We start from the raw sequence: 144179 nt of genomic DNA on the forward strand, positions 1-144179 counted from the left end.
GCTTGTTTGTGCCCTCACCAAGTGACAGCTGGGACAGGCTTCATACTCGGGTCATGTCTATTTTTAGATTCAATAAAAACAAAAAACATAAAAACAAAAAACAAAAAAACCAATTTAAAATTAATATTGGCTGACACAAAGATATATTTGAAGACACACAGAAGTAGAATGACAGTTTTCAGTGGGAACAGACCAGTACATCTCTTATATGTGTCATGTGAGACTGTTATGAAGAGGGGGGTGGGCTAATTCCATTTAAGCAAAAGTTTTAGCATCAAAATATAGTTAAAGCACCTTACTTTTATCATTAATTCCTTTTTTGTATTTTTAAATTATGAATATGTACTATAGGAAGATATATGTATTAAATGTAGATCACTTTGAGATGGTGTTAACTACTTATATTCTGTTGAGTAGCTTTATCTGCATTAGCACAGTAACATATATTACAGAGTACAAAGGATAGCACTAGTACTAGTATTTTCGTGTCAGATGAAAATACTAGTACTAAGTGCTACATGTTCTCATCCAGTGTGGTTAATCTAGCGCATGTTTTTGGCGAGAGGGCATCACTACTCGGCGCCCAGAGGGCCCAGTTTTTCCACTTCCTGGTAGAAGCTTCCTGAGTGAAAAGTTTGCGGTGTAGTTTCATCTCCTGTAACATGAGGCTGCAATATGATAAAAACAAACTCCGGATTATGTGTGCATGATGTTATATTTACTCCTGTGTGATTGTCAGAGCTCGTTAAATAAAAACAGTAAAGGTCGCTTAAAGCTCTGCTTCCTCCTGCAGACTTTCACACTCTGCAGCAGACTGTAGCACGACTGTGCCACTCAGGGCTGGGGTCCCTAGTCACGACCTAAATGATGACAAAATCTTGCACCACGGAAAGCTGACGTCACCGCGGTACAGTCACCGCTCCGGTGACGTCACGTGACGGAGGCCGGGCGGCAGCATAAACAAAAGCCGAGAGTTTAATGCCATCTGCTGGACGGACACAGCCTGTCACCCAGCATCATTACGTCATCCGGGAGAAACCGGTGCCAGCTCCGGATCGATGTAACCTGGGAGCCCGGACCTGAATGCAAAATGAGCCAGGAAGCGAAAGAGCAGGACAGACAGTGAGATTAATAATGGACAGAAGCTGCCAGCATCTCACTCTCTGATATCATACAAACAGATCTCTGAAGTTTACACTTAATACCTGGAATCCACAGGTTTTTCTTATTGTGAAAAACACAATGAGACAAGAAACCTAAAAATGTTTCTGAAAGACTTTCTAAAAATCTGTGTATTCATTCAAAAAATATTGTACAGATTACTGAGAAACCCAAATATTCATTATTTTCTGCCTTATTTTGGACCAAACTTCCCTCCAGACTACAATAAATGTCATGTGGTGTCCAGTCTCGCTCTCTGTAAAGAACCGTTTAAAATAATATTATTCTCAGAGCAAACCAAGCTGGCTAATTAAACACAGAAGTGGCTGGCACATAAATGAAGTATGATGAGCATACTTTATGGAAATAGTAAAGTTAGAGTTTTTAATGAGGCACAAAACTCTGATAATCTTGTATTTATTAATTATTAGTTAAATCTGGTAAAACACATATCACATTTTTAATTGCTTTTTTCACTTTTTAAAAGTTATTTAAAACTAGTCCAACTATGAAAATTAAAATGCAAAAGTTTTATTTATTGTAAATAATATTTCTAAACATGAATCTAAGTCAAATTAAACAAAACGTTTAAGGAAAACATGGAAAACATGTTCTGTTTTAATCTTTAGTTGTTTGGTCAAAATATTAAATATATTAAACTTGTATTACCTGTCCTGTATTTGTTCCATAACATCAAATACACATTTTTGTCAAAGACTCCACATGTAATCATAATAAAAACAAAATAACTAATAAAAACCGATATTATAATACTAATATAAAACTGAAATGAATTCAATTAGAATTTCTATCCTGAAAAGCAAAAAAATATGAAAAAATATTTAAAAACTAAATGAAAATTAATCTTTTGGTCTGGACAGAGTGTTTTATTTTGGAAACTGGCCACGTCCTCTGTGCTGTTCCTGTGTGTGACTTCCAACATGCTCTGTGTAGCCTGATGCAATTCACCCTTGTGGATGTGAGACAGCAAATCCCAGACAAGCCCCTAATTTGTAATTCGCAGAATTTAACTACAATTTTCCCCACTAGGGGGCAGTGTTTTGACAGTGGGATTATTGAATTGTTTTTGGATATGTCCTGCTGTATATTAATTGCTTTTATTGATTTTATTGATTTTATTGATTTGGCTGGTTAAATAAAGGTTATTCTGACTCACTGCACCATCTTGTGGTATGAAGCGGTGTTATATGAAGGTATAATCTAGCCGTAGTGTGGTGGTTAACACATTTGCATAACAAGCAGAAGATCTCTTTTTTAGTTCTGGGAGATAACACAGCTGACTTTGGGGTTGTGCTGGTATGGCATCTGCACCAAAACAAACAAACAAACAAACAAACAAACAAACATGTGGTTCTTGTTTGATTCCTCATCTGACCCTAGTTTGACTTTGGTTATTATCTCTTTAACACAACACTCAGATATTTTGAACATGAAGTTGTCCAAAATGTTTGTGGGATTTTGTTTGTTTTGTTTTTCTGTACATTCAGTAAATAACTAGATGAGTTTAATTTTTTTTTAAATTATTTTAAGCACACACCTTTAACAAGGAAGGATGCAACGAAAGAAACTACAATATTAAAACCGACTGAACACCAATCAGCCTGGCAGTTAGTCAACATTTACTTATATATAACGAACAAAGATGGGGGAAATAAACAAAAGGGAAATAAATGGATGCGTCTAAGGCTAAAATGACGCAGAGAAACCACTTTTCTTTCAAGAATAACACAAAACCATGAGCTACATAATGTTAGAGGAAAGGTGGGTTAAATGGAAATGTCAGAGACCCCTGCCCAGCTTCCATTGCCCTAAAGTAAAGCGCGTGAAGTACGGAGGTCAGTCTAAAGTCTGTATCAGGACACACGATTCAAATGACGTCAAAGAATGGTTAGATCAAGTTTTGTGCAGCAGCTGCTTGTGCTCGCTTGTGCTTGGTGCAATCTCAGGTCCGAATACGGAAGAATAAGCTCGTTACCTGCTCTCGTGGCTTGGAGCATTTCAAAAATACAGCATAAACACGACGTGGAGTCGCTCAGGTGTGGAAACTGCTCACAGAGAACTGAGCAGCTGTCCGTGGTGCTGAAAGTGATCGTGCATTAAACCGGCGGTGATTTATTCGAGTTGACGAAATACAAAAGCATTGAAAGGGGACCGGAAGCAGCCGGTAGTGTCAGACACCGACACGCTTTGTGCTCCCTGAACTTTGTGTGGGTTTGAGATGCGCGTGCCCGAGCGACGCCTGGGATGGTTAAGGACCCCATTCTCACATGAGTAAGCGCGACTGTGACCAAACGGGAGATGACGGTGGGCTGCATTCCCATTGACTGAGAGAGAGAGAGAGAGAGAGAGAGAGAGAGAGAGAGAGAGAGAGAGAGCACGGACTCCGCCTATACCAACCCCACATCCAGCTCCAGTCCGACGACGGCGGAGGCTCCACAGATCAGCCGAGCGAAGAAGAACCACGGCCCCCTCCTCAGCTCGACTCAATTCCCGGCGTGAAAAAACGGAGATGGGCTCCGTGTGAATCCGGGCGGTGGAGGGGAGAGGAGGGCAGGCGGGGGGTGGGGGGGAACGACGACGAGAGCGTGGTGGGGGCAGAAACACCCATAAAGAGGACAAACAAAAGCACAGCCGAGGGTGCCTCCAACCATGAGCGGCGCGCACTATTCGCCGGAGCTGCGGCTGCCGCTACCGCGTTCACTACGCCCGCCGACCATGTCGTGAGGTGTGGCTCGGGAACACTCCGGGGAACCTGTCAGCCGAAACGACACGCCGAGGAGAAGGAGGAGGTGGTGGGGTGGTGCTGGTCGAAAAGATGTCCGCCTCGGTGGGGCCCCAGGGCGGCCCTCGCCCACCCACCGTGCCGCCGTCCATGCCAGATCTGCCGGACCTTAGCCACCTCACCGAGGAGGAAAGGAAGATAATCATGGCAGTGATGGCTCGGCAAAAGGAGGAAGAGGAGAAAGAACAAGCCATGCTAAAGTAAGGGCAACATTTTCTTCCTCCTCTGTGGAAGTTCTGAGGCACAAAAAGCTGCTCTTGTAGCCGAGCTCTCCATTATAACCATCACATCCAGTAACCACCAGCCTCTGCGATTCCGTCATTTTGCACTTGTGGAGGTGTTGATGTGTTCCCAAACATGCAGCCACCGATATAACAGCACCCAGGGCTCGGGAGGTGTTTCCGAAAAGAATCGTGGTTGCATTAGAAGACCGGATGCTGCTGAAAACAATCGATACATTTAAAACAATTTACGGTCACAGTGAGTGGAGACGGCCCGGGTCAAACAGGTGTAGAAAGGGGCTGTGGTGAGGGTGGGGTGTGACAGTGCTGATGGGGAGAGAGGTAGGGGAGGAGGGGATGAATCATAGCATTATCCAGCCCTCACCCACTCGTTTTCATCAATGGGGACTGCACCCCATCCCTCGGTTTACACATCCAGCGCCGCTCAGATTTCCCTTTTTACGCACGCGTGCAGGCTGGAGTGTGAGCTTTATCGCTGTAGGTTTCTGCGGACAGTGTGTGTGTGTGTGTGTGATATCCTTTACAATAACAGCAGAAACAATGACATTATAGCTCACTAGCTCACAGGCCTGGAGCGAACCAAGCCGGTTTCATAAGCCCAGCAGAGGGCCGGTGGTGAGGCGGCGTGTAAGACTGTGCTCCCCTCGGCGGAGAGGAGAAGATGGGGTGTGGTTGGCATTCTTAGCAGGCCACAACCAGATAACATACAGATTAGGAAAGACAGACTTGTAACAACATAATAATGATATTGGACGTTTGTAAACCCTCTGCTTGTCGATCGAGCAGGCTGTCAGAGAAAACTGAGAGAAGAATAAGAACAGAGAGTGCTGGTCTGGGGGATGCTTGGCTGTACAGAAGCTTTATGGGAAAATGACAGAAGGGGACCACTTCAAACTGAACAAACCCACTATGAGATGATAGGGAGATGTTATAGAGGGTTGGGTGTACTCCAGCTGCCTTTTACAAAAGCATTGCAGTTTGATGCACCGGGGGGTGGGGGTTAAACACAAGCAATCTTTAAGACACTGTGAGTCAGGGCTGTATGTGATAACTTGCTCCTGAAACATGCGAGGACCCTTATTCTGCTCCTGGCTGCTGTTGCAGCATCTTTTAGCTTCTCTGTCCTTCTCTGATTCTAATGACTGTTTTCATTTCCTCACTGAAGGGAAACAGAGTGAGGGCCAGCATTGGGCCCCTTGAGAGGAAGTGATGTATTTAATGTTCCATGAGGCACAGGCAGCAGGTTCAGTCAATAATGGCTTCATCATCTGGCTAATCATTAACCGGACCAGAACACCATGGCCAAAGGAGTAATGTGATTTTAGAGAAATGTGCAGGCATTAGCTACTGAGGCACTCTTTGATATTTACCACTATATGGTGTAAGATTATTATGCACAGTATAGAAGCCAGACACAGGACTGAACTAATATTTTATTGAGCAGAAACGTACTCAAACCGGGTTTCATTTCATCATTAAACCCAGCGGTTCGTTGTCAAAGTCCTTCTAGAAGCACGTTTCGCCACTTGGGGATCTTTGGCCAGGTATTTTGAAGTCCCTGTTTAAATAAACTTTAATTGTTCAGCTCTTTAATTAAACTGTAAATCAATCTTTTGCATACCTGCTGGGGTACGCAAACTGATGGCAGTGTAGTTTGATCATGCTTGAATGGAAGAGCTGTACACATAGAAACAGAAGCTGAATTATATAGAACAGAAGAAATCAGGAAAAATGAAGAGACAAGCATATGTTTTACAAGCAGGACAACAATAAAAACAAGGGACACACAAGTATGTAAGTTTGAGCTTTCCAGCTGAACAGTAGGCGATGACCATCTTCATGCACGCTCACACAAATGGGGTCAAGAGATTTAGGATAGTCACAGCTGAATGAGAATCCAGGATTAAGTCCATACTTCAGTGCAGAGAGTTACTGGAATTGGACTTTTGTTTTAGAGGAAAAAAAAGTTTTCTTGTCACAATATGTTTTGAATTATGAGTTAACAAGCAAGATGTGCATGCAGCAAATGTTCCCCAACTGTGCTCATCTGCAATCTGAAGCAACCAATTCAATAGCAGTCAGTGCGTTAGGACGAAAATCTAACGTTAAAAATTATCATCTGGATTACTGGGCAACTTGAATCTTCTCATTTTGAACGTATAATGGCGCTACTGGAAGGTAAAGTTCGTTATAGGCAGTGTTGGTCAAGTTACTTGAAAAAAGTAATCAGTAACTAATTACTGATTACTTCCCAAAAAAAGTAATCCTGTTACTTTACTGATTACTTATTTTCAAAAGTAATTAATTACTTAGTTACTTAGTTACGTAGTTACTTTTTAAAAACACGATTTACAACCTGAAGAGGTGATAAAGCGATAGATCTTTCAGCCCAATTCTACTTTTTCTACATAATCATCATACAAAATGTAATCAAATGGAAAAGTCTATTTTTAAACTTGTTTTATTAGTTTTAATCTTTTAACTTTATGCATCAAGCAAAAATTTAATTATAAGCAACATTCTCTGACTGGAAGAAATTAGTTTAACATTTAAACCTATTTTCTGCACATTCCAGCACATAAAATAAAATATTTTTTGTGTTTACACTCACTCTTTCAAATAGATGCAAGTAAAACACAGCAGAAAATAAATAAAGTCACAGACTCAGCGGTCCTGTTGCTCTATTTTCACCTGTAAAGCAGGAGTGGGGTAGGCGGAGGTTTACCCTGGTGCAGGTGTGCAGCGGTCAGTGGAAGAATCCGCGAGTTTCTCTGTGAGTTTCCCATTACATCGTAGCTACTCGGTGCTTGTTCAGAGGTTTAGGGGGTTTTTTTCGCTGTAAAAAGAAGTTTTCTTCCCACGCACAGCGGACACTAATGTTTTTGTCACTTTTTATGGAATCAAACTCAAAGTAAGGTCAGTACTTCCACGCTTTAAACGCTGCACGCTCATGCTCTCTCCCGCAGTGGATATATGATCCATTGTTGATCTGCACACAGCTGTTGTCACAAACGTCGCACTTGCTTACGTCACTGTCATGAGACACTCTCGCAAAAAAATCACGGTTTTAGTAATGCAGTAACGCAGCGTTCCTACGGGAAAGTAACGGCAATCTAATTGCCGTTTTTGCAATAGTAATCCCTTACTTTACTCGTTACTTGAAAAAAGTAATCGGATGAAGTTCATGAAGGTATACTTGATTAGGGACGTTTTTTAAAATCAAATCACAATCTGTTTCTACATCTAACCAAGAGCCTTTCGTTCTACGCTCATAGCTGCAAACTAATCAGAATGAAAATGAAAGTAAAACGCTCCCAGCAGGAGGCAAACTGCAGCCTTCTGACTCCAGCCTCCTCATACAGTCACTGTCGCTCTATATAATGTGACTGTTGTCTCTCAGTGTTCACCGCAGTTATAGCCAGTGTGTCAAGACTGCCGTCCAAGGAGGTTTTGTGTGTAATGGTGAGGAACAGTGTAGCGACATCACCCATTGGTTTCAGGATATTTTGCAGCTTCAATATTACTGTTTTGGCTACAGAAAATGCTAATGTTGCTAGAAGTGACCATATTTGGATTAGAGGGTGGAGTTTCACGTTTTCAGCTAACACTAGCAAACTTGGTAACTTGGTAGCAAACGTAGCAAGCTGCACAGGTGCTATTGCACAGAAAGTAACAGAGAAATAAAATACTGCAATTTCACTCTAGTTAGCAGAGGTGACGCCTGGCAGATGCCTGTGTCTGGACGCCTGCCAATGAAAGTGGCAAAGCCTCACACTCCAGTATCCAAACAGATAAATTATTGAAAAAATAATTGTCTCTCAGATTCAAGTGGCCATGAGAGGAAGTGCAGCTTTGGCACTTCCGTGTTGGCTTCATTTTTCTACTTGGATGTGACTAGTACCTGATAGAGTGACAGCAAGTAATGTCTGGGGATGAAAACATGTTGCTGTCTGTGAATGAAGCAGAAATCTGTGAGTATAAAGGAGACATAGTTACCCAACAGGGCACTAAATTGAAAAGTTTTTTGCTTTTTTGTAATTTAAGGATTTAAGACCTTGATAAATCTTTATTTATGTGCTTCCACACTGTCTATTGAACGTGTAGGGTTTATTCCTCATGCATTCATGTCCAGAGATGTTTTCCAACACCAGTGAGAGCCTACAGCCAAAAGGACATTCAGTACCTTAGTACATCAAGACCATTCCACCTGGCCAGCACTGCCTGAGAGCCAAGCAGCTGGCAGTGATAAGGTTATACTGATATGGGACTTTATCTGTCACGAGTTTAACCTCCAGCATGAAAGAAACATCGCAGAGCCAGATCACCTGCTTCTGAGCTCACAGACGGTGAGAAGTCAGCACCTGGGTTTTCCTTCACTAATTCACAGCTACAACAAACGCTTTGTCCTCCTCTAATGCATTGTAGACTTCAGAAACTCCCTCCATTGACTTGGCTAAATCTCCATTGACTTCCTAATCCGGAGGAAGGTTGGTGCAGGGGAGCCGTCATGCAAACGGGGAAGGATCAAAATGCAGTATGCAGCAGTGACCATAATCTCAGGAACAAATAATTCTAAGCACAACAGGAAATCTTTTTTCTGCTCAATGTTCCATCCACCCCTGGGAGCTTTGAGGTTCCCAAAACGTAAATATAGAAATAATGTTTAAAATATTGATGTGCTCAGAGCAGAGTTTGTAGACAGAGTGGATGCACAGCACAGGGGTGGTAGGCGATGTTAATGGAGGCCTCCGCTTATGTTGATCTTAAGGGAAAGAAGTAAAAGCACCATCAGCAGTCGTATCCATTGAATCAATCAGCATGCACATCTGCGTTGGTTTTGTTTTCAGGACTTTAAACTTTTTTCTGATCTGTACAAGGTGCAGATTGTTCCTTGAAACCAGATGGGCAGCAGAAGGAATAAGGACTTGGGGGACAGAAGCAGGGAGAGGAGGGAGGATTTAGAGGTTTTAAGGATTAGAGTGGTGGAAGAGAAGGAAAGGGCGAGACTGAAAGAATGGGAAGTTTCCCACTCACTCAAACACACACACACACTCACACACACACACACACACACACACACACACACACACACACAGCTAATCTCCCTTTACCAGAGCTCCCCAATGCTGTAAGGCTGCAGGGTGCATGGAGAGGGCAGCGGAGCCCTCCGCCCTGTGTGCCGTCTGATGTGGCTGCTGCTGCTGTCCAAGAGGTCAGCTACAGCTGGGAGACAAGGTCAAAAACAGCCTGAGTCTTTGGTTCTAGCATCTGTTCTAATGTGTGGAGTCTGGTTTCTAGTTTATTGAACTGATTGTTTTCCTCTTATTTAATATTTACATAAACAGTGAGAGATAGATTGTGATGTTACAGGGTGAGAGGTCAAGACCAGAGAAGTCCTGCCTGACTCTGTCGTAGTTCTTTCAAAATAGACCACTCCCCTTTCTGCATAAGTTCCTGTATGTAAACAATCTGTTACAGGTAACCAGTATTTACACGTAAAAACCTCACAGAGTTACTACAACTATAGAACTTTTAAAATATGAAAAAACAAGCTCCTGGTAAATATTATGATCCAATGCCGTTTACTTTCTGTGACTTAGCTGTCCACCCACTTATCCGGTAGACTGGCGTAACTCAATGTGATGCTGTTTCTGTGTTTAAAAGCTGAAAAAATGAAAAGGACAATTAAAATAAAATGAAGAGAAGAAACTGCGTTTACGCTGAAGTTTGCATGGGGACTGACCAGCACGAGGGACATGAGACAGGCAATCAGGGCAAGGGAGCCAATTACAAAAGGAAGAAGTAACCCTGTTTCAACCTGTGAAAGAAACCCTGCTTTTATTGTAAAATAGGAAATAAACAAAAGACAACTAACAACAGATTCAAGAATCACATTTAGATAACCATGAATACAAGCGCATGGATGAGACAGAGGCAGAAAGAGGGAATCACTGGGGAGACTGTACCACTACATCTACTGCTAAAATGATCACGATGTGAACCAAACACAACATCACAAAAGTGAATTTCATCCTCAGAGAACACTTAACGTAATAACAACAAACAAAAACTTGACAAATATAACAAGAAATTTAAAAAAAAAACAGTCTACTAGAATATTAAAGAAATCAACAGAAGAAACTAAAAGTTCACCAAACAGAAAATTGAATCTTCAAACAGCAAAATGATGATATGAGCCAGACAGAAACTAAAACTCAAATATATGTTAACTAAGAATTCAAAAACCACACAAACCCCGGGGCCGTGACAGCAGCGGCTACAATTATGTCACCTTACCAAATAATGTCTCCAGAGTAAAGAAAAAAACTTGTTGTCTTTCAGCTGAAATTAAAAGCAACATTTTCAGATCAGACTGAAGAGTTTCAAGGTTTCTGGGAGAAAAATGCTAATGCTGAATTATGGATCAGGTCTGAAAATAGCACACACTTGGAAGTGGTTCCTGAAATATTTAAGTATTCAGTTCACTGGCTGCTGTTGATGCTCTGAACCTTTTTTGTTTCTTGTTAACCTGATTCATTTTTGTCCTGAAGTTAAATTGCACTAATTACAGCGTGTAGTGTTTGCACTTTGTCCCGGCGCACAGACAAACTGTGAGCACGGATACTTGAATGCACACAGGGAAGCATGTGTGCCCATTTTTTCCTATTTTACGCTGGTAAACACTCGCACTCATGCAAGATTGTACGCTCAAAATCGGTACCCACCCACCTCCACATGATGCACACGTTCTGACAGCATGTCTCGCTGTCCTTATAACGAGAAGCGAAACACAAACAGCCACAAACCCAGATGGCTTGCAGAAGGAAAGGACACTCTAGCAAAGACAGCACGCCTGCGTTACTGTACAGTTTGTCCTGTTGCTTTACAGCGAGCGTTCGCTCGCTTTCCAGACAGCTGGAGCAAGTGTGAGTCCATGTGCTTCTGTGTGTGTTTGAGTTTCCTGGATTGGATCGTCACACTTTGCTCTTAATTAAAAGAACTTCGAGGCAGTCGGGTGTGTCTGCAACACCTGGAGGGAATAGAAGCCCGGTGTGTTTGTGTGCATGGTTCTGAGCTTCCGTCCGTCATCTTTTTACTTAATTTTCATTTAATTTGCAAGAGAAAAAAAAGAGCGTAGTGCACCTGTGTGTATGCATGTGTGTGTCCAATGCAGTAAATATGGGCCAGAATCTAGGTTTGAAAGCCAGAGAATGTATGTGGACGGGCCTGTTCACACATTTTCTGCATACTATTTCTCGGGCTTTTCTGCAGCATTCATTCAATTGAAAGCTTTCTGTCACCAGAAACAATGCTCACCAAACACAGTGACGGATTCTTACAACTCCCGATGACATTCAGTGACAGTTTTTGTTTAACGCTCACTTCTGCCATGTGCACATTGTTTTCTTTTTCTTTTGCCATTATCAGATATTCTCTGATTATTACTTTCAGGAGAAATAATGTAGTTATGGTTAAAAACAACAACAACTAAAGTTTGGGGAAGGTTGTTTGGTTGTAAAAAGGGTTAAAAACATTGGAATCTGAACTTCAGCCAGATTTGTTACAGCCTCTTTTCCACCTTTTAACACTAGTATTGGTTATACTTTAAAATCCGTATTAGTCAAGAATAATCATAATTTTTGTGATACTGAGTTATTTGAACTGCTGGTTCCCCCATGAAACTATGTGAAGGAGTGTCAGTTTTAAACCCTCTGTGTATGCAGATATTTACATTTCTTTTTTTTCCAAAAACATCCATCCGTCTTAGGGCGACAGGCAGGGTACACCCTGGACAGGTCGCCAGTCTGTCACAGGGCTGACACATAGACAAGGGCAATTTAGAGTCACCAATTAACTTATCCCCACTAACTGCATGTCTTTGGACTGTGAGAGGAAGCTGGAGCACCCGGAGAGAACCCACGCTGTGAGGCAACAGTGCTAAGCACTGTGCCACCATGCCGTCCATGCATTTTGTCAAACAATTAAAACTAAAGACTGTATAATGCAAACGCTGATCTTAAAATTGATGGAGTCAACCACTGTCGTGCCGTGCGACAGGTGGCATAAAAGCACCTTTAGGCTCCACCCCCACTGTGTCCCTGAATCAGACATATGGAATCAAACAGATAATTAACAATAAAGTGAAAGTGATGCTTTTTCTACGAGTATAGTATAGTCAGTGACCTAGGTGGTCATGAATTTAAATAATGTAGACTACATAAGCACAAGATGGATGTTACCACTGTGATATCAGCCTTTACTTTGTGAAATCCTGTTATCAATTGTTGTTGTTTTCTTCTTTATGTACTAAAATCTGTAATCACATGATGAGGAAACTACACACTCCTACTGTAGTGAGTTTTCAATCTTAAGGCAAAACTTGAACCTAGTGATTAAGACCATAAAGTCTTCGTTCCTTTTCAGATCTCTTAGTTATGTCCATCTTTTATGTACAGCCTATGGTTTCAGCACAAAAAGCTGAAAACAAATGTTTCATCTAAACAGATGCAGAACAAAGTCAGCCTAAAGTTGGAGTCATGTTTCCATAATTGTGAGTACTCTCAGCATCAACAGTATTTGACTTTACTCTGTTCTGCTCTCAATAATAGAGTGTATGTAAATGATGTGACAACTAAGTTATGAACTAGGCCAAAAAACACAGCATCTGTGGAATGGTTTTCCCAGTTTGGCTTGTAAAAGATTAGATTAGATTTTCTTTCCCCACCTGATCAGTCCAAGCTTTTCTCATCAGTCACAAAGGCTCATGTGGCCTCATAAGAGCAGTGAGGGTTCAAAACCTGCTGGTAATCTTTTTGAGAAGAGCGGAGACATTTACACGGTATCGGTATATTAACAACATTATCGTGCTAATAAATAGTAATGATTAAATAAACACTGCTTGGCTTAGGAGTAAATCTAAAAAGGTTTCTGCCTCACTTGACTATTTTTGTGCACTTTGGGAAACAGCCGCGTGTCTGTGTGTTGATACAGCTGCACACACTTGATATCTGGTTAATCATTAGCTACAGCATCAGAGACACAGGGAACAAAATGTGGCAGAGAAGGAGGTGCAGCCTTATCAGACTCACAGAGGAAGGGAGGAGGTGGAGGCTCGCGGTGTCTGGCTGAGTGTGCTGAGAGTGAGCGACCTGAGTGAGTAGCCCCCGTTAGTGCTCCCAGACCTCAGCAGCATTAAAGTTTAATGAGAATGCATTCTGCTTGGGCTGGCCAGACTCTCTACATTGCTCTCCCTTCATCTCTGTCTGTGTTTGTGGTCAAATGAAGCCAAGGGAGTGTATCCTGAGCGGCCACACACACAGCAGGCTATGGGATCAGCACATAAACGACCTCCGCACGCTGACTTAAACAGCACGCCAAGCAACAGACCCAACGTCTGCAAACATGCTACATCGCGAACAGCTGACCACACCTGTGAACTTGATGTTCCCAATATTTCCCTAGTGAGGAGCAGCTTTGCGTGTTTAGGGCAACCGTGGTTCAGGGGTTGGGAAGCTCGTCTGTAACCGGAAGGTTGCCGGTTCGATCCCCCAGCTCTCTCTGTCCTGGTCGTTGTGTCCTTGGGCAAGACACTTTACCCTACCGCCTACTGGTGCTGGAGGTGCCGATGGTGCGATATGGCAGCCTCGCTTCTGTCAGTCTGCCCCAGGGCAGCTGTGGCTACAACTGTGGTTTGCATGCACCAGTGTGTGAATGTGAGAGGCCGGTCTGTTCAAATGTTGTCAGCCATAAACTGGTCCGTGGCGCAAAAAAATGCTGGGGACTGCTGATCTAGTGCTTGGAAGGTTTGAATCCTAGCTGCTCTAGTCTGCAGGCCAAAGCATACTTTGAGCATGCTAAAACCCAGGATGTCAACATGGTTATTTCTCCTTTAACACAGGAGTCTAAGGGGATTGCCTCACTTTTGTATCTAGCTTTAAGCAGCTACACGTGGAACTGTATGTTTTACCATTTTGCCTGGACACTTTGCTTCAACGTAGAATGGATAACATCATGGGAGTTTTACAGGCCATGGTTAATGCTGCTGCTTAAGTTGGTTAAGTCCAGGAGTTGTGCAGATGTGTATTTTTTTCCATTTGTGGCTCATTGTGTGTGGAGGTTGGGAGAGCAGGATGAATAGAAGAAAATAACAAAGGAGGTGGCGTGCAACGGAGAGGAGACTGCTGGGATACAGTGAGGGGATTAGAGGTCGCCTGTAATTACTCCACAACTACTCCCCCAACTAGAGCTATGGCTTACACATCAACCAGCAGGCTGAGTGAGGTCAGAGGCTTTGTGATTTACATATGTGTGCGTGGCTCAGTATTCAACAAACAGGAGGACAACACAAAGTGAACTGCATATAGACAGCGATGTGGAAGAGACCACTGTGATCGCTTTCAGAGCGGAATCCCATACAGCACAAACGAGATGAGACAGTGAGGTATAGGAGGAAAAGAAATAAAGGAAATGGAGGAAGATGGATGTTAGAGGGATATAAATGGAAAAGAGAAAATATAAATGCATGTAGAGGAGGAAAGAGAGACGCTCAGGAGTCCATGCCAAAAAAGCACTCTCCTCCATAAATATGGCTAAAACACTCACAACATCAATAAAAGAGCTATCAACATCTAAGCACTATCTCTGGGAGGGGCTGCTGTAGTTTGATCCTGAAGGCTGAAGCCAGGCTGAAGCTGTGTAGCAGGAGGCCTGTGTAATTATGGCGCAGTAAGAACAGCAACGTGCTAGTTACACAAGACTGAACCTCCAGCGAACAATACAACATCAGGTCTGTTCTTTTACCCTCTTCACACCCATCAGTGACAGGGCGGTGCTGCTTCTTCAGTGCAGAGCTGTTAGGGCACTTCAGAAGAAGAAGATAAACACGGTTGTGCTTATTGGTTGAAGCAGCGGTGCCCAACCTTTTTTGCGCCACGGACCGGTTTAATGTCCGACAATATTTTTGTCGGACCGGCCTTTAAGGTCGTGGATAAAACTAACAAAACAAAAAATATACAACAACATACAACAAATAATGATACAACCAAGGAAAAAAAACTGTGGTATTTTGAAAATAATAAACGCAACAGGATGATTCACTAACTGCCGAGCGTCCATTTTTCATAATTTATCCTAAAACTAATTCAATACTAGGTGTCAAATTTAACATCCATCCATCCATCTTCATCCGCTTTGTCCGGGGCCGGGTCGCGGGGGCAGCAGCCTAAGCAAAGTGTGTGTCAAATTTAACACTGAAGGAAAAATTCTTGTATATTTAACATTTCTGAATCTTACCTTGTAGTTGTTCTGAGGGAACATGTACATATATATATGTTAGGGGTGCAACGATACTCATATCGATATTGAACCGTTCGATACAGTGCTTTCGGTTCTGTATGCATATGTATCAAACAATACAAAATTTATTTTATCAACTTTTCTTCTGACGATGCTGTCTGTGTTGAGAGCTCAGTGGATCTACGTTCGACTACTCCGCCTAGGCTGCACTGTCGAGCGCAGATCCACTGAGCAGCGCAAGCTAGCAAGACAGAAGCTAAGCTCGTTGCAACATGGCAAATTGAACCTCCCCCACCCTCATTCAGATCTGGCCTTTGGAACTATTTTGGTTTTCATGTGAGGTATGACCCTGAAGGTAAGCGCGTCATGGACTAAAGTAAAACAGTATGTCGGATGTGCCACGCAATGCTCAATTACATTGGTGGGAACTAGTGCGTTAGCGCAGTTTGCTCGTTAACGTGTTGGCCGTCCAGCCCCACGCACGGGGCGATCCGCGGTAGCTCGTTAACGGAGATTTGCCGTGTTGTGGCGTTAACGTCATTTCAGATTAACGCTGACAGCACTAGTGGGAACACAACGAATATGACTGCACATTTACTCCGACATCATCCTAGTGCAAAGACAAGTGGAAGCAGACAAAAACAACAAGCAGCATGCTACAAACTTTACCCGAGTCATTTAGACAGCCGTTAGCACAGGATTCTCCTTATGGGGACCTGATATGTTTAATATGCTGCTGAGAATATAGCCCAGAAGAAGCGTATAGTATAGCTTTTATTTTGGAAAGAGCCATTTCTCTGTAATAAACTCTCTTTTCCAAAGATGAGTGATTTCTCGATCAGATAGATTTATTTTTTTTATTACTTTGTTGTTTCAGCAACATTAAATTTAAAAACTTTGTAACTTTTGAGGTTTAAATATTATTTTGATATATTATAATTTTAATAAATGGACATAATTAAAAAAGCGACATGAAACCATTTTCTTGTAATCGAACCAAACCGACCGTGAATTTTGTTTTATATGTATCTGCACCCCTAATATATATACAAAAAATATATATATATATATATATATATATATATATATATATATATATATATATATATATATTTGGTACTGAAAGGATTGGTGTTGTTAAAAATGAAAGGTTCTCTCCACCCTGAAACTGAGTTTCCTTTTACAGAAGCCAGATTTTGTTTTTTGAACTGCAGCTCTTAAATTGTGTACTAACCCAGCAGGTTAGTGTAAATATAACAGCCTGAGAGGATGTGACTGTATGCATGAAAGCTGGGAATCAAACTCCATCAAGCCAGGCAGGATCAACCAGACTGCTTAAGAAATGTCTGCCCTATAGAGGTACACAGCAGCCATCTGGGTGTTTTTTTCTGCTATGACGTTTGTACTATTTTATAGCCTTTTGAGAGTTGATGGAGGCAAGTATGTAAAAGTCGTCATAGAGAACATCATGGCAGGCAAACAAGAAGGCAAAGAAGATGTTTGCATTGGGTTAGCAGCCACCTCTTGCTCTTCTCTTTTTGGTTCTTTACTTTTTTTAGGTTATTTCTAACACATTTTCTATCGGTTATTTCAAGTCAGTAGTAGCAGTAGTAGTAGTATTTGTAAGCAGAGTCTTCTTGCTTTTATAGATTGCAGTTGCCTGAGAGGATCTGTCTATTCTTTTTCTGTCTCCCCCCTCTTCTTCCTCCCCTTCCTCTTTCCATCATCCTGTCTCCATCCTCTTTCCATCATCTACTCCTCAAGTGGTATTTATAGAGTGGCTCCGGATGCATCAGCTTCTCTCCTTCGCTGGTCTCTGGCCCACGCTTGTTTCTGTCTTGGCTCTTTTTGTTCATCCTTTGCTTTTTCACTTGTTCTCTCTCCCCCTCCTCCTCCTCCTCCTCCTCCTCCTCCCTGTAGACAGTTTGTCGATCCATGTCTTTCTGAGATGGGATTCTGTGTGTTACACACTCCTCACCTTTTCTTCCTGCCATCCTGTTTCTTTTCTTTTTATCTCACAGTCTCTTCTCCCTTTCTGGGTCTGCTTGCTTTCATTTACCTCCTCTGATTACTCTGTCGCCATCCCCGAGCTCCCTCCTCTCTTTGCTTCCTCACAGCATGTGTCAACATGTCTGTTGTCTTCCCTGGTCTCCAGCTCCAGCAGCAGAAGAAACATTTTTCGCTTCAACGCCCTCTGTTGTGCTTGGATTATTGATCCAGTGAACTAAAAAAACTGCCATATCTCTGAAAAGTCCCAGTCAGTGTTCAATCCTGTCTGCTTCTTCTGTTGTCCACCTTAGGAATAAGAAAATAAGAAGCCTTCGATAGCTATTGATATTTGAATCGCAGTCGATTGGGGAGTGGTGTCTTTTTCAAAGTCCTTCCAAATGCAAGAATGCAAGCGCCATCTTTCCTGTATCTATGCATCTATCTAAAACAGGGGTGGGCAATCTCAGTCCACGAGGGCCGGTGTCCCTGCAGGTTTTAGATGTGTCCTCGAACCAACACAGCTGATTTAAATGGCTAAATTAGCTCCTCAACATGTCCTGAAGTTCTCCAGAGGCCTGGTAACGAACTAATCATGTGATTCAGGTGTGTTGACCCAAGGTGAGATCTAAAACCTGCAGGACACCGGCCCTCGTGGACTGATCTAAAACAATGGCAAGACAATCATAACTTTAATCTATTGCATGCTTAGAATATAAGTAAATTAATAAAACAAAAATAAACAGAAACACTTCCAAGGATGGGCACCGTTGCACTTTGGGTAGAACCATAGATAGTAAAAAGCATGGATGTAGCTCCCATTATGAAGCCTTGAGACGAGTGTTTTTGCCATCACTGTGTTGCTGTTTTGAACTCATATATTACAGTTGAGCAGTGGATGACTCTTATTGTCTAACGACTTATCATTCACAAATCTTTAGCTGGCCCATCATGGATGATCCTCTTTTCTACAACTTAGGTTGACTAAAATGTATAAATAGACTTAATGTTTTATTCAATATGAACTGAAACACGTGATTGAGTCCATATACTCATGTTGTTTTACAGAGGCTGTTTCAGGGCTGTTTTGTCACGGCCCTGAATTGTATAAGAGAAAGAGGATGGTGGAAGTTTCATAACATCACAGCATCATTAATGGATCAGCTGACTGCTGATGACCTGTTGAAGTGTTTAATCAATATGGACACATTTGCTTTTCATCACTGTATCAGGTTTGTCTGATAATCTCAGACGAATATGAACTTAAAATTGATCTTTGCATGAATTAGATTCAGCATACAGCAAGCAATGTAATATTCTCCAAGTTTGAACTCTACTTGCATCCAAATAACTTTTGTATGTCTGAATTATTTAAGGTGCTATCAATGATCTGGAAGCTAACTAGCACTACCAGCTTACTGCTAGCTTTCATATGTAGTAGGTGAGGGTTTGTAGGATTTTGTCATGTATGTACGTGGTACCTTTAAAAGTTACTTCTAAAGATGTACTAGAAAACCAGAATTCTTAGAAAAGAACAATTCACAGGATTTAGCTTTAGCTTAGCAGCAGTCTTTATGCTGGCTGGTAAAATCCAGGGTATTGAGAACTACACCATGGGTCATGAAAGGGGCGGGGCAAATCAAACCAAACGCTTCCTGCTGACCTTTACTGAGAGTTGAAGCACACACGGCCTTCTTTCCAGTTTTTTGAACGTCCTCCTGCAGAGAGTCTTCTGCAAGGCGTCACTGGAAATCAGCTGATGGGACAGAAATAGAACTGCCCTACACACACAAACACTCGCCAACAGACACATACGCACAAAACAGAGCTTTCCCCTCCCCATCCTTGGGCCATGTATTCATAGCGGCGCTAATTAACAACTCAACACCAGTGACTGGTGAGGAGAGCAGAGACAGAGGAGGGAGAGATGCAGAGGGAACAAGAGGAGGAGGAAAAGGAGGGAGGGAGTTCTTGGACTTGCTGAATAGTTTATGCGAGGCCTGAGGCGAAGGCTAACCCGTGCATGTGTATACGTGGGGTTTCTGTCTGTGTCATTGTTTATATTTGTGCATGTGTGCTCATTTGCACACACGTGTTTTGACAAGGCCACAGCTAACCCGCATCTGGCTCTCTGTCCCTGCCGGCCCCCCGGTGATCACCGAGGGAGACGAGGCAGCCACAGATCAGCTGGTTCACACCACTGTGGCCCCTGTGGTCACTGTCTGCCACGGCCACATGCTACCAGCATGTAAAGGTGACTTTTTTCCATAATGTAATAATTTCATCACCGTATGAAGGCCATGTCATCTCGTAAAACTTTGGTCCTGATCAGACGCATTGTCTCTCTGCACTGAGTGGCTATAAATAGGGCAGCTATGAAAGTGATCCTATTTATAGTCTTAGTGTTGTGGAGTTAGAGAGACCCTGCTGGCAGACACTGAGACATGTGAGATGGGAGATTCTCCATGTAGTTAAAAAAGATTTCCCATGTTTTATATAAGAAATTGATCTTATTCTTTAAGTGATCTGTTCCAGAGGTATACAGCTTCTCACTTCCGAGAGCATCAGTCCAATTATCAGTGGGAGGCCTCACTTCCATTTCATTGCTTTTGGCGGTGTCGAGTAGGATTTCTGTGATTCTAATAGAATGACTGTGTGCATGATTAGATTGTGAGAGGTTGCCTAAAAGGCCTTGATGACTCTTAGGCTTCAAAAGTTCTCTTATTTTCACGGGGAGTCTGCAACCGTCTGGCTAGCTACTGCTTCTAGAAATCCCATAAAGTTTGTTGAGAGGAGAAGTTCCACATTTAGCTTTTGATAGATGTTGAATGGCGCTTCCAGATTAACCTACAGTGTCTCACATGACAGGTTTCTTTATGCATTCTGATTGGTGGAGGAGTTGTGAAGCATGTACCAGTTCTCTTCAGGAGATTGAGTCATGGTGAAGGATTTTTCTGAAGGTGATCATTTAGAGATGCTTGTCCTTTGTCTTTGACATGTGTTGAGACCCAGAGCTACTTCAGGTGGTAAACCTATCAATTTTGCAGGCAAAGGTATAGCTAAACTCTTATTTCGAATGTTTTTAGCAGATGGTTTTAGTTGTGTTTTACGGTGACCACTGATAAGAATGTTGCCTGGCCTTGTATGGTTATCAGACAAAAGTATCCTGTGAGAAAGACTAACTTTCTTTATCATTGTTAACAGTTTTTAGTTGCTTGTTTGTCACTTCCCTTTCACATCCCATTGGAGGTGATGCATGGCTGCAGTTCTTAGTACTACTGACACCTGGCCTGTTACAACTGTGGTTTTTCAGGCTTCAGTTACAGCTGGGACATTCATGGAGAGTTTCACCCTTTTTGGAGATGAATGGGTTGAAATGAATATAACTTATACACTGCTTAAAAATGTAGTGTATACAATACACAGTATCTGTTGGTCTTTAGGGATATCGGCCTGTCAAGCCATGATGTATCAATGTGTGAATCAATTGCACCCTGCTTTTGTTGCAAATGAAAGCGACAACAGGTGCACCAAACAGGCAACATTGAGACACCCCCCAAAACAAGGGGATGGTTTTGCAGAGGGTGACCATTGCTCTCTTTATTCCTTCTGACAGATTTTTCTCGAGCGATGATTTCGAGAGCTCCTGTAATTTTTCTGAGGTGGTGTTGCAACATTATTTGTTAAATGCTAAGAAATGTGACCAGCCGTTGGTACTGTTGAAGAGTTCTTATTGAGTCATGGAGCTTTTTTCTCAGTAGCCATGATTTGTCTTATTAGGTGAAAACGTATGTCCTTCATCGAGCCGCACTGTGCTTGTGTCCAAGCAGTCTTGTATTTTTAATATTCGCTCTCCCTTTTACCTCTGCTTTGGTCTCAGTAGCATTTCTCTTAACAGCTAAGATCAAAGTTAACCCTATAATCGTGTAGTTCTAGTGATAACCACATGACTTAATATCTAACCTTTCTGAAACAGCAGCAGAACACACGGAGTCAAAAACAAAGCTAAAAAGAAGCCAAAAAGAAGTGGTATTGAGACTGGTTCTCTTCTGGTTGATGGTCATTTGGGCCAAAGCTGGACTCACTTACTGCAATGGTAAGTGTTGTGCGGACCAAAGGTAAGCTAAGTTAAGATAGCCACACTTACCGTGAGTCAAGACCAACAATCAAAGCTCAAATTTATCATCGTTTTCTCACAAAAAAAGTCTGATATCCCAGAACAACAGTGTGTGATCTTTATTAATATATCGGTTATTGAAAGAGAGTTTGGGTAACTGAAGTTAAGCGTGCAATGATGTCCTACATTCAGCAGCTATTAAAGTTGGTGCAGCAGAGAAATTTAGGAAGAATCCAAATATTACAAATCATTTTTGTTACCAGTGGAAAAGTGACTCTGAAATACTTTGGTTCTCCTTCACAACCTGTGTTCCCAGCCATGGTGGCTGACCCCCGGGGAAGCAGCAGGCTCAGGCATGTAATCAATGAACACACAGCAGAGTGAACACAAAGAGCATGTCCTCACCTGAGAGGACGCCTCTTCCTGTGTCTTTCCGTAGTGATTATGTTTTTATCGGTGTGGTTAGGGTGACTCATGTATCTGAAGCTAAGTCAAGGTTAAGCTTATGCATTGGTGGAAAGTGTGTGAGTCAGGGGAGATGGATCTGGCAACACACACTCACGAACACAGACTGTATATAAAAGATGTCACTATGATGTCACCCATTGGTTAGCGTAGTTCCAAGCCGAGAGTTTTCAGCATCATCCAGTGTGGCTGTTTTTGTTTATTGAGACAAAGAGATGGATCCAACCTTGACCCCAGGCAACACGTTCTCACTCCCGAGGTGTAATATTTTAAGCTAGGTGTTACGCTTCCGGGCACCCAGCACGTTCCTAAATGACCAGATCGGAAAAATGAGGGAACATGAGAACCATTTGCAATCAATCCACACATGTTTGTTCATTTTCCTCAAATTGCTTTGGAAAACACTATTTCATGTCATGAAAGTGCTGGTTAAGGTTAGGGCTGGAATACATGGCATGGAGGTCACAGAGATGGGATGTCCCTAACATAGTCATCTCAGGCACAAAGAAGCCCCACCCACCTTCTGCTCAAACCTTCTGTTTGTAAGAGGCAGCCAATCAGAAAACATCTGGATTGAAATGAAGGGGAACTTCAACAGCTTGTTCAACCAGATAAACGAAGCCCGAATATAAAATACATAAAGATTATTTCCTATATAAATCATGCAAAGCTACTTTAATAGAGTCTAAAGGTAAATATATGGAGCTGAGCAGAGTAGGTCCCCATTCATTAATTCAGATTAAAATCCACAATAGTTGCAGTTTGTTAGCTAATAGTAGCACGTGCAATCAGAAAACGGTCACTGATGTGGATAAACTTGGAGACAAGGGGGACGAGAGCCTCCTCAGCTGAGCTCATGATTTAGGCTGAGAGCACAGATTTATTTATATATCATGAGCCGCGTCGTGCAGCTTTAACAGTGCACGTCTGCTGAATGTGTGGAAACGATAGAAAAAGGCTGATGAAACTGTATCTCTAAGAACAGAACAGCTGGTGCACCGACACCCGCTGACACCCAGCGCTTGATGCTGCTGCGTTACCATGACAACCTGCTGCGTACCCTCTGTTTCTGACAGCTGTTCCCATTGCGCCCATGCTTTGCTCAGCCCCTGGACTCACGTCGGCAGGATGGATAGCTTCTTGGGGTCAGGGGTCATGTTTATGACGTTGCTGCCGTGGAATCGTCATGTTGGTTTTTCATCTGAAATACAGCTTAGGGCTTAATTTTGGAAAATGTCCATTCAACCATAAATTAAAGCTTAAATTGAAGCATTTTTAAGTAAAATACATGAGCATATGAGTATTTTTGCAGACATGCGCAGACACTTTCTATTGGAAGCATGTGATGTTTGTATCCGTCCTCCTCTCATTATCTATTGAACCTTCAAGGCTTCATCCTGTTTTCCTCAGTCACACACAGCCAATAATGGTGATGGATTAAGAGCTCAGGATCATTGTCATCATGCACTCTGAGAAAATAAAGTAACTTATTAAGAGCTGAGCCCTTAACTTAGAGGCTAATTTTATATTCTTTTATAGGATTTATAATTTCAGATTAAACATAACATACCTAAATGATTATCTAACGAATAATTTAACCATTGATTTGTCATCTAACCTCAACATTAATGAATAAAAGCAGATTTCATTCAGCCCTCCTGTGCCTGTTTCAGCCATTTCTCGTGTGAGCTGATTGGCCGAGATGTGTCCCAGACCGCCGGACTCCTCCCCGCTCCAACTGTGCATGGTAGCAGTCTGCTGCAGCAGCACTGTGAGCCACAGACAAGCAGAAAGTCTTCAGTGAAGAAAATCACGGCCGCGGCTTTGACAGTTTCTATTCGACATTCTGTTTTTCTTTATTTGAGGACGACTAGAAATTTTTCTGAAATTGTTTACCATTTCATCCGGATATAGTGCCTTTTTCTTAAGACTGACACAGACCTTTTTAGAGAAAGAAGAATCGTGTTGAGGCACAGCAACATTCTTGGACTTTGATTGGGTCATGCTGGAGGATAGTTATCTCTTTGATTATTTGTACCATGAAAAGCTGTTGACAACAGATCAGGTGTTATGTTTTCAACCCATTTCCTGCCCAGCAGCTGACATACAGAAAGCGATGTCTGCTTACAATAGACCCAGGTAACCAGTCTACACTAAGTGTATTTGAAGGTCTTTTAAATGTATTTATTATTAAGTTATCTCGAGATCTGGGTGCTTGTGATCGGTGCTGTTTCTAAGCTCACAGCTCTGTTACCTCAGCAGTGTTTCCCACACATACTTTGGTTACAGTTGAAGTTTTGTACCACAGGATAAGAAGCTGTCTGGAGACCCAGCTGAATGATATCGAAACCACCACAACAGCAGTTTGCCCTGTGACCCAGCCAATGGGAAAACAGAAGATGAGCAGGGGCGGGGCTAGCTGGTTAGCATGGACTAAACTGTCAGAATTGAAATTATTGATGTTTTTCTCTTAAAGTTGTGGCTGAGTGGGCTGTCCAAGTAATGCCTGTGTGGAAAACACAAATCAGTGTGGAGCGTTCAGCGCCCTGATGACCAGCAGGTTTTCCACTTATCCCGCTTTATTTGTGGGTTTCATTCATTTGTCATTTTCAACTTTGTCAAGTGTGCAGAAGTGTGAATTTCACAGTTTTTTACAAATAGCTCAGCTAAAACGTCGGTGTGTTGCGAGAGCCCTGAATAAAGTTTGTTTGGTTACACAAATTGGCTGCAAATGTGTGAATGAAGCCATCTCCTTCCTGTCTTAAATCTCTTACTAAGCGAGGTAATTAAAGTCCCTGTCTGGGTCCCATATATGCGAGCCATGCTATGCTAATTCAGTATTCCTTTGACACTTCTGTGGAGACAACATTGTGGGTGTTTTCACATGGCCTGATTTGCAATTCACACTCGGGTTATTTCCATCACTGGCATCCTGGGAAGCAGGGAGGGAGGAAGTCTGAGAGCCACAGAGCGCAAAACTGAGCTGAAGTTTCACTTAATTGGGTGTATGATTTTTTTTTCTTAAAGGGACCTTTCAAGTGGAGCTCTAATTGCCACTTATTTTCCTTTAACTGAAACATCACTTTCTTTTTCTGAACGATTTATTTATTCTAAGAATTATTCAGTTATTCAGACATCCTTCAACATCTTCTGGTTTGGTGTATGGATAATTAGACATCAAGATCTCTGTGAAGAGAGCTGGTGAGTTAAGAAGTTTAACAAACTAAAGTTCATGATGTACCACTAATGGGCAATCTTCCACTTCTGTCTTCTCTCCTTTCAGAACACTGCACAAGCAGTTTGAGAGCTACAAACAGGAAGTGCGTCGCATCGGGGCCGAGACGCGGCGCCAGCAGACCCAGCAGAAGGACGACGCGCCCACCTGCGGCATCTGCCGCAAGACTAAGTTTGCAGATGGCTGCGGCCACCTCTGCTCCTACTGCCAGATCAAATTCTGCGCTCGCTGTGGAGGGCGGGTCTCTCTGCGCTCCAACAATGTGAGAAGCCTCTGAATGTTTTCCTTCGTCCTCTCGTACTCACCTCATTCCTGCTGTATACGATACACGATCGCTCCTTCTGCTTCTGTGTGTTTGTCACGTCTGCTTTTTTTGTTTCCTTGTCACACTTTGGTGAGAACAAAGTGTATTGGAAGAATGGCTTGGCACGAGACGTAGGTGCCAAGCCAATCTTCCAAAACAGGAGCCGATGGGAATATTAGGTTTGCAAGTATTGAGTGAAACCAACAGTAAAGCAAAATGTTGGGCACAATCACACTAAATTCTAGGCTAAAGTATAAATTTTTAAGATAAAATTTAGTCTGTGTAGTCGTGCATGTCAGTACCAAAGATATAAAGATATATATATATCTTTGTGCCCTGGTTCTGATGGTGCCACGTGAAGAGTCAGCTGATAAACAGCTTGTCTGGGTAATATCGTTTGTCTAAAAAAGAAATAAAATGCCAAACTAAAGCCAGCAATGCACTAAATGCACTGACCTGCACCAAGCCTGGGCTACAAGCTAAAAAGCAGCTTATTATAATTAAAGACACAGACTGTATCACCACGTTATCTCCATTCATGGGATTCATGTTGAATCAGTGTGCCTTCCAGCCATAAACTAAGCATGTTTGTGCTATTTTAAGACCCGGCCCCTCTTCCATCCAAGCTTTCTCTGGGCTCTCCTCCAACCCAAGAGAGAGGCCCACCTTCTGGTTATCTTACCTGACCATGAGCCCTCCACCCTTGGCCTGCTGGTTCCCAATCTGTTCAGTATCCGCCCATCCCAGCTGGGCCTGGACTCCCACTGGCACCACACGTATGTAGAACTCAAAAGGCCAGTCAAAAAAGGGGCTAAAGATAGTATCCCTGCTGGTACAGCCATTAATATTACTCTAACAGCAGGCACACTGCTTCACGGAAGTAAAGAGAGGAGGCTAGTATCATTTATAAATACAACAAATACGAACTTATTTGGACTTCAAATAAAACCAGACAATGTGGTCTTCTAGAAGAACTTCATGGTTATAAATTGAATTTAATAGAAATTTTACAAGTGAAATTTCAAGGTGCAAAATCTTTTAAATATTATTTTAGGTGTAACTTCATGTCTTTACTGCTTTGATCTTCTTGCTGGAGATTTTTGTTCATTTGTTTGTTTCTGTATTTGTGCTACTTTTACATAATGAATCAATTAATCTATAAACCTGCCTAATTAACTGGTGTTAGAAGACATCAAACACAAAATCTGCTCATTTACAGTTCATTAATAGATATTTTTAGAACATAATTTTTCCCCTTTATTTTTCTGGTCCGTCTCTCCTAAAGCCGATACGCCATTTTTCAAAATTCTTTCTAAGATTTGTTTTCTATTTATTTTAAACTAAAAGTTTCTGCATTCACAAGACAATTTCATTAATAAGTCCTTACAAGGAATACGCAACATGCAAGTCGTGCTCCACTTCTTCTCTCTATTTGTGTATGTGCATTAGCGAGCGTGTGTGTGTGTGTGTTATGTGGGAGTGATGTGTCAGAAGTGACGCTCTCATGGTCTCGGCAGTGCTTGCCTCTGTCCCGGCCCGTTTGTCCAGTCATGCAAAATAACAGCATTAGGAAAGTGTGAGATTTGTTGCATCACATAAAATTTTCTCCTGCCTACAGACTGCTCATTTACTCCACATGAGCAGAACACTTTATTTTCCTCCAGGCAGAAGTTTGTACCTCAAAATTACATTTAGTGCTCTATAAATATACTGTATGCACTTCATCACGTGCATTTTAATGAATGCACTACATACACTTTAAAAGTGAGCTGGCTAGAAACCGGCTTTTTGTCATTAAAAAAATACCACAGTACAAAGACGAGTACTAAATGTAATTTTAGAACATTGCCGTAAAAATATTCCATAAACCATTTTAAAGTCAGCATGAAGTAAATATTAAAAACCTGTTTTCTGGGGGATCATTTTAAAACTGTACTACAAAAACTGTCTGGGTAAAATATCACGCTGTACACGACATCAGTATGTTGCACTTTCCTGGACATAATTTCACAGCCTCAAAGCTAGAGACCCTTTTGACAAAAGGACAAAGATCCATTCTCAGCCATACAGGGGCTCTGCAAAACTATAAAAATAAAATAATTAGGGAGAAATTATCAGTAAAAACAAACGTTTACTTGTTCATAAGCAGCTTAGTGTAATAATTAATTAATTCTGATTGAAAGAGCTGTGTAGTGCTGCCCTGTGCCCTGCAGAAGGCATCACAGCGACACACAAACCACAAAGCTTAGCCTCTACGTGACGCTGGGCGCTAACTCTATTAGTTTAATGAGCAAAATATTTTGGATTTAAAGGACCTGAGATTGTTTGCAGTGCATAAATCCAGAAAATGGGTTAAAAGGGAAGACGTGTCCAAAAAACCAAAACAGTTCTCTGTGTTGCTTTTAGTGTAGGAGGCATGGCACATCCTGATCCTGTCGCAGGTCACGAGCAAGCACGTTGCATGCCGCCGCAGCCTAACGTGTCAGCAATCACATACATGTGCGTGCTGTTGTCTCCGCTGCCCTCAGACTCTGATTATGAAGTATGTGAAATAACTCTGCAGAATGTAACTAACAGATGTTTGCACCACATCCTCTTTCTCCTTTTTCTCCTCATGCATTTGCCCTTCTCTTCTCACAATCTGTCCGCTCTTCCACGTCACAACTTCACCTCCTCTACTTCTCCGTTCATTTTATCATTTATTTCTCTCCTTTCCTACTCCGACCCACCCCTCCCTCACTTTTCTTGATTCTCCCTGCTACCTGGACTGCATGCCACAAAGGAGGACAAAGTGGTTAGCATCCTTTTTTCTTTTGTTTTTTTCTGCTTTCTCTATGTGCTGTGAACGTGACGTCTGTACTACTCGAAGGTAAAGGAAGGAAATGCTGGCTGCGTTTAGATCTGGAGCTGATTTCTATCCTGGAAATATGATGCAAAACCAAATAAGTTCAGTTTCTTACACATTGGTGTCATCTGTCATTTAAAAAACAAGAAAACAGCAGTATCAGATGCAAGAGAGCAAGCTATTGGGTTGGAACGTAGCCAGTATTTGCACAAATCCGCTTGTGGATTACTGACTTAACTGAACAAAGGGAGTCTCTGAAAGTTCATATAGTTTGGTTATTTCTCTGAGCCTTTACTGTACCATCCAGGGTGGAGACACCTGGAACTGTTGTCTCCTCAGCGGTTACTCTCTCCGAATAAATCCTGACTAACTCTGTTTCCATTGTCTGTCTCCTCCCCCTGCAAAGTGTCTCATAGTGAAGGACAGGGTAAGACTTGCTGGACAATCCATGGATTTTGCTGCATGGGTCACAACTATTGTCCCCTCCTCCCACACATGGGTCTGTGCTCATTCGCAGTTTCAGAAGAGGATTTCAGACCCGCCATCGGTTTTAAGAGTTCCTAGAGGAGCTGGCTGGTGACCCCGTATTAGCACTCTAATTCTGAGAATGAACGCAGACCCTGAAAAGTAACTGACAGGCAGAGCGAGCATGAGCCATGACATAGGCTGTCTGCAGGGGCGTCTGAGCCATCCTGAGCCATCCTGACCCCTCTTCCTATGGCTGTAGGCATGGCTGTGCTGTGAAGGGGAGGAATAAATATTTAGATAAAACAAAAAGGGGGTCTGGGAGATTGGCATTTCAACTGGCATGCATATAAGAATGCGAGAAAGACCTTTTATCTGCATAATGAATGCACACTCATGCCTGTGCATGCTTTCCCTGCCTGTGTGTTTGAGACCAGACCAGCCTTGCCATGGGGAGACGGGAAGGGCCCAGGTATATTTATATATATATATATGTGTATGTTCCAGTTTGTCCTCTTACCACTTCCTATTAATGCTTGGTCACTGCAAACTGCTGCCAAAGTGTTGTTACTGCCGAGAAATTCAGAAAGTCAAAGCCAGTGAGTTTCAGTTTTTTGATGTTGCACCTTCCTCATATAGAACTGAAGAGGATTCATTGTTTTACAGTTTAAAGCCTGAATAGAAATCAAGAGAGGTGACCCCAACAGCTGCGGAAATAGGACTATAAATCATAAATCTTATGGCGCTTAAAAATGGCCAGTCTTCTCGAGCACCTCTGGGCTGTAGAAGTGCAGCAGAAACAGCCATCTGTCTGCAGGACATGATACACAATACCTATGATTATTATAGTCTGAAACTTGAAATAAAAAGGCAGGATGACTTAGTTTTAAACAGTCCCCAGGTTGATACGGAAACCACAGCGAGCTCTGCAGTGTGATAAGAAGCTGGTGTGTGTTTCATGGCCCTCTCTTTGAAGCTGCCCTGCTTTTGCTGGTGCTATAGCTTGTTAATGGCTGAGTGTTTGTTTGTGTGTGTTTAATGTCAGCTCCAGATGGCTTCCAGAAACTGAACTAACTGCTGACAATCTGTCTGCTTTGTAGAGGCGCACTGCCTCCCAGTGGAGAACAGACAGGCTCCTAACACAGACACCTGACATCTTCCAGTGCCAATGAAAAATGCATTTCGAGCCACGTTAAGGCTTTTCCAAACTATTATATACACTCTTCATTGTTCGTTTTTCTCTGATCTGGTTGCAGCTGTTGTGTGCGTACATATTTGTAAGCATTCAGTGAGTTCGTGACCTGCGAGCTACTATTAACACATTCAAACTCCTACACACCGATACTACCAGTGCTAAATCTTTGTCTCTCAGTGCGTCGTGCTCACACTGCTTTTTACCAGAAGGGCGGAAGCACTGCATAATCTCCATCATGTTTCTCAGTATAGGCGACTAACCTGCTGCTCTCTCTGCACACTTCACTCTTCTCTTCTCATACACGACTCAATCTGCAGCCTGTGTAACACGCGCGCTTTCTCCCTGCTTTAATTGTCTCAGCTTATGCCTTTTCTCTTTTCCTGCTGATACACCGACACAAATCTGTACACCCTTTTTTTAGATATAAAACAGTTTATCAGGCTGGAAGGTTTGACACACATCCTGGATTTGAAAGCTGATGGCTATGTCCATCATGCACACTGTGCAGCTCTAATGACTTCCTTGACTGGATACGTCAGTATCAACAATCTGAAAACGCGCCTTTGAATGCTTAAAGTGATTTGTTTCAGCTCCTATTATTATCATCCTCGCTGGAAAGTGAAGGCCCACGTAAACAATTCAAAGAGTTTTTTGGACACACTTTGTGTGGCTGCTTCTACTGCTGAGTTCAAAGAGTCCAACTGGGCAAGAAACAAGAGCAATCAGCAAGCAGTCAGATTTTAAACAAACCTCAGGGTTAAAAGAGGACCTCTTGTTCTTTTCCTATTTTCTGCTCCTATTAAACATGGTTGGGTTTCACGCAGTGAGGTCGCTCCTCATAAATCAAGCACAGAGATATAAGATCTTCAACCAACAGAGAAATCGAGTTAACTTTGCTGGACTTTACTGTGAGAAAAATAGCAGATCAAACAGAGTTTAATCAGAAGAATGATGTGAAAATCAGATAAACGACTGACAGGAGCCAGAAAAAAGTAAACATTTTGCTACATTTCATATCCAAAATCTGAATTTGCTTAATTAAGATCTCAGAATGGCTCCAACATGAAAAAGTTTTTTTCTACTCTTCCGGAACAGGTCTCCTTATATGGTCATCTGAAGGGACCGGTGGGGTTGTGTATTAATGCTGTGCAGAACTTTGTAGATCCATTGTCTACATGTTGTAGTTGTGTTGTTTGTGTTGTTGGTGGACCCCTAACTTAGCCTGTGCTGTGGAGAAGACAAAATAAATGCACACAAAGAACTTCTTTAGTGAAGTGAAACCAACTGCCAACTGCAGCCATTACCTGTGCTTCCGGTGGGCTTTTTGGAGGATTTTTGGTTCTTATGTTGTTTTGTTGATTTCCCCCCTCTCTTACATACGTAGAGCATCATCGCCATTAATGTCAGGCTCTGTGTTGATGGGGGTTTTTTCAAGGAAGGCACACAAGGACTTCTGTGTTGGCTACGTACCCATAATCTTTCCCTTTACTTAAACAAAGTTGTATATAAGCTGATTACAAATGCAGAACATTAGTTCAGCTGTGGCTGTGAGCACAGGAACCCGCTGGTCTTTAGTTTGCAAGATCCAACCAATCAGTAGAAAGTTGCCTTAAACTGGAATTGAAGGGCTGCACCGAGGCCAAGTATGAGACAAACAAGGATTGTTCTTAACTGTAAATCAAGCAAAGCTAGTGCGGTAGAAGAATAAACATATGCACTGGAAATGAGGACAACAGGAATGCTTGGTGAGCACATGCAAGGTTTTTTGGTCACTCCAATAACAATGTCAGCCATAGAAAATATTCCCGTTGTTACACTACTGGTTTGCATCACTGTCTTCTCTAATGCAATTAAAAAATGCACTTTGTCCACAGACACTGCTGCGTTTAGTGCACAAAACACTTTCATCTTTTTCATTTAAAATGTTGTTAAACTGGTGAGAAATGTATGTTGGGTTTTTTTCCCAAACGTGCGTGAGAGGAAACGTGACCACGTTGTGTAATTTTGCTTAATCTTATGTGGTTTTAAAAGCTCTTTTTAGCGTGGTGATGTAGAGCGTGGTGAGAAAGGCATTTCAAGATCGGAAGTGGAAAACTGGTGTGGATTTACAGCCACGCCACCTTTGCTTTTTCCTTCAGTCTTCCTCACCACAGAGTGGGTCTGGCCTGCTTACAGACTTGATCTACAGCCTTATTAGTGGAAATGGAGCATTATGTCTTCGCCGGTCATCGTTCTTCTCACCATTCACGATTTACCATTCCCCGTGAATGATGGCAGTTTACACTCAGCACCGCCTCGTATGTCATCCTGTCGAGGCATGTGTTTGTGTTGAAGGCGGTGTCGCTGCGCACACTGAAAGCCCACTGCGTCTCCCCACTGATCTGCCATCCCCAAGGCTCCCATCTATTCTGCCCATTTAAGGAAAGCTGATGTTCGCGCGGTTCAGGCCTAAATGAATGCTGTTCTCGTCAAATGCTGCTGCCGCCGCCGCCGGCCAAGCTGCTGCAGCGATGCACGCCTTTCCCGTTTTGTCAGCAGATGGGCGTCCCAGACACCGGGGGTGGGAAAAGAAGAGGGTGGGGGTGGAGAATTAGAGACATAAGAGTGACAGGTGTGCCGTGTCTTCATTTGTCAAGTCAGCCAGGTGTGTCAGCCAGGCGAGAAAGTGAGGAGAGATTAGAAAGAAAAGAAAGAACATGGAAAGAGAAAAGCCAAGAGAAAGGGAAAGAGGGGAAATTAAACCAACAGAGAGGAAAGACGAGAAAGGTGGAGGAGGGAAGAAAGATTTATTGATAAGAAATAAGGAATGGAAATTGGAAAGGAAAAGAAAAGAAAAATGCAAAAGAAGAGGGGAGAAAGAGGAATGAGGGGAGAAACCAATGAGAGGAGAGAAGGGCTGAGGAATAATAGGAAAGAGGAAACAGAAGTCAAAGCTTTGAGAAGAGAGGGAAGGAAAACAGAGGGCTGGGTGGAGGTATGAAGGGTAAAATACAAAAGACATTTGTAGAAAGAAAATAAGGAAAAAATTGGGATACACATCAAGAAAAGGAAATATGAAAGGGGAGGATAAAAACTAAGAACAGGAACAAGGAAATCAGGAAAAGGGAATAAAAATGGAAATAAAAAGAGCAGAACCAATGAAGCCAAGAAAGGTTAGAATGGGAAAGAGATCAAATTCAATGAATAGCAAGGAAAGAAATAGAAAAAGAGAAACATGAGTGTCGTAAATAAGGAGGCAAAAGAAAGAAAGGATAAAACAAATGCGATGGAAAGCCGAACTAAAGGTTAAAGAGGAAAGAAACAGAAGAAATGAACAGAAGAGATGAGACCATGTTCACGTTCTTTTGAATCCTGCCAAAGCTTCAGTCAGGTTATTTGTCAGGTGACAATTTTATCTTTTTAATTTTTGTTGTTATTGCCTTTTAGCACTAAACACACACACACACACACACACACACACACACACACACACACACACACACACACACTGCTTTGTAGCCCTTTCCCTCACTGGCTTGTCTGTGTGATTTGGTTACCATGGAGAAGCACATTTTTAGGCAGAAGGAGGTTGACATTATTACACGACAGAAACAACAACACTGCCTACACACGCACACACACATACACAGGCACACACACACACCTCGCCTACAGGCAGTCGCCCACGCCACACTCTTCCAGGCATGAAGGTTTGAGAAGCGTCCTACATACAAGTCCTGTAATGCACATCTGCACAGACACGTCCTCACTCCGCGGCATCCAGTCAAGCTGCGACATGAACCCGTGGTGACACCAGAGTGGGCTGCGTATGGACGGAGAGAGCTGATTGGAGGGTCTCACATCATGCTGTGTCTCTCTCACGCACACTCATTATCGGGTGTATGTATATATCTATGCAATGACACACCAGCATATACACACTGACACACTAATTCCCCTTACGACATGCTTCAGGCTATCTAGGAACACAGAGTGCAATCACTCCAGTAAAGGATTAAATGTATTACATCCCCTTTGTGTGTGTTTGTGTGTGTGTTTGTTTGTGCGTGTGTTCCTATAAATTCTTTATTGTTTACTACCCTCCCCCATCCATGGTGCAAGGTTTGAAGCATACACAGAGGTGTGCTTTGATAAATGCCTCTCTCTGGATCCAGAGCACACTGACACACGTCTTCTGTATGATGATCTAATTTCAGGATAAAGCTTGGGGATGAAAGTGGCAACAACTTGCAAAGCAACGCACACTGCAGATGGTGCTGAATGAAGCTCAATATAAGTGCTGAAAATGCTCTGTCCTGATTGGGGTTGGGTGGTATCTATTTTTTTTATTCCTTCATGTTTCACTGAAATTTTACTTTGGTATGCATTAGGTTATAAAATAATGTGTTTCAAAAAAGAAATGAAATCAAAAATAAAAGCAAGACTGTATACCTCCACTGAGGATAAAAAACCAACTCTCTCCACAACAGGACGAACTGAGTCTCTGGATCCAGGGACATTTTTATCTGTGTTTGTTGTTTGTGATGTTAACAGTAACAGTTTTTGCTGTGTCAGACTTTACATTGATGTTTGTGGCTTTTTGCGCTTAGCAGTCATGATGTAGAGTGAATGGAGGAAGAGGAAGGGGCTGAGAACACAGCCGTGTAGTGCATCCATCTGAATGCTAGTCGACTCTTATGAGCTGGAGAAGGCCTAACCCATTATTGTAAGGGCAGTCCTGGTCTGCATTACTGATGTAGAAGCTCCAACTGTCAAGGGAGACAGAGTGATGGAGGCAGGATGTGAGAGCCATGATAGGGGGTCCAATAAAAGTCTATATTCTGTCTTCACCTGTTTGACTGTCTAGCGTGCACGTTGAAGTCTCCAGGTGATCGGATGTCAAGGCTGGGGTCCATGCACAGAGACCTTGTCATGGATCATCCTGTCAAGGGGGGCCTGAGGCCAGAACATGGGAGTGGACCCAAATGCAGACACCAAACGGAAAAGCCATAAGATATTAGTAAACTTTATTGCGAACACGGAGATTAGAAATGACACGACGAGGGTACGTAGTGCAGAGTCTCTGACATGGAGGCACTGGGAAAGAGGGCGTCTGTAGTTCTGAGAATGAGGAGTTAATGCAAGGAGGAGAGAGGAATATTGATTCTGCGGGCTTACTTACAGGTGGATGTCGTGAGGCTCTGGGTAAGGCAACCAAGTGAGCGTCCGAGAACTAACTGCCGCAGGAATAAGGACACATTCAATCTCTTATATTTAGTGATGCAACATGGAGCAAGTTCACGGGAAAGCGATTTCAGAGGAATGTCATAGCGGTGAGCCATACCTTTTGTTTTGGCTCATACCTGGGAGCAGGCATTAGATCTTAATCGTTCTGTGTAGCAGCACTGATGATCCTCCCTGATCCAAGTCCAGATGCGTTGGACTTGGACCAGATTAAACCGCGAGGTCAGTCTCGACTTATGGGAACAGGAGAGGTCAGTAACCTAGGGAGGCTTCAAAGGGCAAAAGACCAGTTGCAGATGAGGTAAGTGAGTTCTGTGCGTACTCTACTCAAGGAAGATGTGAAGACCAGGTTGCTTGGTTTTGTGTAGTGATGCAGCAGAGAGTTGATTCCAGCGGATGGTACTCAGAAAATGGAGGCTGACCATGGCAGTGCAGAGCAGAAAGCTTTCCAAACCTGTGAATCTTCATAGGAATGCTGTGGAGTCTAAAAAACCTGATCAACAGGAAGCTTGTCAGTCTCTTAGGCAAAAGGCAGTTTATCTAGAGCAATCAAATGAGCTGATTTGGAAAATCTGTCTATTATGGAACGAATAACTGTTTTCCAGGAAGATGCAGGTAAACTGGTGACAAAATCTAGTGGAATGGATGACCATGATCTGTGAGAGGGTATCAGTGGTTGGAGCAAGCATAACAATCATTGTCTTCATGCATGCTCAATCATCCAGGTAAGGAAATCTCAAAAGGTTGATTCTGTTCATCTGGACGCAGCGTTTTAAGTGGGAGAAACGTTTCGTCACTCATCCAAGTGACTTCTTCAGTCTCAGCTGACTGCAGGTTTCCCCAACAGGGGGAACTGGCAGGACAAGGCATCAGGCTTGATATTCCTGGAACCTGGACAATATGAGACTGAGAAGTTAAAGTGACCAAAGAGCAGAGACTAACGGGCTTGGCAGATGTTAAGTCTTTTAGCAGTTCTTAGATAGGTTACATTTTTGTGGTCTGTCCAAACAGTGAAAGGTTGCTCAGTTCCTTCAAGCAGGTCCCGCCATTCTTCTAGGGCCAATTGACTGCTAACAGCTCCTGGTCACCCACATTATAATTTCACATCGTAGGAGTAAGGCAATGCAAGAAGGCACAGGGTTAGAGCTTACCTTGGGGCCCCGAATGTTGACAGTATGACCCCCAACTTTAGAATCTGATCTACCGCTTTACTGAATGGCTGTGAGGTGTCAGGGTAGACTGAAATGGGCGCAAAGGTGAACAACTGTTTTAGCGTAACAAAAGGTGGAGGTGAGGTGAGTTAGCGGTGCGGCTACCTGGCTGTAATTCAGAATGAAATATTGGTAGAAATTGGGAATACCAAGGAACGAAGGCGGGGTGTGGAGACTCTTCAAGGAGACCAGGGTCCAGGTAATTGAACTGCAGGAGAGTGAAGCAGGGACTTGACAAGGAAATTGGAGACACAAGGAAATTACAGAGCATGAACACAAAAATAAGAAACAATGAGGCCTGGTTACCACCATGAGGTAGCTGACGAACTGGCCGGAGAATAGATGGCTGCGCTGGTCTTAAATATAGCCTCGCTGGTGAGTAGGGCAGGTAAGGAACCAGGGCTGCGCCCAGACAAACAGGACAGCAATGTGAAAATACCAGATCCACTCATTCGGATCCTGACACATCCATGGCTTTTGGTTTTTATTTTTTTAAGATGGACCAACATCGTTTTTGCATTTTTTGATGAAGTCACTGATGTTTCTATTCAGAGAAGTAAACATCTACCAGAACAGTCCTGCAGGTTGGCATCAGATTTTTTAGAAACCATCAGTTGTTTTGTTTAACTTTTGTTCAAAACTTCTAACACAGTGAAATGATCCAGCTCCCCAGACGGGGACGATCTTACCCGGCATGTGCAGAGTAAGTTTAAGCACTTCAGCTCATTTCTGGTTGAAGAAAGTAAAGATTACAGTTGGCGCCTTACCAAAAAAAGCTGGGATGTAGGTGATCTGAAGAAAGGTTGCCACAGTGCCATCACAATTAAAAGTTGGTTTAACATTTGGTATCAAAATAATAAGATTTGGCCATTTGGCAGATGTTTGTTGGGTTAAATGTTACACATCATGCACATTAAGGAGGGGAGGCATGGTGCACTATAGGTTAAAAGCTATGAATTGTGAGCTGGCATTGTCAGCTGATGATGAGTTGTATAAGGGTGATGGGATTACTGGGCACTGCTAATCTGATGCCCCTCCGCTGAGGTGGAGAAAGACACAGAGAGAAAGAGACTGTAGTGTGTTGCTGGGCGGCTGCCCGACAGCTGTGGGCCGTGCGGGCAGCTGATTTACTTTAGATTAGTCTGGACATGCGCCAACTAGGATTCAATCAGGCCATGATGAATGTGCTTTGGCTCACTGAGAGCTAACTGCTAAACTGACTGCTAACAGCACACCTCACTGCCTGTCAAGGAGGGGTAACATTTTGGGGCTTTCCAAAGGTCCCAGAGGTGTTTTGTTTTCACTTTGTGCCAAGGCTCTGCGACGTAATACAAAGGACCACTGTGTTTCCTCTCTGCGGTGGATTTATTCTCCGCAAAATAAACCGGCGGGATTATAAATACGGAGGGAGATAAATCCTGTTTTTTTCGTGCTGTTAAAGTGAGGTGATATTCTGTAGCCATGGCTACATGTGAGTATTTGATGTTGTCTGTGGGTTTGATTTAGATGATAAAGACTGGGATTTAATCATTTTTATCTTAAATCGGTGTAATCGTCACTCTTAATTTGTAGCTGGTTTTAACAGTTGTAAGAATGATGGCCTCATGGAGCAAAAATGTTTGAACTTTCATGTGACACAGTTAGAAATCACAGTTCTATGTGCTCTGTATCTCTATTATTGTCTGGCCTTATAACTCCTATATTAGATCTTTTGTTATATTATCTTCTTCAATCCAGAAAAATATGCATCTTAATAAAGAAGAACGCTGCAGTACCCATGAAGGTGTAACAGTTCGGTAGATGAGATCATGATGTCCACGTGGAGCCGCTGAAGCCCGCTAGTCTGGGGTTTTTTTTCCCTTTCAGTTCTTGCTTTTAAATTAATCAGCAAACTGAGGTATGCTTCTAAATTCAAATCATAAAAATATTATCGATAAAATTAGAGCTGTTTTAGAGGAAAGCATGATCTCTTACGGGACCGTCTGACCACAGCCTCCAACAAGCTGTGTTTACAGAAAATAGATCAAACAGCAGAGTTTATCACATCATGGTGCTCTTTAATATTTTATTTGTTTTTGCAAAGGATGGAAAGAAGCAAGTATGGGACTGGCATTTTTTTATATTAGAGTTGGGTGTTGATACACAAGCAAGACTCTTAATGTCTATGAAAAACTGATTCTGCTCCAGCAAAGTTAAAAGCACATTAAAGTTCACCTGCGTTGTACAGATGTTTTAATGCTGCAGATTTGGCCTCCTGACATCAAGCAGGTCACTCACAACCCATCTGGAGTTAGGGGTAGGGTTTGGATAAAGTTAGAATCCACCTATTTTTATGGAATTATGGAAAGTTAGATGCTAAGAAAGTTTCTGAAAATGTACCTTTTAAGCATGTTGCCCATCCGTCAAACTAAAAAAAAACCCATTTCAGTGCTAAGCCCAGATGTGTTGCTGGTGACCTGGTGGATGTTCAGAGGTGACTTGAAATGAGTTTGCCAAAATCTTCTTCCCTTTCGACCTTTCCAGGTAATGTGGGTATGCAACCAGTGCCGTAAGCAACAGGAGATTCTCACCAAATCAGGAGAATGGTTTTCGGGGTCAGGGGTGCGGCCCGGGAGCCTGGACACCTCTTTAAACAATCCAGCCACGGGAGGTGAGGCCCAACGGGACAGGAAGCTACTCCGCTCCAGGTCCCAAGCCCCACCGTCCAGCACCAACGCCAACACAGGGCCACCAGACGGGACACATCCGCCCGGCGGTGTCACTGCTCTCAAGGGTGCTGACACCATGCCTGGCTCTCGCTCTCAAAGTGAACCCCCAAGAGAAAAGTGAGATTCCTCTTTATTTACAACCTTGCCTCTTTTCGTTTTTAACATAGGAATTGGTGAAAGCTAGCAGTACTGCAGGATTCAGTTTTCATGGTATATTAATTTGCTGAAGCCCTTGTTGTGTTTTTTAATCCGCTATGTAGCTCTGAGTCTGCAGTAGCTTAACCAGAGAAGAAGGTAGGTCACAGGCAGGTCTTGAGAGGTCTTTGACTCAATCCCTTTGTTTTAATTCTTTGGGTGTGTTAGGTAAGAATTCATAGCTGTCTCATCCTGGTTAGTAGTTTTTTAATCTGTTGATAGCCCTTCGTGACTGAACTAAGAAGATTTTGAAAATAAAAAAAAGGAAGAATATATAAAAAGCACAAAATATTTCTGTCAAAAAGCATGCAAAGAATGCTCCTGTGTTTGTATTTGCTTTTATAAAATAACCTAATTTCTTTTCTCATTTAGGAAAAGACCAGTTTCTTTCCATGAGCAAAACGGTAAGGGAGGCATGGGACGTGGTTCTGCCCGGAGACCAGCAGACAAGTTGCATTCACAGTCATCTCTGGACGAGCGGGTGGGTCCCGGAGACAGAGGAGAGAGACGGTTAGGAGATGGAAGGCGGCTAGAAAAGATCCACTCTCAGGACTACGAGGACGGGGATGAAAACCTGGGTCGTTCAGAAACACACCGCAGGCGTCCAGAGGATGAGGAGAAGAGGGAACGGCAGCGGCGCGAGGAGGAGTTTCAGAACCGCTATCGCAGTGACCCCAACTTGGCAAGATACCCAGTCAAACCACAGAAGGAGGAGCAGGAGATGCGCATGCACGCCAAGGTGTCGAAGGTGCGGCATGAGCGACGACACAGTGATCTTGCAATAAATGAGGTCGGACTGGGGCCTGGTGAAGGGGGTGGGGGTGGAGGCAGCACAGGAGAGGTGCCGGAAAACCGTCTTGCCAGGAGGGGTGGAGGTGGGGAAGGAGACCGCAAGGCCCTCATGGAGAATCACAGGGCCTACTCCGCAGATAGGACCGTGGGGGTTGTAGGTGGGGCTTCCCCTGCCAGTGGAGGGGGAAGATCAGGGTCCCAACTTGGGGGACCTGTGCCTTCAGACTGGGGTCCAAACAACAGTCGCCTGGAGCATGGACCCCAAGACGGAACGCGGACATCAAGAGAGAAGGGTGGGGTGGATAACCTGCTGAGGAAGGACTCTCAGGGCTCGGACCAGTCGGAGTCTTTGCGGCCACCCCCTCCACAGTCATACAAGGGCAAGCGCGGAGTCAACAAGAGGCAGATGTCCATCAGCAGCTCAGAGGAGGAGGGCGGCTCCACGCCCGAGTACACCAGCTGTGAGGACGTGGACATGGAAAGTGTCAGCGAGAAAGGTCAGTCCGACAGATGTGCTTACTAAGCTGAACCTCTCCTTACACCGTTAGCCACCATCCATTTCTGTACATTAGAAACTTTTCCTTACTTGTTGAGGCTTCTTTTTCACTCACGAGTCTTCTCATTATATTTTGCTAATGATCTCTGGCTGGTCTTATCTAGACCACACGTTCATACTTTGTTTCCTCATGTAATCCTCATTCTGTGTAAATGAAACACACGGGACTTTAATGTGGTCTCTCCTGTATTCTCATCATTGTCAAGAACCATGCCGACACTGTGCGCCCGGCATGCTCTGAGCAAGATTAGCGTCACAGCAGATCTGATGACTAATTGAAATCTGATCTGCTGCTAATACTCTGGGGGACAGACAGATCAATAGACCGGACAAGAGATCTGCCACAGTTTTTAACCACTGTTGATCAGATATAAGGTAAAATAAAAACATAATCTCACACTTCATAGATATATTTTCCACTGCATTCTGCATTGGTAGTGGAATTACAAACAATGTGAGAAAAGCCAGATATATTTTGACCCCCAAGATTACTCTAAAACCAACACTTTCTAGTTTTGGACTGTGAAACTATATGATAAGCGATAGGATAAAGTGCCCACCCAGCATGCAGTGCATTACTATCCCTGTGTGTCATCTACACCTCTGTGCTGTGGCTAAACCCTGCTGCTCTCAGGACAGCTCTCATTTATTTGGAGAGTCCCTGTGATTTAGGCCAGCAGATTTGTGGAATTAGGTCAGTGGCTCGCTGGCTATGTAATGCTTTGCTAACAGCCAGCTGCAACAGCCAACCATGTCCCACCGACTAAATTCAAGCCTGGTTGCAGTTGCACGCTACACGATTTCTGCTATCTTCTTGGCACTTATGGATTTCCCCGCACTAACAGAAATCAAGGGCTGTGCTAAAATAACCCACGCAAGAGTGTTTGGGTTCAGGAGGCAGAGTTACTGCATCAGCTTATCTCTCACTGGTCAGTCCCAGAAGGATGGTGTTCCAGATGTTTTAATCCAGCTTACTATAACTCAGGGACTGGTAATGTGTAGATGGTGTGGATTGGGATTATTAGCTGTTTTAAACACTCTTTAGCTAGCTGGGCCTCAAAACAGGATGTATCCTTTTACTCTCACCATCTCTGGCAATAAGAAAAAGTCACAGGATAATATGTAGCATGCGTTGTGCGATGGAAGGCATTGCATTGTCAGATTAATGCTGGTGTCATCTTAAATTAGACATGGCCAGAGATCTTTTTGGTTTAAGAAATTAGGTGTCATTACATGGATCTGAGATGTAACTAAAAAGTTCTACAGACTGCATCAAATCCCACCAATCAGCACTCATCTTGAAGCTCCTCTTGAAAGCACTTATTTGTCAGCTATTTAGAAGCATTATCACGGAAGCACGAAGGCTCTGCTTCCAAGACATAGATTAACCCATGTGCATAAACTTTTTTCAGTAGAGGTCTCTTTTGAATGTTCCTCTAAATCTCACATGACTGGAGTCACCAGTCATTTCAATAAAACCGACATGTTCCCAGTCCAGGGCTCTTGTCCTATGTATATATATATATATATAATAATATATATATAATATATTATACATATATATATATATACATATATATATATATACATATATTCATATATATATAGATTATATAATCTATATTATATACGTTTAGTGTAGTCATTTAGGTTGAGCTGAATTGTTTTATTATTATTATTGTATGTCCTTTACCTTACAATATATAGTGGTAACTCTTGTGATCTGGAGATATCTTAAAAAACAGGGTCCATCCATTCATTTTATTCATTGTTCATGCAATACATGGCCACTAATGCAATCTAACATGCATGTCAAGAGAACTTGAAAGCAAATGATGCAAAAAGGCTGAGCAGCAGGTTTGATTCAAGAGCATTCTTCCAGTTAAGTGACCGTGCTGTAGCACCACTGTGGCTCTAATATGTTTCTCCTTATTTTCTGTCATATATACACAGTTACTAAGTCATATGGTGTAGTTTAAAGCCGTATTTGAACTTTGCCCTCAAAAGCTCAGGTGACATTCTGTTATTTTACTTATGCAAAAATATAATGAATGAAACATTTGTTAAATTTTTGCAAAAAGTGATAAAAAAGATAAGATGGGGTTGTGTATCACCATTAGGATCCACGTATAAATATGATGATAATAAAATTCAATTCAACTCTGATGTTGAAGCACTCTATTAACAAATTACCACAGCATTGCTGGTATTAAACCTTTTATGTGTGGTCAAGCCCTATGAGCCAAACGCTCAGGTTTCAGAGAGTTATATCAGTTATTGGCTGTATGATGATCCTTAATATGCTCGTCTCAGCCACACAGCTCCGTCTGTGAGTATAGACGTGACACCCGGGCATAAAGCTGCCTCAAAGACAGAAGAGCTAAAAGCTTTTTTCAGACAGTGGCTGCATGAAGGCCCAGTAAAGTATAGGATGCTGTGGCTTTGAGGCTGATATGTTTTCTCTAACTGGCTCAGAGAAAATGACAATGTGAAAGTCCACACAACAGGAAACTAAAACAGACAAATACCAAAGAACGCTGATGTGGATTGGAAGGACTAGGGAGAGAGCTGCTGAAGAAGGGTCAGGTGATAGCGTGGATGCTCACATGCTCCTCTTAAACAGATGATTTTTCCATATCAGTCAGTTACCAATGAGAGTAAGCCAGGACTGCCTTCAGGACAGTAAGAGGGACTTGGTCAATCTTCAGTTAAGCGGAGCCTCTTTCACTTACATGCTGTGTTTGTCTTAAACAATGATACCTACAAAGAGCTGTTAATAAAGAGCTATCTGCCCAGCTTGCTCATCCACTAAACGGTGGCATCAGCATTTATCCTCTCGAGTGTTCCAGTTAGCATCACTAAAGTTGCTCAAGTCATTCAGACTTTTTTTTCCTGATTTCTCCATCAACCATGATTGTATAGGCTTCATTTGGTTTCTACTCTTTCCACCAAAAAGTTCTTTTCTCTCCCCCCTGCAGGCATTTTGCAAAGAAAATGTTTATTCTGCCTGCCCACGTACCTCAAACTGAAGTTACTCAAAGGATTTTAAAATCGCCATCAGATGTTTTCTTGCTGTTGTTTTACTCCTGCTTTGAAACAATGACTGCAAATCTCCCAGGCTCCTCTGTCTTGATGTAGAGCCAGTTAGCTTTCCATCTGTCAGTGTTAATGAGCGCTGGGATACACGGACACTCTCTCGTTTCTCTGTTCAACTTAGCCAGTCTCGGACAGGCCAAGTTGGAGAGTAATGATAATAGTTTGATTATGAATGTTTTTAGCCGTTACTGCTGAATGACATTACTTTAATCCTACATGTAAGTTAAAGGACTCACACTAAACTGTGCTGCCCATTTCCAGCTCCATATTTGTATTCTTAAAATCTAGAGTAGCTTTGCATTATTCATGGTTCAGAATAATCCTCATCTATCTCATACTGGGGTGTGATGCAGCTACTTAGGTCATCCTCTGTTGGAACACAGGGTTTTAGCTCCTCCCTTTTTAAATCGACAACCACAGTAGACAACATCTGAGCACAGTTTAGTCACAGCTAGCAGGTCCCAAGGACCCAAACACAGATCCAGAAGACAGGCTGTTGTAGCTGTTTGCAAAGTCCAAAAAACACATGGGAGCGTAAAGCAAAACTAAATCCACATGGACTCAAAGGGAGGACGCACACAGGGAATGATCACAGGCTAAATGATTTTGATGTTTCGTCTGATGCTTAAGCCCCGAGGCCTGTGTCAAGGACAGGGGGCGTGCCCAAATAAAGCCCATCCCAACACCTGTATTGTTTTCTTCAGAAACCACATGACCAAAGATATACGAGGAACCCTTTCTCTGAAATGACGTGACTGCTTCATGTCATTTGAACCGGATTTGAGCGGTTGAAAAGATGCGGGAATTTTTTTGTGGTCTGAGGTGATTCTGATGATCATCAGCAGTCTGCAACGAGATTATGGAGCCAACAAAGAGGCGGAAAATATCAGCAGTTAGAGCTTTTTGATCTGACATCTCCCACTGATAGCACACGTCTTCTCAAAACAGTCTCAGAGAAGATGGTTAGGTGGAGGTGTATACGTGTATTTTACACAGGACATCAAACGGTCATTCTACAGTTGATACATCATTACGTTTACAGATCCACTGGTGTGTAGCCCACATGTATTATCACAGCAGGGCTGCTGCACATCGAATGACCAGCAGATGTCACTAGTTCAAAATGAGCTGTTAAACAGGGTTTTGTGTGATCTGCCTTCTGGTGAAGCAATTGGCTGGAAAGATCCGACACGTTCACAGGCCTTCATCACACCATCACTACGGCGTTAAGAGACGCTAAGAAAAGGGAAAACAGCACTATTTCAAGTCATGAGGGTAATTATTAAGGAAATTGACACAGCAGGGCGATGAGACACAGCTGAAGACAATCAAGACAATGCCTGAGGAAGTAAACTAATCACAAGACGCCAGAGACAGATGACTGTTAAAATAAAACAGGAAGCAACTCAGCAGATAATCACCAACAGAAACACTTGACAAGATACAGGATGACATAGAGATGGCAAGCCTAATAAATCAAAATGTAATAAAAATTCAATAAAAAATATAACTAACAGAAACTAAATACTAAAATATAAGAGCTTTGGAGCTTCAACAGGGAGTCTAAAGTATTTTTAAGTAAGAGATTTCAGATCATTTTAGTAAATTAAGTTACATTTTTATAGATGGCGAAATGGAATTTTTAGCTTTTTAAAATTAAACCTACCTCAAAGAAAGCCTTTGGCAGGCCCTGGCATATAAAACAGAAATGGGATGATAAACCCATCAGTTATGTTGTTTGAATTAAAGCAGATCCCAGTCTTTAATGGCATCACTGAGTCATCTTTCTAAGAGTTTTTTGTAGCTTGGAATCAACCTGCACAATTACATTTACCATCATTTAGACAAATGACTAATTCCTCCCTCTCGAACTCTTTCTCCCTGCAGGTGACTGGGACTGTCATCCTCTAGATCCTGCAGTTTGGCATGTAAGTTTCACCAGTCAGGTTGTTCCTGAAGCTCTGCCCTGATCCCTTTCCTCACATATAGCTGCACTTATATTAAGTCTAATGTTGCATGGGACCCATGACCAAATTACCAGTATTTACAGTTGATAATGTGCTTTGTAAACATCCTCATGTCTTTGTCCCTTTAGCATCCAGTTTCGTGGCAGCCATCCAAAGAGGGTGACCACCTGATTGGGCGGATCACTCTGAGCAAGAGGTCAGCCATGCCCCGTGAGGCAGGCTCTCTCCTGGGACTAAAAGTAAGCAGGGATTCATTCACATTAAGATCTGTCCTCACTGAGACAACAGGCAGTGTTGGAGAGGACGGAGTGACATCTGATCTTATCGTACGTCTGTCTCATCTTTGTGTGCAGGTGGTAGGAGGGAAGATGACGGAGACAGGGAGACTTGGGGCCTTCATCACCAAAGTTAAAAAAGGGAGTCTGGCAGATGTCGTGGGACACCTACGTGCAGGTACAAAAAATAGAACATGTTGTTCCTTTGCAGGAGATGCAGAACTGCAGACAGTATTGCTTTCATCGAGGAATGCATGTGAGATCAACCTTTGCAGAGACATCAGTATGTACCTGTCATCTTTGCAGGCATGAGTAGTGTGCTTGTCATTTAAATTGTTAAATGCTAAAATGCTAAACATTTGTAGCAGCTTGTGGTGGCCTACAGAATAGTAATAATACTGGTGTTTTTATTGGTGTAATGTCTGTGGGAGCTGCCACTTGAACTCAAGCAATCAACCAGCCTGCTTGTGCTGCATTCACATTATACCAGACCTTTACTGGAGTGCTATTTTGAGGAGTTTGGTTTTGCCAGTTTTACACTGATAAATAATTTTCAAAGCATTTTAAAAAAGAAAAAAAAAGGAATGTGGGCAAAAGTAAGCAACCGCAGTCAGCTGTTGGGATTAAAGTGATATTAGAGCATATATAAGGAAGCACAGAATGTATAAACAGGCAATGTGTACAGTTCTGCAGTAAAGCAGTCATCATTCATGCTACATTTTGCTTATCTGACCACGCTGTGTCATGATTTGAATAATAATGGAGTAGTGTATGGAGTGCTGAGGTCACGGGACTACTTCTGGCTGTAAATTTTGACTGTACAGCGACTCAGCTGCTGCTGAAAGTATTAACCCAGGGCCTTATTTATGCTTGAACATAGTATTAAAATCACTCCTGAGAGTGAAAAAACATTTGAGGAGGTTCTGAGAGCTCCGTTTTCAATTTACAGGTCGGAAATCATCGTAACTCACCTAAAATGCTTTGTCACTGTGGGTTTAGTCAGGAAAAAAAGGAGGAGCCAACAAGAAAACCCAGGCAGCAGTGACCTTTATGGTGGGCTAAATAGTGGGTTGGCATACCAAACCAAACATGTAAAAATGGGCAGATAAAAAGACAGAAATGTGTCTCATCAAGTGCAAAAAAGTCCTTCCAGTCTCTGAAAACTCTCAGAAGTGTTTTTTTTTGTCTAATTTGACAACTTGGATCTTTTCATGATAATTCATGAAAGATGCAAGCGGCAATAAGTCACATTAATGTGCTGGACAACCACTTATTTTAAGTCTGGAGATTGAAGAGATAAAATTGTTTCCACACTAAAGTCACATTAAATTGAATTATTTTCTCCATTAAAGTCAGAAACGAGGATGAAACAGGGTGTGGTTAATCGTGTGATTGACAAGTTTTAAGTGTAAGACCATGCAGCGCCCCTCGTTTTCTCCATCAGATCCACCCCTCGGTCATCCAGCGTCAAACAAGCGTGAAGTTTCACAAAAGGACTTTTCTTACCAAAGGGTGATGTTATGGTGACAATGTCCATTTTCTGAATACAGCCTTTGACCGATCATCGTCGGGTTTTTGTGTGGAGCACCCAGCAGAAAAGTTGCGCTGCACTTAACTGCACACTGAGGACATTTGATTTTTCAGTTTGACTTTAAGAGGCATTAATCTTGTTTTCAGGTGATGAGGTGTTGCAGTGGAACGGGAAGTCGTTGCCAGGAGCAACCAAGAAAGAAGTGTACAACATCATTCTCGAATCCAAGGCTGAGCCTCAAGTGGAGATTGTTGTTTCGAGACCTATAGGGTGAGTTTGCTGTTACTAATGTGTACTGGTCATTGTTAAAGTACCACGGCTTTGATTTTCCTTCTGACGGACTTTTGATGTGTCTCCTTTATCTAAAAGCTCTGTGAACCGAATTATGTCCAAACACCTCTTGAGAAAAGTGTATAGAGCACATCAGTAAGTAGAGTTGCTGAAATGGGTGGAGCCCCTTCCCAATGTATCTTCCCTGAAATCCTTCAGATCCAAGAAAGACATCCCCTTTTTCCACCTGTTCTTCAGTCCTTGGCCACCTGCTGTTTTCCCCACACTGTTAATATGACTGACTGGTTTTTTTCTTCTTCTACTGTGTTAGAAACTGTTGTTGTTTAGAGATATATGCCAGCTGAATGACACATAGTAAGGGAAGATTTGTATACACTCTGTGACTCTTCTGCTTTTTACAGAGACATCCCAAGAATCCCAGAGTCCTCCCACCCTCCTCTAGAATCTAGTAAGTTTTTATATCACCAGCTTAACAGGCTTTATATTTTAAAATGTGCTTTCAGTTAATGTTTTTTCCTATTATTCATTCTGTTGATCCCTCAGCAGGCTCCAGCTCCTTTGAGTCCCAGAAGATGGACCGTCCATCTATATCCGTGATGTCCCCTACTAGTCCCAGCACTCTCAGAGACCTTCCTCTGGTTCTGCCTGGACAGCTCTCTGTGAGTATCAGGAACAAACACAATGAGGTTCATCTGACTGGATATAGATTCAAAAGGATGCTAACTGCCTTTATGCATTGTTACAGGTGAAGCTGTGGTACGACAAAGTGGGCCATCAGCTGATTGTCAACGTCCTTCAAGCCATAGACCTGCCACCCCGACCAGACGGACGACCTCGAAACCCCTACGTCAAGATGTACTTCCTGCCTGATAGGAGGTCAGCTCATTGTGTTCATTTTTACTTATTGAGCATCTCACGGGTATTTCTTCATCTATAGTTTTTATTTTGAACAATAAAAAAACCATACTGTTCTCCTTCTTGCACACTGAATGAATCCATGATTTCTTCTCTCTTCCAGTGATAAGAGTAAACGACGGACTAAAACGGTGAAAAAGAGCGCTGAGCCCAAGTGGAACCAGACCTTTATCTATTCCCACGTTCATCGGCGAGACTTCAGAGAGCGCATGCTGGAGATCACAGTGTGGGACCAGCCTCGAGTCCAGGAGGAGGAGAGTGAATTCCTGGGCGAGGTGCGTGACAGCCACTGTCCAATCAAAGCCATTTTATTGGTTGAACTGTAAAACTTGTAATCGACACATCAAATTCCCTAAATCCACATTTTAACCTTAGTAGAAGAAACATACGTAGATGGTAAATGGCCTGTGTTTGTATAGCGTATTGTTTACATTTTCAAAATTAAAAAAATAAGGTGGAGATCAACTGAGAAGACCAGTTGCTAGATTTGCTGCACTTTCGGAACAGGGATGTTGTCCCATTATTGTCCGATAGAAGACTCCAGCTGCTTAACAGTCCTGGTTCTTCTTTGTGGAACCTTTGGTTTCATGATGCTCCAGATGTTTTTAGTTAGTCTGAACCTCAGCTAGGCCTAATCACTACACAAACTCTTCTACTACATGTATCTGCGGTATCTATGCTGTTGGAATCGATACAGTTTGGCATCATCTAGATGCAAAATGGAAGGTCTTCCCTGAATGTCAATCTTGATGTCATATAGAGGAAAGCATACATTGCTCTAAAACGTGTAGATACTGTTGAGCATTGACAGTGTTTGAACTCTTCTTTAGTCCAGAGGATGTGGTGCACGTGTTTTAAATCCTGTCCTGTCAGGCAGCTTTTGGAATCAGAATGCAGAAGGACATGATGAACCTCTGTGCTTCTATAAGATGCACGTTTATACCCAGTCATGTTACTGAGCTGTTACCATTTAACCTAATTAGTTGCAAACTGTTCCTGCCCTCACATTTCTAGCCTTTTGTTCCCTCATCCCAACTTTTGTCTTGCTGCCATCAAATTCAAAATGAACTAATATGCTATCAAATTGTTATTTATCTTGTAATGCCTCCCAGTCCAGCTCTTCAGTTCGAAGCAATGTTTTAGCCCCTCCCCTCTTAAGCTCCTCCTCTCTTGGCTCTTAAGTAGACTTTCCTCTCATTGGCTGCCTCTCATAAATAGATGGTCGAAACAGCAGGCCAGAGCTGTTTTGGAGAAGAAATGAGAGATATCTGGTCTTACTGACTTCATTCAGACAAGTATTGATCATTTACATCAATAGTTTCAGATAATATAATTACATAAATAATTCTGCCAGCTCCCAAATGTTTCCCAATATCCCATAACTGGAAATCTTGGGATTTTTACTATGTTTTAAATTAAAGACACTTCTGATTACAGATGAAGATGATAGCAAGCAACCATAATTTATCCATAAAGGATTTTTTACTTACAGGAGTCACAAAACAGCAATACAAACTTAAAGAAAACAGTAGATAAAAGAATATAAACTTCAAAAGAACTGTTACTCTAAAAGCAATAAGAAAGTGAAAACAGTTTTTATAGTTTTTAAATGGTTTTTAAAAATTAAATGGTGCAAACATGTTTCTCAATACCGGTCTGCGGAGAGAATAACAGGGGGAACTGTGAGAAACACCCATCACCCAAAATTTGCTAAGTCTGCCTAACATATGATTTAATTTGTTGTATATTTACTGAATATGATTGCCTAAAGTTTCATTCTCTGAGTGGATGAAACTGTCCATCCATCTTCATCTGCTTTATCCGAGGCCGGGTCACGGGGGCAGCAGTCCAAGCAAAGAAGCCCAGACCTCCCTCTCCCCAGCCACCTCCTCCAGCTTATCCGGGGGAACACCAAGGCGTTCCCAGGCCAGCCGAGAGATATAATCTCTCCTGCGTGTCCTGGGTCTGCCCTGGGGCCTCCTCCCGGTGGGACATGCCTGGAACACCTCCCCCAGGAGGCGCCCAGGGGGCATCCTTGTCAGATGCCTGAACCACCTCAGCTGGCTCCTTTCGATGTGGAGCAGCAGCGGCTCTACTCTGAGCCCCTCCCGGATGGCCGAACTTCTCACCCTATCTCTAAGGGAGAGGCCAGCCACCCTTCGGAGGAAGCTCATTTCTGCCGCTTGTATCAGCGATCTCGTTCTTTCGGTCACTACCCACAGCTCGTGGCCATAGGTGAGGGTAGGGACGTAGATCGACCGGTAAACTGAGAGCTTCGCTTTTACACTCAGCTCCCTCTTCACCATGACGGACCGGTGCAGCGTCTGCATTACTGCAGCTGCAGCACCAATCCGTCTGTCGATCTCCGGCTCCCTTCACACATGTGAAGATTTCTACTTTCCATTTTTCTCATGTGCCACCTCCCTTTCTGTCCCCCTCAGATCCTCATAGAGTTGGAGACGGCCTTGCTAGACGACATTCCTCACTGGTATAAGCTCCAGACACATGACGTGTCCTCTATACCTCTGCCACAGCCCTCTCCATACCTCCCACGGAGACACGTCCATGGAGACAGCCCCAGCAAGAAACTACAGAGTATGTGTGTTCATTTATTTGCAGGCTGTGTGTCCTTTAACCAACAGTGTTTGAGCGTGGTGGCTAACATTTCCTGTTCTGAGCCTTCTCCAGTGTCCCTCTCAGCGTGGGAGAATCTCTCAACCTTACCCTGTCTTGTGTGTGGGTGTTTTGCGTGTGCGTTTGTATGTGTGCAGGGTCTCATCGCATCATTGATACAGAGTTTGATGATGGTTTGATAGTAGTGACTAAAGGTGGGTGGGGGTCATGGTTATTGAGCGTTTCCTCGTAGTAGCCTGTAGGTGCCCAGCACTGTGTGAGAGAGCATCCTTGTGCATCCTCCCTTCATGTCCTGTGGAAACCTTTTGGGTCTGCTTCTATAAATTTCTAAAAATTTAACCTAAATTAAAATAATTAATTCAAGCTGAATCAGCAAAAACACCCGAAAGTATTTTGCAAATCATCACATTTCTTACTGGGGTGCAGATTCTGAATTTTTGCGTGAGGCTGCATGAGCATTTTCTCCTCTTTTGCTGGGTCTTAGAAACACCGACGCACTGAGTGCATGCTGCACTGCAGAGCTGCAGTAGTTCACTGCCATTCCACTACGTCTCCTGCAATCCTGCATGCTTCTATTCCTGCTCCTTACTTCACTGAAAGCACACTGAACACAGACAATAGCAGACATTTTAGCTACAGCTGCTTTGCTGGCTGCCTGTTTCTGCCCTCGCTTCAGTTCCAGTGTGCATTGATTTAGACATTAATGCAATTTTATTTAATTTTTTTGCTAGCCTTTAAAATGCCACAAGTATGATCAGGATACTATTTGAACATTACTATGATTTTATTTTATTTTATTTTCCTTGTTATTTTGTTTTGCCTCAAATAACAGAGCTCTTTACTACAATACCCACAATTCTTAGCCATAGCTTAAATCGTGCACCACAGGTGATGAATTCATTTACTCAACTATTCATTCATTGGCCAAAAAAAGTGTTAATTTTAGTTGCAGTGCAAGTGTATACCTAACTGCATCTTGAGAGTCAGTTTTTATACATAGGTTGTTGTTTTTTTGTACTTATCCAACCAGCGATGCTTCCTGTGTATTCTTAGAAGCTCCCCAACTGGCTGCTACCTTTAATGATCCATACAAGACATGATTGAGACCTTCGCCTCACTTCACTTTGCACAGTTCTGTTTCACATCCTGTCGTTCATATTTAAAGCTAGAGTTGGCAGACGTCTAGAAAGACCAAACCCCGCCCCCAAAAAACACCAAGCCAATGTCTCAGTGTCTCTGCAGAACACAAGTGGGTGTTCATCAGCCATCAGAGGAGGACGAGCAAAGTGACCACTGGCCTCTGCGCTCTACACTCCTGTCCCAGAATCTTGTCAGATTGCTGTATACCATTTCCAGTAATTCCCACGTGCGGTTAAATCAAAGTAAAGTTTGCAGTTTTACATCTTTGCATTGGTGGCCAAGAGTATTTTCTGTATCGTTAACCATTAATGAAACTTTTAAATCGTAGCATGTCACATGTTCCCAAATGTGAAGAGGTCATAAGCCATACACCCCCCTCCTTTCACCCTATGTTAGCTTGAACTGGCCCCAACCCTTCTGTGGTATAAGAAAATGAACGAATGGGTGAAGAGATCACACTAAATTGGGAGCAATGTCTTGGCACGCCACTCAACCATTCCATATAAAGTTAGGTTAGGGTTAGAAGCAACGTCAAGGATTTCTGCCAGCCTAGTTAATGGTTCAGGGATGGCGTCACTGTTTTTTGACTCCTTAATGAAATGTCCTGCAGCCCCCTCTCTCCTATAACTGTCCTAACTCCACCCCATCAGACATATATAGGCTATACATCAGCTCCAGCAGCCAGAAGGCCATCAACCAACTACATCAAGACCATCACAGAAAATTTAACTTAGCATCTTACCAATCCAGGGAGCAATGAGAGGTGCTGAATATAGTTTGTCATTGCTCCCTGGTGATGGTTAATATTCACTCCTGACATGAGATGTGTTTTAGTGCATTAAATGTCCCTTTTTTGGGCTGCTTTGCAATGTACGTAGTTGCTGTCGGTGGAATAGCCACTTTTAATTCAGGAATATCTGCCACTTAGTAAAGGGAAGTTCCCATGAATTTGTAGAAGGGCCAATTAGAGTAGCTTCTCTTTGACCTGTGATTGGCCAGAGTCTCCCATCACAAAGCCAGAAGGAGGTGGAGAAGTGTAGGTTTCTCTCACACAACAGGAGATGTTTTTTTCCTGTAAGACTCAAACATTACTGCCGATCTCAGCTTTAAATGAGGCTAATGCTCTGTTATTGCATTTCTTTCTGTATCATGTGACTTACTATAGCTTTGTAGGCTTGTAACTGTAAATGCCTGATCTGTCATCTCATCAGCCACTTCATGGGATTAAAACAAGCTGAGCTCAAGTCTGACAGACACATTTGCAGAAACAGTCACATGACCAGCTACACTGCGTTTGCAAGCTGCTTATTTGCCTGTAAAACATCCAGATGTGATGTTTTACAGTCTGTAGGTGAATGGCACCTGTAACAGTAGCGAGTAGTATTGACTCATTACAACTGGTGCACCCTTACCTAAGGACACAACTAATGCCTGGATGTGTGTGGGTGTTTGTATCCCTCCTGTGTGTATGTTATATCTGTGAATCTTGAAACATGTATTTTGCTTGTTTTGCACGTGTTTGTGTGTCCACACTGGATTTGTGTGCGGGTGCAGGCGCAGAGCGTAACTCCAGGGAGAGAGAGCGGGGCAGCACGTTGGCTGTGCCCGAGCAGCAGCGACCCGTCCAGCACCGCTCGCGCTCGGTGTCGCCTCACAGAGAGGACACGTGCAGAGCTCGGTCTCGGCCTGCACACGTGCCCATGCAAAGGTGAGTTACACCGGGGAGTTTTACCTGCTGAACTCTGAGTGATGATTTGGCAAGTGGGGGAACCCTAAAGAAAAGCTTGACGTTGCTTGTTAATTTGTGGACTGCAGCTGCGAGGATTACTGCTCGACAAGTCCGCTGCTGCATTGTTCTGGTCACGGCAGATGGCTGCCCTCTTTTGAGCCTCTTTCTGTTGGTTTCTTCCTGTTAAAAGGGAGTTTTTCCTTCCTACTGTCGCTGCTCACAGGGTGTCGTCTGATTGTTGGTGCTTTCTCTCTGTTATTGTAGGGTCTCTATCTTATTCTCTAAAACACTTTTAGCCAACTGTTTGTGTTATTTGGTGTGGATAAATACAAAGTAAAACCAGTACCGGTACCAAATAAAAGAAGATTTATTCATAATACACAGGAAAAACCCCTGGGAAAGTGTTAATGATAAAAGTTAATGAGTTAATGATAAAAACGATTAAAAAAAATAACGATAAAAACCCTGAAAACCATAAATTTCACACACGAGCCTTAACTCTCACGGCCTGGTACCGGTCCGTGGCCCCAGGATGGGGGACCGCTGCACTAAACCATCTGAGATGTGACGTTACCAGATTCCCTGCTGGTTCTTTTAGTTACTAAATCAACATATAATAAAATATAAAATGCTTATTTAGTATTTTATTGTCACTATTTGAATTTAAGCAGAAATTAAGAAAAAAAATTGATTTAAAAAAACCAAAATGAAGCTCAGGGCTCAGCCTGAGCATGGCTGCTGTGTGTAACAAATGATTTAACAGTAAAACTGTAAACAGTACAGCTGTGTAACGCAGGCAGGACAGGGCCCAAAATGCAGACTCACGGAGACGGGACCTCCAAAATACAGCTTTATTTACTGGGAGAAAAAGCGACACAAAACTAAAAAGTGAAACCTAAACACACGGGGAACACAGCTGACACGAATTAACGTGACGCCACAGGGGAAGCAGAACTAGACACACCGAACATGGAAGCCGGAGACCTTCACAATAAAACAGGAAACGGAGGAACATGACACAGAAATGGAGGAAAGGCAAAGAGGGAGACAAGAGAGACATGGCAGACTGGGGAAACATGGATAAACATGGGCAGGGGGGACATAGAATGAAACAAGACGCAAGAACTCACACAACATATATACACACAGACACACAGAGAGAGACACAGAGGGCAAAACAGAGATGCTAAACAGAACAACCTAGGCACCGCAGATTAAACTCGAGACTACCAACGTGGACTTAACCATGAACCATAATAGAAAATGACATGAAAATACAAGAACACAACACACTGGGTCAAATGACCCAGGCACATGACAGACTCTGTGTGTCACAGCTGGCCAGATTTAAAAAGTAGATCGTATTCACCATTCTGACAGATCCCATCCCAGTTTGGGGAATATTTAATGAATTTACTTCTTTGGAGACCCACATATGGATGCTTTTGATGATGCTGTCTATATATTTCAATAATTGGAACAGCTGGAAGAGACAAACCACCTCAGCTCTTGTTAACATTTCATTAACCCAGGGAGAAGCTGGCAGTGCAGCAGAAGTTCAAATCTAAAATGTTTGATTGAGTGCCGGGTCTCCACAACATGGGTCACATTTCATGGGTGGTTGATCTGGAGATTTTTTCTGCTTTTTTCCCACATTAATAAAAGTTGTACATCAGTGTCTAATCACACTGTCTTTGAACTTGGGTAATGTATCCTCTCTCCAGGAAAACGTCGGCCAAAAACACATAAAACTAAAACTATAAAGCAGCAGAGAGCTAAATATAACCAATGCAGAATACGGAAGCATAAAACAATAATCAACAAAAATAATAAAAAATGTAAAACTACAAAACCCCAAAACATGCCAAACTCAAAAACTCTGGGTCCAAGACTCAGGGACCTTAACTGATACGCTAAACAAATCTGTAAACCAGAAAACACCACAACAGAGCACAGCTGACAGAAAATCATTAGCTGTGTAAATTCCTGAGTTAATGTATTTATTTCCCTTTGCACGCTCAGGCTGCAGCTCATCTCAAATGTCAAATCGACATCTTAGAGCTCTGAAACTTCAAACTTTTAGCTATTCGGTGCGCTCAGCTCTGATACTGTCCCGAAGCCAAACGAAGAGTGACAAATCACTTGTGTGTGAAAGGATCTTTACTCATTGAATTTTTGGTGATAAATAACCAACAAATGGACTGATTGACTTTGTAATGTGCCCTAGTCGCTCTTCTAGCTCGTGTTCAGCACAGCAGTTGCCATGGTGATCTAGCCAGGTTAAAAGGCATCCACCTTCCTGGTACTGAAAACTCTGACTTTAGGCTCAACATGCCCGAACAACACATTAATCTTGCTTTGCGGTGCAGGCAGCATTTACCTAGAACGTTTCAATCTCAGTTCTTACCCCTGCTCATCGTGTCTCTACATCAAATCTTCAGTCAGATCTCAGTAAAGCGAGAATAAACATGATAAAGTCACAACTTTATAGTTTTTTCATTTTATCGTATTTTCTTTCTTTTAATGACTGCACTCATTTTCACATTACATATAGAAATGACATGTTTTCTCATCATCAGGAGTTTGGATGAGATCCACCAGAACCGCCACCACTCCCACTCCCCCTCCCATTACCACGAGCCCCACTTGGAGCACCAACGCTCAGGTGACTCGGACTACGAGTACTCTGAGGACAGGTAACCTGCTGTTGGAATCTCCTGGGATCTTCAGGATGAGGGGCGGGGCAGTGAAAATCTCTTCTAGTTGACTTTTTTACTTGTAATAAAAGAAAGATTGACATGTGTCAGATCAATGGTTGATTCTCTAACAGTGAAACTGGCCATCATCAAACATGAACTTCTGGGGCTTTGACACAATTATATATATTTCTCAAAGGCTGAATATTGTTTTTGTTTATGTGTGTGTAATGTGATCTTGCCAAACTATTTTCTACTAATACTACTAACAGAGTGAAACTACCCATATGGAAAAGAAATAGAAAAAGAAGTTGTGGTAAATGTTGAAGTTTTATGTGTATTTTAAAGTTTCGGGTTCCTTCACACAGAACATGGCATGTGCTGCACTTGCATCTGTAAGAATACTGGACCTCTGTTCTTCTTTGCATTAATTAAAAAGATTTGTTAGATATGTAGAGCAACAGAAAGGAACACATATGTGTTTACACATATTGTACGTCCACTCGACTGTTAAAACACACCCGTGTACTGCTGGTGCCGTGGTTCTGGGTTAGAGTTATGTACAAATAATTTCTTTATTTTCTCAGTTTTTACACTGATTCAAGTTTTACTTCCTGCTGTATCGCACGCACAGCACTGGTATTTTACTTCTGAGTCGCCAGATTGTGTCTTTCATGGTCAGATGGTCTTTTTGCTGTGAAGCAGTTTCTGGGAATCCTCGCGTGCATCTTGGGTTTCCTTGCATGTGGAGGTGTTTATGAACGACTTGGGTTTTTGGAGAGTTTCTTTTTTTTCCTTCCTCTTCTTAGAATTTTTTGCCACACATGATGCAAATTTAGGATTAAGGATTTGGATTTGGGCAGATTTCACCACTTTGCTCTGTGAGGAAAAATGGGCTTCTGTGGTGGTCCCAACTCAAAGTGTGTTGGTGTATAATTGAGTGAATTAGATGCTGGATGCTTTAGTTTCAGATTGCAGCAGTGCAGTTATTGTTTCCTTTATATCTTTAAATCTGTTTACTCATAAAAGTGGCCTTTTTTGCAGATTCTTCATGAAATATAATTGTGGGAAATTAAATCAAGTGCACGTTAAATGTGTGCGAGTGTGGCTGCTTACGTAGACACTTATGTGCACCGAATAGTCTCACGCTGATCGCGGCAAATTGTGAAAATACAACAACAACAAACGTTGTTGAGCCTTTTACGACACGTAATACTAAACTCTTCTAAGCTAAAGAGAATTTAACAGAACACGTGACAGCCCTGCTTGATAAGAACATGCCGCTGTTTCTGCCGCTGTGCTGACGATGTATTCAAACCATGCAGAGCATGAGCAGAGCAATGCTGTGCAAAAAGTTGCTGCAGTTCAGGAAAGAACCTCAGTGAACAGGAATCAAGCTTATTCAAGCAAAGACACAGATTATTTTAGTTTCCACAAATACATCAACAGCGTCAACAGTGCATCTGAAAGGAAATGGCACACTGTCACGTGTGGAGAGGAAGCAGCTGGTCGCTGTGCTTCGTGCCTCGTCACAATGGCGGCTGCCATACTATGTGCTGCTGCTGTTGATGATAATGACTCACAGAAACGTATTTTACTACAGTCCAAACACATAAAATGTAAAACTGCATTTATGTTTGCACAACCTTGCACCAAAAACATGATGGAAATTTCCATTTTGGAGCTGCAGACTCCAGATTCATTCTGAACGATCTCACCAGCGCCCCCTGTGAAACCTACCCACAGAGTGGGAGTTGGTCAGTGTTTTATTCTTCCTACTGCAGCCACTGAATGTGGACGGTGTAGAGCTTTTCTACTGTTAAGCCATCATAGACAGTGCACAGCCCCCTTTGGACTCAAAATAGAAAGTGCACACTGTAGTGGCGTTGCATGCCACTTTCTTAGGAGGTGTATGTAAAACATGAACATTTACTACAGGAGTGTATGCACAGGTTTATTCTAAGTCTTTTCCATATGGGATTCTCTGCTGTTGAACGGAGACTTGATTGAAATCTCAGAATTATGATTTCCTGGTTTCTGTCATTCATAACTTCACTTTACCTGTCTGAGTTGCCATCCTCTTCTTTTGTGTTGTTTTTCATTTGTTCACCCATCGTCATGCCAATGACAGTGAGGTCCTGGAGATGCACAGGTCTATCCGGGGCGGGAGTGCCGAGTGCCTGCACACAAACAGGTAAAAAGAAAAAGAGTAGCTGTCATCATTTCCATTTTCACTATACTTTAACAACTCCATCTTAACTCTTAAAGTTGGCCTTTTTAATGCAAAAGGAACATGCTGGTTATGGTTGTGTCTGTTATTTCTGCTTTTCTGCACATGCATGAAGACAAAAGTGTCACGAGTAGTTGTAGCACACATAAATTCAACTGTCTCATAACAGTGTATGCGGGGATTTGAGCCCCGCTCGGCACCTGACCTCAAAGAAGGCAAAGCTTTGTGAATAATTTCTTTTATTTCGTTTTTTTTTTGCCTTGGATGTCTTCTCTACATAACAGCAGTTATGGATTGTCTTTCCACTTTTTTCTTGTCTTCCTTTACGTGCATGACCTCCGCTCATACAACCAGGAGCATAGGTAGATACAGCAACACCCTCCCCCCCAAAATGCCCCTGTTAGTAAACGGTATCCATAAAGACATTTACAGGTAAGCTTTTAGCATTAAAGGCAGTCCTGCAAACCCTTCTCTGTGCCTGTCCAGCTTTCCCAGACTCATTCGTGGAGTTGGTGGGCCATTTATTCGTGGCAGTGATCTCTCAATGCAATAAATGCCCATATGTCTCCCAGGCCGCTGTGCTGATTGTGCGTGCTGTGGTCGGAGTGTGTGCCAAGTTGCTTTGTCATGGTGCCGCTTCAGTGAGATGTGTTGCTTTCCCATCTGCATTACACAATCTTTTACATGAGCACACTGCTAATCTTACACGTGTAGCCCATCAACTACAAATCATAAAAGAAACACAATTGGAGTAATTGCAGTTTCTAGTAATGCTGCGTGTGAGGGTCTAGCAGAGCTCACCTACTCTGCACACTTTGCACGGGCAGTTCACCTGAACCAAACAGTGAGTCTGGAGATATTCATGTGTGAAAACAGCTTGGGCTGACCAACGGGTGACCAAAACTTTTAGGGCCAAGGATCCATTTAGGGACACAAAAGCATGATTGTAACACCAGGTTAGCTATTTGCGACTTCCCCTTACTCGACGGTTTGGACGGACTGCAGAAACAAACTGAACTTGCTAAACTTTTAATTACTCTTGTTACTTTTATTTAACCAAGAAAGGAAACTCTCGAGATTAACACTCTTTTGCTAGAGTGTCCTAGACCAAGACAGGCAGCATTAATCCGTCTACTTTTTGGATGGATGGAGAAACTGAAGCTCCCAAAGAAAACCCACTTAAATTCTACACAGAAAGTCCCGTCCTGGGTTCGACCCCTTTTACTGCGAGGTAACAGTGCAGACCACTGAACATTTAAATAGCATTTTAACTCGATTTCTGTCTTCCTCCATGCTAATTAGAGCGCTGGCATGCTGTTGACATTGTAAGCACTGGCATTAGCATTTAGTTTAAAAGTGCTGTGGCTAAATGAAGCCGAGATGGGCTGTTAGCCTGTCTGTAGACCCTTAGGAGGCTTACAAACAAAAGAAAGTAGAAATGTGGAGAATGGAGATTGCTTGATGTTAAGAACTTTCACAACTTGTAGTAATCTTATGCAAAACCATTGTTTGCCTCACAAAGTGTCCGCTTACCAGGTTAAACTTGGGGGCAGTGCCATTTAAGTGCGTACTAGCAAGGGCTTGTTGCCTGTTGTGTATTAGTATGAAGGGTTGCTCATAATGTCCACCAACTTTAACTAACGAGCAGAACAAGTGGTTTTAGTCTTATTTAAAGGAACCTGATGTTTGTCTCCATCGAGTCTCATGAAAAAACCTGAATGATGTGAACAGCTGTAGCTTGGCTTGGGTTGAAGTTGCCAGAGTACCCTGATGATGACTGCTGGTTAAATGAAACCCGAGGATGCTTTGCAGCTGATGGGCTAAAATACACGAAGTAACATCATTTTTCAGATGCTGATGATGGAATCAGAGAGTGTATGTATGTAGTATCTGCTTACTTTCCCTTTTTCCTGCTTCTGACTGCTTTCACAGAACAGTAAACGCTCATATATTTTTTGAAATATGCTATTTCAGTTTCTTTCCAACATTTAAAAGCTAAAATGTATTCCACTCTGTATAACTTGGTGTAGCTTAGCCCCAAAAGTTTGAAAAACAGGGGGGAAGCATTCAAAAATCCTCACTTACAATCTGACTGCAGCAAAGATGGTAGTAAAGGTATAGCTCTTTAAGCAGATTCATTGCAGTTGATTGGGGACATGCCCAGGTAACCAGTGCGGGGGAAATAGTGAGACTTGCTTCATGAAGGTCTTTGGGGGACACGATGGGTTTTATGTGGACATTTCATGTAAGAGCAGTTCCCTCCATTTTTGTCTGTTCTGCTCTGATAACAGCGCGTACATCCTATAGATCTGCTGCAGCTCGGTTTCCTCGCCACGTGTCGCCTCTGCAGCTTTAGATTGTGTTACGTAATTGGTGTTACATGTAATCTTCCTGTACGTATGTGTGCGGGGCCAATCCACCAGAGAACAATCTCTACACTCGGCTCTCTGAAGTCACAGACTGCATGTAGCTCATCTCGTGGGCACGATGCTGCAGGAAGCCTTTTAATCGAGCTGTTACATAAGCTGTGGACAGGATGCATTAAAGCTACCCTGCTTTATGTTGCCATGTAAATGTTCTACTTCATTTGTTAATTTCATGTTGTTTCCCCTTCCTGCACTTATTTGGCTTGTTTCTCTCAGTTGTGTGTATCATTTTTGTTTTCCTTTGCCTCTCTTTGCATGCGGGTCTTTCCCCACCCACTGTGGGCGGGGTTTCTGGCACACAGCTCCACCCTCCCCGCATGCCTAAAGAGCAAGCCGCCCCACAGGCAGGAGGGGGGCAGCGCCTTGCCTCGTAGCATCCTCACACACCGTGTGCTCAGGTTCACTGATGAGGTCACGGTTAGGTAAGAACACACCCACTTCACATGTCCTCCCACCATTGGTCCTCTTGCCACCTCTTGCTTCTTTTTCCCTTTGGAGCGTGTGCTGGTAAAAGCAGGGTGTTACTCTTAAGCTCTTGTTGCCGCCCGTGTCAGGCGTTTGGCCTCAAAGCGTCGTGTGCGACGTCATGCGATGGCAACGAGCCGGCCATCTGTTGATAGTAGCTGTTGTCAGCAGCATGATGTGACACAGCACAGACATGCAGCGGAGCTCTGCTCTCCTCGCTCACTCCCAGACACACGAACCGTCCCTTCTCCCATGTAGACCTGGTTCCCATGACAACCTCCCATCTGAGTGGTCTCACTCTGCGAGGCCGCGAGGAGTGACTGGCGGTGATAAATGGAAACACAGCATCAGAGCCATTACCGTTTTAATGCGCTGTCTCATGGCCTCCCTTCTTCTCTCTTTGTCTCTCACTTCTTGTTACCTTTCTTCTGATTTTCTCTGGATTTTCTTTGTCCCTCTTTCTCTTATCAACCCTCCCTTTTTTTACTTGCTCGCCTCATCCTTTCTCCTTCTCCCTCTGTGGTGGTCTCCCATCTTCACTCTTTGCCTTATTTTGTTATCTTTCTTTTGACTATTTCTGCTGTATCTCTTGTTCCCCTTCCCACTCATCATCCTTCTGTTTTCAACATCTTCATCACCTCGCCTCCTCCTCGCATCCTCTGTCCCTGTGCATCTCTGTTTCTCTCTCTGCTGCCCTGTTGTGGCGGTGCAGTGACCTGCAGCCGTCGTTGGACAGAGTGAGGAGCGCCAGCACCACGTGTCTGAGACCAGACTTTCACTCTACTGACAGAGACAGGTATCAGAAGAACATGCACACCATCACCTCTACCTGCACTCTTTTTCTGATGGAGTCATTCAACTTTTTGGGTGTTAGGATGCTGCATGTCTCCACTTCCCTTCACATCATGTGCCCCTTTCATACATGAGTAAATTTGCCATTATACACCCTCATTTAAAAAAAATAACCCAACTCAAACTATCTAGTTGTTTGCATATCTCAGTTCGTTTAACCTCCAAGACAGATGAAGGAGTTAAACAGGAACAGATAAGATTATAAACCACAAAGGTCCCAGCAAGCATAACTGAGTGCAGCTTCTCTCAGATATTATTTGCAGATATGCTTATTCAGTTTCTTCCCAAGAGTCATATACAAGATTGATTCCACCCTGCAGTCAGTAAACAGAAAAAATGGCAACATGGATACTGTGCATTTATTATTTATTTATTTGCAAATAATAAGGTGAGGATAAGGAGAGAGATCGGCCAGTAAATCAACAGCTTCACCTTCACACTCATCCCTTTCTGTACGTCTCTACCTGAGCCAGTAATCCACCGTTTCCCATTGGAGAATCCTGGCCTCAGACTTGGCGATGCTATTTCTTATCCCAGCTTCTTCAAACACAGCTGCAAACTGCCCCATTGTAAGCTGGAAATCCATTGAGCAGGTCCACATAGCCGCAAAAAGCAGAATCACAAAAAGCTGACAATCGCTGTCATCTTCACTGCACATAGAAATTCTGTCCGCACCGATTATCATGAGCCCTGGTGGAGTCTGATTGCTGGTATAACTGCTGACCGAGCTCTTGTTAGGAACATATAGGGACGTAACAGCTGGTGACACCATGTTTGATCCTCTGTAGTCTGTGAGGAAGGTTTAATTTTACAGATGCAACAAAAACTGTGTTATTATAATTCTAGTTCTTCTGGTATTTTTACCACCGTGTCAGTTTGTTTGCTCACAGAAACGTGTCTCTGTGGAGCTTTTACCTGATGTTGTGCCATGAAGTTGAAAGCAGCCTTCACTGTCCCTTTCCTCACTAACAACCTCTCTCCCACTGGGATGCTCCTCCTCCCTCCCACCTTCCCACCCCTCCAGGTGTTCCAACTCTTTGCCCCGAACGACTCCCCCAAGCCCCAGGATCTTAGTAGAACATGTGGCCCCTGAGGAAGACAGGTACACCGGGTCCACCCCCTGTGCCGACCCCTGACACGCTGCGGTTCTGCTTGCCTGCTCATACGTCCCTGAACTCTCACTTGAAAGCCTATCCTGTAGCCTGAAGCTTGTCCTGTAGTGATATGTACATCGTAGATCTTGTGATCAGCACCGCTTCCAACCCTTTTCCTGTAAATATTTGTTGTCTAAGGCTGTATAATCTCTCCTTTGTTGTGCTGCACCTGCTTCTCTCTTCTGAATTTCTTCACTTCTCTGGCTTGAAAGCACTTTTGCAGCTATGCAGCTTCCATAAACCAATAGAAAGACTGAGTTTGAACCTTTTATAGTATTTCTTGCCCAGAGCTCAGTTGGGCCATTCTCTGCATCGCCATTTTCCACATCGTATTTGTTTTTCTTCCTCTCTCTCTGTGGCCGCTGTGTGCCAACACAGGCAGTCTAACAGTTCTCCAGGTCCAAACTGTCCAAAGGGCAGCAGAAAAAGCCTGGAGGGGGACAGGTAAGATCATTCATTCATTCATTTACCTGTGTTTCCACCTCATTACCCTAATCCCTTCCTTTTTCTCCAGAGGGATCATATTTAACCATCTTTCCTTTTGGTCATGTGTGGAATTTTTTTTTCTTGTTCAAATCTAAGAAATCCTCAGAAAGACCTTAGATATAAACACATTGATCCATATTTGTGATTTGTTTTGTACAGTAAATGGAGCTTTGCTGACAAAAACTGGGTTTCTGTGTTTTATATGTTTGGAATTAAGCAAGAAAAAAAGCCTTTTTTTAATAATCGAGAAGCCAAACTGACTTTTTATTCTCTGTGCAAAGTTATGTTTGTCCAATCTTCCCTTCAGTGTTGTGTGCTTGCGCACCTCTGGATTGCTTCAGGCACACATCACAAAAAAAGAGCCAAACTTTTCTCTCAAAGACGTTGCACAATGCACAAGTCAGGAAAATTCAAAAAACAGTGAACATGGTTCTGGCTCGGACCCTGCTGACTTCTCTGCTGAAGATAGAAGGCTATTTGGCAGGGCGTAGTTTGTTTGTTTTTTAATCATCTTAAACATTAAAGTACAGTCAGTTTGACCCAGAAGATGATGCTCTCCATCTAAACTCTACAGTGAAATTAGAGATCAGTGATCTGAAGATACAGCTGAAGATAGAGGCAGTGCTGAAAGCGGTTCAGAGGTGCATGATGACACGGCCTTGAAGAACAAAACAGATAAATTTAACTCGGGTCAAGTTTTTGATTGTTTTCTTGTATTATATTAGGATTTTCTTTACATTTCATAATTGTAATATGTTAAGCCCCGCCTTCTGTAAGCTGACTTTTTCTGATTGGCTGCCCCTTTAGATTAAAAACAAAAAAAAACTGCAGGTGGGCCGATTAGACCATGATTAATATGACCATCCACCACTGAAACAGACTGTTTGTGTTGTTTTGAGTTGCTATCTTTCTGTTTTTATTCCTTTTTATTTGCTGATGGCAGTCGCATCCAGCCCACCTCTATCCTGAGGGGCAGTAGAGGGAGAGGAGGCCCTCTGAGGCCCTTTGGCCAGACAGTCCTGTCAGGGTCTTGTCCTAACTCACCACGGCTGGACAGGTGCATGCTGTTGCCAGAGCCCCGCCCCCCTCACCTGGTTTCCTCTCTGTTACACTGAGTGCACAGATACTACCTATATCAGCCATAGCCCAGTATGATCTTTATGATGTGTTGCTCACAAGTGATGTGATATTTTTATAAATTGTCTGTACATAAAGTATTTGAAGTATTTTGGGGATCTGTAGAAATACTCAGACACACTCGGTGAATCTTCCTTTGCTTCTCCTGCAGCTTCACTGATGATTCTGATCAGTTTCTCTCCTATCTTGACCTTTGACCTTTACCATTGACCCCAGTTTGTTGCTTCTGTGACTGAGTGTTGGGTCTCACTTGAATGAGAGATTAATCTCTTTATCATTATATGTATGTATAACTAATTTTCGCACCTCCTTGTGTGTTCATGTCCTGCAGAGCACACCCTTATGGCAGCCCGACTTCCCCAGCGGGGACTCCCTCATCAGGTCGCAGGGGCAGGCAGCTCCCTCAGCTCCCCGCTAAAAGCAGCAGTATAGAGCAAGGTGCGTTGTGTGTGGAGAAAAATTCATAAGAAAGAAGATGTATCGCAACAGTTTGATAGTTGTAATCATTCGCATCAAACTGTTGTCAAAGTGAATAACTAAAAGGATTTTTAAATGCATCAGGTTTGTCCCATAACTGGACCAGTGACATCAGAACAACAGCCCTGCGCCGTCACCTCAGTGTGTATTATAGTGGCGTTTGTCAGATGTCTGCTTCACACCCTGAAATTTAGGAAAACACGCCCCTTCACAACAGTAACCGAGCTTATTGACAAATGAAAAGTGCATGAAGGCCAAAGCACACCTTGTATTGTTCTTTGACTGACAGCAGTTTTGATGAGTAGCACTTATTGACACCCGATGATTAGAACGGGCTAAAATTAGAGAGCCTTATAATAATGAGTAACTGTAGTGACTGAACCTGTTTTAAAATTCTGGATTGCAGCTCTGCCAGCTTCAATGCTGCACCCTTAAAAGTTAAACCCTCTAATTATGGTCACATATTGTGTTTTATAGCCAGGTACTGGGACCTCCAGGTTGAAATGGGTTAACAGCCTTTAAATTGTCAGTGCAGAGGAGTGCTGAGTAGATAAAACTCATATGCACTTATGTAGGCTGCGCTCATGTTTGACTCTATGCCCACAGCTTCAGTGCCTTTAAGGTTTTTTTGCCCTGAATTTTGTCTTTCACCTGTCGGATTAGGACGTTTAGCGTACAATAAATCTCTGTGTCCTTCTCACCAGGAGTGAGATTTGAAAATTATATGATGCCATTTGAAGGACTGTAAAAATGATCAACTGCAGTGTTGGGTCACTTCAAACAGCAGAACTGAAGCATGACAAATGGTCACTCTTTAACCCCTCAAGCCCGGCGCTATTAAATTTCACCTGAAAGACAATATCTCCAATTTCTGTCACCAACAGCAGCACAACAGTGAAGGATTAGGATGTGGAAATACATATAATGAGTCTCCACATCACAATCACCAGGCTGGAGTGAAACGTTCAGCCACATTCATTTAAAAAAATCCTGTTTTAACAATTCGCAGCTGTAATTCTTCCAGATTTGACTCAGCAGGAAGAAAATCTAACATTCAGTCATAATTTAGTCAGTTGCACTGGCTCTTGTTGTTTGTGTTTTAATGACCTCTGGGGTCAAAAGGGTTAATTTATTTTTTAAACTCTCAAAAAAAGAGCCTGAAACACACAGTTCAGGGCAAAACAACAAACCTATCAAAAATCCCTGAAAGCAGTTCAGGAAGCTGTCAGCATAAAGTAAGTGCATCAAGATTTCTGTCTGCTCAGCACTCCTTTGATTGAAAAAACAATATAAACAGTATGAAAACTGTGGAGTTTTCATACTGTTTAGAGGGTTTTAACTGTAGGTGTAGAGCAGAGTGTGCAGGGACAACACTGCACCGTTAATGAAACCGATTTAGCCTATTACATGTAAGAGAGTTCATAAAGTCAGACTGAATGTGAAACTTTTATTTTCATTAACTGCTGAAGAAAAAATGTCTTTTTATGCCTGTTTGATATAATAATCAGATAGTGATTGTATAATTCAGTCAGTCTTATTTTAGTATTTTTGATCCACTTTCACTTGTTTTATTAACGTTACTGCATTTCACTATTTATACAAACTCAACATTTCCTGGTGGTTTAAAATTAAAACCTTCACAGGGTTTCACTGGACTAAACATTACATGTGTCAAAAAGACTTTTATTTTGAAACATTTGTGGGAAACTCATACATTCAACTCATACCTTATTTCCTAAAAGGTAAAGATGTATTTAAAAATGATAAATTCTGTTATTTAACTAGAGAAAAGGTGGTTGCGAAAAAGTGAGTTGCGGACTTAAATACAGTATCAAACAATCAGCCTTTAATGGCGTCGATGCAGGAAACAGCAAAGTCTAAAATAATCCAGAGCATATGCCAAACAGAGATACTGCAGGAAATAAGTTACCAGAAAACTCTAGAACGTCCTCAAGCACACAGAACGAGGATACAAACAGCAAAAAGGGACAACTGAACAAAGGACAAGGGGAGAGTGAGACAATAAATGCATAGAAGGGTGAGTAAGAGTGGACACACCTGGGAGACACAGCTAAACCAAACAAGCTAAAACCTACGAGTAATGTCAGGGACTAGAAAGAGAGAGCATATTTCCCCACATGTTGTCTTCACTTCTTTGGCTTCCTGTTAAATCCAGAATCAAATTTAAAAGGTCCCGTCTTATCTTATGACCTTGTAGTACCATATCACCCTATTAGAGCACTTCGCTCTCGCTCTGCAGGCCTACTTGTTGTTCCTAGAGTATTTAAAAGTAGAATGGGAGGCAGAGCCTTCAGTTTTCAGGCCCTCTTCTGTGGAACCAGCTTCCAGTTTGGATTCAGGAGACAGACACTATCTCTACTTTTCCTTTTTTGATAAAGTATACAGATAAGGCTGAATCAGGTGACCCTGACTCCTCCTTTATGTGCACTGCAATAAGTGTAGGCGTTGGGGGATTCCCATGATGCACTGAGTGTTTCTTTTTCACTCACTGTGTTTTTATAAACCTCTCTGCATTTAATTATGAGTTATTCTTAATCTCTGGCTCTCTTCCACAGCTTGTCTTTATCCTGACCCACGACCATGACAGTATTATTCTTAAGTTTAATTTCTGCTGCATGAAATTAGCTAGATTTTAAGACTTTAACAGACTTTAAAACATCAGTCACTGTCTGGTAGATTTCTCAGCACTCACTTGCCTGCTGATGGCGCCAAGAGTCTTAGTATATTTCCAAATTCTCTCAAGTGGCGTTTTTTCCAAAGAGCTCCGGGTTGTTGGTGTTCTCACAGCTGTGGAGTTTAGGAATATGCGCTCAGGTGGGAATTTATTTTTTGTGCAACTCTAAAATGTAAAATAAGTTTAACAGCTGTTTGATTGAAAGCATTAACTTCAGGGAATTTGGTTTTAGTCCCTCTAAAACTTTAGCCTATGTCAGTTTTCCTCACTTTCCAGTGCTATTACAGTATATGTGTGTCCTTCTGGTTCACATTCACTGGTTTTCTCTGCAAAGATAAATCTTTAAACACTAAAGTAGGATTTCACCTAACCATAAATCCAAATCCGGCATTCCCAGAAGACCTGGATTGGAATTTGAAATTTAAACTTTTTCAGTGCAGATCTAAAGTGTCTTTGAGTCTCCCCGATGGAGTTTCCAGTGCACATAATGCTCCACCTAGTGTCAGAACCCATGTCCTGCATCCACAGGAAACACCATCCAATTAAAACACGTGTATTTTATTTTTCTTCATGGGTTTTGCTTTTTTCTCAGTGACATGCTTTTATCCATATCCTTTGTCTTTTTAAAAATGTTGTGCCTCAGCCCTCGCAGTGGAGGAGCGAGCCCGACAGCTGCAGATGAAAGTACATTCCTACCGGCCTTCAGCCTCCCATGACCCTGAGACAAACCTCAAGACCAAACGGGAGGTGAGTGTTTGTATTCGCTGCTCACCTCTTCCTTCTGGACTTTATAAACAATGTATTTGTTATTTATTCGTCCTCAGTTTGAACAAACGTACTGAGCTTCCCACCCTCCTTCTCTTTACCTCCATCCTTAGATGTATGCAGAACAGAGGCGCAGCAGCGACAACATGTCGGCCAGATCTTCAGACAGCGATATGAGCGACGTGTCGGCGATCTCCCGTGCCAGCAGTGCCTCCCGCCTCAGTAGCACCAGCTACATGTCTATCCAATCAGAACGGCCCGGGGGACGACTCAGGTCAGTTGTGACTGTAAAGGCTGCTTTTTAACACCACAGCCATCATTTTTAATATTCTAATTAAACCCAGATGTCGGAGAAGTGCATGCTGATCACAGTCTGTCTTTCCTTTTCTTGCACGCCACTTGCCGTTGCATGTTTGTGTCCTTCTGCATGCTCTGATTCTTCCACCCACACGCACGCAAACACATGAACGCACAAACACACATAACTCAGATCCAAGTCATTAGAGGAGGACAAGAAGGACAGGAGGATCTCGTGGGGGGTGGATGGAGAGGAGGAGGAGAACGAAGGTGGAAAGAGGCAGTTCTCCGAGGAGCTGAAGCACAGGAGACACACTGTGGCAGGAGACACGAGAGAGTCCAGGTAAAGAGTTCTCACACGGTGAAGCCACCGATGATGGCAAACGGTCCATCTGCTCACTGCACAACTAGGTCCACATAGACCTCTCAAGTCCAAAGAAAGGCCGTCAGAAGCTATTAAAGGTGGAAACATAAGCAGTTTATATAGAGGTGGTTTATTATAGTTTATTGTAGATGTAGATGTGGAACCTTTCTTTCTGGAGAAAAAAATCTCCAGTGAAATATCCATATTTATGGGTAACTCCTGTTACCCATCTGCAGTGGCTCGCAGTGGCTTTAACAACAAATTAGGAGAACTAGATCACAGATGTCAAACATAAGGCCCGGGCTCCAGGATCAGTCCGGCAAAGACTCCACCCACTGGGTGGCTTTGAAAAAAGTGAAGGAACGTTTTTGGATCACCAAAACATTTTCTGTAATTTTACACATTTATAAGAGTTCATTTATTACAACAGCATTTCTCTATCATGTTTGTTTATCACTGAGACACAATGAGCACTTTGGCACTTATTTTTCTAGGATATCTGTAGATCTAAACATCTATCTATAGATGTCTCAAAATATCTCAAGATTAAAAGTGTAGATAAACCTCTTAATGCTGTCAGAAAGGTCAGAGTTCAAAGTTTTAGACATCCCTGAACTAGATTTCACGTTGCTGTAAGTGATTTTTTACATTCTCCAGTTGTAAAAATGTGCAGCCTGAACACTGAATTTTATACCCCGTGTCTGTCAACTTATCCACTTCATGTTGCTGAACGTCAGAAGCGGCGGTGGGCGTGGATGTAAACACCTGAAAGTCCAAGTCGAGAACAGAACATTTAACAGTGTGTGAGCAGATTTGTTTGCTTTAACCATCAACCCGGCGGGCTTATGTTTGATCTGAGCCTGGACTTAAAATTAAACTCAGACTTTCTTTTTTTAAAACTGTTACTGTTCAAGCTATTAGCCTGCTAAATCAAATAGTATACTTTTGATTCATTTCCATAAAAACAGGTAAACACTCCAAGTCAGCCTCAACATGTTAAGATATTTTTCTCTACCTAAAAGTTTTTTCTCTGTTATTAAGATTAAGATAACCTTAGGGTGCTGCAAACACACATTTAAAAAATTTCCTTTTGTGTTACACAGCTTGATGACTTTTAATCACGTTAACAGCATTAGTCCCATCTGTGGTGCTAATCATTCTTCCTCCCTGAGTCACTTTAATATTTATTTTGAAAGTAGATATTTAAAACGTTTCTTACTTTCTGTCAGTTACATTCTGTTAAAAACGGTGGCCAATGTTTCAAGTCATGAGGTCACTGTGTAAGTAATTCCTGTCAGCCAAGAGTTCAGACTTAAGGCTGCTTTAAAGCTCAATTACAGGCTGTTTTTTCTACCCTTGGATTTGATGATATGATGTCACAGAGAGCAGATAACCTAATACGGTCATCTTAATCACAAAGCTCGGTGTGTGAACAGAGACGTCCCACCAAGCTGCTGTTGAATTCTGCAGCCGATTGGAAGAAAGTTTTCTAAAACAGAGGAAAAGGGAGCTTAAATGGGATGTTTCAGACAGAGGATGAACTGAAGGAGGGGTCCAGCAGAGGACGAAGGAGGTACTGTGAGTCATACAGAGCTACTCTAGTTGAATCCAAGAGCAAAAATACGCTGGAAGTAAGTGAAATAGAAGCTCTTTCAAAAGAGACTTTTTTAGTCTCCTTATATACAGCTACACACACACACACACACACACACACACTTACTTCAGCAGCTGACCAGTAACAGACTGCTGACAAGGACAAATGACCCCATCTCACTGCTCCACAGTGAGCCAGGTGATGATATAGTGCAGCTTATTAGCTGGCTAATGTATTGAGGTGTGAGAGAAAAGAGAAAAAAGGACGGGCGTTCTTTACACAGATCAATCCAAACCAGGTTTTTTAAAAGCAGCTCGGACTCGGATGTCAGAGGCTTGTATGTTAGGAATAGATTATTTTCTTTATTTAGTTTATCACCAGTAAAACAAAAGCAACCACAGTCACATGCACAGAGCCAAAAGTATGTGGACAGTCACATTAGCTCCGTCAGCAGGCATTAATCAGATTCTCTGAGCCTTCACTCTTCTGGGAAGACTTGTTTGTAGGGATTTTTCCCATTCAGACACATTAGTGAGGAAGGTCGAGCCTCGCTCTCCATCAGTGCTTCTGTTCATCCCAAAGGCTCTTTACTCCTCTACCTACAATCATTTTGTTACGGACCCATTTGTCCAACACCAAACTCGCTTTATCGTTGCAGTTTTTAACCTTAAGATTTATCTTAGGAGGTGCTAGCTTGAAACGAGCCCTGTAAGTATAAGAATCTCAACTTGAAAATAAACTAATTTAACCTTTAATAGTTTCAGAGCCAAAATGAACAAACTGGGATCTATGAGTCAGAGAGAGAAAATTCTGATGCGCAGCATCCCCACCACACTGATGTGTGAAAAACTCAACACACATTGACACATCTGCCTAATCAAACTGGAATATTAAAGTAAATAACAGCCTTTAACAGTGAGTCAGTGACACTGATGTCACTGACTCACTGTTAAGAGCATTACCTGAAAAAAAGAAGTTACTGTGTAGCACAGAAGCACACTAATTTTAATCCTTCAAAAAATGAGGTTTGCATATTAATTTAAGACACAGGTGTCCGCTTATTTTTCCCATGGGCTGCACATTCAAACTCAAAATTACAGAGAGGAAAAATTAGATGTGCAAAAGAAGAAAAGAATGTATTACTGAAAGATAAAAACCACCTGGTGTGGTGGTGGTGGTGGTGGTGGTGGTGCATTTTGCAGTTAAATTCCTGTCCTGCAGCAACTCCGTCAGTATTTGTGGAGGTATTTCCATATTTCAGTTTCACACCTTCGAGGTTCTGGCTTACATGCAACCACTTGATGTGAATTTCTGCTCTGTTGCCATCTAGATAACAACAGATTTGCAGCTTTTGCTGATTTATCACAGTTAATTTCCGTATCACAAACAGATTCCATGTAATTGCAAACTTGACCCCATTCAACTGTAAACTGGTAGCAGACTGACTCCATCTAATTGCAGAGACCACAAGTTCTTTGCACACAGTCGCACATTTCAACAGTCCGTGGGGAGCGACTCACTTTCAAATCAGGCCTTGTGTGGCTGGTAGAGGAACTCCAGTTTTTGGCTTAATTGTGGTAATGCTGCACAGTCAGTGTACTGGTTATGCATTACCGGGTAATGCAGGAGCCATTTTGACATTGTTTAGCCTTCCGTTGGGAGTCCCTCAGTGTTCGAAAACAAGAGAGGTCTAGTATTACAGTGAGGCTTTCAGATTTTCATATCCCGTTGTTTGCATGCTGGAAACAAAGAACATGTGTAATGGACTGAGCAGCATTTTATTCAGTTCAAACACAGAGTTGGATTTTAAAAGCAGACAGTGGAGTCAGACTACATTTATAAAAGCTGGTCAGTGTCAGAAAGCCTGTAATGTGTTTTTAGACAGAGGGTGGGCAGGAATTAGTAACGAGTTGATGCACATCGACTGCAGGCCGCGGGTCAGTTTTCACTCAGAGCTGGATATTAATGCAAGCATTCAGTGGATATTTTCACGTCTCCTCCAGGCCGCTTTGATGATGGCTTGTGGAAGTGACTGAGTGCATACAGAGGAGATTAGACAGTCTTTACATCTTTTTCTGTTACAGCTGTCCTTTAACCTATCCTTCCTCTTTAATTCCCCCACATGTTTGATGTAGTTCTCCTTCCTAATTCCTAATAATTGATGAGCTGCTGCTCATTTAAGCTTTTGTGAGTCCTGCCTTCTACTGCATTTGTTTGCATAGACGTTTGTGGTCAGACACGCTGACATTTCAGAATAAAACCACACAAACAGACAAATGCATAAATTTTCCTGCTGACATTTTAAAAATGAGCTGGAAAAAACACACACACACACAAATCACAAGCCTTTTAGCCAAAAACAGCAAATGTGATTAGACTGATTTTTTTCCCATGTGCCTGTTTATATGTGTTTGTGTAATCCTCCTCGCATGTCTCAGATCCCTCCTTGCATGCATCCTGTGCTGTGACTGCCTGGACCCCCTCCACCCTCAAGACCTGGATCCTCCCCTTCCACCCTACCCCTGTTCTACACGCCCTTCTCTAACTCCCCTGCAGGGAGAGGTGGAGAGGCCTCAAACCACCCTCCCGCTTTCTCCTCTTGGTCACTGGGCTGTAGCTGTCAGGGACCCACAGGGAGCGGAGAGTTTGGGTGATAGGGGCAGCGTAGCTGGACTCTCTTGCAGTACTTTGGCCCCCTCTGAGCTGATGGACATGCGACAGCTCCTCCGAATCCCTAGGAGACAGCATCGATTGCTGGACACGTTCTGTCCGTGTGTAGTGGCTTGTTTAAGAAGACTGAACTTTAATAGATAATATGCTCAGCTATAAACTGCTGGAACATTCTACTTCATTCTTATTCTCTTTTCTTGAGGGTTTCACAGCACAGCTCTGTTACCAACCACTTATGATTTGGCTTCGATTATTTCAGAAGTGTCTAAACAGGGAAGAAAACATAAAGGGCCAAACATATAGTTCCTTTATATGAGTCAAATGATTAGGAATGTAGATGTCACTTAAAAGCCTATAATAGTTAACTTAAAAGGAAAAATGTGACAAATAAAAACTAGACAGGAGAAAAAAACAATTAACTGAAACTATAATTGAAAATTAAGTTTTAGTCTTAAAACATAATTTTAATGTGTTCAGATTGGTCAACAGAGCAGACATGAGGCTAAACGACATGTTTAATGACATTAAAACTGTAAGATGTCAAGTTTGGCTTGTAAAGCTTGAGTTTTGACTCATGTGACACGTTTGGATGATTATACTGCATTTCTTTTCTTTGGGACTCCAGACTTTTATTTGATGCTCTTTTATTAAACACGCTCCCTCAGCAATGTCCGTCATCCCCACCTCCCATCAGTCATGCTGTTTTTGTTGTTGTGCCACAGTAAAGGTACAGTACACTCGAAGTAAAAGAGAGCTTAATAACAACATCTATCAAACACACCAGGTCACAAAGTCACACTTCGGCTTCTCTCTCCAGTCGGCAGATGCGAGCGTCCATGGGCCGCAGCATGCTGAAGAGTTCCAGCGTGAGCGGAGAGATCTACACCCAGGAGCGCACAGACGGCAGCCAATCAGACACGGCGCTGGGCACGGTGGGCAGCGGCAGCAAGAAGAGACGCTCCAGCCTCAGCGCGCGGGTGGTGGCCATCGTTGGCAACCGCCGCAGCCGCAGCACGTCGCAGATCAGCGGCCCCGGTGAGTCGGCGGTTTCGGGGATTTGCTGGAATTTCATAGGACTGTATTTAAAGCCCGTTTGCCACTCTGTGATTTTGGACCATGTTAGTTTTTTGGAAGCAGACATGACAATATTTAGAAAAGAGGGTGGAGATACCTAACATCCATAACATCCATCTGCTGTATGTCACTTTCCAAAAGCTTTCTCTAATCTGATTCCATCCTCTGCGAACCTGCATTCTTTTTTCCATTAAAGGTACAATATGTAAAGTTTAATTAAATGCATGATGTAATCTGCAAGATCTGACTTCTTGAGGAATGTTAATGAGCGAGGAAGTCTCTCACGCCTCAGAATGATATTTTAATAATGCAAGAAGTCCCAACCTGATTGAAGAGGGTTAATATGAGAAAGCCCGCTGGCTCTGTGGACACACACTGCATTACTGTGCTAATCAGCTCACTGAGATCCTTTCTGCACTTTCTCAGAGGTGTGCAGAGGGTGGCAACATATCCAGTATATGGAAAACATCAACTGTAATACCTGTTCCAAAATCCGAAGTAACCAGTTCAGACCAGCTGCACTTACATCCTTTGTCATGAAAATCTTTGAAAACATGACGTGTGCTTAATTGATGATAAACTAGATTCACTGCGGTTTGCTTGTCTAGTGGGCAAAGCTCTTCATTCTAGACAGCGCATATAAGAATCTTGAAAACCAAAATCTTACATGGGAGGTTTATTTGCAGATTTTTCTTCCACGTTCAATGAGATGCAGTCCCGACATTACCCGATCACATTTATTGTTGCTTTTCATTTTTTTAACTGACAGAGTTCAGTGGGCTTTTGGAAATGCCTGCATGCCCAATCCTATTATCTCAAACTCTGGCTCCCCACAAGGCTAAGTCGTTCTCCTCTGCTTTTTATCATGTGCACAGACAGCTGCACGAATTCTCAGTGGGGCAGATTTCTGGTCAAGTTTTCTGATGACACTGGGCTGAAAGTCAGAGCACATTGGTGCTTTGCCTGCATTTGTCAAGTGACAAACTTCTTGCCTTTAATTTGACTTAAACTAAGGAATTAGGGAATTTGATGCAAGCAATCAAAACGCGTGGAGACAAAACCCAAACGCAGACAGACTCAAAGAAACTGAAAAGACGCCTTTAATTTTATAGGTGTAGAGTACCAAAAGAGTAAATACTCACTCCAGAGGTAACCAAGCAAACTGGACAGAGCTGAAAGTAATTAAAACAACAAGGCAAGTAAAATTAAATACAAAACACAAGTAGCAACCAGCTACCAAAATAAAACAGGAAACGGAGACTTAAGATGCCAAAGGACACCGGGGTGGTTAGACCAACTTTAGCACAAACGTTAAGAACAGAAACAATTCAAACACTAACAGAAACCACATTACAGAGGTAATAAGAGCTCAAAAACCTGAAAGCAATACACCAACAATTCTAAACAATAAAAGTCACAACTAAAACCAAAACAGAGGATTTTTAGTGATTCTAAAACACAAAACTCCAGGACAGTGACACAAACACACAGTCAGTGGTTCAACGAGGACAACAAAGAATCGACTTGTTGCAGAAGCTGAAGTCTTTCAGTGTTTCCTTTAATATTTTCCTTCTTGTGCTGGTTCAGTGGGTTGTATATGAAGGACAGACACAAACTTTGCAACATTAAAATCTTTGTCAAGATTATTTGAGTCCAGTTAAAAAACTCGTGCTCACCTTGGAAGAATCACACGGTTCATTTTTCTCAAGTGAATTTATTTTATTGTCCTCAGGTCGGCACTGTCATGCTTCTCATGCATAATAGATGCATGAGAAGCAAACTACTCAGATTCCTTCATACCTTCTTTCTTTGAGCTGCTAAATGTAAAGAAAAGTAGTTTGTTCTTCTAAATACAAGTCCCTGTGGGGGCAGTTATGCTGTGAGATTTTAACGTTGAGCTGCTCACTGACAAACTGAATGCTGTGCACGCTGGATTGTGACTTCTATGTCATTATTTATTGGGCTCTTCCCAAAAGAGCTACACAGGCCCGCTCTCTTGTGGGCCTGCTGCCTGCAGGAGGGGCAGAGGTCTGGGCATCCCCAAATGTTTTAGTCATATGACTCTATACTTTTCCAGATTCTTCATTTTTGCCTACAAAAGGACATGCAAAGTGCAAACCTTGATTACATTATCTAATTTAACCAAACCCAGGAGTCTAGGTGATTTCTCTTGTTGGTTTTCTCTAAAGAAAATATGGTTAAAACAGCAGCTGCACCGTTAAACTACTGTGTGCGATCACTTCGACTTAGAGAATGCAGGTTTGAACCCTTAAGCTACAGCTAAGCTAATAACAACCACATCCATACAGAAATATTCATTGCATTTTGTCCCGAGGTACAGACTGTACCCAAGCACCGCAAATTGAAAGTGTCCTTTTGTTCTGTAAAAGACAAACTTCTGCTGCTGTCGCTGGCCCAGCGCTCGTCATAAAGACAAACAACCACAGCTCGGCTCGCGGTCACACAAAAGAGTGGGGCTCGTCCGAGCCCAGCATCCACTTCCACCACCGGGGCATGTACAATGAAAGCCAAATGCTGTACCTCTCTTCTCTGCAGAGGGCATAAAAAGCTATTAGAGAATATTAGGCCTTCAGGGGGTCGCTCGCCCACTGCCACTGATGTAGAGAGGGGAGAGAGGAAGTAGAGAAAGGACGAACATCAGCCTAATGTAAAAAAGTCTCTCTTGGTCATGATGGATGACGCCGAGTGCAGGTAAGAGAGGCTCACTTGTATTTTCTAAACTATTTACTGTGAGATTTTAGACACAGGATAATGGGAGGCTCAGAAATGTTGTTTTCCAACATCATGAGTCAGAAGGCAGACGCGCCCCTGTCCGAGATGCCACACAGTGGGGGTTTTTGGCTGTTTTTCTGCCCAACAATTTCCTGTTTACTGCTGGTGAACAGATTCTACAGAACATGGGCGCAACTTTGACCGTGGTTCAGACAGCGAGATCAAACAGTCCTGAACTGGATCTGTGGGCTATCTTGTGATATTCAGCTTTGTCTAACTTATGAATGGTTTACTGTTTGGGCCACTGAGTGAACTCTGTCCTCTGAAAATGCAGAAACATTATTCTAAGTTAGACCAAACTCCAAAACCACAACAGCAAAATCTTTGTGTGAATCCTGATACTCTGGGATTTTCCACCTTCTAGATGAATCACTTTGTGGGGTCATTTGAGTAATCACTCATGATAAGGGACTACCAAGAATAATAATATCTTTATTTAAAAACAGTAGCACCTTTCAAGAACAAGTTACAGTTTTCTTTACAAAGGCAAGAGCAGTGCACGACTGCACATCTCCTTCAAGGCTTAAAATGTTCGTGTAAAGCGTGAACTGAGTCTGAGTCTCCGGATATTTGAATGCGATCTATACTTAAAAACATTAAGATAATGTCTCCAAACTTTTCTCACGTCATTTTGATGTGCATTTGCTGTGTTGTGTTTTTAAGGAGCACTATAATTAAACCATTACCTAAAAAGCTCTTATTTGATCCATCTGTCTCCATCTGGCTAATTATAGGCCAATTTCTAACCTTCTTTTTATTTCAAAGATTCTCCAAAGAGTAGTTGTCAAGCAGCTGGATGATGATCTAGAGGAGCATTAAAACAGCTATAGTGAAGGTTACAAATCATCGTTTTATGGCCGTTGACAGTGGACTCCTCTCTGTGCTTGTCCTGCTCGTCCTCAGTACAGCACACACAACTGATCCGAAATTACAAACTCAGACGCACCACTGGTGTTTTGTTTGAATCCTACATATCTCATAAATTTAGTTTTGTTGATTTAAACGAGGAGCGTTCCACAGATCTCAATGTTTGGACCACTATTTTTACATTATACATGTTTCCCCTCAATAATAGTATTACAGAGCACTGGATACATTTTCATTGCTATGCAGATGATACCTAAAGCCAAATGACACAAATCCATCCATCCTAGCCATCTGCTTCTTAATTCAGTTTTATTTGTATATATTGTAGGTCAAAGACACTGCAATATTAGTTATAGAAACAAATATGATCAAATGTCCCCATATGAGCAACACGTGGCAACAGCGGGAAGGAAGAACTCCCTTTTAACAGGAAGAGACCTCCAACAGAACCAAGCTCAGAGAGGGGCGGGGCCATCTGCAAACGCAAACCATGAACAATATAAAACGTGCAGTGGTGCCATATAAATAAAAATATCCTCTGCTTTGTTCATGTTTTAATTGTGGGAGGGGAATGTATCACTCCTAATTGTTGTAAGTATCTATAGCTTCAGCCTAACAACTTTCCTGTGGTATTGGTTTTAAAGAAAAGAGCCATTCCTTCACTGGAGTCTGTTATCAAAATATTGTCTGCTTGATGATTCTTCCTCTCGCTCTCGTTTACCTCCAGAGGGGAAGAGTAAGAAGGAGAAAGGAGCGTCCATCCAGAGGAGCACAGAGACCGGCATGGCCGTGGAGCTGACGAGGAACATGAGCCGGCAGCCCAGCAGAGAGTCCAACAACGGCAGCATGAACAGCTGCAACTCTGAGGGGAAGTCAGTAAACCCGTCCCTCTGCTACTCGTCATCTGCACTCTCTGTGTCACAAAGACGTCCTGAATGAAATGAGTTAGAGTGACAGTAATGACTGCATGTCAGCATGTTCTGAGGGAGACATCCATTCCCGCCTGCGGGTATTTCTGTATGTGTTGGCCGACTGAGAGTAAACACAGTCTAATATAACGAGCACGCAGTTTAAAAATGAGTCAGCGTGGAGAGTGTGAGGCGACGATAAAACCAAAACTCAGACAGAGTCAAATTAAGACCGGGTGTTTTCTGTCGCTTGGACAATCACGTAGATATTTTTTCTTGTTATAAATAATGAGTGCAAGTGAAATTCTCCTGGAGGCAGCAAAGTGAATCCACCACATGTGCTGACTGAGTGGGGCCATCAGCAAGACTGATGACACATTTGTATATAGGTTGGTGATTTTTAGAGTTAATAATGGGCTGTTTTGTGTTTTCTGTGGTAGCTTGATCTTTTCTGGAGTGAATCTAGGTGCCAGCAGTCAATTCAGTGACTTCCTGGATGGACTCGGACCAGCTCAGTTAGTGGGAAGACAAACACTGGCTACTCCTGCCATCGGTACAAAACCTCTTCTCTCTTCTTTTGAATTATTTGGGGTATTTTTTAAAGCTTTATTTGTGCATGCATGGATAGATGTTGTGAAGGGTTTTTTTGCCTTTAACAATGAATCAGAAAATGCCAGAAAAAGTCAGAAATCATTAGTATTGTAATGTTTTTGCTACTTTACTTTGTATTTTTGTGTGTCTTGAGTATTTCTAGCATGAATTTCTTTGAGATATTTTGGATATTTCTGGTATTTTATTTTAAATGTTGATTGTGCCATTCATCCTCTTCTCTTGGTCGTGAGGCATCAATCTAAGCAGACAATCCCAGTCTTCCATCTTCCCAGCCTCTCCTCCACTTCTTCAGGTGGGAAGACGTTCCCGAGTCAGCCGAGAAATGTGATCTTTCCAGCATGACGTGGTTCATTTCACACTGGGCCACAGACTGCCCCAGTGCAAGTTGGAGGTCACTGCTTGATAAAGCCAGCGGAGCTACATCATCTACGAAAATCAAGCACAAGATCCTCAGGCCACATAGCCTTGAGAAATTCAGGGAAAATCTCATTCGCCCCATTCACTGTGTCCACTGCAGAAGGTCTGTCAGTGGGGCTGAGAAGATCCTTGATGTATTCCTCACACCACCAAACTATGTCCTGAGTGAAGTCAGCAGAGTTGCATCCCTGCTATAAAAAGTGTTTGCAGGGAGCTGTCCACGCCACTCGAGTCACCTGACGATTTGCCGGACTTCCTTCAAGGTCGACTAAAAGTCCTGCTCAATGGCCTCGCTGAGCTCCTCCCATACCTGAGTTTTTTGGTACTGCAAGAGCTGCAATCCACTTGGCCTGTTGGTACCTGTCAGCTGCCTCTGCTCACCATGCTTGATAGATTCCCTCCCACTGCTTGATGGCTCCTTTAACCTCTGCTGTTCATCTGATTCAGGGATTACCGCCACACTAGGGTCCGCTTTCCACAGAATGCTGTTAAAGTTTTGCTCAAAGTGAGAGCTGAAGAGCTTGACACTCTGGCCTTTGCCAAGTTCACCCTCACTGTCCAACATCTTCCATTGCCACCTGATGCAACTCACCAACAGGTGGTGAAGTGCAAAAATGAATCACTGACCTGTGACGCAGGGTGTCCTGGTGCCACGTGGACTTTTGGACACGCTCATGTTTGAACATCGTGTTCAATTTGGAGAAACTGCGGTGCAGCCAGTCCCTCCCATTCACACCCCTCTAGATCATTCTGTCATTGCCCATGTGAGCATTTAAGTCCTCCAGTAGGACAATGCAGCAATGTTCAGCACATGAGTGCACACGACAATCAGGACATAGGGAGGGAGAAAGAGAGACTGTTTTCATGTTCTTATAACTATTAATTTTATATTTTTATTGTTTCTTATGATTATTTGTACTTAATCTTGTTCTTTTTTATTGTTATTGTTGATGATGATCAATTTAATTGTGCCAGGCTGAGAGTGTTACCTATGCATTAAGTCTGCGCTCCTGTCGGTAGTAGATGTTGGTGTTGAGCTCTTTGTTTTCTTATTTTTTGTGCTGTGTTTTTTAGGTGATATCCAGATCGGTATGATGGAGAAAAAGGGTCAGCTGGAGGTGGAGGTGATCAGAGCACGAGGACTTGTACAGAAGCCAGGATCCAAATCTCTCCCTGGTAAGAGCCCAACCTGACTGAAGCCGCCACAGACCAACTAATCCCTCCATCACTCACACACATGTTATTATAATCCAGTATATACACTCGACTCAAGCTCACCTGTTCTTTGCGTTCGTACAACCAGCCCTGAGAGCCGATAGTGTTCCCACTAATGGCTTTTTTTATTGCTCTGTTTCTGCCGTCAGCTCCATATGTCAAAGTCTATCTGCTGAATAATGGAGCGTACGTAGCCAAAAAGAAAACCAAGATTGCACGGAAAACACTTGACCCACTGTACCAGCAAGCACTGCTATTTGAGGAGAGCCCGCAGGGGAAAGTGTTACAGGTAAGCAGGAGATTTATTTCCCTTCATCACAAAGTTAAATGCTTCCCCACCTCCTACTTCATGCTGACGGAAATCGAGCAGAGCAACATGACAACGTGAAATTATTTTTTCCTTCAGGTGATTGTATGGGGAGACTATGGCCGCATGGACCATAAAAGTTTCATGGGAGTTGCACAAATCTTATTGGAGGAGCTGGACTTATCAAGCACAGTCATCGGTTGGTACAAGCTGTTCCCACCATCCTCTCTGGTGGATCCGACACTTGCCTCCCTGACGCGACGAGCTTCTCAGTCGTCTCTCGACAGCTCGTCCGGACCGCCCGGGGTCCGATCTTAGTGGACAAACAGCTCTACACCACCGAGAAAAAACTAAAACTAAAACTCGGAGAGAAATGAAATACTAACGGCAGAAATGTAGAACAACAACAATCAGAAACACGAGAAAGCTTTGTTGAAATCTGACAATCACTCCTGCCGCGGTTAATTTTGTCTGTCGTAGGGAGCGTCGCATTTCAGTGTTTCATGTCCATTCGAGGAAAAGTCTCTGTGTTTTCTCTGTGTGTGCTGAAGAAGCCGTGCAGCAGCTGTCCAGACAGTACCAGAGAATCCAAACGAAGCAGGGTGGCTTTTAACCGAATCAACAATAGCAAAGAAATGTATGTAAAGCATCGGAATGTATGGACTCGAGACAAGAGGTAATCACCCTCCGCTCCTGCAGGCGGCGCTGCGCTCCCTGCAGTGGCCTCCTCCAGAACCCCAACAGACTGCTGGTATTCCCGTCCCCGCCGTGCGTGGGGGACGGGGTGCTCAGTCTGGAAGCACAGGGCCTTCTTCTGGTGCCTAGACCTCGGAGCCGCATTACTGGTCCCCCCCTCTCTGTGGAAAGATCCTCTTTTCAATATGTTTACCATGGCTGCTCTGAAGCCGCACCGTTTCAGCGTGTTTGCTTTGTTGTTCATTTCTTTCCCTTCGTTACTACTGGCACAAGATGTTTTTAAAAATGCTCATGATAATGTTGTCAGTCTGGTGTGTGCATGGAGAGTAAAAATAAAATACAAGAGATTAAAAAAAAAGAAGCTATTAAATGTCTGCAAGTGTTATGCAGGAAGAGGGCGGGGAACAGGTTAGATTTTTACATGTGAGATTAGCGTTGTTTTGCTGGCAAGCGTGCAGGCCAGTCGTCTTTGTATAGTTGTATATTAGGCCTCCCAGGAGGTTGACCAATAAGTAAAATTTATGTCACTTTGAAATATCACAAGGGTACAATGTCAATGTAAAAAAAAGAAAACGGAAATCTTTGTTCACCTATGTGAGAGCGAGACAGGGGCGTCTAATTTTTCACATTTTTTGGGAGGCACATTCCCTCCCTCCCGGCATGTTAAAGGTTTTTATCCAATCTTTAGTTCAACATTTTTTTCTTTTTAAATTTAAACACAAGCACAAGAGCTTGATTTTTTTACAACAAAAAGTTTAACGTTTTGAAGAAAAAAAATAATACATACCTAAAAAAAACAAAAACAAAAAAAAGGACAAAAAGCAGCAATCCTCCCGTCACCGGTTCTCTTCATCGTTTCGTCTCGACGTTCGGAGGCAAACAGAACAACAAATATTGTCACAGTTTTTTCCTCGTGCATCTCGGTGAATGTGGGCCAATCAGATCGATCCGTCGGGACGCCAACGCTCATCCTCCGTCCGGCCTGCAGGCTCCTCCCACCCAGAGGGGGAGGGGCAGCATGACTTTGGAACCCGTTCCAAGCTGCATGCACATTTTTGTAAACAAACAAACAAAAAAAATCTAGATACGCGTGTTAGCTCCACATACTGTAGGGCCGCTTGTATGTTGCATGCAGTTGTACAGTTTGCTCGTACTTGAATATTAAAGAGATAAAACCAAGAAACTGAAGCCATTCCCATTACGCAAAGACATCCAAATCCACTGCAGTCCAGTCCACGTCCTTCAGTCCGGTGCTGAATATCTCTCAAACCGAATCCCAAGATTACATTGATGTCTCTGGAAGATGTACTGTACTGTACTGAGCAGACCTCGCAGCCCCTCTTACTGTTATTCCACATCATAGTATACCTCCGAGGGGCTGGGACGATGTATGAATAAATATGTACAAATCAGATCTATGAAAATATGAATTATGTTTCAACATAATGATTTCAAACGACACGGAGAATAAACTCAGATGCACAGAAAGTCGCACCCTGTAAATACTCAGCACTATTCCCGGGGTTTTCATTTGGTTCACTGAGAAAAGGGGCCAAGTCTTATAATAAGGAGCGATTAGTACTTTAGGTGACGAGGGGACCGTGCTGTGGGACGGCGATGGGTCTGAAAGTCCTCGTCTGAACACTTCTCTGTTTCTTCGAACTCTGCGTCTGTGCCCGGCCCGCCATGCTCAGTCCCGCCTCACTCCAGATTTCTTTTCATTGTCCAGTGAAGCTGTTTTTTTCCTTATTTATTTAGGTTTTTTTTCCTTGTCAGTATTAACAGGAGAAAAAATTGCTGATTGTTTACAACTTCTGTGTTCCACTGAAACAAGAAAATCAGAAAAAAGTAAAGCATTCACTGCAACATTTCTTGTTTGTATAACAGATGTGGCTCAAATGATGTGTATGTTTTATATATATAAAAAAATTTCATTTTTATGATTTACAAATAAAAAAGAATGTGTGGAAAAAAATACCAATGTTTTCCTTGAGTCTTTCTCATGCTTATTTTTTAATTTTCTGATTTGACATGATGTCAAAAGGCCAGGGTGCCTTGTTTGTGGGAAAGCTAATATTTATTCTCAGTCTGTGCATCTCTGAGCAGAGTAGCATTATTTTAGAGAGAGAGGGCCATCACTGTTCCCACCGTAGTAAATTTATTACAGTTCATAAAAACATATTTCAAGTGTTTTCATCAGTTCTAGATACAATATAAAAGAACAACATGTGCTTTCCCCCCCTTTTACTCAGTTGAGAAGGTGATGAGCTATCTGCTAACGCTAGCTAGTTTGGTTAGCAAATGCTAACCAACTCTATGGGTCTATTGCTGGACATACCCGCTAATTAGTGCTATGTACAGTAGCATGCACAACAAAATTCTAGACTTTTATGCGCCATGGTCATCGTACTAACTTGTCTGTGCAGAGAACAGCTTAGGAATCTAAACAGTAGTCAGACCATACTAGTAGCTCTTACAGCAATCAACATGGCCTACATGTCCAGTTCGGTGAGCTCAGTTAGCTGAGGTTAATCCTAGCAGACCGTTAGTGTCCTATCTGTTACTCAGACAAACACGTGGCTAATAAAGTTTAAACAGGTGAGTAATAGTAATATTACTTAATAATTATTAATATAGTAATATTTATACCTAAACAGTTCTCATTAAGGAATAAATTGATCAAGGAGTGGAAAATAATTTGCGTAGCAAGCAGTAAGCATGATAATTTTTGCTCTAAAGTTGGCTATTTCAACAAGGTAGTCTATGGAGAGTGACTCACTTTAGAAGTCAGTCTTGAGTGGCCACAAGAGAAACTGCAGTTTTTATCAATATGTGTTGCACTGATTATGTCGTCCTTATTTCCTTTTTTTTGTTATTTCATGCTTTTGTTTGGGTCAAGAAGGGCATCCAATATAAAGTCTGCCAAATCAAACATGCGGTGGTAACCAGTGTGATGACGCCTTCTGGAAAGGGAGCAGCAACTATTTATAAAGCGCTATAACCTCAAACAACCAAGATATTTTAGCAAATAAAATACAGTTTGTGACCACATGATATACCAGAAAGATTTTCTAAAAGGTTCTTATGTAATGAGTTTTCAGTCTTTTTTTAATGCAAAAATCCCTAAAGTTGTGATGTTATTTAACCAGGTGGCTTTGGCCTCGAGTGATCCTGTGAGGAACACTGGCGTAATTTCAGACCAAGATATGTTCTTCAGCACACACAGTATAGACATACATGTAAGGCTGCTTTCCTTCACCTAAGTGGTATTTTTCTAATTCAATACACCATTTCAATTCAATTCAGTTTTATTTATACAGCACCAAATCACAACAACAGTCGCCTCAAGGTGCTTTATATTGTAAGATAGACCCTAAAATAATACATACAGAGACAAACAGTGGGAAGGAAAAACTTCCTTTGAACAGGAAGAAACCTCCGGTAGAACCAGGCTCAGGGAGGGGCGGGGCCATCTGCCGTGACCGGTTGGGGTGAGAGAAGGAAGGCGGGACAAAAGACATGCTGTGAATAAAATTTTAACAATGAAATGTTGTTGTTTTTTTAAAGTGGAACCTGTAAACAGACGGCTTCTGCAAAGTAAAGTCTCATAGACCAGAGATGAGAGAACGGAGGACAATTTTAGGTTCTTAAGTGCTCTGTTTGTGAATAAAGTCACATGACAACCATGTGGTACTACATACAACACCATCACAGTCTTGCCACTGCGATCCATCTAACCAAAAAGGATCTGCTGTTTCTTATACAACACAGAGCTTGGGAGATTTATGCTCCACTTGTTGTTAAGTAACCACAGGATCCCCCAAAAACAACATCTGCAGGCAATCTACACTGACCCGCCCACCACCCTCGCCCTGGCAGCCGGGCCCCCAGGCTCCCTCTGTGCTGCAGCATCAGGGGTCATAACCTGCCTGTATAAAACATTGACACAGACCATCGTGGAAAAGACACATGTAGATCACACATGTCAGAGGCCACTATAAAATTTCCATGCTGCTCCCAGGAATAAGATTAATCTATCTAATAAAGTCAAAGGTCATACATTGGTGGAAAAGAAACCATGAGTTCATGTGGAATACAAACATTTCAAAGTTAACTTTTAATATCATCCATGAAGACGGGCTTCCCAAGTAAAATATTAAACAAACAAAACCTTTGGGAAAAGAAAGGCTCATGTGAGCCGAGCGATGCCGGGAAAAACAGTCTGAGAGTCTGTCGGCATGAGGTTCAGGACCCAGAAACCATCTCACATGATGAGATGACGTGAGACCAGTGATAGTTTGGGTTGTAAGTTTACCACTGCTTTCCCTCCAGCAAAACATGTTACAACTTATTTCTTCTCAAGTGGGATTAAAAAGGGTGCAGATTTTTATAAAAGAGAACACCAGCATAAAAGGATTATCCATTTCCAGCCTCGTATTTTTATTCTTGGACTCTATCAGAGTAGCTGTGTATGACCCACAGTTCAAAACAATGCTAATTTATCTCATTCTGGGTCTTGTTTCAGTGCCACACTTCATCCTCTGTCTGAAACAAGTTGTTAAAAGCCATCTTTCACTGCGCCTCCTAAGAGGAATTACAGCAGGGGGGTGGGGCTTTTGTGCTCACAGCAGAGTACTTTTACAATAACGTACTTCCTCTGAAATAGTCCATTGATAAATACATTTTGATGGAAGGGTTGAGACAATTGTTTTTTATTGTCCAAAAATACCTTTCTGTGAGTTTTAGGGACATCATACCACCATAAAGCAATTTGTAGCTTCTGCCATTTTTATTTGAGGCATGAAGCGAGCAGCAGCTGAAATTTTATAGCTGCAGCGTTTTCAGTCACCACAGTCGCCTGCTCCTCTGCATGCATGGAGATACAGAAACACACATTAGCAGAATGCTAGTGTCTAAAATAAACTGTGGGATTTCTTTTTGTCCTGTTCAACACTCAGCTAGAGCGGAAGTTAGTTCCTATACAATGGGGTTAACAGGAAGTAGATTGGCTCTCCTCACAGCCAGAGATTTCCTAGAGCCAGAGATCAGTAATGACCAGATGAGGCACATTCACTCTCCAAATGTTTAGAGCAGTCTGAAGAATGCGCGGTGTTGCTCAAACCTATATATAGGTTTGAGCTATATATAGGTCTATACAGTCTATATATAGGTATATATATATATATACCTAAATATAGACTGACCTCGTTATTTCAATTCAATTCAGTTTTATTTATACAGCACCAACATCACAACAACACCTCAAGGCGCTTTATATTGTAAGGTAGACCCTACAATAATACACAAAGAGAAAAACCTAACAATCATATGACTCCTTATCTGCAAGAACTTTGGTGACAACGGGAAGGAAAAACGACCTTTTAACAGGAAGAAACCTCCAGCAAAACCAGGCTTAGGGAGGGGCGGGGCCGACAGGATATTTGGAACTTTGGATCTGTTTAATATAATCATCCACTATCATAATATATATGACAGGAAAAGGAAGGAAGCATCACCTTTAAAAATAACTATTAAAGTGAAATCTAATGGAAATACTCTGTTGCTGCTTGTATGGCTGGTTTGACCTCCTGGTTCAGGAGCCAATGAGCAGACAATGGAAGGACATCAGGAAACAGTACACACCTGAGTAATTTGGGCCTCTCTCTATTTAAGTGGCTTCACTGGAAACAATAGTTTTGCATTTACTTGTGATTGCGTGGGTTTTTAGGCTGTGTGCTCTCATACTGATCTTTTAAGGTGACGTGTTTCTGGTTTTGAGCCTACAAACATACATTTTCTCATCTTTAATCTTAGATTATGACCCTCCTAACACTAGTCCTTTCCTCTCTAAACTTTCTAGGTGCTTTCTTACTGCACAGTCTGACCATGTTAGGGTTTTGTCTGTTTCCAGCACTTCATTTTAGAGTTCACACGGCTATAATCAGGGTTTTGGAGTCATGTGAAATTGTCATACAATCTTTCCTTTGAGGGGTAGTTTGAGCCAGCCAGTTACACTGAGGTGTAACTGAACGTGGTTACACAGGTGTTACATTTGGCTTAAGTTATATTTCTGTTAACAAAATGGGAAAAAGTAAATCTGAAATGTACTCTTTTTTTTTTAATTTATTTACAGTAGAGCATTTTTATTGCTTTGTTCAAACTGTGGCTGATTTAATACTCATACTTCTATCCAATCATGGGTCCAAAATATGCTGCAATATTCTTTAGATTTTGGCTTTGAAGTTGGAATTTAAAAATAAATAAATAAATAATTGTGGAGGAGGACTCTACTCATGTTTCCTATCACTGGTGGTCGGTACATTTCAGATCAACACATTTCATACAGAAACTGAGCTGCTATTAGGAAGCTCTGGAAATGAGTCACATAAACATAGTAATCAAGACATAGGATGAGTAATGAAAAAAGCTAAATGATGATGGGTTTTCATTATGACTGCGGTCAAAACCAGTAAAAGGCTCAAAACAAAGGTCTTTATTCAACTTTTTAATGCAACATTTAATTAAAAAAATCACCTATCAGTTAAAACTAAACATTTCAGGCTTTAAAAACATTGAGCCCTTAATTAAATTGGTTGTTCTAATTTAAACCAGTTTATATATGCCCACCCTTTGGGTTTTTGTGCCAGGTAACATGAAGATGGGAACGGTAAGCTGAAACTCATCTGAGCAAACAGCTTCATGCGAAATTTATTGTTAAATGTCAAGCTGAATGAGAACCAGAATCATTTGCAGCTCAAAATGAAGCCGTTTTCAGTGCCGCTTGCTTCATAATGCTTCATAATCATCATTCCCAGGACTGCACTCTTCTGATGTTGTGTCTGGAATCTGCTGGTGCCACTCTTCCATCACTGAGAAAGACTGCCCGATGCACCAGTAGATGGAGTAGTTTTGTAGGAATACAGAGCAGAGTTGAGTTCTGAGGGTGATAAAGCAACTGCTGCAGAATCAATGGATCAAAAACAGCAGAAGATGCACTTTGGTGCTACCTGACCTTCTTAAATTGTGATGGGACTGACGCCTACCACTGGCACACACACACTCACACCTCATTCATATTCAGAAATTTAATTCAATTAAATTTTATTGACACAGCACCAAATCACAACAACACTCGCCTCAAGGCGCTTTATATGGTAGGGTAGACCTTAGAATAATACATACAGAGAGAAACCCAACAATCATATGACCCCCCATGAGCAAGAACTTTGGCGACAGTGGGAGGAAAAATGACCTTTTAACAGGAAGAAACCTCCAGCAGAACCCGGCTCAGGGAGAGAACAACGTGGGAGACGGTCGCATCTGCTGCAACCGCTTGGGGTGACAGAGGAAGATAGAACAAAAGACATGCTGTGGAAGAGAGTCAGAGATTAACAACATTAACAACTAATGATTCAATGCAGAGAGGTGTAAAGAAGAATTACTGTTTGCATCATGGGAATCCCCCGGCAGCCTACAGCTATTGCAGCATAACTAAGGGGGGATTTGGGAGTCACCTGATTCAGCCCTAACTATATGCTTTAGCAAAAAAGAAAGTTTTAAGCCTAATCTTGAAAGTAGAGATAGTGTCTGTCTCCCAAATCCAAACTGGAAGCTGGTTCCACCGAAGAGGGGCCTGAAAACTGAAGGCTCTGCCTCCCATTCTACTTTTAAATACTCTAGGAACAACAAGTAGGCCTGCAGTGCCAGAGCGAAGTGCTCTAATAGGGTGATACAGTTAGATGGGGCCTGATTATTCTTGAGGAGCAAGATTTTGAATTCAAGTCTGGATTTAACAGGGAGCCAATAAATGGAAACCAATATAGGAGAAATATGCTCCCCCTTTCTATTCCCCGTTTCTCTCCTCTGTTTCCTGAGGGGGGGCCTCTTCTTGGACTCACGGTGGGGCCAGCTTATAAGAATATTCAGCCTGTGTGATTGTGAACAGAAGAGGAAGTTCACACACGAGACGTAACTGACGTGACATTTTCTAACCAAGGCAGTGTTCAGCGTGGCTGCAGTGACACAAAGGAAACAACAGGCCGGGTTGATTCCATTCAGCCTCAGGACCCCCGCAGTTCAGAATCGTCTCTGAGTTTATGTCGGGCTGTTATGTCAGTGCAGCACCGAGACAGATACACAACAGACGGCGTGACAGGTTCAAAATGCACTTCGGCCGAGAAATTATGCGTCTCTGGTGCCACGTGGTTGCGGTGACAGCAGGACAGCAGATGACAGAGCAGCTTTGAAAAGAAAAGGGTGACACTCAAAGGCTTTTACTGTGCCAGTGTGATCAGAGTGATCAGACAAACCATAAAAACGTGTAATAAAGAATAAAGAATCGTAATACTTTCTGCAGATGTTCACTGCGCCTTCCTCTGCGGTTACTTTTCCAGCACAGAAAGTGGAAAATTCTGCAGAACCCGAGTTACCTGATAGACTTAAAAAACCAACAACCGGGTGTAATTTTGAACTTCTTCAGGAAATCGAATTACACGAGGAGCGACGGTTCCTCATTTGCATGTCTGCTGTCCTGGCGCGCGAAGACAAAACAACTCAGAGTGGACGCTTCTTTCTTTAAACAGCATGTAAAAGTCAGACACAATCGCCACAGCGACGACAAAGTGTGATAAAGATAAAGCCGTCGCGCGAGGGCAGCTCTGATGCGCCTGTGCACGTGGACGCAGAGGCGTGCGTGGAAGCAACAGGCGGTGAAGCGAGAGACGTCTCTCCTCGTGACATCTGTAACTTGTGATTTTGGTGCGAGCCAGCACAGGACACGCGGCGTGGATACTTTCACGCGCGGGAGCCGTTGTGTAAACGCGGAGCGAGAAAGAGGGCGGTCAGAGGAGTGACGGCACACGGTGCGCCGCGCGCTGCTCTCACTCCCAGCTCGGCTTCTGGTGGGGTGCCCGTCACACGTGCAGTTTGTTGTTCGTGCACGGCGGGACTACCGGCGTCGGGAGACGCATGCTTGAAAAGACCTGCGCTCACTTGACGCCCGCTTTGGTGATGCCATGCCCCGGAACCACAGCGGAGACGAAGGCGGCACCGGGCTCTGGATGAGGACCTCACCGGGGCACCGTACCGAAGGCTACGGCTTGAAGGATGTGGAGTCCGGCGGAAAGATGATGAACAACGCAGGAGACGGCTTGCTGTCGGCCCCCGGCGCCGCAGGTGCTGCCGGGTCCGACAACGCGAGGGGGAAGCAGGGAGCCCGGCTCAGCCTGCTGGGGAAGCCACTCTTATACAGCACCCAGAGCGGCCGGAGAAACGTGCGCTACCGGCGGCTTCAGAACTACCTGTACAACGTGCTGGAAAGACCGAGAGCCTGGGCGTTCATCTACCACGCGTTTGTGTAAGTTCACGTTATGATATGCGTGCGGAGTTGTGTGATGCGAGGATGCACACCTGTTGATGGTCCCTGCGGGAGGGTTTGCAGTTAGAAAGCTTGATTCAGTTTGGGGCACTTTTGATATGTGATGGCTGACATGCGCCAAATTCACAGCTTTTGCACATGAAGCAGCTTCAGTGTGAGACTAACAGGTCACTTTTGCGTTTATGAGTTTCATGTGTGCTGTTAAACCCGGATCTCAGGGTCCCGGCGGTTAGGACATCTTCAGCCATGCTGTGCGCCTTTCTTCGCTTCTCAACCAGCTGTATTTAATTTCCCGCGTGCGATTGTTTGTTGTTGTGGCGTGATAACTGTTCCTGAGAGGGAGGAAGGAAGTCGAGACACATGCTGACTGCAAAGCACCATTTTTTTTCTTTGGTGTGTGTGTTGTGTGTACACTAAGGGGAGGGGTTGCAAAGGGAGGACAGAAGCTGTTTACACACAACGCAAACAGCTCAAGTGTTCACTTTTCTTTCTGAGTCATCATTAAAGCTACTCTTTCAAACTGCATTCTTCATGAGCACATAGGATTTTTCCCTTGGTGTCGTGTGTAGGCTGTGGTCTGCGGTGGCACCTTTCATGTCGCATTCTTTTAAAAGAAATTACACTCGCTGACTGAAAACGGTTTTAAAATTTCCTAGACAGTGAAATCGAAATTTCATGTGTCGTGCGCGGTGATGGAAGGCAGAAATGGAAATCGGATCCTTTTCTCATTGCAGAGTTGGTCCTGTTAATAAATACTGGTCAGTTACAATACAGCAGCATGTTGGTTAAAGAGGACGCATTCTGCTCATTTCCAGCATCATGTTCTTGTTCCGAGGCTCAACTGGAGCTTCACATGATTCCCAGTTCAAAAAACCCAACTTATCTTTTGTTTAACTTTGCTTTTTCAGCTCCTCTCTGTTCAGCATATGCTGATCTATTGATGTGAAACTTTGGCCATATTTAATATGAGCATCCAGCACTGTAACTGTATACATGTGACAAAAAACAAGAAAAGAAAAGAGGGAAATGACATCAGGAAAGACGTTTTAAGTGGCGTATAGAGATGAAGCTCAACTGAAAATTTAAACCAAAAAACAGATTTCCCATAATATTTATGAAGACAGGTCTGACACGTCTGTAACTAAATGAGTTACAGATGTGCCTGAATGACATTTTTGGGTTTTATATATTTAAGTGTGTCTCTATCTTTTCATTTGATGTGCTGCCTCCTTTCACAGTGCTGCATGAATTAGCTGCCATTGTACTGGAGGAGCAAACAAAGAAGCTGTTGGCCTTGGACTCGTATGATCGACTGCGTGTGATGTTTATAACCACCTAACTAGTTGTAGAAAACATTCGGATATACTTTTTTTAAAACCTCTGATTAGTCCAGTTCAGTTTTACTTAGAGCTGGTTCACAAAACCAGTCATCTCAAGGTGCTTTACTCTGTAAGGTAAAGCTCTTAATACCTAATACTAGAGAAAACCACAATGATCAGATAAGGAGATGAGCAGCGCTTGGAGGCTGTGGGGAAGAAGATCTCCATTTTAACAGGAAGATGCTTCCAGCAGAACCAGGGTTAGGGAGGAGCAGCCATCTTCTCCATTTGATTGGCTTTTCTTTGTGTAGCTTTTTGGCGGTGCAGAGTTTAGAAGGATATGAGATTTGAACCACTGAGGCTATGGAGATGGACATGTGCACAGTCCAACAAAGACATTGCATCCGTCTTATCCACACGTCGAATACTGACTGGCTGAAGAGTTGGTTTGAACAGAAAAGGTAAAGACGACTGAGCCCACCACCAGGAGGCAGAACTGTGGAAAAAATGTCAGTGGTCAGAAAAAAGTACAATTTAAAGCACAAACTGTGATTTCAACAGACAGTTGTAAATGTTTTTGGCTTAGGAAGAAGACGTTCTTCGTATATTATGATCTGTTATCTCTCAGGCATGGGGCTCAGGTAAATGACCAGGAACAGCATTAAATTAACAAGAATGCTTATATTACAAGCTGTTCCACACATTGTTGACACTGCACCCTGGTGACTGTGTGCAGATACAATATGGGTTATTTGGCCTGCAAAGATCTGCCTTCTGACATGGAGTCGGCTGCACGTAAAAAATTAACATTACCAAAACTTTAAGATTGAGCCCGCAGAAGCATGTTGCTGTAACTGCATGTCTGTCTTTAGTTCACAGTGAACAGAAGCTCAGTTCCCTGGAAAAGCCTCCATATCTCTGCTGGCAACAATGCAAGTTATGCTCTTTTAACACAGGAATTGTCTTGTGGAAATAAAGGTACAGAGGTCTTTGTTTCCACCCAGTAAAGTTGTCTCAGCATCACCTTTTCATTTTGATGCAAATCGAGCTAGCTGCAAGTTGAGCAGTTTTTCAGCTGTCCATTTAGTGCAGCTCGCACACGGTGAAAGAATCACTCTGCAGACCACAGCTACAACTAGGGCCAAATTTAATTAAAAACCAAAATTGGTCAAAATTTGCAAAGGGCTGGATTTGGTGTGAACCTTGATTTTTGACACGGGGTTTGAATTATCATGCTTGTAGCTGGCTAACTAATGGGACAATAAGTTTTCTCAGTTTCTACAAAAGCTGTTTCTGAGCCACTGGCTCGTCTCACTCCGTACAAGTCTTGCTTCTTTTCCGTGGAGCAGCATCTGCTCCCTGCAGTGTTGGGTTAAAATTGGATAGTACAACCATCAACCAAAAGCTACAATAGCAGCTCTGTGTTACCTCAAAGATAAGCACTGTTAAGGCAGTTTGATGTTTACTAAAGTAGAATTCGACATAGAGACATGGATGGATTTACTAACCCCTGCAAGTGATTCCAGCTGATTTTCAACACTATATTTCTAAGCTTTAAATGTTTCTGTGACCTTTACTCCAACAATCCCTCCCATTCAGATTTGTTTGTATATTAACTAAAAGGCCCAAATTCAATGATTTGCTACAACCAAAATAGAGAATCTAGTGTTTGTGACCAGTCAGGGGTGTGGGTTTGTTTTACACCCTTTCATGTAAACTGCGTCATGGGCAACATTTTTTTTTTTTTTTTCCGGGAACCAGAATTTTGATTTTTTTTTTCTAAAATCCAGATTTGAAACTTTTGAATTACACTTGCTCTATATTTATTTTTAGCATGAACGTGCCATCGCTTCAGCCCCAGTACTTTGAGCCATCCAGCTTTATGCTGACCTTCCATATTCCCCTTTATTGGAGCCATAGCTTAGACGTACACCAGTCGATATGCTTTAGTTTGCTGTTTTTGTTAAAAGCTTGACTGAAAACTGCTAATTTACATATTTTATGAAAGTGAGTTAGTCACATACGCCCACAGGGATCTTCAGACTCCTCACATCGGCGCTCTAAAACATTAGGAACGCATGGTCGGGTGGCCTGGAAGTTACTGAATGCTTTTCTTTCATTCCTGCGGCATCAAGCTTGAACTGGAGATGTGAGAGGAGGAGTGAACTCTCACTCGGCCCTTTGCTGTCTCTCCTGTACTGTGATGAATGGAGCTGTGATGGTTAGTGGCCTTGAAGTTATACTGGTCTGCTTATAGGACAGTCGTTGAAGCCGAGTGTGTCACCGTCACAGTTGTTATCTTTGAAATAAGATGATATCCATGTCCATCTGATGTTAGACCTAACTGTGGTTCACCATTAAAAGCACTGCAAGCGTATTAATCAATCTTTCTTTAAATCACAACTCAGTAATCGGAGCACTCACTGGCTGGTGTGTAGGGGAGAGTTGGCTCAATGGACAGGAAAACCTGAAATTAACTGAAATTGAAAGAAGCAGCAAGGTGATATTTTGCTTTGGAGTCCATTTCACATTCTCATAATCCAATTATTCGGTGAAACCGGTGGTTTAAATGTGTTTTAGTAACCCAATAAGTACCTAATTTGCAAAGAAAAGCCTTGCATGTTGGGCACCCTCAGAAGAAGGTGGTTAGTTTAAATGCAGGTTTTGCACACGGTGTACCCGATACACAAATGGTAGCACTGTGGGTTAGCTTGGTAATATTGTAAGAGTTTGATAATAAAGAGGTGATTTCTATCATGTAAGCAACAACCAGGTAATGGTCACGAGTATTATCTGAGTATTGTGTACTTGGGGCTGAACAGTTGGAAAACATTTAACGTGCCTTTTTCTGCTCATTTACCCCCATATTCCTTCTTCAACTCTGCTAGAATAGATTTGCATGGTTCACATTTCAAAGTCCTCACCTGCCTTAAAGTGGGCCTTGCTGCTGCCTTTAGTTCATCCCCTGTCTGAACTAAGCCATTTAAGCTCCTCCCCTTTGAAAGGAAGGGTCCGTTTTAGCAGGCATTCATCTGACTGGCTGCCGTTCATACACACGAGATTAGAATGAAAGGTGGGTGTGGCTTCTGTGCTCACATGCTTGCCATGATCATTAAGGGATATCCCCTCTCTCTGACGTCAGAGTCAAGAATAGAAACAAAACTGTCTGAAACTGACATTTTGGGGCAGGAGAAAAAAAGTTATAGTACAATGATAGGAATGAAAGTCCCAGTATGCTGTTAATAATGTGAAAGCAATGAGGTACTATCAATAATTGTATTATAGGTTAGCGTTAGACTAACATCATCAGAAACATGAAATAAAGTGATAACATAATCTAATCTTGGAATAAGTTCCAAGTATTATCCATTCATGGTTATTCTGAAATATAACCATGGCTGAAAAATTCTTTCTGTTTCTATTAAAATTAATTCCGGTCGTAGATTAAACCAAACGTTTGTGTGGAAACCCTTTGGTTGGGTTTCTGCGAACTAATCACCAGACATGCAGACATGTTCACATGATACTCGACACCAGAATGGTCCCTGAGGCAAGCAGCAAATTTGCATAATCTCAGTTAAGAACAGGGTGTTTTTCCCGCCTGCTGTGCTGCTTTGTGATGTGAAATAAAAAGACAACCAAGACAGACATATATATTGTTAAACTCCAGTACAAGCTTATTTTTAAAGGTGTCTGGTTTTTAATTTTCTTATGCAAGAATCATAATTATTGTAATCATGAATGAAAGGCTCTCGGCAAGAAGGACTCAGTGCAGTTCGAAGGGTCACGTGATATCTGAATATGAAAAACTTTTTATTGTTAAAAATGTTATGTAACATTATGCAGGACTTTATGGACATTATCTTGTCTGCTGCTTCGCTAAATATTTTTGTAGCTTTGCATTGCTGACATCACAGCTGAGATGTGCTTGCTCTCCAGGAACCACCTGCAAAACACTCCTGTAGCTTTTATCACTGGGGAGCAGGAGAGCTATGATCACGGAGGTTGGCAGAATGCTGCGATATGGAGGGAAAAGCTGAATTTATGTTGTGTTACAGAGTAAAAACAAACACAAAAGGATTATAGATAATGTCTGTTTTTAAAGGTTCTCTGTGAGACTGTAATGTGGACATGTGCTTCAGTAATAGACTGTATGTAAAAGACGGACCCTACTGCATTTTGAAGCCTTGTTGGAATGTTTTTGTAGCCAGAGGGGTCATATTTGGATGTGACAGTGATGTGCTATGTAGCCAGCTAACTCTGGAAAGCCTTGTTGAAACCTGCAATAACTGTAAGAGTGAAACACACAGTCAGATACTTGCTAATTAGTGTAACTACTTAATTAGTTGGTGTAACTAAGTAACATCCATTTTCTTGACAGTTAACCCTCTGTACTCCATAATGGCTTCAGATGGGTTCTACTATTATTGGAAAAAAAACAACATTTCTGTACACTGGATATTTTAAAGTATTCTATTAACATCAACACTTCAGGAATTTAAAAAAAACTATAAGCTTCAGTTAAATATTTTTGCAATATCTTACATTTTTACTCCTGAGTCACCTCAACGCTCTGGCCGTTCGTCTGTAGTAAGTCTAGGATGTCAGTCTGTTTACCTCAACTGTCAAAATGCCGGGTGTGAGACATCCGTGCGTATTTACTCTGGAGGGTGTAAAACTAGTGAAAGGAGTCTGATACGAGTCAATAATTCAGCGAAGCACATCGGACATTCAGGCCTAACATTAGCGTTAGCTCGCGACTAGCTGTTGCTATAGCCAGCTTGTCTTGAGCTGTACTCAGAAAGGACGGCTGCACGCTGTAATTTTAGAGCCTGAACTTGATTTCAGGAGATGAGGCTTCAGGTGAGGAGGAAGAGATCTGCGTTTGTCTCCTGACCTCTCACTCACTCTTCCTGTTGCCTGCTAATAGTCTCCTAATAGGAAGCATGCATGTCTGATTGTTGCATCAGACATACTCGCTCCCTCTCTCTTTACATTATAATAGGAAACACCTTGAGATGACTGTTGTGAATTTTTGCTATTTGAATAAAATTTTAATGAGTTAATTTGAGCATTTACAGTTCTGACTCTCACTGGTCTTCACTGTTTTAGCATCTGTTCTGTTTGTTTCGTTAGCATCAAATTTTTGCAAAAACACTATGAAGGTTAGGTCAAAGTTCTCATCTCAAAAATGGCTCCCTTATGTCGCAGGTATAGTTCGTGTTCGTTAGCATCACTTCCTTATTACCAACTGATTAAAATCAAAAGGGGGCGGACTTACAATAACACTGTAAGCGATGGAGAGAAGAAACTGATCCTGACTGTCATGAGCTCTGATCCATTCAGCCAAATAAGCTAATTCTGCACAGTTTAAATAGGGTATTGCTATAGCTTTAAATGATGGCTGTAATCTATATGTAAACCATTTCATGCCCAGATTTTCATACAAAATATGTACTGAATAGATGGGTTTGAGTCTTTTTTAAAGGCTTATGTAAGCAGAGCGTGCCTTTAGAGAGCCTCGTATTCACGATTGGTTTCACATAACACATTGTTTCGGTGTAAAAATAGGTTGTCTTTATTTTATTTCTGAACTCTGCAGAACATCCTCTTTTAAACATCATAATTTTTTATTGACTGCATCTTAGTTACGGTAAATTGAGTTGGTCTGTGTCTGGACAGCAACATGGTTGATACGTGATTGATTACTCTATGAAAACAGCATCAAGCTCAGCTTCGTCACGTATTCTAGAATGAAATTGTTAGATAAACTTAACGAGTCAATATTTTAAATTGTTGTGTGATTGGACTTTTTGTGGAAGTTGCTAAAAATATATAAAATAGTTTTAATTGTTAGGTTGCATTGTAGGTGATTATTATAACTGTAAGCTGAACATTATATAGCTATTACAGCTAATCTTTTTATGATAGCTTAAAACTATTGCTATTATAAAATCACAGTGTATCTTTTTTCGCGAACCTTTTTCCTTTTAAATGGGAGTTTCCTTCCCACTGTCGCCAGGTACTCGCTGTTGCGGGTGTTGTTTAATCCTTGCAGTTTCCTCTTTGTTATTGTCTTTACCTTACAAATAAAAAGAACTCTTCTAGTTGGTCAAATTGGTTAATTAACTTTATTATGTTAGTTAAAATAGGTTGATAAAAATATAACAAATGGTTAAACTGTTTGCAAGCAGTGCAAAGTAGCTAAATGTGATGGTTAAATAAAAATGAATGACATCACTGTTTAATAGAGTAGCAGGTAGAATAAATGAATGACTGACATGTAGATCTGGATCATAGTTGTCCAGATCTGGTATAAAACCAGTTTAAACGAGTACAGTAGAGCATCAGAGGCATGGATGATGAAGCTGACTGTGGAGGTACATTAGATGAAAAGGTCGGGAACCACAGCTGGATGTCTGCTGGATACATTTTTGCGACAGCTGCAGCACTGAGCCCGCCTTTGTGCTGTACCGAGCCGGTAGCGGGGCCTCGCCGGCCCTCTCTCCTGTCCGTGCACACACGTACACAGTGCCGCCATTCATCTCACCTCTGCATTAACGAGCTCTTATCCTTCCAAGTATGTTCAGCGGCAGGAAAACACGCAGGGGAAATGGCGTTTCTCCGCCTCAGGTTTCTGAGCTGGCACCTCAAACAGCCGCGGTGCACAGAGTGGCGATATGGACTCACTGCTCTCACTTGTTAAATATCTATCAGTCGGTTTGTTGTTAGAAATACTTGGATTTATAGACTGCAGTAAAGGATGCTGGCTCATCCTGAAAGCTGTGTTTGATAAGCTTAGGTTATTGGGCCTGTGAAGCCAACAGACAATAAAATGTTTAGTAGACATCTAAATGACTAATCAGAGGCTGCTCTAAATCCCACTGCAGTTGTGTATTATATTTTGAGTTGTCATTTATTACCCACCCTTTTAAATTCTCACTTAGAAATATCTCTGTTCCCTCTAAGCCTCCTTTTTGTTATCATTTCGAGAGGTATGTTATACATTTGCTTAACCTTCACAGCATATTGGGGTATTATGCACACTTTAAGGCAATCTGTCACCTTTTCAGTAACTCAATGGAAAGAAACTTCCAGCATAAAGCACTAGTAAGCACAGCTGACCTGTATGTGAAAAGGAGCCGGCCGGCATGATCTGTGTGGTGACAAACCAGAGGTGTGATTCTTTACTCAGATGGTGGCTGCCTCACACTGACACTGTGAAAGTGAGAAGCAGACGCCGCGTCAAGAAGGTTTATGATGTGAATTTATCTTCAGATGCTTTGACGAGAAAGAGGCGAGTTCATGAGTGGAAAAGGGGCTAAACAGTTTCTGTGATGGTTTGTTTGACGCAGTAGCTTTTGCATGATGTTTTAGGCATGCTTCATCTAAACGTGTGCGACATCAAGGCTGTTTCTCGAGCACCGTTTGATACGGATCAACCACAGCCCAACTATCACAACCTGCACATCTGTGAGCTGGTTCGTGTTTATCAATATTTTGTTTCACTTTTAAAAAAGGGCCCCTGATTACTTTAAAAGGAAGACGCAGTGACTATTTACAGCACGGCATATAAAGTAAGCTACACCTCCTGTGTTCATGCTGTCGAAGAAACTGATTGAAGACTCCAACAGTGTGTCAAATGTGATTTTTAAACTTATATTTCCGATGAATAAAGAGCTCTGAGGCCAGGAATAGATCAGTTGACCACGAGATTAAAACCACCTGTCTAATAGCACGTAGGCTGCCTTTATACAGGCAGAATAGGTCCAAGCAGTCAGGTCACAAGTCCTCATCAGTTTAATACAGTCTTACTGGATTGTATTGATTGTATTGATGATGGTTTAAATATTAAGAATAATTCTTTGCGAGTTGCCGCTGTCTAACATTCACAAGGTTTAGTTTCTTTGCGTTAACCGGTGAAGCTTTGATCAAATTGTGTTTGAATTTGAGAAGCATGTTGGGATCTTTTTTTTTCTTGAGCTGTTCCCAAACATTTTTGCCACAGTGGCGGGGTGTCTTATCCTCAGAAGACATAATGCGCGCGTTTTTCAGGGCGTGCTGTTGCTGTAGGCGCTTGTCATTGGTCTATAACAGTGCAAAAGTTGATTGTGTGTGTCAAAGTAACACCACACGAGTGCCAGAACCTGAGCTTTTCATCCAAACGTTGGATCATAATGAGATGATTAATTGCTTGGCGCTCCTCATCGCTGTGACATATTCACTGTTTTATTTTCCTAGATAATGGGTTAGCAGTAGTTTTTAACTTTTAGGGTGTACGCTTATTTCTTCAACTGTAGCGTTTTCTTATGAAGGCTAAACAGAATTGTTGCATTTTATATATATATGTTGTAATTTCCTGCTCTCATGTCCTTTCACCAGATTCACCGAGACTGCCCTCATGTCCTCTCAGTCCTGTGTGAGTTATCATATAGAGCTTGATTTTGAGTCTGACAGAACTTTATTATTCTCCGTTATTAATGACGTTGTGTTGTATTGTTCTAATCTATATAAAGAAGTCCTCTCAATAGTTTCGTTTTTTTACCCAGTTGTATCATAAATGGTACTTTAGTATTTTTGCATTATGTCTTAGTTGGAAATCCTGGTATCGTGTTCTTGCTGCTCCAGCACAAAAACCTCCAGCCTGCCGATGTTGACTTTTTCACCATTTAAAACTGGATTCACTTTGTGTACATGGACTCAGCACAAACGACATGACACATTAGATATCATGACTGTTTCATGAGCTGCCCTCAGACTGTGTTGTTGTATAGTACCTATATGTAAATCACTGTGCCCGTTTGATGCCAATCACAGGATGGTCGCGGCTGATGGAAATTGCCTGCTGCAGGTTTCATGTTTCTAACCTCAGTTTACTCAGAGGGAGTTCCCCTCTCTCTGTTGTCGGGGGCTGCCTTTCTAAACACAAAGACAGGCCTTGTCACAGGACACGCCTGCACACATGCGTTGTGGGCATTGTACCTTGGTGAAGAGAAACATCATTTAGGTAAACGACACCTGTTTGCTTCCTTTGAACGCCGCCTCGCTCCAACGCCTCCCAGAGCCTACGGTCGAGATGTCAGGAGTTTCATTCCGGTGACATCTTGAAAGTCTCGCAAACCAAACAACTAGTAGACACCATTACCGTCTGGCTTCCCCTCTCTGAAAAATGTCAGATTCAACTTTCACGTTTGACAGAAACCCCAGCCCACTGCCGCGAAGTGAGCCTGCCACCGTGGGTTAGGGGGTTTTCCACCTGATTGCCCCTTGTGTCTCACTCCCTGATAAGAAAGTGTTTTTGTGGTTGTTTGTCCCAACCAGTCATTTCACAGGTTCCAATCTGTGTGAATGAGTCACTTTTAGTGTAGAGAAGCTCCTTTTTTCATACAGCTCTCTGTGTTAGCTCCCCTTTTCTTACTGCATTACTTCCAGTGTTTTCCAGCTGTTTCCTCCTGCTCTTATGTGACCTCACCCTCATTGTCAGTGTGACAATGGGAGGGACGTCAAACTTCACTCTCTTCCAAGAAGAACTCACAGTTCTATCAGAATGACTGGTGAGTGGGGTACCAGCGCTGGATAGACATCACTTCAGTCTTCATCTCTCTCCCCTGACAGTGCTATTTGTTTGCCTTTCTGTCATCAGAGGGCTTTTGTTGGCCCGTGAGAGACTGGTCTTTAACACAAACAAAGAGAGGAGCGAGTATCATGATCTTTTATGGCCCCGCCCTCCCTTTTAGCCTATTTTTATTGCTGTTTTAGTCCTGCCTGATCTCTAACTGTTAATCAGAAATGTGCTGGCAGATGCTTGCCTGGAGGGGTACGGAGGTGGCACACCAGTTGACTAATTTCTGTGTGTAGCAGTTCATCTGATGTGGAGTGTGACACAAGCGGACTCAGGCCTAATAACTGGGTTTATCTGCTGACAGCCGATGTGCTTCAGAATAGGCCTCATACAAAACGCACGCACAAACACGCGTCCGGCCTCCTAATATGTTTTTAGATAATCAAAAACACCAGCCAGCTGTCAAAGTGTCAGAGAAATCCCAGAGTGAAAGGGGCAATTTTGGGCACTTATGTGTTGCCATAGAAACTGATGCTGTCTTCTTGAGCTTGTTCAAGAGTGATTTTTATAAAGAAATGGATGGATGAAAGATGAAAGGATGTGCTGGGTGGGTTCCAACGGGCGAAAACAAAGAGCACATTCTCTTACCTGTGTTCGTACGATGGCTGTGGCGGCCCACGCTGCGCCGCCGTCGCCCACCGTGTTATATTGAGTCGTGTATCAGCTAGTTTTAGTGTTTGTTATGTACCTGTAGGAACCTTTAACACAGCCAATTCTCTAGCCAGCGCTAGATATTTGAATTCGTCAGCTGTTCTGGTCACTGCTACAGTTGTGCTGATGGAGGATGGCCTCAGGTATCGGTGATGGTCAGATGCATTGACTGCGATGCGTTGTAAAAAGATCCAGGCACGTGTTATGAGTGGATTCTGTTTTTTGCCTCTTCAGCTTATACGATAAACTCATGGTCACCAATTACAGCAGGCTAAATCATTCATCGCTGTATGTGAACGAGGCTCTCCCGCTGGCGTGATTCTGCATTCGTTCTCTTCATGCTGAAAGTAGGAAATAAGCTCCCTGATGTGTGTGTGTACCATAAGCATGTCTTTGTGTTTGGCTGCACAGTATGCATTATAGGGGCACAAGTGCACTTTCACCCCTTCCCTCTGTCCCACGTCCTAGTATCTGTCATGAGTTTAGTTTTTCCTTTGTTGTTATTCTAGCTTTTGTTCCCTTGTTTCCTTTTGTCTTTATTTTTGTCTTTCATTTACTTCCTGTTTTATTTTGACAGCTTCTTTTATTTTTCTTCGTGACTTGCTGTGTTTTTACTTCCTGACTTAAGTTTCTTCAGAGTTCATCTAAGTTTCCTCCTGGCTTCTCTCTTTCCTGATGAGTGTCTGTGTGGTTCGCCTGAGGCGCATGGACACTGTAATTTCAGCAGTTTTATCAGTTAACTGCAGTCTTAACTGTGTATCAGGCAAAGGTTACACACAGGTCAGGCGTCAAGTTTGATGCATGTAGTCTGCACGTTTTTCCTGTGCCTGCACAATGGTGGTACCTGCTGAATCATGGCCTAAGAATGATGACATGTTCTTCTTAGCTTAGTTGTGATAACAGCTGTGTGTGATGCATATCAAAGATGTCAGCTTCCACATCTCATCCCGCCTTGTGCTGGTATCTCATTGCTGTTTGTTGGTTTGTAGACAGGTCAGTGCAGCAGAGATGGATGGATTTATGCATTTCAGCTGCCCGCATTCTCACTTAAAATAAAGAGCAGAATTTGAATCCTGGAAGTGGCCTTTTCACATTTTTATATCTTAATTTGCGAAAGATAAAAGTCATTCACGCATACGTCACTTTATTATATTAGAGACTGCGCAACTTTAACTGATGTTGCTGCAAATGTCAAAAAAGGCCCACAGACTGATATGCCTTAGGAAAGACACGTGGTTAAATATAGCACCCGAGTTCGAGTGACGTAGGTGGCTTCAACAGTCAAACCAGGGCGAGCGTAGAAGCTGAAGATTGGTCCCAGTGGGTGAATGGCAGCACGTCAGCGTGGCCCACCCCCGGCTCTGTGCTTGGCACAAACCTGGTAGTGCTGCATGTGGGTAACAGGCCAGAGACCTTCCTGTCTTACCCAGAGGGTCAACACTGCAGCTGGGTAGCAAGTTTGTGCCTCATTTGCTCCCTCCATCACCACAGAGTGTAAAGGGAAGAGGTCAAAGAGAAGCAGAGAATTAACAACAGAGGGAAAAGACATTTTGGTGACTGTGTGGTGGTGATTCCATTACTTCCCACTGCTGTAATTCTTCTACAAGAATCTTTTGTTTGTGTTGCACAAAAAGTGAAATGTGCTGCAGATTTAAACTTTCCTCGATTGCATGACAACAAAATGACCTGTTTGTGTGTGTTCATGCTTCCCTTTCCGTTCATTTTTTTGTGTAATGCACCAGATTTCCTCATCTTATCTGTTCTTACACAAAAAATCCTGCACCAAAAATCTTAAAGATTTCCAGCTGTATAGTTTTAGAAAGCATGAATAAATAATTCACTAGTGTTTAAACTAGTGCTTAGTGGTTAAGCTGCAGCTTTTATCCTCAAGTGTATGAAAGCATTTACAGCTGCACACTTGAGAAATTAAAAAAGTGTTTAAAAATAAAGAAAAACACTTCTGACTCTAATAATGGAGGCAGATGACCATCAGAGTAATGTGCGATGACTAGATATTTTTTTACATACAGTCTGTGGCTCTGATCACTTTTGTCATACAGTTTATCAGAAGTTTGTAATTTTCTTTTAAATGCAATCTTCTTCCGTTTATCCTTCCAAGTCACAAGTTTCAGACGTTTTTTCAACATGTTTTCTGGTCAACCTCAATTTTTCTCATCATTATGCCCCTCCCACAAAGTCTTTTTAAACCAATGAGAGCGCCCCGAACTTATCTGTGGCTCACAAGCCCACACAGCCACGGCTCGTCCGATGTCATCTTCTGTTTGTCCTCACAAAAGCAGACAGAGTCAGCCAGGTTAGAGCGCTGAGGTTAAAGTGCTGAGGTATGAATGAGAGCCGGGCTGGTTTTAACCATTACATTGCTCTGTTAGCACTTTCTTGGAGCTGATTGTCAGAACACATTAGTGATGAGTTTGCTGCAGAGGTCACCTCAGGGGAAGTCCTCTGTCATGTAGATAGAGCACAGTGTGAGTGTTAGATGGGGGTTGGGGGCTAAAAAAGGAAGCGATTGCATACATGCCTCTGACATAAAAAAAAGTCTTCTTCATCTAATCCCTCTTTTTCTTCCTCAAGGCTTCTGGTGGTGTGCGTTCAGCGTTTGCAGCGTCTGTGCCCAGTGTTACATCAGCTCCTACAGCTGCAGCAAAACAGGCCTTCATAATGCAATTGCATGTACAGTATATTTAAAATGTATTTTGCTTTCATCACAATGAGGAACAAATAAAAAGCTCCAACGCGGCCCTAATTGCAGGTGAATTAGAAAAAGCAAAATGACTTATAATGTCAGAGAAAAGATGGCACTCGAATAATTATGCCTATTATTCCAAACACTGGCGAACTGCGGTGCCAAAAAGGAAACGCTGATGAAGTGGAACAATGACGGACATGAACGTGATGCTTTTAAAAGGAAAAAGGAGCAAATCCGCACACAATATGCAGCAGTCGCATAAATACTCGGGAGAGGCAGTGAACTCAAATTCAATTTAATTATATTTCAATACACAACATGCAAACATGTTTTATTAGCTGTAAACTAAGCGATAACAATATATATTGTGATAAAATACACTAATGCTTGTGTCGACAGAGACGTTTCTAGGAAATTTTATAAGATTTGGCATTTTATGGGTTCAAAATGGCAGAACGCATCCTCAAAGCTCAAGAGACGGGCACATCCGGAAAACATGAAGCTTCATTCATTCATTGGGATTCAAGGTTTTCAGCCTGTTACATTTTTTTATTTACTGGGGGGGCGGGGCTTGCTCTGTTTGCCATTTATTGACAGTGACACTTTAAATTCAAACACAGTCAAATGGTACTAAATGGCTTCTCGCCTGAGAAGAATTTCTTTGCGTTTAGCTTCCCAGAGTAGGTGCAGAAATGCATGATTACTGAATGTCAGTGAGGCATTCATTCAATCATCCATTCATTCAAAGTACAATGAAATGACCTTGATGGTGCTACAATGAAAGGAGGGTAAAAAAAGAGAAGCAGATCAGTCGCTGTCAGAGGTGAACAAAATCACTAATGGTACAGATAATAGATTCGATAATTTTCATGCATCACACAAAATAGTTACTGCGTAAAATGATCGTGTTTACTTCGTTTAAACTAAATCTAAACACCCACTGATGCAGTTTCTTGAAACAGGAAAACTGCAGCAAACCTTCAGGAAAAACTCTTCCTGTGTGAAATATTAATAACCTCAGATTGTTGTGTCGACGCAGAGAAAAGCAGTTTGTGACGTCGACTGGCCAACAGGACTCTGGGATATGTTGTTGCTTGCTGCTTGACGTGCTCTTGTTCTTCTTCTCTTCTTTTATTCTGACGAGCTTGTGTCAATGGGATATTTTTTGTATGAAACACAGAAACTCCTCCACATGAATGAACCGCTGGAGCTAATCACCGCTGGCTGCTGCTTCATATTTATCGTGTGGACATTAGTGCCTTGGCGTCAGTCTTCTCATCCAGCTCTTGGCAGGAAGGAGAATAGTCATATTTCCCAAACTATTTTTTCACCTTTGCCCCGTAACTGAACCCCTTAAAATGCTTCTAATCATTTGCACATTTGTTATAATCCTCATGCACCACCAAGACAGATTTTTCCATGTTTATTGAGCTGCATGAGTAAAGTGATACTTGTTGTTGTTCTCACCTCTTCATCAAAGCTGAAGGTTGGCCTCTCTCTTAAACCGTGCCGTGTTTACTCTGGCCCGGTTCCTTCTCTCTTTATGAGCTCTGACAGAAGCTGTAGACAAGGAGATACGATCACATAGGTAGCTAAAACTGGACTGTGTGTGTGTGTGAGCTACTAGTAGGCCCACTTTGAAGGGTACGAAGGGAACGAGTGAGTGTGTGACAGTCGGAGCAATGATAATCTCCCCGTGTGCGAGTGCGGTGACCAGCTGGTGTGTCATTCTCAATCAGGGTTTCACACAATAAGGGAGGATGAGGCCACACGGGTTCAAAGTTTCTACGTACTACGTAACGCTCTGAAAAGCAGGGTCAAATGGTTCCCGCATCAAATCAAGAATAAGGCTGGGCTAGCACAGGAAACCTCGTATCGAGCGCCTTGATCGCAACCAATCCCAGAGGGCAGCGTAAATGTCACTTGCAATCCCAACACGAGTCTGTTAAACTGGCTCTGAGCTACTGCCGCTCGCTTTTGTTTGCCAAATCATGTCTGCCTGTCGCTCGACAGATCAGCTCCTAAGTGTTTGTCTTTACAAAATAAGCCGACCCCGCAGCATGCCAGCTCATGGGGCTGTGGGGAAGAGGTGGGAAGAGGGGGCTTCGGATTTGGGGAATCAAGCTGAGGAGGAACATACAACAGCTGCCTGCTGGAATAACAAGAGTGACTGAAATGACTGCTCCACATGGGTCATGTTACCAAGCCGGGCTTTTAATAGGACGACTTGACTGCAGAGAGAAAAGATTAGTACAGAGTACGGTCGTCTGATCGCATATCATATATGAAAAGAGGTGTCGACAGAAGGCTGTATCACCTGTGCTTTATGCGTTGTAAGCTGCAAGGCTTGCCCTGCAGAGTTCACCCCAAAGAGGTCTGAGAGATCACTGTATATTCTTAGTCCATCCAAGTCCTCTGGGTTTCAGCTCCCTGTTGGAATCTCCATCAGCGATTAAGTCATGCTCCTGCCCTGCCACCGGAGCTCAGTTCTACATATGGCTACTGAGGTTTTTGGAAAAATATTTGTCAAAGTAATTTATGTTTTAGCCTGGCTGCGGTGGTGAGGATTGTGAAATAGAATTATTGCTCTTGGCAGTTTGCAGGGAGACGGAAAACCAAGCGTCGTTATTGGTTTTATAGGAGAATTAAATATATTTTAATGAGAGATTTTATTCATAACTTATATTTAGATCTAGTCCCCAAACTATGAGCTCTGCATATTTGAGCTCCCATGCGCTCTCGGTGGCTTTACTCGCTTTCTCTTTTGCGGGAAATTGAAATGAAAGACTCCGTCGTTTGTGCAACACTCTCTACTCTTAGCAGTTTCCTGTTTTGATTAAGGAGAAGTGTACTTGGTCAACTGCTTCAAAACCGCCTGGATGACAAAAGCTAAGCAAGGCGTTTCCTATAAACTTTAAAGGCTTGAAGTGCAGTTTTTGTGAAAGTGCTGAATGTTTACATCGTTAATGTGTGTTTGTCGTGGTGGTGATAAACTCACCTCTCCCTTTAGCTTCAGATGGAGCGAGTGTTTTCACAAAGCTGCAACTTTTGTTTCCACACAAACTTCTTTTTTTCTTCTTGGTTTCATTTAAATAGGACTTTTATTTAAACCATGGTTGCTACTTTTCACTAACACAATAGACACACTTTTATTATGTTTTTATTACATATTTTACTACGGATGGGACCATCATTTCCAAAATATTCATAACACCTTATTCAATAAGACCTGAAACTGATCAGACTTTTCACAGACTTCTGTATAATCAGACCTGTTTTTGCAACACCAGCAGTCGCCCCCTGCTGGCCGTTAGAAAGAATCAGCTTCCCTTTTCAGACCAGGACAGATTTGTTCTGAAAATCAATCAACACACAAATATGTGTTCCTGGCATTTAATACAGGCACATTTGAATATTATTTTTGCAAACCTACTTTTTTGCACGTATGCTCTTAAACCATTAAGAAACTCCCACAGGAAAAGCACACCTCAGTCTATAAGGTCAAAATAAGTTTTGGGCTCTTTGGATCAGAGAAAGTTGATTCTCTGTCTCCATCATCAGGGACGTTGCTGTTTATGACTCTGTTGTAAATCTCTCAAAAATAACTTGCATCACATCTGATGCAACAAAAGTGAAGCAAGAAATGTTGCACTCATATTTGGTAATAGTACACCTTTAATATGGGCTGTGAGGGAGTTGAATCGTGTGTGTGTTCACATATGTGCCGGGCAGGAGGCGGGGCCTCGATTGCATCATACATTATCACCAATGCAAGATGGCAGTGCCCATTTCTGCCATATTTGAGCTCTGCTTTTTTTGACATGTCATCCTCAGTTATATACAGTCTGAAGTTAAAGCCAACAGAGCGTGACTAAAAATATTTGCAGAGATGTCGTTGGTTAATAAAATCAAGGTTTAGAGTAAAGTCAAACTGCAGGTCGAGCCTTGAGTTAATTTAAGGGCTGCATTCAAAAGCCAGATTTTACACACTTTACCTTTAAACTTGCACTCTTGAATCTGTTACAGCCTCTCGTTGCTAAAAGCATCAGTCCTCCGTCATGCTGGAGGGCAGCAGGTGCCCACATGGAAAAAGAAAAAGCTCAGAGGCCTTTCTCAGAGCCAGAAATGTATTTATCCCCACATTTTTCTCATTTTCCTCAGACTAGTATATTTAAACAGTGCAACACACATTTCAGTGTGCAATGTATATCTCAATAACATGCAGTATTTCCCCATACAACAGTCATTGACATGTAGTTTATTAACTTCTGTTCTATACTTGATAATTACTTGATAAGAGACGAGTTCCTGTGCAGCCAGTCCTGCTGTATGTGTACAAATGGCAAATAAAAGATTTTATTTTTATCTTCAGCTTATAGACTCCGTGGAGTGTCTCCATGAATGCGAAAAAACAAATCTGACAAATTAAAGGGTAATATGATTGCTTTGGTCATCCTGCCTGTAGGAATCAGCTCGTGTGTCTTTGTTGAGCCACAAAATAAGGTCAGCATGTCCTTTATGTAACCTCGAGGACGGCGACAGGTTTGCTGTCAGATGTGACGTATCATAGTCTTTACTGAACCCAAAACATCGCGTCTTCACACGTCTATTCTGGTTTCAGGATGGCTGTTTGCCCTTTGAAAAACAACCATTGAGCCAAATGAAACCTTCGCACAGTGGAAAATAGGAAAAGTTCCCTCCCAGCTGGCATGAATTAAAATCCCACATTGTCCCAGTTCTTTCTCTTGAAACTCTTTTTTTTGTGTGTTGCTTGTGTTACTAATTGAATTGAATTTTTCCCCCTAGCCTTGTTTTGACGTGCGATTACAGAGAACTTCTTAAGATGTTTTGACCAGTTCTGTTCCTTTGTGACTGTGGCAAGCGTGTTTGCCAGAGTCTGGCTTAACTTGTTTTTATGCTTCTGTCCTGCAGAACATGCCATTCACAAAAATCTTCCAGTTCTGACTGCAGCCAGTATCGTGTTCTGGTGAACACTGGTGTTGATGTTTTTCTGTTCACTGTATGTTTGTATGTTAGTTGCTAACATCTAATTTAGAGAAACATAATGGATTGAGGTCATAGGCTCCCAAGTCTCTGTCAATATCTACACAATACTGTAAGTGCAGCTGCTACCTGCTTAGCAGGTTTCGATCAGTCGATCAACAGATTTTGTTAAAGATTCAGTTCAACCAGTTTTATTTATATAGCCCTAAACCACAACAACAGTCGCCTCAATGTGCTTTATAGTGTAAACTAAAGGCCCTACAGTAATCCAGAGAAAATCCCAACACTCAAACAACCTCCTATGAACAAGCACCTTGGAGACAGTGGGGGGAAAAAACTCCTGTTTAGCTGGAAGAAACCTCCGGGAGAACCAGGCTCAGGGAGGGGCGGGGCCATCTGCTGCCAGCCGTTGAGGTGAGAATATTAAATCCAATCAGAGTGATCAGTAATGAGTTCTACGTCTAAATTTTTAAAAAGGAAGGAACTTGAGTGTTCTTCTCATAATTAACTAAAACCTTGAACTTTATGCTTTTTTTTATAAGCTGGAGTGCAAATTTAAAAGTAGTCATCGTTTGACAGAAAATGAATTGGTAGCAGATTACACGATTCATTATTAGGCTAGACTAAACAGTCAGCCGTGCTTGGTTCAAAATGAAAACGTTAAACTGCATTATAATACACAACATGTTGCTAGACTAACTTAATGAATTAATCACTGACAGGAAATTCATTAGTAGAAGATTGTTGTTGTGTTCCATTTGTCTCAGAACTCGGATGCTGGAACAGAGAGTGACGTCACTCCTGTGTGGAGGACATTCCTGTAGCAAAGTTGGAAAAGCTTGGGAATGCATCCTTGATATCAAATCATTTAAGCTAAGCTACAGCTAGCATCTTGGTCAGCTTATCACAGAAAACACACATTCAGTCTAGTTTGGCCTTGAATTGAAAAAAGCACCTAAAAAGATTCATTTATCCTTAAACCTGCACTCCACTGCATTTCATCGGAAATCTAAGATTTTCATGCCACTGCAGTAATGTAACCCTTTTAATAACTAGTGCAATTCTTGCATGCAAAATACAGTATATAAACAAAAGTACTGTGCCTCATTATACCGACACCAGCTGCTTGACTGTGGACACCCACGCTATGAAGCTCCTGGTGCACAGTTTTTATTCTGATGTTAATGCCAGAGGAGGTTTGGAGCTCTGCAGCTACAGAGTCAGCTGACTGTTGTGACTTCTGTGCACGATGTGCCTCACAAGTCGGCGACCCCGCTCTCTAAATTTACATTGTCTCGCACTCTGTGGTTGAGTGTCTTTTTTTTTTTTTTTTTTTTTTAAAAACCCTCCCACTGTGCAATAGTCTTGTACTTACAGCTAATGCAGCTGTATCTGATTAAAGAACATCTAGGAGGGAAGAAGTGTCACTTGTTGAAATGGAATCATCCTAAATTTCAGTCGGTTCTTTAGGAGGACATGTTCCTTCACAAATGTTTGTACAAGCATTGCATTTGCATCTAGAAGCACAGCTGGAACATATAGATATGATACAGTTTTATATGGTTTGGGTTATTGTTTGGACAAATAAGCAGTGCGATTTTAAAAAAATCACTTGTTTTTTACTTTTTCTAAAATGACATTTGGCTAAATGCTAATCGAAAAAGCTCTGGCTCTTTTGATCATGAAAGCGCTCTTCCTGCATGTAAAGCTGTCGGTATCCTCACCCGAGCAGCCATACCGTCTCTGTCACAATGAATATATTCTTCTAACCTGAGAGAGTCTGTAATCCTGTATCTCAGCTCCTGCCTACTCATGAATAGAAGAATATAATGACTTCTGAACAGGCTGCACTGCTTATGCATACATTGAGTGCCTGAGCAGAAGAAATGAAAGGCGTCACTCTTGCCTCTTTTCTCTGTCTGTGCACCTGGATGACTGTTAATGCATGGCAAGCAGCTTCCTCATCAACCATCTGCTGCTTCGTCCTTAGAGGCATCTGATCCTCGGCCTCTCAGGGCCACCGTATCTTGCTCCATCTGCTTGAACCACCAACCTGCCCGACTTCCCTCCGGGACCTTTAGCAACAAATCAAAGATGGATGTTGTTATACAGTTAAAAAGTTTATTCTTTTAGGTTTAAAAAGTAAATGCTTTGACCATTACTAAATCCATCCATCCGTTCCTGCTTCAAATGTGAGTCTGTGCAGGTTAAGCACAAATGCCAGGCCCTGTGTCTCTCTCTCTCTGCAGGGGGGGGGAGTCCTAGAGAGACGCCAGAACCACTTCAGCTGGTTCCTTTCAGTGTGGAGGCTCTACTCTGAGCCCCTCCTAAATTAGTCCCTCAGAGTGGTTCCTGATGCTGTAGGTGTTGACTCCACCAGGGCTGGATCAAAATTAATAATCACAACCAAGGAGCAAGCTGATCTCAGGATCTCGTCTCCATAATAAACTAATTTAGCTCTAAGATCTGAAGTTTATCTGTGGCTCTTTTCACACAATGTTAAGTGACTGCTGGTAAAAAGTTTTTAAAGCACTATATGAATCAATGTGAGTGTAAAAGAGTACCATTTACCAAAAAAGCACTATTTAAAATTGCAAGTCCAGCTCATTAGAAGTGGAAAATGACAAAATAAAAAAAAAAGTATAATGTTAAAAATGACATGCACATCTTTCACACAGCTCTCCATCATTCTCACTACAGCCACAGCCCAGAGACGGTTTTATTATTGGGGCGACCGTGGCTCAGGGGGTTGGGAAGCGTATCTGTAACCGGAAGGTCGCCGGTTCGATCCCTGGGCTCTCTGTCCTGGTTGTTGTGTCCTTGGGCAAGACACTTTACCCTACTTGCCTACTGGTGTTGGCCAGAGGGGCCGATGGCGCGATATGGCAGCCTCGCTTCTGTCAGTCTGCCCCAGGGCAGCTGTGGCTACGACTGTAGCTGCCTCCACCAGTGTGTGAATGTGAGAGTGAATGAATAGTGGTATTGTAAAGCGCTTTGGGTGCCTTGAAAAGCGCTATATAAATCCAATCCATTATTATTATTATTATTATTATTATTATTTATTTATTTTAAAAATGGCGCCACAGCCGCTCACTCTCTGGGCCGTACGTGGAATAATAGAATTTTCTTTGTCCTTTGCTTAGTAATAAATATCAGCTAAAAACTTTATTTTTCCTTACTCAGAAACTGTGTAAATGTATTCAGATGACATATTTAAACCTTTTTAAACCGCTTTCTTTAATGCACAAAACAAAGTCATAGTCAAATTAGTCTTTCATACCAACATGTTTTATATTATCATATATAGATTATTTTATTATCACTTTGACCTTCAGATGTAATTCTTTCTACGGTGCTTGCTGTATGTTGATAACACACACCACACTTAAGAATAATGGTCATGATGCTTTTTGTCAATGTTTGACCAATAAATCATTAAGTTGACATTGATTTTAACACCACCCCAAGTTGCATCCACACCATACCATCATTTATTTATATAGCACTTTAAAAAAACAAAACATGGCTGACCAAAGTGCTGTACAGCAGAAATATAAAAAATACAGTAAGAATAATAAATAAAATAAATGGATAACAAAAAAATAACAGTGTCAGTTACCCACTGAGTCAAAGGGAATAAAAATGAGTTTTTAATCTGGATTTAAAAACCACCACTGATGTAGATAATGTGAAGAGGGAGATCATTCCAATAGCGAACGCTCCGACCCCACCCAACAAAGTTTTATCAGGATTCGTTCCAAACCTTTAAGCTGTTTGCAGAGAGAACGACACCTGTCGACTCACCTGCAGCGGGCAGTGTTCAGATTGACAGCGAACGTTTTATAGTTTTATTTATTTTTTATCAAATAAAAATACCTGCTGTAGTAACTCATGCTGTGGTTGCTAAATCGCTCAATGATGGAATCTGGTCGTGAGCTCAGTCGTGGAGTTGCGCTCGTCTTTCTGCCCGTGAATCAGCTGTTTCCTGCTCTGAGCTGCAGCCTCTGGTTTCCCAGTGTGGACAGAGTTATGACCTTCCCTGGCGGAACAACTTTCACTCCAGCAAACAGCTGCTGTTTACCCCTCCTAATCACAGGCAGCTGAACATCCATCAGACCACTAATGAATAAAATTGCATCATATCACGCCCTCCCCTCTGTAACTTAATGACGCTCCCGCTGTAGCTGTTCCAGCTCGGCCCACCCGCTGCTATTACAGACGTTTACAAGGACTGGAGCGACGCGCCTTTGCGGGCAAGTGTCTCGAAGACACATGGGCGAATCGAGCTGTAAAACTACCGCTGTGAACTGTTAAATGCACTGTTTTACGCACTGTTGCATGTATTCAAGACCTGAAACTAGCTTCTTGTAGTTACCTAATTTGCTGTTATAAACTTTTAAGTTGTTGTGAAGCTGTAAGCAAGGCTCTTCAGAACTGCAGAAAAAGCTGCTTTATCTTTACCAGTGTTGTAAACGCAGTGTGAAGTTGTGTCCCTATGGGCTTCTCTGTAATTAAACCGGGAGACAGAGGACTAGTTAAAATCAGCCCTCGTGTGTAATCCCAGTTTTGTTCCGCAGACAAACATCCCAAGGAGAAGGCATGTTCCCAACAGAACAAAACACTCGCCCAGAATCAAACATGAGTCAGATAACGCATGTCTTCATTTATTCCACGTTCTATGTCCTCAGTGTTCTCTCTAGGGTTTCTTTAATCCAGAGGTGTTAGACTCACTTTAGGTTGTGGACCAAAAACAACCCAGTTTGGTCTTAAGTAGGCTGGACAGGTAAACCTATTGCATACCACGAATGTGAAACTCAGAGCTGCAAATTGTTTCTCTTTAATTTAATGCAAAGTACATTCAGAAAAACTTCATCTTCATAAAACTGATGAACAGCCTGAGATGTTCCTTTCAGCAATACATCCCACATTTTCCACATTCAGGTGGTTTGTGTCATTAAAAAATACCCAACCTTGGTTTTGGTGAAGTATGGAAGGCCATTAGTGATGTCAGGTCTTCAGAACTGGTGGATTATAACCTGGACAGCCTCGGGTTATAATCCGTTGTTAGTGACCTGCAGCGCAAACCTTCCTGCTGTAAAACAGGATGAAAAGGCCTCAGTGTTTGCAGTTTTTGTAACTAGCAGACCATTTACTGGGCCCCTTTTGGATCGTGGGCCAGGTGTTGGATGTCCCTGCTACGATAGTGGGCATTGCAGACGGGTGTGGACCGAAACATTAATTCAAGCTGGAAATTTGACTCCATCAAAGGCCGGATAGTCTAACCCTAAGTGGCATTTAGGGCGGTTGCATATTAGCTTTTCTCCACATGATTAAAATAATTCACTTCAATGATATTATTGGATGTCTATATTAGAAATAATGAAGTGCTATCAGTAAGTCAGTGTTTGTATTTAGTAAAATCAGAACGAGTGGAGGGAAGTGGTGAGCGAATCCATAACGGTACCACAGATGCTCAAAAAAGGACCGAACATTATATGTTTTCATTAACATAATATTTCAATATCGGTAGGTATTTTAAGTATGCAGAGACTCGCCTAAGGCTGAATTTCTCCACTACATTTATCTGTGATTAAAGTTTTCCAGACAAAGTTTTCAAGGTAAGGTTTGCTGGTTCATTAGGAGCAATCAGACCAATCAGAGCAAACACTACTTTACAGAGTTCAACAGTAAGATACAAAACAGGAAAAGGTAAAAAACCAGACACTCAGTAACAGTTAAATACAGAATACAGCACAGCGAGGCTCAAGGCTCAAAAACCAAATGCACAGATCGTACACAGGAATTTGAAATTTGCTCCCACGGCCCTCGGTTTATACTAAACAAACATAAACATCTTATATTCTAAAATGATTTAATGGATGATTTAATCTTCCTCTTTGTTTCAATCAAGACACAATCTCACACCATATTTAATTTTACTTGAATAAATATTATGTGCCATTTCTAAATTAATCGATGTCATCTTTGATTTTAATAGAAGGGAGGATTTCTGAACATTTTCAAAACTTACCAAACATTCAGAAACATCACATATCTGCATTTTTTTTTAAAGATTTTTACGAATCACACCCAGCTCAGACAGGCTGACTGAAAATGAGGACGGGTCTAAAATTAAAGAGTAATGACTCAAGGCCATGTCCCAAAAATGAAAGTTTAATCCAAACCCTGGATTTTAAAGAATGGTTACACCTCCAATGGGTTGCCAAACCTGCTTTAAAGAAACGTTAATCTGTGATAGCTTCATGATGGACTGGAAACAAGAGTTGTAGTAATGTAAACCAGAATTATGTTCTTCTGTTTTGCAGTTTTAATACAAACACTATATGCAGCTAATCTTTAAGAAGCCACAGCGATCCATGAGATGGACGCATTTTTCTCGGTGTAGATGGATCATGTTAAGAGTGATTTCTGTGATTTGAGTGTGAACGGCAGCTGCCTGGATTGGCAGGCCACTTGGCCTTCATCTCTTCTCCCACACACTCACTGTCACGCTTTAAATTTGAACCTGTCAGCTGTTTCACACACACTGAACTGCATTAAGATGAACACACAGGCACACACACACTTAAATGGACCATATAAACAAAACAAAGGTACTCGGCGAACACTCGTGCCCATCAGGAACATGCATAAACACTCGCACACACTTAAAGCCCACACATCTAATCTATATGCCCATCCATCTGTCCACACGCCACATGACCACTTATACACATGCATTCACTGTGATTCACCTGCTTGACTTCCATAGGACCGGCTCTGGCTTTTGCTTTCTGGTCTGTGGGCGTTACTGGCTGCAGAAGGTGACTGGGATATATACAGTATATATCCATAAGACGGATGGACAACCCCACCTACCACATACCTCAGCCCTGATTATCCCCCTAGCCTAGCCTCGATGATTTCGAGATGCAGGACAGCAGGTGGAGTGGCGGGAAAAAAAGTCGAGCAAAACATTCATGTTTTCATCTGCTAGTTCGAGCTATTGCCACCTTTTTATTTACACTAATGGGAAGTGTGAGAGCGCAGCGTGAAAACAAACAGCAGCCTCTTCACCTTTCTGCTGATGTATTATTGAAATATTCAGCAAACTGCTAAACACACTACTGCGGTGTATTCATGTGGTATACTGGAACATGCTTTTTGGATGTAGCTGTGCTGTTTTTGGTACCCTGAGGTCAAAGTGCAGGGTCATCCGCTGAGCAGGAGTTAGCAGGAGTTAGCAGGAGTATAGCGTCTTGTTCAAGGACATTGTCAGCAGTAGCTAGTGCAGGATCAGGAGCCCGCTGGGTCAACCAGTTTAAGAAGAGTCTTTCTGCTCTTTGCAGTCATGTATGGGAAACATGCAGCTATTTACACTCTCTCATCTGCTGTGGGCTGTCATTTCCTGTACGTGCACCATTGTACACAATTAGAAACATACAGCAAATGCTTCATATGCATGTTGTAGTATGAGTAGATACTTTGAACAGTAGTTTGTATGCAGGTAAAAAAACAAGTGACATTTTGAGATATTGATGCAGTTTGTAACATTGTAATGGTGTGCCTCTTTGAAAAAGACATTTTAATCTCAAGGGGCTTTCTGGCCTTTAAGGAAGGACAGAGGCACTGCGCTGCTCCAGCAGTGACTCCAGTGACCGTTAGCCGGTGGTATTTTCTCAGTGTCTAATCTATGTAGCAAACTGGCTCCAAAATAAAAGTCATGCCAATACTGGGACATAGTTTCACTGCTGGATCAGTGTGCCTGGACGTCCTTGTTAGACTAACACAGGGGTGGGGAACTCCAGGCCCCAATGGCCGGTGTCCTGCACGTTTTCGACATCATTCTGGGTCAACACACCTGAATCAAATGATTACCAGGCCTCTGGAGAACAAGACATGTTGAGGAGGTAATTTGGCCATTTAAATAAGCTGTGTTGGATCAAGGACACATCTGAAACTTGCAGGACACCGGCCCTTGGGGCCTGGAGTTCCCCACACCTGGTTTAACAAGATGGTTTAATGGTTTAATTATTTATATAGCACATTTAATTACAACAGGAGCATTGACCAAAGTGCTGTACAAGAATACAACATACATAATAAAATAACTTGGAGTATTGATAGCAAACACCAAATATGAATTAACAAATAACTCTCATGCTGTATTAAAAGCCAGTAAATAAAAATGCGTTTTAAGATAAGATTTAAAAAGATTGACAGTAGGAGCCTGTCTGATGTGTAGGGGTAAATTATTCCACAGCTTAGGCGCTATGACTGCAAATGCTCGATCGCCTCTATGAACCAGCCTCGACCTTGGTACAGCTAAAAGCAAAAGATCACTTGATCTAAGAGATATAAGGGGGGTATAAGTCTGCAAGAGGTCAGACAAATACCCGGGAGCCTGTCCATTCAGGGCTTTGTAAGTCAACAATAAAATTTTAAAGTTAATTCTGAAGCGGACAGGGAGCCAATGAAGAGAGGCGAGCACCGGGGAAATGTGTTCACATCTTTTAGTACGAGCTGCAGCATTCTGGACCAACTGCAGCCTTGCCAGGCAAGTCTGGCTATATAAGGAGTTACAATAGTCCAGCTGGGATGTAATAAAAGCATGAATCGCCCGTTCAAAGTTTTTAAAAGATAAAAATGATCTCACCTTAGATAAAAGCCTCAGTTTGAAGAAGGACCGCTGTACGACTGAGCTAATTTGTTTTTCAAAGGTGAAATTGCTGTCAAATATAACCCCCAAATTTCTGGCATGCGATTTGACAAAAGGCTCAAGACTGTGCAGGTTAAAATTACAGGTGCTGGGATAGCCGCTTGGTCCAGAAATGATCACTTCGGTTTTGTTCTCATTGAAGTTAAGGAAGTTAGAGGCCATCCAAGATTTAACTTCACCGAGACACTGAAGTAAGGGTTCTAGTGATAAAAGATAAATTGTGTGTTCAAGAATCTGTTTGCAAACATCAACAAAAGAAACACCACATGGATGACAATCTACTGAGCTCTAACAGGAAGCTAAACTTCTCATATCACAGGTCTCACATCTTGCTGGTGATGGTTGTGAAAGTTCAGAAAACCGTCATCGTGAAACCAATGAGACAGAATTTACATAAAGATGAACACAGTTTGCTTTGTATGTAAGAAAACGGGAATTGAGAATGGAGAACGGAGTAATGGCATTAGTTCTCAATTTAATTGTTGGATTAAAAAACAAAGACGCATGAATTGATTCCTTTATTTATATTCTGACTTTTTTTTGTCTGATTGGATCTCAATCAACGTTTTTCTGTCCACGGTTCAGTTTTTTGCCACAATATCATGACCGGGAGACAATGTTGCTGACAGAGTTATTTAATGAATGAAAACAACGAAGAAATCACTCTCTCACTGCTGAAAGAAAAGTTGCTGATCTCCTTTCTGTAACTTTTGCAATTCACCATCACAGATGGAGGTAGCCATCTGAATATGACCTGAAATGAGTGCCTGAGCCCATAAACGTCTCAGGGAAGAGTTTATTGAGGTCGAGTTAGAACGATGTTTTCATATGGAATCCTACAGTGCATGAAGTCCTTTCATGGGTAGCGCCCTCTTATGGTCTATAAAATGAATGCAGGTGAGACACTTAAACATCTGGCTTACTTCTCTTTTAAGCTACGTCTGTGTTACGTAAAGTCTGTGGTTCTGATCCAAACTAAAACCAATAAAACACCAAAGCCAGATAATAACACAAACTAACAAACTGAAATGGGCAGCAGCAGATGAACAGCCCCTGTTTTGTCAGGCAAAATTACTGTTTTTGTCAGTGAAGTCTGCTTGAGTGTAATGGCTTCATTTCCTTGTCAGAACAAACTCTCTGATAGAAGATAAAATGTTCTAAATACAGCAGATTGTTCAAAGTGTCCATCCCAGACCAGCTTCACCCAATAACCCCCTGTCACTAACTCCTTTCCACAACATCACAGTAAAAGAAAACCTTTGTTCTACTGTTGTGGAATAGTTCTTGTCAGAGAATTTTGCATCACAGGGACTTTTTTGATAACTTTGTATAGATGATTAATGATTGATTGTGGTGCATGCTACATTTTAAAACACTTTGTCTTTCCAGAAATTATTTACAAAGTCTGAATAATCCAGATTTCCCACTGGAGAGTTTTCCAGCACCCTGCCGAACACTTTTCCCAGTGTGAGAAATGTGATGCCCTATTATCTGGAACACACCCTCCCATCCCCCTTCTTGAAGATGGGAACCACCACCCCGGTCTGCCAATCCAGAGGTACCGCCTCTGATCTCCACGCAAAATGGTAGAGGTGTGTCAGTCAAGACAGCATCCATAGCCTTCAGGAACTCAGAGAGAACTTCATCCACACGAGGAGCCCTGCCACCAGGGAGTTGTTTAGCTGCCTCAGTGGCCTTACCTCTAGTGAAGGATGAGTCGTTCCCCTTATTCCCAGACTCTGCTTCCTCTACGGAACATGTACCGGTGGTTGGGAGTTGAGGATCTCACAGACAGCTCACCACCAAATGGTGATCAGTTGACAGCTCAACTCTTCTCTTCACCCAAGTGTCCAGAACATACGCCTGGAGATCCCGCACAAGACTGGTTCCAAAGCCCAAGCTGTGCGTTGAGGTAAACCCAACTGTACCTGTCTGTTGCCTTCCCCACCTCACGCACTCAGTAAGGCAGCTTCCCCACCAGAGAGGTGACGTTCCATGTCCCAATGGCTAGTCTTGGTCCTTCAGGATTGGTTTGATTGGTCGCTGCCCAGCACACATTTCACACGATCCCTACAGCGCCTCCTGCAAGGAGGGTAGGCCCACGTCCCTTTTTCGGGCTGTGCCCAGCCAGGCCACCAGGCACTCACCCTCGAGCACCCTCCCTGGGCCTGGCTCCAAGGCGGGGCCCTGGTAACCCTATCCCAGGCTGGGTGAACTGTCCCCTAGGTCTTTCACACATAGAGGTTTTTGAATTGCTCTTTGTCTGGTCCCTCACCCAGGACCAATTTGCCATGGGAGACCCTACCAGGGAGCAAAAAGCCCCCCCAACAACATAGCCCCTGGGATCCCTGGGACACACAAACCTCTCCGTCATGATAAGGTAGCGATTCACGGAGGGGGGAAGGTTAGTCTATAAACTTCTCGCTGAGGTTTTGGAGCTACCCATTGGTTTTGTGATTTAAAAAAATTAAAAGGCTGACATCTTAAAACTTTAAAACTCTAATTGAAACTATTTGCACTGTCAGGTTGGATTTGGGGTATATGTGATTCTTCTGTAAGCTCTTTAAAGCTGAGGCAGGATGTGGTGCACATAACACTGAAGGAGTGGTTTTTGAAATATTTTAGACCAGAAAGTCCAGACTTCCCTTTCTGGACAGTTTTGACACTAAGATTTTATACAGGGAAAAAATAGTTCCCATGAAAAATGTTCACTAAAGGTTGTGGCAGATGTATTTTGCAATTCTGTGGCCTCCACAAACAGAAATTTCTGCTGGGGTTTAGTGGTTTGAAAGGTTCTCATCAAAAACCTTAGACACATTAAGGCTGAAAATGCAGATCAGCTGATTTGAGTCAGCTTGCAAAAACCAGTGGCTCAGCTTATAACCCTCTACATCAGTTAAGCTGCTTCAGCTGGTGTCTTTGCAAGCAGCTTTGCAACTCAGCTAGTGCATTTCAAACTCTGCACTGGCTGGGTTGCATCAGTGCATCAGTGCCGTGTCCAGTGTCTTTGATGCCTGTTCTCTTTTGCTGATCCTCTCCAGACTTGGATTTTGCACATACAGTTTGTATGTCAATCATAATGTGATTGATATTTAGACTTTCACCTCACAGTCATGTAGACTTTGGGGGTCTACATGACTGTGAGATCGCTGCCTTCATACACTGTTGTGTTTGGGTTCTGATCTTCAGAAATCTTGTCCTGAGAAAAATATTCTCCATATTATAATAAAAACTGAAATAAACAAAGAAACAAACAAAAACTAGACATTTTAAAACATTTTTAAACAGTTGAATTCACTCAGGAATCTGACTGCGTCCACATAAAGTAAGTAATAAGAAATTCCTGATAAAATGAAGCTGCAATATGCATCTCAGAACACCTGCGACACACCGAGAGCATTTAGCAGCATCAAAGTCTGCGGCGGAGGTATTTTGGAGGTATAACTGGGAACCGAGAAGGTTGACTCAGGCATGGGGGCCCGCCTCAGCAGCCTCTGCAGCTGTTATGTTTTTGGTCCCCTGGCAGGTCACATGGTGCAGATGAAAAGTGTGGCGGCGGCGGTGCTGGGGGAGTTAGAGGGCGGGGAACTATTTTTGAGCACTGCCATTCTGAAGCATGAACCCCCGCCACCACCACCTCCTCGCCATCTTTCCTCTCTCTGCCTCTTCCATCCCTCCTTCTTTTCTCCCCTGGCTTTCCATTTCCCTGTGTAATTACACTTCTAATTAAGGCTGTGGATGTTGAGAGGATGAATGCCCACTCTGTCTATCTCTCTCTCGCTCACGGCATGGAGCCTTCAAGCTGCACCACAAAGTGTGCAACAGAAAGACCCAGTGCTGGCTTCTCTGACAAATTCTGTTTTTGTGTATTGAACATTGAGCTGTGGCTTGCTATGAAATTAGCATAATGTCATAGAATGCAAATATGCGCTTTGTGCATGAAAAAAGGAGAGAAATACAGTAGACTTCCCCACCAGCAAAGGATTACAAAGAACAGGCAAAGCCAGAAACGGACTGGATTGGTGCTGAAAGTGCAAAAAAAAAAAATGTATGCAGAGTGCAGCAGCCTCCACTTACAGTCCCAAATCACTCTGTTGTTCTTTCTAAGGAAACGTCTGCTTGATATGGATCTTACTAGCAAACCCAACCTTCAGTTACTAATTATTATCATCTAAGAAAAGCATCAAGGCTACAGCTCCTGGGCTAGTCTGCATACACAAATATCTGCATATGAAAATCCAGATGGATTGAGACAACATTTCCAGCGCTGGAAACTTTCTAATTTTAAATGTATTAGTGGAACATGAAGCCATGAAGGCACAGTTGGACTATGTGTTTGAAACAGGAAACAGATAATCCCCTCAGTTGAAGTGTTTTGTTGACACATCCATCAACATCCACCATGATCTCACTGCGCAGACTTTCTGGCTGTAACTTCTCCTGTTGTAGCTGTTGTAGCTCAGAGTGGGAGATTGTCAGCATGATCGTTCTTTATACAGTAAAGGCGGAGAGTTCACGTTACTGTATGTGACTGAAAGGTTTGGATTTTTATGCTACATTTAGAAAAAAAACGAGATGACAACATAGAAAGAAAGTTAATGATTTAGTGAGTTTAATCGTTTTTTTCTTACAATATATGTTAATAATGATAATAATAATGATGATGATACTTTTACTTTCTCACACTCCGTTTTAAACCCGCCGTTCTGTCGCCCAACTCTTGTCACAAAGCAGCCGTCTCTTAATTATTACCACGGACGTTAATTGAAGCTTCGAGCCTCGACTCCCTGACGTGTCCTCGTTGTTGCTATATGAAGCTCTACATGTGACTCTCTCGTGAGGCTCCCAGATAGTTGGACTCGCTTTGAATCGCTCCCAAAATGAAACAAAATCTACACGGAGCACAAACAGCCTAATCAACTACTTACAAGCTGCAGTTTAATAAAGTTTTAGGCTTGGGTAGGTTAGGTTTAACACAAGTTCGACTGGGGGCATTAAACATGATCTGATGTGTCCTACATCAACGTAACAAGCTTATGTTTTACACATTTTCCCACAATATATGCATGTGCAACACACAGTGTGTTAAAGAGTATGCCTCTTATGTTCCTAACAAATAAAACAACAACATATGAATACGACTGAATAAGGCTGTGTGATCATGTGGTACAGCTAAATTAAAATGTTGAGTAAATTCAAGCTTTAACAACTCACCTCAGAGGGTGAACTGGGGTCCTGCAGATGACCCAGTTTAAGGTAAATTAAGATTTTTTTCGAGTCATGCAAAGCTGCTCCAGAGCCCAAGAATGAAATCTGTGGAGGTGGAAGTAACCCCCCCGCCACCTTTGCAAAAACACTAGATTTAATAAAAGCTTTAATCTTGAGGCTGTCATTCTAGAGGCACGATGACTGAATCTTTCTTTCTTCCAAATTTTTCTGGAAAAGTGATTCCCACAGATAATCACTGTCTTTCCTCCTTTTTTCTTTCCTTTTTTTAATTAGCAGGACATCCATGAAATCTGGCGAGACATTAGGAGCCAAAGGAAAAACAAATTTGTCAAGCAGATATTGCCGCCACCAATTATATATTAAAAAAACACACACATTTGGCTGGTAACCAGTGATGTAAGAACACTATAGATTGGGTTCCAACATGCTGTCCGTTAGTTCCAGGAGAAGTTGCTCGACGAGGGCAAACGCCAAAAAAGTTCTGCTCTTCCTGGTTGGATTCCAGCTACTGATACCCACTCCACATGCGCGTGATTTCTCTCTTGGTTGGCAGTCCACAGCAAAAAATAGCTTCTAATAAATCTCTCAGTCTCATTTCAGAGAGTAACAGTGAGTATCCAATTGGAGATGTCCTGTCAAGAGTTTCAGCTTTCAGAGGCTACCTCATGGTATGGATGGGTGACGCAGCGAAGGGATCCAGTAGCTTTGTTAGGCTGTCAAGTTTATTTTGTTGGTTTAGTCCATTTGTACCCTCAGAAGTAAGGTTTGCTGCAAATTCATACAAAGCTGCCCTGAGTGATGCAGTTATCCTTCATCCATGTAGCTACTTTGAAGAGCTGTTTGTGATTAAACAATGCTCCTCACCTGTTGGCTTGTTTGCTGTAACCTCTCCCGTTGGTGGAGTTCACCAACTCTGTGAGCAGGACCTTGACTTTGAGTTTCTCACGTTAAAATGTCTCCGTTAAATGTTCTTTGGCTCACTGCAAAGTTTAGCTCCAGCTGGTTTGTGATTGTTCACTTTGTTTTCTTTTTACTGATGTCCATATTTTTTGGAACATACTTATAAAGATGGTAAAAAAATTCAAATGAAACTAATGAGAAAAAGAACTTGAACGTGCCCATGGTGACAAAAACGACATCTAAAATGGCAGAAAACTTCTTTAAGCAAAATGTATCTAAGGTGCAGTTTTCGTAGTTTAGTCGGAGTCTTGTGCATTAAGATTAACGAGGGTTTTGCCCGAAACTAGGAGTCAGTCAAGATATTATTAAGCCACCACCATCTTCACTAATCCCACCACTATGTTAACTGTCCTACTTAATAATATAGAAATAAGCATGTTGTTACACCCTGGTACAAAAATATTTTTAGCTTTTTTGGATAGTTCCCCGTCTCATCCATCTGTCCAGCATGTAGCTGAGTGCAGTTTTTTGTAACTTCCTGTGTGGTATTTGTGTGAAACTTGTGTTTCAGACTGATTCACTGAGCCTGATTCTACTCAAAGTTTCTTCTTATTAAAAGGCAGTTTTTCCTTCCCACTTTTGCCAAGTGCTTGCTCAAAAGAGGCTGTCTAATTGAACTGAATTTTATTTAATGCCACTGTAACTTTAGATGCCGATAAAACGCTATCTGTAGTTAAAATAAGACATTCAGAGGCTCGTGCAGGTGCACGCTTCCAGCTTCGGAGCTGATACTGATGCAGCGCTTATTGTTGTTCAGTCTCACCATTAAAGCTTTATGAGGACAAATGAGTGCAGCTGAAGACACAAATAGAGTGTGAACTCACGGGAAAGGCGGCAGCGCCTCTGGGTTCCAGCAGTGATGATGTCACCATCTGCCGTGAATGTGGCGACACCCTTTGACAAAATGGTGCCACCCCACTTGTTAGAGGTTTACAGACATACCTCCAGCTGTTTTTAGTAAAGTGTACTCAATCATATGCATTGATACCTCGTGCTGATTTTGCGACCGACCGGAGAAGCACAGTAGCTTTTAAATTATTTGAGGAAGAAAAACATAGAAGCATGCTGCAATTTGTCTTTCCATCCTCCTCACCGCAACTGTTCTCTCCCTGCTCTCCTTCCACTGCTCAGTAGTTATGTTATTCAAGAAGATGAGTGCACAAAATAGAAGATGTCAGCGAACATACGACCGCAAGCAAAATAAATGCATTGTGTGTACCACTCAGCGTACATGTAGATTTGCTTTAAGTGCAGCCTCTGCAGCCTTTCAGCCTGCTTGATTGGACCTGAGAGGAGCGCTATTGAATAGCTATTGAAATAAAGATAAATGCAGCTGTCTGTCTGTCACACAACATCAGAGGTGTTTAAAAAAGGGGGCTTTCACTCTGCCTGTGGAGCTGTTAGACCTCAGGCTGGTTTTCTGCAGGTAGCGGCTTCACATGAAAACAGAAGTGAAAAATGATTCACAGAAAGATGTGGCTGTGACATTTCAACCTCTGAATGTGTGCAGTATGAAAAAAAGATTATTGAAGAGTGGGTGAAAGAAGAAAATGTTTAATGTTTAAAATGTTCGGTGTTGATGGAACATAATTAAGATGCCTACAAAGGCCACTTTAAGTTTATTGTAGGGTTGTGTCAAAAATGATGGAGAATCTCTTGTTTCTTCCATTTCCTCCTCAAGTGCTTATCTGGAAAAGAAAATAACAAGAACTCCTTGACTTTTTTTTTCCTCCCTTGTAATTTGTTAACAATGACGCATGATTCAGTTATTTAAGACTGATCTTTTTAAAGGTTAAAGGTTTTTCTTTTTCCTTTTTCATTTTCATTGTAAAAATTACTTCAATCTTTGGAGACTTTTACACATTCTTCAATTCATAAAACTGTTTTTCTTTCCTTTAAGGACCACTGTCATTAACTTTGTCTTACATTGTTGCAACCCTCTCAACAGACAACCATAAAACCTGTTAAAATTATGTGTATTAAATGTATCTGCTGAGACCAGATGTACAGGAGTGATACAGAAAGGAGGAGAAAAAACATCTAAAACGAACCTACACTGTTTTATTAAAAACGAGGATCCAAACCGAGGCTAGCTGAAACCCTGAGACATCCAGTTTGCTCTGCATCCTTTAACAACAAGCCTTTGACCTGTTCATGTCAGCTTGAAAAAAAATAGCATCACAACCAGCTGTACATTAAAGCAAACCTTGTGCAAGTTTGTGGTCTGTTTTCCGCTCCTCATCGTGTCACATTCTCATAACTCCCACCCCCCTGCACCTCCATGAATGACTACGGTTTCCTAACAAAGAACTGAGAGAAGGAAATTGAATAAATTAACCATCCAGCAACCAGCGACCCGTCCGGGGTCAGGTTTAGGTTTCGCTTTGGCTACGTGGTTAAAAAACACTTTTCTGGTCTTACTGAAACCTCAAGGCACTTTAGACTACAAGCTAGACTTAACCATACCTTCTTAAGGCACTTTATACTTTAGGATCTTTATCTACCTCCCATCTTGGCTCATTTTGGAAGCACTAATTAACCTTACATGCATGTCTTCAGAGTGTAGGAGGAAGACCATGCAGGCACAGCGAGAACCTGCAATCTCTCTTCTGGGAGACCCGTGAGACGTGATATCCTGTGCACCCCCCCATGACTGAATATAACAGCCAGTCCAAGCAAAGACCACAGCTATCATTGCTGCTTCTAACGGAACCATGGCATTGTATGGCAATATGGATCATGCATATTTCTGAGTGTCTTCCTGTAGAAACATATATTTCTTATAAAAATGTGTACAGCAGGAGATGCTTTTATGCTAGATAATCAGAAATGTTCATGTGTGTCTGGCTAATAAAGCCCAGTGTGTAAATCTGTGGCTGTGTGTGGAGATGCCCTTATAAAGAGTCCTCACTGGTACAGCACTGCCTTGTGGGGCCAAACTAATTGGAGCATAGTTCAACAAACGGAAAGGCAGAGGAGGGAATGAGAGAAGGAGCCGGGAAGGACAAATGGATGATGTGACAGTCGTGCAAACAAAAGGGAGAGAGCCCGCATCAGAGAACAGCGCATCTTCAGAAAGAGATGCTGAAGCAGTGAAATCGAGTGTGAGGAAACAGGAACGTGAATGAAGCAGAAAGCCGGGTTCAGATCTCTCAATTACAACTGAAATAAATCTACAGCCAAGCTCTTCCTGCACCCGCTGCACTTACCTCGTAGCGCTCGCTCTCCAAAGACTTCAGCTACCGCACACTTCATTATTTCTTCATCGTAGCACGACTCCTGTGATTGTAATACAGCGCCAGCCTTTGTTTGACTGAGCATTTGGGTTGTTTCTAACACTCAGCCCACACGGACAGACCTCGGTAACCCTCCACTGGGGCTGCTCAGCTTCTGTGTACACTATCAACACTGCTGCTGTAAATCCACACTCGCAGCCAAGCAGCTTGTCGAGGTTGAGCTCTGGTCATACTGGACGCATTTGACTGTTGGTGCTTGAATCATTAGCTGCAATAGTGACTGGCGCTGAGGGATTTAGCTCCACTTTGTTTAGACTGGTTTAAGAATCTGCTCATGAATTGGCCTTCATGCATGTCTGTGGTGTGCTAGCTACTTTTGAATTTCTTTATAGTAACGTGTTTGGTTCTGTGTTGGCCTGCAGTTGACTGGATGCTGTTAAACTTCTAATTAAAAGTATTTCTATAGTGAATATGAAGATGCTTCTTTGGAAAATGCTTCACTCTGTAATTATTTTGCATTGTTGACTTTAGTTCCTGATGACTCATTACTTTCTGCAGTGCCAGAGCAATTAGCTGGCTAGCTGTAACTTGGCTATATAGCCTGTATCTGGAAACGTAGCTTCATCAAAGTCAATTCTCTCAGCACAGTACTCAGGTATACAGTAATTCAGCTGGTGTGCAAGATGCATGTAGTACAGTACTTGCACGAGACAAGTTTTTAAAGATGCTAGATTGAAAATGGTCTTTCAGAACCAAAGTTACCAAAGCTAACTTAATGGGTGCAGGCTTAATTAATAAAAATACACCTGCCGCAGGCAGATGTTAGCAGCATGAGAGTAGGACAAATATAAAAAATCATCTTTATTGCATTTATTGCAGATGTGACAAAAATTGCAAAACGCAACCTTTCTGTGATTGGAGGACATGGCACAGGAAATGAGGCGTTATCAGACTCAACCCAGGACGTCACAGTGACTGAAGGTCTAATAAATGATGTGATCAGACCACTGAAGGCTACAGACTGGTGCCTGCTGAGCTAACATATACATGGGATACAGCGCTGTGCCGTGTGGGCCCCTCTTCTTTCCTGCTACACACTCAGCAGCATTGTTCGTGTCTCCGAGGCGTCTCTTCTTCTCAGTAAACGAGCTTTTGCTGCGATGCCTCTGCGTGTATCTTTTCTTTCCCCCTCTTTGTCCTGAGCCCTCTTCAGCCGAACCGCCTTTTCAGCACGTTCACACTCTTCTCTTATTGCGTTTCTTTGTGTTTGCAATAAAGGACACCTCTACTGGTATCTTCTGGTGTTCTACAGGCTTGCCTTCTCTTTTCTTCCTCTCCTGGTTTAACTTGAAAAGTGAGTTTTGTTCACCACTGTATCTCATTTCATCCCTGCCTGTTTCCCCTCTCTCTCGCTCTGTTCTCAGCCTGAGCGTAGGCGTACAGTACAACGACTGATGAATGCAAAAGACTCTTTTCTTCGGCCAGAGTGCGGTGACTCACCGAAAGGCCCGTGAGCAAGAGAGATGTGCGTGACCCTTCACTCTGTGAGATTTGATGTTAGTAGGAATGTGAGGTGGGAGAGGAGGCCTCTGAGTGACAGGGTTGTGAAGACTTTGATGCAAATGTACACATGCTAAATAACCCCACAGACACACACTCATACACACAGAAACCACAGTACATAACAAGTGTCCCAGGGTGCAGCTGAAGCAGCGGCTGTTGCCTCTTTAATGGTCTTCATCCTGAAATTCACCACGTCTGAGTCAGACGAACAGGTTATCCTGATCACATCAGGTGGTGTGTGTATGGGGGTGGGGGTCAGGGGTGCTTTGTGCGTCTGTGAATGTCACGATTTCCCCCAACATTTGTCACAACTTTATCAACCTTCCTGCCACATGTTCAGAAACAGATGTGTCAGCATTGCTTCATGTGCAGTGCCTGCACCGACAAATAGGAAACATCAACAGCTTGCACTCTGCGGGGCCCCAGTTGTACCCATTTCTTGCACTTGTGGTTGCACCTGTCTGGGTAAAGCTTGATCCCAGCTGTGAATGAGCTGTTGGCATCAGATTATGTTTTATGAATAATGAATGCAGTCATGGTGAAATGCTGAAAGTGTTCAGTTCTATAGGGTACAGCAGGATCACTACAGGTTGGTTTTGTTGAATAAACATAAATATATTAGGAATAATGCAGAAATAAGTGCTACAAAATTAATTCTGCAGAATTGCATAGTCTGCAGGTGTTTTTAGCACACAAAGCAGTAAAATAAACATATTTGAGCTCCAAATCTTCAAACTGGATCCATTTAAACATTAAAGCCGTCGCAGCCTGATAGGGGGCGTGGAAATCGTTTCTCTTTATTTGATTGAGTGGACAGGTCTTCTTTGTGTGTGTGTTCAACAGCTGCAATTCCAGCAGTGTTAAAGAAACTCGGTTGCAGATTAGAATCAAGAATTCCAAAATTTAATACATTTTCTAAATTGCTTCTAATACGCTCACATTCTTGTGACGATATAATGAGTGTTTCTGATTGATTTTGATGGTTTTAGTCAGATAAAACTTAACAAGCTGCACATAAACAGATTTGAATCTATATTGCTCTTAAAACAAGCTGTGAATAAATGGATCGGCGAACACGCGGCGATTCTAACGATTTTTAAACCAAAGCTCAGAACCTAACCTACGCACCACAGTTCTTACTCTCTCAGCTGCAGACTTGGTGCTGTTTAACAGTTTGAATGTAAAGATTAAATCTATTTATCGCTGATGCTCATCAGGAAACCACAAAGACGTCTATTCTTTCAACAGAGGCCTAACAGATCTTCCAGGAATGGCGAGGCTATTTTCTGGAGAGCTGATTGGTCAGTAGGTGCTGATTTCATACCCCTTGATGTGTAATCTGGAACCAAGGTTCATTCAAGTCAGTCTGGTAGTACTGACCCCAGAATACGTTTCAGCATATGAAGGTCTCCCTTTTATCTGTGTTTTCGTACCAGGGCCATCTTCTAGCTGTGATTTCCTTGTGGATCAAAAAACTTTTACAAAATAGTTACAAATGTAGCTCAAACATCCTGCTTTCTTTACTTTACAGTAATGTCTCCACAGTGATCTTTATCTTAGGCGTGGCACGTTCCACCTTCAGCTCGGCTAAACAGGATCAGTACGCTGAAGGAAGTCGGAGATAGAGATAAGCATGCGATTAAGATTGTGTGACTGCATTGTTGCTGTACATCTCTGTTCTATCTCTGTTATGCTGAAAAGTCCCTGCATGAAGTTGTTTAGCTGATTTCTTAAAATATGTAAAGGTGAAGTTGTTTTTTTTCTTCAACTTCCACCTTAATGCTTGTCTTTTTTTCTTCTTTGTAAAGTTCAGACCTAAGCAGTTGCGTAAAGCTCCGTCGTGCTGAGCAGAATTCCGAAAGACTTGCTCAGCAGACATATTGGATTTTGCCTGCGGCTTAAAATGCCAACAGGCTGACTTCAGGTTTTTTTTTTCTCCCCCCTCTAAAGGAGCGGGGCGGATATCCCACTTTAATTTTGGTCTTGGTATCTCAGCAAGTCATTCAGGCTGGTGCGTAACACGATTTCAACGAGGCTTTAGGGAGAATCCTGCTCGCTTCTGTAGCTTTCCAATAATCTCTCCAACACAAATTGAACATCTCATTTGAATATTCATGACCGGGGAGCGGAGAGGCCTTTGGTCTCAGTAGCATCTCGGTGCAATATATCAGGTTAAATACTTGGCAGAAGTGCATCGATGCGAGGACGTAATTTGTTTTCATCTGCGTTGTATCTGAGAGTTTCAGCACTGCGGCTTGAGGACATTAAACACGTTCAGATGTAGCAGGAAGCAAACTAAGCTCTGGGTTTGTTTTAGAGAGTGTGCACTGGCCTGGGCGTCACTCATGTTTGTGTTTGCTCATTTCACTCTCTGTCTGTTCTTATCTTTGGGTCTCCTCCCTAATACCGACGGCCTGATCTCTATCAGGAACCTGATTTCTTGTTTTCTAGTATTCTGTAATGTGAAATGAACGACTTTTAAAACTGGTCAAATCAAAGATAAAATTTCATTACATTTCTTTTTTTTAAAAGAAAAATTAAATTTCAACTCCTGGGTCTTTATTTATTAAGTGAAATTAGTTTTCATGAGTATATTAGACACAAACAAGAGAAACATGTTATTTTTTTAATATAGGAAACAATCTTCAATGTTGCGTCTTATCTGAATCCTGGAGCCTGCTGTAGATTGCTTTCACTTTTTTTCTGTAAGACCTTTCATTCAATGAAAAGCCCTTTTCACATTTGCATCCCTGCACACTCTGGTCTCTGGTCTCAGTCCCAACATGTGAAACGTGACCGTTGGTCCAACCTCGTTTGTCTTTATCTGTTTTTAATATATGAAAACATCCTGAATGTTATATTTGAGGAAGCTCGCTCTCTGACACCAGAACCACTATACCTGAGGACTGCAGCTGTGGCGCACAGCTGTTCCAGCTCTGCCCCACAGTAGGTGGGTGGATGTGGGTGGATGATGACCCGCTGACCCCACAGCAGTGCTGCGTTTAACAGCTTTTCTTTTTAAAATCCATCTTTGTGGATTATGTGCAGTTTGCCAGTGAGGTGGCCACAGTAGTGCTATTTCTTCAACCAAATATCTTTTTTGCCTTTTTTTAAACCAAACTTCAAGTGAAAACAGAGTCTGCATGTCCTTCATCGCTCGCCAAGCACAAACTCCTGCTCGCCTGACCGACGCTTTTTGCTCTCGCTGCTAACCCTTTTCCCCTGTTGTTATTGTGTCTTATTTTGAAAGAAGTATTTACGCGATACCATAGTGACCAGAGAGCATTAAGGGGCAGTTAGGAGGACGTTACTCTCAGTGTTGTTGGCGCATTTCAGGACGACGCTGCTAATAAAGTTACGCTGCAATAAAAGACACTGCTTCTCTTTTATTAACTACTGTTGTCAACATGATGATGATGTCTGACATTTCAATAAAAACAACCTCTGCGTGTGCAGCACGTCCCTCAGAGAGAATCAACATTTCATTGAAAAATCTATTTAGAGACTTGAAACAGCTGAATAACATCGATGACCTCTACGACAGCAGCCTGACTGCAGTTAACCGGTTATCAGCAGGTGAACTTTCAAAATAAGAGCGAGGAGAAACACTGGAAGGATTCCAGCTGAGCTTTGTGCTGATGTGAGTTTTAGCTGATCTGTTTGCAGCTGAGCTGAACTTCACTGTATCCTCAATTTCACAGCCCATTTTCCAGCAGTAGCAACTGGTTGTCTCCAGCCTATTAATTACAGTATTTACACATGTTAATTCAACTTTTTTACTCTTCCATAGATAATTCTCTTTCCTGTAAAGCATTTGCAGCTGTACTTCCAATTAAATCCACGGAGCAATCCTGAAAAATCGACACGGCGTTTCATACGAAGCTGCGTCCAGATGAGCTCCATATAAGCTCTTAAGTACTAAAGAGCAGCGTGAGTTTTGGCCCGAACCCCTGGCCCTGAACCTCAGCCCCATCTCTCTTTGTCTCTGTTTCAGTACCCCCCCCCCCCCCCCCCCCCCCGTTATACTGTGAGGCCCAGTAGTCACAGCCAGCTGTTCCACTTCAGAGACAATTAAAACAAGCTGTTCTCTGCTACCGCTGCTGCTGTTATTTCAGTACCATATCTGTTTTAATTTGAAGCACCCAACTAAAACAGCCCAGTGATCCCTTTCCTGGACTATTTAATCACTCACATTCTGCACTTTGCATTTTAAGACTAAATTAACCCAGCTTTATCTTTAACCTGACCCAAACTAATCCGATTCTCCATTTAAGGTAATTCTTTCAGCTTCCATCTGCTTTGTTTTCTGTTTTTTTCCCCCCCCCCACTTAATTTCTACCATTCACCAGTATGTTTTCTTTCCCCTTTTTTTCATCCCCTGCCTTTTCAGCTTTGGTGCAGATGGCCCGACACCATGTAAGCCCAGAAGGTCACCAAACGATCGCAGCGTGACACAAGCAAACACTGAATCACCAGCTTAAGTGTAAAAACGCTATAAGTGGTACAGCAGCAGCCTGATTTAAATGTCATCGGCCGTCTGTGGTCAGCGTGGGTGCAGGAGACGACCTTTTCAAAAAGCTCATATTGGGATTATAGGAGTTATTCTGCAGGCGACGTTTCAAACATACCTGCGGGATTACCTGTTGTACAATGTTCAAGAGCTGAATAAGAGCAGGGAAACAAGAAGATGAGTCTTAAATGCACAGGCATGAACAAACACAGGCTGTTCTTTACAATTCTGTCATTTTAAAATGTCTTTGTGGATACAAAAAGTCCTCTTCTCCCGATTACAGCGAAGTAACAGGAAAACTAAAAATAAGTAAAGCATAAAAAAAGTTTGCGGTGTCTCTGTTTCACACCCGACTCGTTAAATCTGCTTTTAACACAGCATGATGGCGGTGAAAGTGCTCAGCTTAACACGTCATATTCAGACTTACTTAATATTGCATTTACATCCATCTTTTGCTTACAGTCTTGTGTTTTTTCTTTATGTGCATGATTAATGTTGTAAATAAACTTATTTGAAGTCAGTATTTCAAAGTAGACGTGGCCAGATGACACCAAGCGGCGCAGTCGGTTCATTTCAGCCGATGAAGTCAGATGACATAAAACGTGTTGCGCTGCTGTGGAATGCCTTCCTAGCAGCTCTTTGAAAACACCAACAGGCTGTAGTCATTTATCTTTTTCCTTAATTTGCATCCACTGCTGACTTTCTTTTTCCTGTTGCATCACTCTCTCCATCTGAAGACATAACAGATGTTTACATAAAGTATAAAGATCATCTGGGGAGCAGCACCGATGCATGATGAATGCGGCTCAGCGCGTCTCGTGCAGGGGCCTCAGCGCTAACCACTTATTGCCACACCTTTCCTCTTTCTCACTTCAGTCTTCTTGATGTGTACTAATGATCTGAACTCTAGCTTTGCTTGTACCTTTGCGGGTTCTCTTTTGGTGCTCCAGCATGTTATATTAACGGGCGATTCCAGCCCGTTCTTATCCCCGAGGCATCGATCGCTGCCGATTTATCAGAGCTGCTGGCGTGCTTGATTTGAACACAAGCTGTCCTCTGGCAGCGGCTCATGCTGCACTGAGTTATGCTTGCTGTTGCTCTTGTGAGCAGCATCAAGTGCCAAAAGTGACATTACAACTGCCGGCAGCCGAGTTGCAGACACAAGTGTATGGATCGGTCTTTTCTTTGAGTACAGGAGCACCGATATTCCCAGATTATACAGAAGAAGAAGCTGAAGACATTCTGGAGAACAAAACCTCCTCAGTGACTTTGTGTCCTGGTTTGAGTTCTTCTGCTCCCGTACCAGTACTGATGCCAGCTGCCAGCATGTTTGGAGGCTGTGGTGACCTCCCAGTCAATGCCATAAATCAGTCTGTATGATTCCAAATCTTTTATTGTCATTATGGCAAAAGTACAAGAAAATCCTACACTGTGTCACTCATTTATCTTTTTAAGTGAAATTTAAAAATTGTACATTTTTTTTGTAGCGTCTCAGTTTTGGACCAGTGTTAGATGATTATTGTTGATTATTACTTATTTAACCCAGAAGTTTGAAATCCCACAAATCTGAAGTGTCACAACTCGACTCGTCACGGTTTGTTTCTCTGTGCATTCAAACTCTCGGTCTTTACTGCGTAATAGGAAGAGCTGGACTGGTCACACAGCAGCTACTGTAACAGGTAACTTATTCAGCATCTAAGTGCTCTCTCAGCACACGTGGATTTGGACTGCGTGTGTCCAGATTGTTTTTTAACAGACGGGTTGAAAATGTGTTAATTTGTTTAATGTGCATATAGACTTGTTTCATAGACACTTGGCATGTATTCCAGTTATTCCTTAGAAAGTTGGAGCATCAAAATTCAGGAGTTTCCTGGGAGAAACGGCAAAACAGGAGGCCGTTGGCTTTAAAGTGCAAGAGTGAACCTGGAAGAAGACCAGCGACAAAGCTGCATCTGTCCACAGCGACACAGTGACAGTACACTTTGTGCTTGATACACTGAGAGGTGGTTTTGTGGTGCTTAAGACCGTTCAAGCTGGTGGCGTCATGTATTAGACACTAGGCCGAATAAACTGATAAGAACATGAATGAACCGATTGATATCTAATAAACAAAAAGAATGTTGTTTGAAAAGTTACCAAATATGTGAAGACAGCATCCCACAAGTAACGTTTAAATCTGGCAGGATTTTGAATCTGTAACGCAGAGTTACAGACGTCCTCGTTACCTTTCTAACCCTCGGTTAGCGCCTTTCTACTTGTTGTAAATATTTTATTCACTGTGGTTGATTTTGGGTGCACTTGTTGTTTTCCACTATAAAAACAGCAAAAATGTTATAAGACTCAGATTCTTATTTTCCACTCTGTAAGAGTGTTGGCTAAAAAGTCACACGCCAAATATAATGCACAGATGTGACTGTCAGATCCGCCGCTGCGCTCTGGTCCAAAGTGATGTCACAGAAAATATCTCCCGACTCTTTTCACACTTTGTGTTTAATTGTTGGTTTTATTAAACTAATATAACACATGATTAACCGTTCGTCGTCAGAGAATTTCTCGTGATGGGAGTGAAGACCGTAACGAGCTAAATTTGGAAACCGGATAGTGTTTCCAGATGCTTGAAGCTGTGGCTGTCGAACAGAAGGTGTGGAAATGTGTGCTCTGACCTGGCATCGGCCTCCCTCCTTCCCAAAATCCAAAACATAACTATTAATGGAGACACAGCAAAAGCTGGCTCAGAGCTGATGGCAACTTTTACACACTTTTTTCCATCATAAGTCAGACGCCTGTGTGTCGTTTCCTCCACGCTGGTTTAAGGTGTCTCTTTGAATAACTCGCACCTTTACAGGGAGAAAAAATAAAACAGGCTTCACAATTTATTGCTTTGTCTGGCAGTTACTGGATTCCAGAGGGAAAAAGTCATGAAACTTGGTGCTGCACTTATAGCAAATATACAAATACAGGAAATACATTTGTGCATGTGTGTTAGACACTGCAAGAGCTCCGCGGTAACACACAAAGTTATACTCCCGTCAATAGCAAAAAAAAGAGCACGATTTCGGAGGCATTTTATTTGATTTATACCACTAGTAAGTTTATTAATGATGTATATGCATTTGAGTGGATCAATTAATTTTAAACTAGTGATTGTGGTTGCAGTGTTGGCTGGAATTTCCACGATTCCTGCTGTTACCTTTGGTTTTTCATATCAGTCTTGAGAGAATGCAGTGCAGACCAGAAACAGACGTTTAACTTAAACTTTACCGTGAAGGCATTTCCTGTTTATGTCGCACTTTTCCCAGTTTCACTACACCTCAGAGAGAAGCTGGATCGTGTTTGTTGACAAGTCTGTCGCTTCCCTTGAAAGTGCAGCAATAAGCTGGCGATCAAAAGCAATCACAAGGATCAATCAATCAATCAAAATTTATTTATACAGCACATTTTAAAGACCGAAGTACACCAAAGTGCTTTCCAGTAAAATCCTGATACAGATAAAAATCACAATATAAAATATAAATTACAGATATAAATAAAATAAATAAAATAATTACATAATCTAAATGCAAAGCCAGATGTAAATTACCCTAATTAGCCTTGAATGGCAGGTTAAACAAATATGTTTTTAGACGTGATTTAAAAGACTGAATGGAATCTGATGCGCGCATATGAAGAGGAAGAGTATCCCATAACCGGGGCAAAGGCACGGTCTCCTCTGGTCTTCAGCCGAGACCTGGTTGCACTAAGAGCAGTTGGCCCGATGATCTTAGTGCTCTCTGAGGGCTATACAGAGGAGATCAGCTAGGTAGTCAGGTGCCATATTGTTTAGGATTTTATAAGTAAACAATAAAATTTTAAAATCAATTCGATATTTAATAGGAAGCCAATGTAAGTTGGCCAGAGCAGGGGTGATAGAATCATAAGGATGCAAGGATGTTTTTGGCGACCGGTTTGGGAATATGTATTTTTTCCCAGCAATGAAAAATCAGCATCACTAGGTTTGCGTGACTGGGCCTTTAGCAGGTATTTCCCAGCTCCTGCCATCATCCTCCAGCAAGCAGTTGGGGAATTACTATTTCTCTCACGACAGGTGGTTCACAGATTGTAACCACGCAGGTCCCTAAGCCTGCGTGACTTGGGTCTTATTCACCCAATCTACATTGTCACCATGATTGTCACTTGGCCAACAAGTTAATGATATTTGGTTTTGATTACATGTCTGCAAAACTTCAGAAAAAGTACGGGGAAAATAGTCCTCTGCCCTGACCTCTGGAAACACTTTGCTGATGACTTTGGTCAAGAGGATTATATAGGATATTCCCATTGGCTAATGACTTTTCAACCACAAGTGTTCTGTTTTGTGTGAAAGCGCTCAACTCGAGGGTCCATAACAAAGCACTAGGTAGCCACAGCTATGTCCTTCTTTTATAATATTTGAGTGTCACACTCTTCATTTTTTCTGGTTTTCCTACACAGAAGTCAGTTTTCAGGCTATTTGAGCGTCCTGAAGCAGCTGTTGAAGGTCTATATATTTACTTTTTTCAAGTCAGACACTGGCAACTTGTATTTAAAGATGTGTGCACTTAAAAAAAAAAAACCTAAAAAGAGTGCGCTTGTTTCTTCATTGAGAAACGTTAACTCTGCAAAGGAGGGGAAGTGAGAGCTCTGCTTTCCTAAACTGATCGCGGTGAGAAACTGTCAATGGACAAATGGCCAAAGTGGATGAAAGACAGACAGGAAGTGAAACTGAGAGGACGACCAGTGAGAACCTGTAGTCAGACACACAAACAGACCAAGTGGAAACACGCCGGTGGTCTCAGCCAGTGCCGCCAAATGACCGTGTAACTCGGATGGAAAATAAGGAGGGGGAGGTGAAAGAGAAACATTGCCACAGTCGTCCACAAACTCTTACGCCCCCTCACTCTCTCTTGGCCTCATCTCAGTTACCCTCTGCTTTACCTTCTCTTCTAAAATGCTCTCTGTTTAGGATTTGAGCCCCATTTGTCTCACTTCGCCTCGTCTCTTGCCACCTACTCATTGCTGTGACCTCCACAGCCTTAATATGTACCCGTCCAACTCTCTTTCTCATATACCTTCTCCTCTCTGTGCTATTGCTGCGCTCTCTCTCTCTCTGTCCATCTGAGTGTTTTCCTTCTCATTTTCCCTCCCACCTGTCTGGACTGGACTTGGTCCTGTCTGGATGAAGCAGACAGAGCCTGCTTCGTAGCTAGTGAGGCATGATTGTGTGATAATGAGACCCGGCGAACATGAGGAGGATTTAGGCGAGGCCACGGTCCATATATTCTTACAGCTGATGACACTCAGGGCTATGATGAATCCTTACCACCCTGCCAGGGTATTTTTGGCCTCTGTAATTCTTTCAAATTAGCGCCGCTATTAGTGTAGGTAATAAAAACCAGAGCGTGATGATGGGCCTGAGGCACAGTTTTTGTTTTGCTGTCGTGATACAGCATGCTCTTACCTGATTACCAGTGCACCCCTGCACCCCTCCACTCTGACCATATTGTGCCAAAAAGCCACTGAGGTGCGAAGTAAGGTTGCGGATGCGCTCGTTATCGGCAGGGGCCAGACGTGCAGATATGAAATAAAGACATCAGAGCTGACTGACACAAAATGACCCTTCCCAACTATAATTTTGAGCCCAGGCAGAGCTATTATTAGTGTTTGATTGACCGCGGTATGCGCATGAATCCGTAGCAGCTTGGACTCTGCAGCTGAATATGTCAAGTGCTGGTTTTTGAATTGCAGTGCTGCACTGAGGCTTGCTGCCTCTGTGCCCTAGCATTATGGCACACTTGTTGAGGTGGGAAATTGAATGATGTGCCTGTGTGCAGTCAAAGAGGCAGCTCTTACAAACTAGATGGCCTCACATGTGGACACACACACCAATTTCCCGCCAAATGGAGTGGTTTGGATGACATGCAAATCACGCCATAACTTCTCCCTTGTGGAAAAAGAGTGCTGCTCTTGCTGGCAGACACTAGCCTGCTCTCTGTGCAGGACAGAAATTCTTAAACTTCCAGTCTGCCCCTGCACACTTTGTGCTTGCAGCTCAGGCCTGCTCCTTTTTTTACTGCCGCTGGAAGCACAGCGAGCCTCCCTCAGAGGCCCCAGTCTGGTCAAAGCATCCTCTCTTCCTGCACACTTGAGCATTTCACTTCCAGTGTGTAGTTTGTCCTCTTTTTCCGCTTAAGGTCATCACAGACAACATGGTTTGTTTATGCCTTTTAAATATAAAAAGTGACCAGGAGCTTGATGAGGCTACTCAGAAACGGGCAGACGCATAGGAAGTGCAAAAAGGACTGGATGATAAGAGGAAGACACCCAGACAGAATTGCAGAGGTCCTGGAGCACAGCCTTGGGGGACACCTGGCAGGAAATGGGTGGGTCACTGCCACTATGCTGTACTCTAATGACTTTTCTTATTATAACTTGTTTGGTCGCTAATGGTAATGGGAGCCCCATGGGGAAATTGACCTCATTTCCTTGGCTCCTTCCTCTTCCATCACTTTCAGCGGGGTGTGATACTGCGCAGTGCTATTTGAAGTATCTTCTTTAGACGAAGCAGCTGGGAAAGAGAGGAGTGGCCATAATAATCTGCCACAAAATGGACTGAAAGTGAATAATGAGGTCATTACAGTGAAGTTGTTTGCTTTTAAAAGTAGAACTAGCTAATTTTCTAAGTGGCTGTACAGGGCTTCCCCCAAAAACACTGTGATGAAGGAGTTTAGAGGGTGGGTAGCACTGCATTAATCATGTTGCACGCAGTTAATGTAGCTGTAGCTTTAGTGCCATGACGCTAATCGCTAATTGTGTGAAATGCGAGTGCAGGAGGAAAAAGGAGGGAGATGGAGAATACCACCGGGGAGTTTATTTCCCACTTCATGCATGGATAGAAAGCAACGCTGGAGCAATGAATCGTATTTAACCTTGTTTACATACAGCATGAGTTAGCCTACGTTTATATGTTGGGATTAGAATGTGTAAAAACTCTGAACAGCAGGGTCGTAGATTGGCTTTAAAGCAAAAATCCAAATATCTGGTCCTGCAGTTGGTTCTTTTAGATAGTTGGGCTTAAGTGTCGTTCTTAGTTGCTGACTTGTCTGATTAACAATTGTCAGCCAATTAGCTGGAAAACCCTCATTTCTGAAATTTATAAAGGTTAAAAATACTATTATGGACTTTATTATAGCAATTTTAAACTCATCAGTGAAGTATTTGCAGAGGTCAGACCCAAGGGCTGTTTTCCCAGAGACGTCTATTAGACCAGAAATCTTCTCTGCACTCACAGGGATCAATCCCTGCAGGTGAATAAAAAGAATTTCTTCTAGGCCTGCCTTTTTCAGGCCTAGAAGTCCTCGTTCTACACTGTCTATAGTTTGTTGCATCATATGTGTCAGTAGAAAAGAACACCAGTTAGCAGCTACCATCTGCAGGATCTGATGCTTCAGTATCCTGCCTCGGTGTAGCATGAGTCTCACACTTGCTGTGTGCTAGCTCCAAACAGTGCACAGCAGAGAAATCCCCCTTATGCTCCTAAACACTTTACATGATTGAGCCTTCTGCTCACAGAAGCCAGGCAAACATACCATCAGCATCAGGGATGGCATTGCACTCTGCAATCTTTGAAACTGTTGAAAATGGACAGACAAGACAGATGGCATGTTTTGTTTCCCGTCTGCTCTGGACTCACCT

The 144179-nt window shown here is 42.4% G+C and overlaps 2 protein-coding genes across 41 annotated transcripts in view; both read left to right on the forward strand.

The window, feature by feature from the left end:
• The first annotated feature begins 3531 nt into the window (after positions 1-3531).
• Positions 3532-85550, forward strand: rims1b (regulating synaptic membrane exocytosis 1b). Of its 35 annotated transcripts, none has more exons than XM_005919264.3 (35): positions 3532-4164; positions 25353-25566; positions 28391-28402; positions 28860-28880; positions 39071-39372; positions 39823-40739; positions 45782-45822; positions 45990-46100; positions 46215-46314; positions 47814-47937; positions 48360-48406; positions 48493-48617; positions 48704-48834; positions 48977-49148; positions 51315-51468; positions 51645-51701; positions 54202-54355; positions 56956-57072; positions 59204-59266; positions 59657-59734; positions 62031-62150; positions 62906-62989; positions 64070-64147; positions 64578-64643; positions 65629-65742; positions 66154-66260; positions 69638-69741; positions 69873-70033; positions 70250-70399; positions 75502-75719; positions 80146-80290; positions 80767-80879; positions 82430-82531; positions 82720-82859; positions 82977-85550. In XM_005919264.3, the coding sequence occupies exons 1-35, from the start codon at positions 3998-4000 to the stop codon at positions 83193-83195; spliced, it is 5028 nt and encodes a 1675-aa protein (XP_005919326.1). In that variant the 5' UTR covers positions 3532-3997; the 3' UTR covers positions 83196-85550. The 35 variants fall into 35 exon arrangements, with proteins under 35 accessions (XP_005919326.1, XP_005919328.1, XP_042075522.1 ...); XM_005919266.3 differs by having other exon boundaries at positions 48502-48617; XM_042219588.1 differs by having other exon boundaries at positions 48505-48617.
• Positions 85551-91687: 6137 nt separating this feature from the next.
• kcnq5b (potassium voltage-gated channel, KQT-like subfamily, member 5b) overlaps positions 91688-144179 on the forward strand; it is a 136637-nt gene continuing 84145 nt past the window's right edge. For 3 of the 6 annotated variants that reach the window (XM_042219607.1, XM_042219608.1, XM_005919283.3), the window contains exon 1: positions 91690-92928. In XM_042219607.1, coding sequence (XP_042075541.1) covers positions 92588-92928 — 341 coding nt within the window. In that variant the 5' untranslated portion in view covers positions 91690-92587. Of the gene's footprint in view, positions 92929-144179 lie in introns of all 6 variants that reach the window. The other 3 variants (XM_014332658.2, XM_042219606.1, XM_005919286.3) reach the window with 3 other exon arrangements.

The sequence above is a fragment of the Haplochromis burtoni genome, unplaced genomic scaffold, assembly GCF_018398535.1.
Source record: "Haplochromis burtoni strain Fernald_Lab_line unplaced genomic scaffold, NCSU_Asbu1 Contig_35, whole genome shotgun sequence".
Taxonomy (NCBI): domain Eukaryota; kingdom Metazoa; phylum Chordata; class Actinopteri; order Cichliformes; family Cichlidae; genus Haplochromis; species Haplochromis burtoni.

Excerpts from the sequence above, each read along its gene's own strand:
- rims1b (XM_005919264.3), top strand. The coding sequence starts at position 3,998 with ATGTCCGCCTCGGTGGGGCCCCAGGGCGGCCCTCGCCCACCCACCGTG. Across the intron at positions 62,151-62,905 it reads ACTGATGAGGTCACGGTTAG|TGACCTGCAGCCGTCGTTGG; the intron begins GTAAGAACACAC and ends GTGGCGGTGCAG. Across the intron at positions 82,860-82,976 it reads CGCAGGGGAAAGTGTTACAG|GTGATTGTATGGGGAGACTA; the intron begins GTAAGCAGGAGA and ends TTTTTCCTTCAG.